This window comes from Medicago sativa, chromosome 4 (genome assembly GCF_051527215.1).
Source record: "Medicago sativa cultivar Bolivia chromosome 4, Bolivia_mono, whole genome shotgun sequence".
Classification (NCBI taxonomy): Eukaryota; Viridiplantae; Streptophyta; class Magnoliopsida; order Fabales; family Fabaceae; genus Medicago; species Medicago sativa.
In genome coordinates this window covers 55,599,390-55,721,285 of record NC_140752.1, presented here as the reverse complement: position 1 = coordinate 55,721,285, position 121,896 = coordinate 55,599,390, and the positions used below count along the sequence as shown (strand labels likewise).

At 35.8% G+C, this 121,896-nt stretch overlaps 9 protein-coding genes, 1 long non-coding RNA gene, 2 other non-coding genes and 1 pseudogene across 14 annotated transcripts; 7 read left to right on the top strand and 6 right to left on the bottom strand.

Moving 5' to 3' along the window:
- Positions 1 to 2,780: 2,780 nt before the first annotated feature.
- Positions 2,781 to 4,992, top strand: PSAO (photosystem I subunit O). 2 transcript variants are annotated; one of them, XM_085701667.1, is made up of 4 exons: positions 2,781 to 2,915; positions 2,993 to 3,071; positions 3,346 to 3,525; positions 4,884 to 4,992. In XM_085701667.1, exons 1-4 carry the CDS (start codon positions 2,855 to 2,857, stop codon positions 4,978 to 4,980), a joined length of 417 nt encoding a protein of 138 aa, XP_085557793.1. In that variant the 5' UTR covers positions 2,781 to 2,854; the 3' UTR covers positions 4,981 to 4,992. The 2 variants fall into 2 exon arrangements, with proteins under 2 accessions (XP_085557793.1, XP_085557792.1); XM_085701666.1 differs by having other exon boundaries at positions 3,343 to 3,525.
- Positions 4,706 to 4,777, bottom strand: TRNAQ-CUG (transfer RNA glutamine (anticodon CUG)). The gene has a single exon. It is a non-coding gene; the product is annotated as a tRNA-Gln (tRNA).
- A 6,818-nt stretch (positions 4,993 to 11,810) lies between the features above and the next one.
- LOC146929992 (uncharacterized protein At5g41620-like) lies at positions 11,811 to 15,270 on the top strand. The gene is made up of 3 exons (XM_085701660.1): positions 11,811 to 12,705; positions 12,805 to 12,909; positions 13,814 to 15,270. Exons 1-3 carry the CDS (start codon positions 12,214 to 12,216, stop codon positions 15,137 to 15,139), a joined length of 1,923 nt encoding a protein of 640 aa, XP_085557786.1. The 5' UTR covers positions 11,811 to 12,213; the 3' UTR covers positions 15,140 to 15,270.
- A 978-nt stretch (positions 15,271 to 16,248) lies between these two features.
- Positions 16,249 to 19,924, bottom strand: LOC146929991 (bifunctional nitrilase/nitrile hydratase NIT4A). The gene is made up of 5 exons (XM_085701662.1): positions 19,723 to 19,924; positions 19,295 to 19,474; positions 18,295 to 18,588; positions 17,602 to 17,883; positions 16,249 to 16,653 (listed from the first exon to the last, which is right to left on the bottom strand). The coding sequence occupies exons 1-5, from the start codon at positions 19,868 to 19,870 to the stop codon at positions 16,502 to 16,504; spliced, it is 1,056 nt and encodes a 351-aa protein (XP_085557788.1). The 5' UTR covers positions 19,871 to 19,924; the 3' UTR covers positions 16,249 to 16,501.
- A 3,007-nt stretch (positions 19,925 to 22,931) lies between these two features.
- On the bottom strand, positions 22,932 to 30,047 carry LOC146929990 (bifunctional nitrilase/nitrile hydratase NIT4B-like). 2 transcript variants are annotated; one of them, XM_085701663.1, is made up of 6 exons: positions 29,724 to 30,047; positions 29,124 to 29,303; positions 27,330 to 27,376; positions 26,264 to 26,510; positions 24,569 to 24,850; positions 22,932 to 23,413 (listed from the first exon to the last, which is right to left on the bottom strand). In XM_085701663.1, the coding sequence occupies exons 1-6, from the start codon at positions 29,866 to 29,868 to the stop codon at positions 23,262 to 23,264; spliced, it is 1,053 nt and encodes a 350-aa protein (XP_085557789.1). In that variant the 5' UTR covers positions 29,869 to 30,047; the 3' UTR covers positions 22,932 to 23,261. The 2 variants fall into 2 exon arrangements, with proteins under 2 accessions (XP_085557789.1, XP_085557790.1); XM_085701664.1 differs by having other exon boundaries at positions 29,490 to 29,892.
- A 4,951-nt stretch (positions 30,048 to 34,998) lies between these two features.
- LOC146929989 (small nucleolar RNA R71) lies at positions 34,999 to 35,105 on the bottom strand. The gene has a single exon (XR_015009163.1). It is a non-coding gene; the product is annotated as a small nucleolar RNA R71 (small nucleolar RNA).
- An 877-nt stretch (positions 35,106 to 35,982) lies between these two features.
- LOC146929988 (uncharacterized) lies at positions 35,983 to 36,714 on the top strand. The gene has a single exon (XM_085707453.1). The coding sequence runs from the start codon at positions 35,983 to 35,985 to the stop codon at positions 36,712 to 36,714; it is 732 nt and encodes a 243-aa protein (XP_085563579.1).
- A 5,976-nt stretch (positions 36,715 to 42,690) lies between these two features.
- On the bottom strand, positions 42,691 to 44,489 carry LOC146929987 (uncharacterized). Its single transcript, XR_015008305.1, has 2 exons — positions 44,439 to 44,489; positions 42,691 to 43,304 (listed from the first exon to the last, which is right to left on the bottom strand). It is a non-coding gene; the product is annotated as an uncharacterized LOC146929987 (long non-coding RNA).
- Positions 44,490 to 51,990: 7,501 nt separating this feature from the next.
- Positions 51,991 to 53,543, top strand: LOC146929986 (borneol dehydrogenase, mitochondrial-like). Its single transcript, XM_085701659.1, has 2 exons — positions 51,991 to 52,071; positions 52,609 to 53,543. The coding sequence occupies exons 1-2, from the start codon at positions 52,034 to 52,036 to the stop codon at positions 53,384 to 53,386; spliced, it is 816 nt and encodes a 271-aa protein (XP_085557785.1). The 5' UTR covers positions 51,991 to 52,033; the 3' UTR covers positions 53,387 to 53,543.
- Positions 53,544 to 59,760: 6,217 nt separating this feature from the next.
- On the top strand, positions 59,761 to 61,202 carry LOC146929985 (uncharacterized). Its single transcript, XM_085707452.1, has 2 exons — positions 59,761 to 61,109; positions 61,163 to 61,202. Exons 1-2 carry the CDS (start codon positions 59,761 to 59,763, stop codon positions 61,200 to 61,202), a joined length of 1,389 nt encoding a protein of 462 aa, XP_085563578.1.
- Positions 61,203 to 90,315: 29,113 nt separating this feature from the next.
- LOC146929984 (uncharacterized) lies at positions 90,316 to 90,714 on the top strand. Its single transcript, XM_085707451.1, has one exon. It carries the CDS (start codon positions 90,316 to 90,318, stop codon positions 90,712 to 90,714), a length of 399 nt encoding a protein of 132 aa, XP_085563577.1.
- Positions 90,715 to 93,208: 2,494 nt separating this feature from the next.
- LOC146929983 (secreted RxLR effector protein 161 pseudogene) lies at positions 93,209 to 93,862 on the top strand (annotated as a pseudogene).
- A 23,564-nt stretch (positions 93,863 to 117,426) lies between these two features.
- On the bottom strand, positions 117,427 to 118,637 carry LOC146929982 (uncharacterized). Its single transcript, XM_085707450.1, has 2 exons — positions 118,189 to 118,637; positions 117,427 to 118,105 (listed from the first exon to the last, which is right to left on the bottom strand). Exons 1-2 carry the CDS (start codon positions 118,635 to 118,637, stop codon positions 117,427 to 117,429), a joined length of 1,128 nt encoding a protein of 375 aa, XP_085563576.1.
- Positions 118,638 to 121,896: the final 3,259 nt, after the last annotated feature.

Below are 121,896 nucleotides of genomic sequence, written 5' to 3'. Positions count from 1 at the left end.
CAGAGAGAAGCAAACATAGCTTTAGCAGTGGATTTGTCACTCATCTTCATATACTCTGCTTTGGGTATGGCAGTGACAAGGGCTCCTCTGATAATATGATGCTTCTTGTAAAGTTTCCTCAGTTCTGGAGTATGTTTCTTTCTATCCACAGCAGCTCCTTCTTCATCAAGGACTAAATCACCAACACCATCTTCCAGAATATCCCATAATTCTTCATCCAGGCTCATGATGTAACTGTAAAAGTTGGTCTTCCACCAAGAGAACTCTTCAGCATCTCCATTGAACTTTGGAACTTTTCCAACACTGGTTTTCTTACTATCACTATAATCATGTGAGACATGTTTATAGCTAGTATCACTATGACCAGTAGGAGGAGGAGTAGACATGTTTTTCTCAGATCTTTGACTGTTGCACGGTTAAGTGATACACAACAGACCAAGGCTCTAGATACCAATTGAAGGTGAGAAAAACACAAGAAGGGGGGTTGAATTGTGTTTTAGAAAAATTCTTCGTTTCTCCTAAAAACTGAACACACTGATCAGAAGCTAAGCGAGACAGCTTCTGAGATGATAATCAGAATCTAAATGCAGCGGAATAAAACAGAGAGAGAGAAGAAGAACGACACAAAGCAATTATACTGGTTCCTTCCACAATCCGGAAGTAGTCCAGTCCCCCTTGCACTTCCAAGGAGATTTCACTAAGAGTAATATCTGATTACAATTGCTCAAGCACACAAGCAAGAGACTTCCTTTGCTCAAGCACACAAGCTAGAGACTTCCTTTGCTCAAGAACACAATCAAGAGACTTCCTGCTCAAGCACAACTGCAAGAGACTTCCTAACTAAACAAAATTACACAGAAAATTGTTTAAGGTTGAACACTTGATATACAATCAGAGGTGCTCACAATACAAATCAGATACAGACTCAATGGACTTAAGAATTTCTAAGATATGACTTTGAGACACAGAAATTCTAAGTGAATGCAGAACAATTTCAGCAGAGGTTTGGTACTTGTGAAAATCTTGTGAGTCTTTCGTTCAGCGTTCTTGCATTACCAAATCTCTAGGTCTTCACTCCTTTATATAGAGGTGTGAAAGAGACGTTGTGAAATTGCCAGCACACCAAAGAGTCGTTATTGAAGCTTGATCTTTCACCAATGATCTTTTGCCTGATTTGGTTGTTGTCCTATGAAGAACAAATTTGAAATCCATTCCTTATCCAAAGGAACATCTATGCAGGCGAGACCGTATTCTGGAGCTGTTTTCTTGTCCTGTAGCGTGGACACAAAGCAGAGTAGTGGAGAACGTGGTTGTACAATTCGTACAAAGTACAATGTCAACGCTTTCGTCCAAATTGCAAGCACACGCCTTCAAACACCTTTGAAATGACCGTTGCAAACTCCACTAATCCTTTGTTTGTGTTTTCGAATCCAATAGACAACATTTGCAATGTAGATTCTTCAATCTTTGAATGTTCTTGCAAATCCAGTTGATCTTCAGCTTCTGGTGAAATAGCTTCTGATGAGGCAGCTTCTGATGATGCAGCTTCTGATGATATGACTTCTGCAGCTTCTGATGACGCAGCTTCTGACGATGTGGCTTCTGGACCTCTTGACTTCAGAAGCACTATTCTTCAGGAGCAGCTTTACTTCAGAAGCGGTATTTCTTCAGGAGCAGCTTGACTTCAGGAGCGCTTTGCCTTCAGAATCATCTAAGCTTCATTTTCTTTTGCTCTATATTTGCTCATTCAGAACCAACCAATGATGTAACTTTTTAATTATGGTCCTGTACACTTGAACAAATATTAGCTAGTCCAATTTACAATTTTTAATACCTTGTTATCATCAAAACTCTTTAAGGTTCATTGTTAAACACATTTTGTTCCAACATATAATTGAAGGATTACAATGTCACTTTTAAAGTTAAAAGTACCGACTTACATAACTTTTAAATTAACTTACAAAAATGTCAAATTTGTTAAGTCGAACGTCGTAATTAGATTTCGAACTTTGTCTTGACTCCTTCAATCATGTGTGTGAGTGTAAGTTTCTAAAGACTTTGTCATGTTATATTTTTAAGTGACAACTTTAACCTTAACAATAAATTAAGAGATAAAAGGTAACTGATTAGTGAGACTTACGTTACCCTTTAATAAATTTGGGGTAATTTATCCCTAATGATAAATAAGATTTGATTCTAGAATGAATGCGATGGAGATCACATGTTGAATGAATGAGATGGAGGAGTTTGATTTTCTTGAGATGAAAATGACAACTGATAGTAAGAAAAAACCTATCGATGAGCCTACATTTTTCATTGACGAAAGAGACGTATATCACATGTTAAATAAATGAGATAAAGAAGTTTGATGTTTTTTAGATGAAAATGATAACTAATTGTAAGAATAAAGATGACGAAAATATGATGTTTCTTTTACAGGGAAAATTAACCCCAATTTATCAACGGGTAACGGGGAAAAAAAAACTAATTTAAATTTTATTTTAAAGATGAAGATCTTCTAAGATTATTTCCTCATTTTTTTAGATTTTAGTTTTAACATGAAAAGGATCGTGAATCCTATTTGGCAATCCTTGCTCGAAGGAGTGACCAATCAAGGGATTAATGTAGACCCTACTTTATCCCAAATTCTCCAATGTGGCACAATGTCATTGAGTAACTAGCACATCCACGAAAACGCAATCCAAACCCAATCTTATTTTATTTGGAAGGATTCAAAGTTATCGTAGAAAACAATAATAATAGTTGGAACCACAAAAACCACCACTACTTTGCACACATATCTGATTCATATCTCTTTGCATTGTCAACACTAAAATCATAGATTACAACTAAAATGGCAGCAACAACCTTTCCAACCGTCCTAGGAATGGCTGGTGCTTCACGTCTCACCTCAGGTATCATGATCATTAACATATAATAAACATGATTTTGTGATATGTTTGTATTTATTTTAATTGTAATTTGTTTGTAGGATTTGTGAAACCTCAAGTGATTGCTAGGAATCCTTTGAAGCAAGCTATGGCACTTGGAAATGGTGGGAGAGTTACATGGTAATTTTTACTATAAGATTGGTTTTTATATGGTTTTTATAGTATAGGAAAGTGAAGTATGCGTTCTACTATGCACAAGTTTGTTTTTATCATTTGATCAATAAATCATACCGTTTAATCACGTGAAATATGATCACTTATTATGCACGATACAACACTATCTTACTTATGCAGCAAGTATTTTACTTATGCACTATAGAATTGTGATGATAAATAAATTGTGACATTATTTTGTGAATTGTTATGGCATGTTATGGCATATGGTGTATAGTAGCTTCCAAAGGGATTGGCTGAGGAGGGATTTCAATGTGATTGGATTTGGGTTGATAGGTTGGTTGGCACCATCAAGCATACCAGCTATAGATGGTAAAAGTCTGACTGGACTTTTCTTTGATAGCATTGGCACTGAACTTGCTCACTTCCCTACTCCTCCTGCTCTTACTTCACCCTTCTGGTTAGTCATTTTCATCACACATCTTATTTTGATTCGTTCATTTTATTTATTTAAGTCGGTATTCTATTGACTAATTCGAGTGATCAATCCTACCGTCTAAATCGGAACAAAACCATGTAAGGAATGATCAAATATATAAATTATTGGCATCTAGAGGATTCGACCGCATGAGTTTTACTTCTTTCATTGTCTAATAGATAATTAAAATAAGGATATAATTTTCTTTTTGCACACATCAAAGAACCTTTCAATACCTTAATGTCCCTATTTATGTCACATGCTTGAACTACCAAGTTCAGCCAATTAAAACAATAATAATAATGAAAATAATTATAGTAATAAAGTGAGATCATAGATGAGAAATTAAGCTATGAGTTAACAAAAATAAAAGTAATGAAAGTATGAAGTGGAATGTGGTGGGTCTTTTTGAAGGAAGGTGTTTGGGTCTTGTGAGCTTGTCTTAGTAAAAAAGAAAACTTAGTTAGTAGTTGAGTGTTGCATATTTTATTTTTTATTTTTTTGTCAGGTAGCCTAATGGCTAGAATTCACCATATAAGATGAATAAGTGGGATGTCTGGGGTTCGAACCCTGGCCCCGGTAGCCTAATGGCTAAGGTGAATAAGTGGGATGTCCGGGGTTCGAACCCCGACCCCTGCATATAATAATGCATTGTCCTACCAACTGAGCTATGCTCACGGTACACATATTCTAATTTCAATTCATGAAAGATATATAAAACAGAAAATATCTACAGAGTTTAATTATTTTACGTTTTTTATAACTTTTTTTAAAAAATTTAATCAACTCTGATAAATTTTAAGATTGAATGATATATATCAACAATATAAATTTATTTTACACAAAGTATTCGATCAAATGAGGATATAATATCACTCTGTAAAATTAGTTTGTAAGATACCTTTACAAATATATACATAGTGATATGTGACTTGATGTATGAACAAATTTTTTTACACCATTTTGGCACAGCTATGAATACAAATTAAATCCATAAATTGTTAGGAAAAAAAAATTAAATCCATAAAGTATAGGTGCTTACAGTATTTTATTTGTCTATGAAACCAAAACATATATATATTTTTTTAATTTTGAATAATATGCTAATGACAAATTATAAAAATCAAAGAGTGGGAACACAAATAATCCTTAATTAAAAAAAAGGTTCCACCGAGACTTGAACTCGGGTTACTGGATTCAGAGTCCAATGTCCTAACCGCTAGACCATGGAACCGTTGTGTTGAATTTTACCGACTGAAACTATTTAAACTTAGTATTTTAATATATTTTTTGGATTAGACATAAAAATGTATCTAAGATAAACTTGATGAATTGAACAGGTTATGGCTGATCTGTTGGCACCTTGGACTATTCATCTCTCTCACTTTTGGCCAAATTGGTTTCAAAGGAAGGACTGAGGATTACTTTCAGAAATGAAATCATAACAACTTCAATTCATAAGTTATTATTACTATGAATTAAACTGAGGTGTACTTCTCATTTTTGATTCATAATAACTTATGGTCTGTTATTAATTTCTTTTCCCTTTATATTACTTTCAGCCTTGTAATCTACTACCATGAGTAAAAAAAAAAAACCTTGTAGAACACTTGGCACCTTTTCTATCGTACTAGGAAAAATTGGTGTAATATTGTCTTCATAATGAATGTTGTAAATTATTATTTGTATCAGTTGTTTATCAACTCCCCAACTTTTTGTTTTGCAATTTTTTCACAGGCTAATCTAAGTAACAACTTATCAAAAAGTAACATGTTAAAGAAGTAACAACCCGATAGGATCCAATATGAGAGGGTGTTTTGAGTAATTAGTAGGTAGTTAGTTAAGTTTAAGTAGATTATTAGTAAGTTTTCTGGATATGGCTCAATAGTGAAAGGAAAAGGGTTTGTGTGTTGGCTTAGGTTTCTGGCTGGTTTTGATTAATGGGTGACAAAACGGGAGGCGGTGATACTTAAGATCCGGTAGGTCGGACCAATTTGATAGGAACCTAGAGGATCCTACCAATGAACAAACAATAAGGCAAAAGAAGAAACAAATAGTGATTAAAGAAAATAGGGTGCTTTATTGATATGAACGGAAATAATAAAATAGTAGAAGAGAGATTCTCTAACTACTCCCAGAGCAAAGCTCCGACACAACTCAGAGATGAATCCTACTCTAGCATTGAACAGAAAACTCAATCTGTCATACTCCAAAACTCCTAAGAATTCCCCTTTATATGCAAATAAAGAGAACATTCTAGTATTTAACCTTAATGGGCCTCTTATTATTTAATCCTAATCCTAATGGGCAACTTACTAATAATCTACTTAAACTTAACTAACTACCTACTAATTACTCAAAACACCCTCTCTCATATTGGATCCTATCAATAGGGTTTTATTGATATGAGCGGAAATAATAAAATAGTAGAAGAGAGATTCTCTAACTACTCCGACACAACTCAAAGAGGAATCATACTCTGGCCCTGAACAGAAAACTCAATCTTTCATACTCCAAAACTCTTAAGAATTCCCCTTTATATACAAATAAAGAGAACATTCTAGTATTTAACCTTAATGGGTCTCTTATTATTTAATCATAATCCTCATGGACAACTTACTAATAATCTACTTAAACTTAACTAACTACCTACTAATTACTCAAAACACCCTCTCATATTGGATCCTATCACAACCTATCCTGAGATTTAATTTCAAAGGCAACAATAACCAGGGGAGTACAAAGCTCTAATATCAGGTTGCATATGTAATGTCAAGTGCACAATTTTATCGTCGTGATAAAATATAATTTCTACATGAACGTATGAATCTCATGGCAATCTTTCTCTTTGCTAAGTATGCAAATAAAGAAATCATTTTGGATTTTATATAGAATGTAAGATGATTGAAAAATGATCTGGTCTTTGTTTTGGAAATATTCAATGATGAAAAATGTCTCATAATTATGGAGTTCATCATTAAAACCAACACCCCAGGTTCCTATTTCCTTTCTTTTGTCTTAGAAATACATGTCTAAGGATGAGGTATTCTCTTTCGTATCATTTACTCTATCTCTAACAATAAAGAAGTGTCTCGTAAACAAGACTCTTTATTCTCATGGTTTACTTGTTAGTGAGACCCATTAAACCCGAATATCCATTTTTACATCCCAAAATATTGTAGGATATTCTCACGCTTCAAACTTTTTGTCTAGCTTTATTTTTCCAGCAACCTTCGTTCGCTTTCACTTATCGGAGGGTTGCCTAAGATTTTGATTAAGTACTATAAAACTAGATTAGGTAAATGCATTTCTTACGCAAAAGAAAGAAATAAAGATTATAGAATTTTTCATAAGAATACTTTCATGACCTCAAGACTAAAGTAGACTATTCAATCATCAAGTAAAAATAAAGAGAATGAGCTACCTAAACAAAATAAAGAGAATGTAAAAAGTAAAAATAAGAAAACTCTATTAAAACAACAATACAAGTACAAGAGGTTTTCGGTGGTAAGAGGTATCAAGCCAAAGAAGCCTAAGCCTATTTATATGCCAAGCATAACAATATACGTGCAATACACTCATTAGCCTTAAATTGAATGGAAATTACCCAAAGATGATTCAACTGCCAAAAGGAAAAGCACAAAACATGAGTTTATGGAATAAACCTTACTAAACAAAACATTATTAAACAAACCTCACTAGATAAAAATATAACCTTACAAAACAAAACAATAAAGTAGTTATCAAACTCCCTTATGCTTGAACCATTGCTAGTCCTCAAGTAATTTTAGATAGAAATAATTTTTAAGACAAGTATCACATTAAAGACAAAAGAAGAAAGATTCAATTGCATGCATGAGTATTGAGAAAATTCAACAAGGAAAATGATCTTAATCCTAAGTTCTAAATTAGAGTCTTAGGCTCCTTAAGATTACATTTCTTAAGAATTATGAGCATTTTCTCAAAGACCAAATCCTTCCGAAAATCTTGGTTATAAACTTATTAAAATATTATTGGTTTGGTGAGATGCGTGAGATGCAGCTCGGTCTCGACTCGACGAACAACGTAATTCCATGACCTTAACTCTTGGGACACCTTCACACGTGTGTTGGAACTCTGTTTTGGTCCTCCTTCCTTCACAAATCATCAAGCGACGTTAGGGTTAGGAATTTCTCAACGAAAGCACTAATTGTTATGACTTAAGCCTATGAGGAGAGCCCAAACCAAAAAGACTAGTTTATCAGGTTGGAGAGCCTTATGGCTTAAGTACAACGTCACACACTTTTATCTACTCGATATGGGACTCCTAAGGTTGCCACGTCCTTTAATAGCCGACATCTACGACAACATTCACTCTATCAACACTGGCCCGATGATAGCCCTCTTTTTTTTTTTGCGGCTTCACTCACCTATAAGTATTCGGTGGAACACCTTAATCCAAAATATAGGTAACCTTTCATGGTCCAACTCTCAACGAAAGCACCAATGTTAGGGTGGTGTTTCAAGTGAAAATTTGAGAACCTGCGGTATCAACAAATTAAGATAGGAAAGCAGAATATCAGATAAGGAATTAGATCAACTTTATTCATGTTTATTTCATTCTCAAAGATTGGATTATAAAGCCAATTCAGTCCCTATATTTGTGGAATACCATAGGCAGAAAAATTGAAATATAGTAACAACATTCTAGAAACTTAATAACTAAGGCTTTGTTTGGATGTCAAAATGAAAGAAAGTATAAGGAAAGAAAGTCTAAAGTGACTTAATTATAATCAGACCACCAAACAGGCTTTCTAGTCACACGTTTGGGCTTTTCACTCTTGTGAGTGCTTGGATCGAAAGCCTTTGTTGTAGTTTGACCCGTAACAGATTAGTTTCTTACTCCCTATCAGAATCTATTTTTCTTCTCGAGATTAAAACCTTTCAATATAGCTAACTCAAACTATGCATTAGTGATAACTTTAGAGATTAGTTGGCGTCTAAAGCAAATCTTGATTTTCTTTAAAAATTGAATCTGAACTGTCTGATCTCAATCAAACGATTACATAACGACTGACTATGTGAATGCGTGCAGTCACGGTCTATAGCAGCAAATCTCGGTTGGTTCCTATATTTCCTTCCTCCCCTTAATTTTTTTGTCATTTTCCCTCCAAATGAAACAAGAGGTCCCAACTTCTTATTTTCCTTTCCCTACAAAAAGGTTTCTTCAGTTCTGTCCTTGCGGGGTATATCTGAGGAGTATACAATGGATCTGAATCATAGGCAATATCAACATAGCAAGCAGTAATGTAAACATTAAAAGCTGCTTGGCCCATGAACAATTGTTGTTAATATAATAGCCGTGTATATTGCCGCATATACTTCCAGACATAACGGCCAAATGTCCTTATGTAACCACACCGTATGTTCCTATTTCAGTGAAAGAATATTAATAAGAACGGGCAAAATAAACCATGGTGGGGCCCCTCATGCAGTATGAACTATTGATGCATTAATGACCATTGGATTTGCTTAAACATATTGAGCCGTTTGTTAGGGCCCCACCAGGTGTTCTTTTTTTCTCTTCTCTCTCCAATCTGTTTGTGAAGGAAGTCGGTGACTTGTTGATGACAAGCTTGTACTATTTTGTATTGTGGTAGTTCAAATTTGGTTTGAAATTTGAAAATGATTCACCTATATAAGTTGTTTTTGTTGTGAAGGAAGGTGAGTTATAAATTCAATGTTATTCAAAAAAGTGGGGTTGAACATTTTATAAATGAGATGATCCATAAACTCAATACCTTATTTTGGGTAAATATGTGGTATCTAACTCAATTGCGCGGCTACTTTGAATTAAATGTTGATGATCCTCAAACTTACTTGTACGGTTGCACCGAGTCCAAAGGTTCGTCTGACTCCTTATGTCGAAAATCTTCATGATAAGGTGTTCAAGTGGAAGATGGTTTTGGTCCCATCGCGACTCAACAGTTTCGTATTAGGTCTAAGCCCAATCCATGAAAAACTTATTCCAAGTAAAAGGTCAAAATTTGATCAAAACTTCTCCATCAAACCAACAATAGCCAACAGAGACAATTATCCAGAGGCCATGACAAAGGAGGAGGTCAAGGAGACGTTTCTATCGTTACGATCTCAAAAACTAACGTCCCAACTCCTCAAAATCCCTCAATCCTTTTATAAGTACCTCTTGAAATGTTTACAATTTTTCACCGCACAATTACTTGATGCCATAATGCTTATTGGTACCACTGATCATCAACATACAATGAGATGTTCGATCTTCTTTGTAGCCAAATTCTCGATCTTGTTCGGATCATAAGCTTTCATAATTAAAAAGTTACGGTTCTCTTCATTGTAGTGTTTAAAATAGTGGCCTGATCATAGTTAATTTAACAAAAATAAGAAGATGCAAATGTATGTGTCTCAAAACCCAACCGTAAACTTAACATCGATTGCGTTTATATTTTGGACAATTCACAAGTATCGGTCCATATAGTGGACTACCAATAGAAGTGGTTATTGTAAACTTCAACCAAGCTCCCTTGCAGTAAAAAATTCTTTATATTCACGCATTTGTATCATCGACAGTTATTCAATCAAGATTGGATTATCCAAATTCAAACTAGGTATTTTAAACTAAAATTTGCATATGACTTCCGATCTCCCAAATCAAATTTGCGAATTTAAAACTAAAATTAACCGTATATTTTAGATCAAATTTGTCAAAGTCAGAATACAATCATTTGCTCTTAAATAAAAATAAAAAATGACAGTTTACATGACAGTGTGATTTTGAGATAGTTCCAACTACTGGATCCAGGTCCCTACTCTGCTAGAATAATAACAATTTGTTTGTTTGGATGAATGAAGGGATTATTTAGCACATGCCTTCTGAATATCCTTGTTTTGATATCGAGGAATGTCCCTACACTGTTTGCTTGTAATCCATACTTTAGCAATTGAATGAAGTTGTTTATCATATAAAAAATAAAACCCTAGTTTTTCTGCCCTTCAAATACGAAAACAATTAATCATCCATGTGTTAGAACCCATTAAGTTAAGATTACTAGTACTAATAATTTAGCATTCACTCTCTCAAAAACAAAAAAAAAAATACTAGTAGTATTCACAATGCATCTATATATGACACGTGACAATGATTAGCCTTTAAGTTACAAATTAATCATCTTGGAAATTGGAATTATTAAAAAAGTTTGATATGATTGATCTTATAAATTATACTCCCTCCGTCCCGGAATAACTGACCTATTTTCTAAAAAAAAGTGTCCCAAAATAACTGACCCATTTCAATTTTCAATACAACTTTCATCATTCCCAATACAATATAACACTAAATAATACTACTTTTATCATTCCCAATACAATATATTTCACTTTCCCCTTTATTTATACACTTTTCTTAATCTGTGTGAAAAATCAAAGTAGGTCAATTAAACCGGGACGGAGGGAGTAGTACTTATTAGAATAAATTTATGTCTTCGAGGACTAATGACAAGAAAACGCTGTGACAGATGAAATGATGACAGATTTGAGGAACATTCCAGGTGAGATGAGGGACAAGGAACTGATTAACTCAAATAGGGAAATGTTAACTTGTGCCTTTAGGGCACATGTTAAGAATTCCACTAATAGAAATAATGTATCGGAAATTGTGTTAATTTATTGGTCAAAATGTTTAATATAATCTTTTTTCAATAAATTTTTACCATTAATAGAATGACATTAATGCTTAACATGTGCCCTAAGGGCACAAGTTAACATGACCCATTCAAATATAATACACATTCCTTTTTTTTTTTAACAAATAATACAAATTATTTAAAAATCAGGATATATTTTATGTACAACTGTAGATACTAATTCTTTGATCTGAGTAGGATCACAAAAACGACAAAGTTCTCCTTCAAAGATTATAACATTACTGTACTTTTAAGACATGAATCAAACTTAATACATCTGATTAAAGTAAAAGAGACTCGAACAATATCATCAAAACGGAGTAAATATAATATAAATTTAGTATCATAGTGGAGTGAATCAAATGCAATACAAAGAATCAAGTCAATAATACTACCTAATATCAATATAATTATTTGCACACACACTCACACCACATGCTAGTATGGATCAACATTTCTATGAACCTAGAAAAAACACATGCATGTCCCTCATTTAATGCACCTGCTCTCACGTGTCTGCCAAATCCTCTCTTTCCGTCTTTTTAAGGGACTTTTCTAACGAATCAAAATAACCATTAAACTAAACCGTTTACACTCTTCCCCTTCACAAGATTTCTCTTACTTTTTCACCAAAAGTGACCAAAATTTCTCACTTTTTCTTTCCCTCTCACAAGACTCTCTCATTCTCAGCACATGTAGTTTCCTTTTCTTTCCATTTTTTGGCATGTTCCAAATTTCTTTACTCCTTCAAACATCATATAACACACCACAAGAGAGAAAAAGCTGTAAAGAAGAAGAAGAAGAAATCTTTCATGACCCACTTTTCTTTCATATGCATCTTACAAAAACAACATTGAAAAAAAACACAAAAAGTAAGTATATGATGGTAACAACTATCACCTATCACATGTCCAAATCTTCATGTAAATCTTAAACTTGGTTACTTCAAATTCCACACACAATTTTCATCAACATGTCCTCTTGTCATAATCAAACAAACAATAACCTTAAAGAAGGTCTTAGAGAGATTTCACACAACAAAATCAGGAAGAGAAACTGTTCATCCTCATCTTCATCTTCCTTGGCTAGAAGATACAGATTCAAGAGAGCTATTTTGGCTGGAAAGAAAGGAGGGTCCACCACACCAGTTCCACTGTGGAAGACTAGTACTACATCTTCACCTTCTATGGAGAACACTACACAACATCTTTTGTATTCTACAGCTTCAGGGTTACCCTGCAAAGATAAAGAGAAGGAGGTTTCTGTTTCAGCAAGAAAACTTGCTGCTTCTTTGTGGGAAATCAATGATTTGCATCCTTCAAGGGTCAAGAAGGACTTTGAAGTTGAGCAAATGAGAAGCTGCAAGGAAACAAGTAACAGAAGCAGAGAAAAAGCTAAGAGCTTTTCTAGATCAGGTTTGTTGAGGCCACCTATGTCAGATCCATGTAACAGTCCTATTTCAGAGGTAAATTTCTATGAAAAAAAGTTTACTTTTTCATTTTGTATTGTGTTATTTGGTCTTGTATGAAGTTGTCTGATTCTTGTTTTGCTTTTGATTATGCAGAGAATGAAAGGATTTGAAAGTGATGGTTACAGAAGAACAGTGTCAGGGTTATCTCATCCACTTCGTTCTGGTGTGGACGCTCATATCAGTGTTAGTTTAAATGAGGTAGAGTGTTTATAGTAAGTAAATTTGTCATACTAATTAGAAAGAGAAATTATTTTTGTATATCAAAGTTTTGATGTCAAATACACTGTTCTTTAATTTGTATGTGTACTATTGAAATGCATCATAGTTGTCGCAGATAAAAGTAAAAGAGAGAGAGATAAACACATACGATGTCATTTAATTTTCAAATAACATATCTAAATTAGAAATGTGGTGAGCATATCATACTGGTCCAATATTACGCTTGTATGAGTGGAACTGGACTGGGATCCCTTAAGCAAGGTTTCAAATTCAAGTCTTGTGGATAGAACTTCACTAAACGTGGCCAACCAAGTTTCCTGATAGAGATTAATCATTGGCAAAGTCGATGAATACTTCACGGCAATAACATGGTTAACAAAAAGAAAATAAAAATTGGCCCATCATTTTCATAATCATCAACCTAGTTATTCAACCTTTTTTTGTGTCAAAATTTGGGGGCTTTAATTTGTAGTAGTTGAAAAGGAAGATGGACTGCAATAATGGCATTTAACACACGTAGTTTCCATGAGAGTTGAGACCGTTAGATATTTATTTGAGAGAACCTATTTTCTTACAATAAAATTAATTTTTAGTAGCTTTTCAGGTGCATTGGTTTGAAATTGAAAGTACTAGTAATTAATAACCATGACCTCATGGCTCCTCAGAAATCACTGATCTCATCATTTTTTAAGATTAAACTGTCACTATTATTCACTCTGATCTAGTAGTATGATATTTCTTTTGCATTGTTTCATGTATCATTTCAATTGAAAAAGTAACAGCAGGCAAAATATATAGGTAGATCTGACTAATTAATTTAAAATTACATGTTTTGGTGGTTGGCAAGGATAGAACTGAACTACAATTAAAATTTGAAATGCAGAAGAATAGTGGCAAATGCGCGGTTGGAGTGAAGAGCCATCTGAAGGAAGCTAGAAGTAGTCTATCGACATCGAAGAAGATTCTTAAGGTTTTAAATCAAATGTGTCATAGAGAGAAGCAATCATCGACAATGGCCCTCACCTTGGCTCTCGGAAGTGAGCTTGATCGGGTTTGCGGCCTACTTGACAAACTTATACAAGATGAGCGCTCGAACTCTAACCAGAACGACATTGAGTATATGGTAAAGCGTTTTGCAGAAGAAAAGGCTGCATGGAAAAGCAGAGAAAAAGAAAAAATTCACGATGCCGTTAAAAATGTAGCTGAAGAGCTTACAGTGGAGAAGAAGTTAAGGAAACAAACTGAAAGGTTGAATAAGAAGATTGCCCTAGAAATGGCTAGTGTAAAAGCTTCACAGCTGAAAGTATGTGAAGAGCTTGAAAGGGAGAAACGTGCTAAAGAGATACTCGAGCAAATTTGTGATGAACTAGCTAGAGGTATTGGGGAAGACAGAGCGCTGGTGGAGGAAATGAAAAAGGAGTCGGTTAAAGTTCGTGAAGAAGTGGAAAAAGAGAGGGAAATGCTTCAGTTAGCAGATGTTTTGCGCGAGGAGAGAGTCCAAATGAAGCTTTCAGAGGCTAAGTATCAATTTGAGGAGAAAAATGATTTTGTAGAAAAGCTGAGAAATGAGCTTGAAGACTTTATGAGAACTAGAGATGAAGAAAATGGGGATGCTTCTCCGGAGTCTACAAAATTCAACGATCTCGAGTCTTATTTCAACAAAGTTTGTCAGAGATTCCAAAATGCAGAGTTTGAAGGACATAATGACTCGGATGAGGACGACAGTGATCTCCAATCCATTGAATTGAACATGAATAACGGCAATAGAGGATCAGAATGGAGTTATCCAAGCGAAAAGGATGGTCAAAAAGATTCAAAAAGAGTTTCAACTGACAAAGAAAGTACAGGGAGGAAATCTTATGAGAGAATTCAATGGGGAAGTATTTGCTTCAACAAGAGAAATTCCAGTTTCAAGAAGAGGGATTTGGATACCAATATTCAAGAAGGTCAAGATCATTCTCGTCCCGATAGTTCAATTGAATTTCTCTCTCGAGCTCGGATACAAGACGATGAGGACGGAACTCCAAGCAATAGGTCTATTTCAAGTGCTAATCATGTTCAGAGAAATGATAATCAGTTACCTTTGCAGTGTACTAGTGAAAGAGCAAGAGAAAATTCTCTTCTTGTCTTTGAGGGTGAAAATTTGAAGCAAGAAGCTGAAGGAAGAAAATCAAAATGTTACTTAAAGAGTTTAGATAGTGATAGTTAGTAGTAACTTATTATCATTGATAGTGCCTATTATTTTTATTTTTGTTCCAAATTGTAAATGTTGTCTTTCATGTATTGAATATGTTCAAAACTTATCATTGGTAATATGTGAATTGTGATATATTTGTTAAAGCAGCAAGAAACAAACATGTACATATTGAACAAGTTGTTTGATCCACCGGCATGAAAATTATTGAGTAGCCACTACACATGTGATTTCCTTAATAGTTCCAAAAGAAAAAATAATAATGTAGCATTTTGGGTTACATACAAATGAAATAAGAACAAAGGACTCTACTACCTAAAGAAAATTATAGGGACTCAATTATATTTGAGATGTATGGTTGTGATTTTAAATGAAGCAAGTATTGATTGTGGACAGCATGTGATAGATAACATTATTATAGGATAGTTCCAACTCTATACAACTATTCAAATTTGAATTCTGTAATCTTATGTAGCCTCCGTTTGGATCTTTGGATCAACCATGTGTAAGTGGGCCACTCAAATTGTGTTTTTACAGCAACAAGAATTTTTATAGGTGGACACCTACACCTATTAAACTCCCCTATTTCCATTTTTACCCCTCCCCTCGGAATTGTTCATAGTAAAGTGGTGTTTATGATGAAGAAATAACAGAAAGAAAAAAAAAAGTATTCGTAAAATGCAGGTTAAAGTGCAGCCACATGACAACAACTTTACCAGTTACGCCAAGGTTACCCCTCTTAGAGAACAAGCACATGAGTTGTGAAAATAAGAAAGGACATTTACACTTGTTAGGAGACCACTTCAATCTATTCAGTTACCTAATACACAGTATAAACAAAGGTTTTTCTATATCTTGATTGCATGTCTAGTTTTTTTATTAGGTAAATCAGCAGATCACACATAAACAAAAACAATCCTCAAATTTTATTTCAAGTGGTTTGAAACCTTTCCAACAGAACATTTTCACTCAATTGTGTGATTTGCAAACTTTCCGAACATAGAGTAAAGTATGTTAGAAATATCTAATTTTGAAATAAGTAATTATTGTTTCTTTTTTTAACAAGGAAACAAGTAATTATTGTTATAAGATGTTGTGACTTAAAATAGCAAGCTTAATAAATATAGAAACAAGGATCACTTGAATTGCTTTGCCTTCTGTGAAAGCTTACAATATGTTTGAATAACCATGCAGATGCATTTATCACTTTTTATAAATGAAATTTGTGATTCTTTTTTTTAAATGCTTCTGTAGTAGAATATTCCAATTATCCAAAGTCATTTTAACAAGTTCATCTGAATCACACCTATGTGCAAATGCTTAATTTACAGATCCATAACTGGAGGTTTGGAAGTTGCTGACCATGAAAGGAAGAAACTACTTGGTCTTCTCTTCGGTTTTTGTTGACGCCGAGGCAAAAGTAACCGGATTTGTTGGATGGTCCTTGACAATCAAGCTTAGCACTTCAGGTCTTGCATAGTGTCCAACCACATCAAAATCAAACTTCGCTCTTGCTATTTCGCCAAGATCTGTGCAAAATTTTCAAGGATCAGGGAGTAGCATTATAATGGCAAATTCTTACGACAGTGAAAGTATGGAAGACAGAAAAAGTAAGTCATCATAAAAGACCTTCAAGAAAGACCAAGAGACATTATTAGTCCTAAAGCGTTTGATAAACACAGATTGAATTTGAACCACCTTTGATAAATTCTTGAGCCGGACATCAAACAACCTCAATCTCAACCATTAGTTTAAGTGGAATTATTATCTTCTTTATAATATAACATTTAATCCGACTAAACTTTAAAACAGTGAAACAAAGAATGGAGGCCACAAATACTTCACACAAATTTCTAACATAGTCATGCTTATAGGCTGTTGAAATTGTAGCCAACAAGGTTAGATAAAAAAAGGATGAAAACAGGATAAAATAAAACAGAGTCTTGAAATTATTAGTGTGTCAAAATAACGAATTTGAATATATAACAGAAGTGTGTAATAGTAAACTATTAATCCATGTCAAATATAAGAGTTGTCATACTAATGTAAGTGCACCCGGTGTTGTCAATCGTGGATTGCAGGAAATAGTAGTTTGTATAAATTATGCTATGCTGCTATGCAATAGTGTTATAGCCGCTATTTGACAACATATTGTACTAAATAGTGTAACTCAGAACTGTAACAATTTGCTCAAATTCTGTATGCTATAAAGCTGTAGCGCCACTATAGCCACTTTTTAACATAGCTGTTCCAGCCATCCTAATAAGATAACAAACATAAAACAATTCAAATTCTATTCCTAAATTCCTAATACTCATACCAGGCACCAGCCCAGTAGTCTGGCATAGTGTACCAGAAATGTGTCAGGTACACATCTGTGCTTACTCGCAGCTATACACACATTTAAAGAAAACAATGCTCTTTGTAATACAGTTCAACCATTAGGTGTAAATATCAACCATGAATGACAGACATACCTAGGTCTGCTGATATTAGCGCCTCCCCCTCATAATTGGGTCCAGCCAAAACAGCCCCTGATGGTGATATAATGACACTACCTCCAGCACATACAACAGAATCAGGTGTAAGGTTCTCTTCTGAACCTTCAAAAACATAGTCTGGAGCAGGTGGATAATCCTTCCTCCTACAGAACTGGTTTGCCGACAAAACAAAACATCCACCTTCAAGTGCAATATGGGTCATTGATGCTTGCCACAATTCTCTGGAATCAGCAGTTGGTGCACAATATATTTCCACACCTGTTAAAACCAAAGATCCATTAATTTATCAATGTAAACAACCAAATCCAATACCGGCATATGCAATCTAATGCTACTAAGGGGAGTATATCCAAAAAGGCCCTGTTTAGATGAACATCTTAATTAAATTCTTACAGCATACATGTAACATGTTTATCTAATAAGTGCTTATGTATAAGCTATTTCTATAACAAACGGTAAAATAAACTTTTTTCATAAGCTATCCTTAAGAGTTTATAGAAACAAGTTGAAAATAGGTTGCGAACATGTCATAGTTGTTTCCATAAGTTCGCATAAATAGTTTCACAAGCTCAAGTAAGTAAAAACAAAAGACCCAAGTACTATACAATGTTGGTCATTCCAAATAGGGTGTAATCGAATGACAAAAACTCAAAGGTTAAGTTTTCTAACCTTTAGCATACATTGCTGTTCTTAATAGTGGCATCTTGTTTTCCCAACAAATGGCAGCACCTATTTTTCCAATTTGAGTTTCAAACACGGGAATGGTTGATCCATCACCAAATCCCCAGATAATGCGTTCCAGTGCTGTTGGCATGATTTTCCTGTGCTTTCCTAGGTAATGACCTTGAGAATCAAAGAAGAGAACGGTGCAGTAGAGTGTATAACCATCCCTCTCTATCACACCCATCACTAGATGTACTTTATACTTTCCTGCCATTGCTGCCAACCTATCCACCTCAGGACCTACAATACAACAATAATTACAAAATTTGTTACTTGAAAATGCATGTACCCCACAACTTTGATTTGATCAGTTAAAATTAACGTTTGAAACTTTATCATAAAATCAGTATAACAATGACCAAGCCTTATCGCACAAAGTGGGGTCGGCTACATGAATCAAACGACGCCATAATGTTTTGTCATATATCATAACTCTATCCAACTCACTAATCTTTAGATCTTTCTTAATAGTTTATCTTATAGTTGTTTTAGGTCTTCTTCTGCCTCAAGTGATTGAACTATCCTCCATCTGATCTACATTTATAAGTCTTCTAATCCGAGTTTCCACCATCTTTTATACGATAGGTGTTACCCCAAGTCTCTCCGTCTATGAAGCACAGACACTCCTTGGATTAGGCGTGTCCCAGTGTCGGACACGTGTCGTGTACGACAACGACACGACACTGACACATATAATTGCACTGAATTATGTGATTTTCTCAAATTTCTAGTGGTGTCGTCGTGTCGGTGTCCGTGCTCGTATATGTGCTTCATAGCTCTCTGTCTAAAGTTGTCATTTATAATCCTATTATGTCTAATCTTACCACACATCCAACGCAACGTATTCATCTCTACCACCGTAATTTTACATAAAATCGATATAGTGTACATAATGTCAAAGGTACATAACACCAATGGTTACCGATTCTTTAAATTAAGCTCTTACCAGGCACATCAATAGCAGCTGAATGATACTTCCTGAAATCTTCTCTACCCTTAGCAGTACGGTTACCAATAGAAACACCAAAACCAGAACCACGCGGATAACCACCAATAAATGCTTCTGGAAACACAACAAGCTGGGAACCATAGCTAGCAGCTTCAGCCAACAACCTCTCAGCCTTATCTAAAACCAAAATACTCACAAATCATAAACCAAATCAACACAAAAAATTCAGCTTTCTAGAAAGCTCAAACTAAAAAACAATCAATCAAGCAAAAAGACTTAAATTTAATTTGTACAGACAGTCAGTGTAAAGATTTTTACATTGTAAATCGATCATAATCGTCGTATTTTAAAAACACGTTCGACTTTAACGGTAACTAGTTCTAAAGTGATATTTATAATTGATTACAGAGGGAGAGGAAGAGGACCTAAAGTGGCGGGAGTGTCGTAGAAGATGGTGGAAGCTTGAACGACAGTTGCTCGGACAGTGAGAGCATTGAAATCGGAGCCCATGTCGACTTCGGCGATGAGTGGTTCGTCGTTGATGGGTGGAGTGGTTGTTGTTACGAGTGCCATGTTTTCTCTTGAGAAGTCAAGTGTGTTTTTACTTGCTTTCTAGTTCCTTCATTTACAGTGATGAAGGTATTGACTACTTGTACAATAAACAAAACAAATTCCCAGCCAATCGTGTTTTTTGGTGTATTTTTTATAAGATAAAAAGCAGATGACATATGATAAAATAATAATCACATGTCCCACCAAAAATAGTTTTTATCTGTTTGTTAAAAAAAGAGTTTTTATGTGAAAAAACATTTAATTAAGAGTTTTATTTTAAAAGAAATCCATCAAAACTCTTAACTACCAATGATTTCTAAATAAACAATTTTTTAAAGTTTATTATAAGAATAAAATATCAGATGACATATAACGAAAACTCGTAAATGTTTTTTCACATAAAAACTCTCTCTCTGTTTTTTTTTTACAAACACAAAAACTATTTTTTTTTTTTTGAAAGAAACCCATCAAAACTCATAACAACCGATGATTTCTAAATCAACAATTTTTTAAAGTTTATTATAAGAAAATAAAATTATGTAAAAAACACTTTTATAATTTTAAGAATTTGACTACATATCTTCTAAAAAAGTTTTACCATATTTGTTTCCTTAACTAATGTCCCAAAGACACTAGTTAACATTTTTCTTTATTAAAAAGACATTCATTCATTCAAATGGTTAAATTATTGCTTTTTATAAGGAAATACATCTAAGTATTGTCCTTCTAACGTCCATGTTTTTTCTTGACATGATCTCGACAAGAGTGAACATTCTCAGGCGTAGAGTTTGAAGGGATCAGGTTGGTGCTTTGTACGCTTTATGTGGGGAGGTTCCATAGTCTTTTTGTTACATGTAGGCTAATGTCTAGAGTCTGGTATGACGTTTTGAGATGATTAGGTTGCGAGTTTCTCCTTTTAAGGGATTTAGAGAGTCTTTTTTTTAGTATTACTTTGTTGTTTCTGGGAGAGCTAACTTTAGGAGTCGACTTTTGTTGATTTGGCAAAAGGTTGTGTGGTCTACTTGGTCTGCTCGCAACAATTTGGTGTTCTCTAGTAGTACGTTAGATATAGAGCATTTGGTCGATAAAATACAATTCACTTCTTGGAACTGATTTTTCAGAGGCACCCTGATAATCCTTGTTCAGATTATAAGTGGGTGGCAAAATCTATTCTTCGTTGGGATCGACAATGCATGTATTGAGTGTGTGCTTTGGGCGCCTTTGAGTGGAGTTTGGTGTTTGTTTTTCTAATTTTTGTGTCGATGATCTTGGGGCAGTAGGCTTGGGCCTTCTCCTCTTGGGGTTGGGTTATGTTGCGTTGTTGATGGGGTCTTGGGCCGCCTCTTGTGCGTTAGACCCTTTGTATCTTTTTTGAGTTTTCGCACTCGTACGCATGAGTGTGTTGCATTAAAAAATAAATGGTTAAAATATTGAAAATAACACAAATTCAACATAGTTATTACTCACTATGTCTCAAATTAGATGTTCATTTTTAGTTTTACACGTATATTAAGGTAATGATGGCTAGTGTTGATTTTAATGCAAAATTTATTTCATTTACTAAAAGATCCTTATTAATTATAGTTAGTAAAGTATTAGATGATTAAAATGCAACAAACAAGGGTATGTTCTTGAAAAAATATAATAAGGGAAATGTTAACTTATGCCCTCAAGGCACAAGTTAATGATTCAAATATAGAAATAATATATTGGAATGCGTGCATTGCATTTAATTTTTAACTTTTTAATCCATTAAATGCACAAAATTTTAAAGAATATTTCTTCTTTTGGCTTTCTTAACATGTGCCCTAAGGGCACAAGTTAACACTACCCATATAATAAATGTTCTATTGATATTATAAAATGAACTAATAATTTGAGACAGAAAAATAATAAAATGGACACTCGATTAAGAAAAAAAGCTTTTTGCGACAGTTAAAAAGCAGATTTGCGACAATCTAAACTATCGTAGTTAACTATTTGCGACAGTTCCCCAAACGGTCATGGATATCTATGTCACTAGACCATTTTGCGACAGTTCTAAAAACAATAGTTACTCATGACTTCAAATTTGTGATATTGACGCTCAAGTCATTGATTGGATTTATAATGTATCGAAGATGATTTGTTAAATTAAATCAAACAAAAATTGCAACAAGACTAAAAAAACTTAAAAACATCACTCCAAAATGATGAACAAAAGAATGCTGCATCCGAAATACGAAATCACATAAAAAAACACATTGAAAAATAAATTTTATGTGAAAATAAATTATTTAAATAAAACAAGAGAAAAATACAATGTGGAAGATATCGGAATTATTATTAGCTAGAAATGATAATTTTTTATTAAAAACAATTATTTATTATAAAACTATGTTTTTAATATAAAATGTACAAATTTTAAAATAAACTTACTATTTTTAATTTTTTTAATTTACACTTGATAGAAAAACTAATATCAATCTAACAAATTGATATGTAATGCCCAATCATTCTCATAAGGTCAATACCAGTTCCATCTCAACAAAACAACTTCTTAACATTATGCAATCACCAACTACTTTCACGTGAACATCAATTTCTGAAGTCTACTAATCAGATCCGAATTTATCTTACTTTATAAAAAATAACTTTAACTTACAGTAGCCGTGACCAACACTGACAAAGCCTAATAACCAAACTTGAGGAATATATAGGAAAAAATAGGTTTCAAAATAATTTATACTTCGATCGTAGGCAATACCACTAATATTTTAGTGATGCAATTGTAATTGTTGGATATGTGTTAGTAGCAGGCAATAGGTGCTTTGGAAGATGTTTTTGAGGTCATTCGCGATAGAGCTTTTGAGAATTTGACTCAAACTTGATTTCTGTTGTTGTGTGAGGGTTTGGCTTGGGTGGTATCTTTATTTGTGTTTATATCGTACGAGGTGTTTGGTTTTTTCTTTTAGGTGCTCCGTCTATATATGACACCTTTTGTAATGTTGATTCAGTCTGTTACTATATATTAAAATTTTGCCGTTTAAAAAAAAAATTGTTGGATATATGTTACATCTTCATGTACTTAGGGAAGTGGCAATTGAGATTAGAATGGAGCTGGTGAATTGTTTAATATATTTGAACGAAGATACAAATTGAGGAATGTCTGAAGCAGGTGCTATAAATTAAAGTAGGGTAGCTGTCCATGAAGGGATGGCAATCAGTATGGAAGATAGATCAAAGTTGTATGCCATTACAAATCTTATTTTTGGATTGGCTTGGGTAGATCACATTTGAAGTTACATTGATGATAAATCAAACCACTATGTAACTGGTTTATTGTATTAGATAATCATAAATAGATGAATCCAATGTTATGGACATGTGCATAACTTAAGAGTTGAAAGTTGTTGACAATGAAAGAAAGACACTATTTGGACTCCTCTTCAACTTTTGTTGATGTGGAGGCAAAAGTAACTGGATTTGTTGGTCGGTCATTGACAATCAAGCTTAGCACTTCAGGTCTTGCATAGTGTCCAACCACATCAAAATCAAACTTAGCTCTTGCTATGTCCCCAAGATCTGTGCAAATTTTTTCAAGAATTAGGGTGTAGCATAATTACTTTTTTTTTTGTTACAATATAGCATAATTACTTTTGAGTTCATATTAGAAGCCACGTTTTAGTTCAAAATTACTTTTCAGTATATAATTATAGAAAATTAAAAGTGTTTTAACATGCATTAAAAAGTTGCAAAAGATAACCAAGCAATTGAGCTCAAGTGGAAAATGAGCTTCACCAAAGATGAATTGTTTGGGAGAACCCAAGTTCGATTCGTAGGTCGAACTCCAGATTACTTTCCTCTGAGAACAGAAGAGTTAACGATTTTTTTTTTGTTGCAAAAGATACATTTGATTCAAATTCAACCGAAAAGATAACAACTACTAACACTATTTTAGCTTATCAATATAAATTTATGCAATAAAAAAAAATTGTGTTAGTTCTACCTGACTACCCTTATTATTAATGATATAATCAAAGAGAGAGAACAAAATTGTGATTTTCTATTATACATGCGAAAGTTTGAAGAAAATCTTACATTAAGATACTACAAATATTGAAAATGAGACTTAAGGTGCGTTTGTTTCAAATTATATTCGTAGATTCTTAGGAATAAAATGATAGAAATATACATGCCTATGTTTGTTACAAGTTTACTAAATTTTATTTCCGGGTATAAAACATTTCTGGGAATAGAAAAATTTTCTCAATGAAAAGGGTGAGAATAAAGTTCCCATGAAGATGGGAATAAATCTATGTGTAATTAGCTATTATAATCCATATTTTTATGATTCCTAGCAATATTATAATGTTAACCAAACATTTGTTTTCTAAATACCTTAGAATAAAATTCTCATATTTATGTTCCAAGAAATGTTATTCTTAGGAATAAATTTGGTAATCTTGAAACAAACACACCCTTATAATTTGAGACAGATTAAATATGTCTTCTAACAAATTCAAGCAACATACGTAAATATTAACCATTCATGTATGATAATGGTATACCTTGTTCTAAAAAAAGATATGTTAATGAGTGTTTATAGGGATATTCTTTAAAGACTTTAAATAATAAGTTTTTTTTATAAAAATTTGTGTATTTAATACATTGAAAATTGAAGTATGTAACTTTTTTTTTTAAATAATTTATGTCTCTGATTAGCAAAGAATGACATACCTAGGTCTGCTGATATCAATGCTTCCCCATCATAATTTGGTCCAGCCAAAACAGTCCCTGATGGAGATATAATGACACTACCTCCACGACATACAACAGTGTCTGGTGTTTGGTCCTCTTCAACACTAGCTAAAACATACTCTGGATGGGGCGGATAATCCTTTCTTTTACAAAACTGGTTTGCTGACAAGACAAAACATCCACCTTCAATAGCAATATGGATCATTGAAGCTTGCCACTCATTCGAAGAATCAGCTGTTGGTGCACAATATATTTCCACACCTGTTACAACCAAAGCCTCACAATAGGTTTTGCCAAATATAACATTTAATTTCATTGATCTTTGTTATCATTTAACTTTATTTGATCATATCATATACTTCCTTCGTTTAAAATAGGTGTCCTCTTTATTATTGTTCTTTGTCTCTTTTACAATACTAATACAATATTTATTATTTTTTTTCCTCTGACACACATGCATATATTTATCTATTGCATTTCAACCATCTAACTATTCCACTAACTATAATTAATAAAAGTGTTTTAGCAAATGAAACACATTTTTCCATTAAAATTAACACTATTAATCTTTTCTTAATAACCGTGTTAAATTTAAAAGGGACATCTATTTTAAGACGGTGGGCAGGGGCGATTCCTTCCATAACAAAGGGGTAGCTAAGGCTACCACAAAGGAAAAAAAATATATTCAATGAGTATGTATATTTTTTTTATTAAGCTACCCCTAATAATATATATATTTGGCTACCCCAAGTTTGACTTTAGGTGAAATAATTTTTTTGTCTGATTTTATTTACTTTTCAAACTCTGGATTATCTGATCCTGTCTTTTACGAATCGGAGGGTGAACAAAAAAATACATATATATTCATTGATTGACAATGAAAATATGACAACAACAATAATCTATCACTTCCTCCCAAGAATTTTTTTATCACCACTAACCCAAAGAAATTTCACGGCACTTTATTAGCCATTTATTATTGTAAAAATAGATTTTTTATTAACGCTTTATTTTTTAATTAAAAAATAAGTAATTAGTAAATTACAACCCTTTATTAACCATTTATAAGTCGTTCTTGTTGTTTTAAGTGTATTTTATTAAGTACATTTTATATACGTAATAATTATTACGATTTTTTTTCCACTTATTTGTTAAATTATCTATTAATTTTTAAAAAATATTTTATTTTTCTTTCTATATGGCCACCTCGTAAAAATATTGTTAGCTTCGCCGCTGACGGTGAGAGTACATTTTATATTTGCTAGATTTAGATCTTTAATTTTTTGGGCATTGCTAAGCACAACGACTGAATTATCCTGAGAGTATCCCAAATTTTAAACTAACCAATAAAAATTGCATCCGGCTAGAATTCACGGGAAAGTCAAAGAAAAGTTGATGGGTGGAATAAATGTTGTGATGGATTCGCGAGAATGCCATTCACATTATATAGCATTTTTCTAATTTTTTTTACCAAGGTTAGACTTAATCTTGCAAAACTTAACTTGAACTAACATATTGAGTGACAACCACAATTTACCTCTTTTGTGTAAACAAGTTCAAAAATAGGCATTAATTTAGAAAATTAGTTGGATTTTTTTTTTTATGATTAATATCTATCTAATTAAACATTGAATGTGTACTTGAACACTAAAAATTAAAGGTTAAAATTCCAACCTTTAGCATACATTGCTGTCCTTAATAGTGGCATCTTGTTCTCCCAACAAATTACAGCACCTAGTTTTCCAATTTGAGTTTCATAAACTTGAATGGTTGATCCATCACCAAATCCCCAGAAAAGCCTTTCAGCTTCTGTTGGCATGAGTTTCCTATGTTTTCCTAGGTAATGACCATGAGAATCAAAGAATAGAACGGTACAGTAAAGTGTGTAGCCATCCCTCTCTATCACACCCATCACTATATGGGACCCGGATTCAGTGACTTTAGCGCGGGCAAAGTCATGTGACTTTGGCTCAATGTTGTCCGTCAGATCAATCTCACGCTCCATAATTTGCCACGTGTCCAGCTCTTTATTTTTCTTATTTTTTTTTTGACCAACCTTTAATTCTAAAAAGGTTTGTCTCGCCAGTCCCTTTTCCAGAAATAATTCCCACTGCCGGCATATAGAGGCAGCGCACCACCGCCATCCTCATATGCCGGAATCGCAGACCTCCACCGCAGCTGTCAACCTCCACCTCTTCATCGACACTGTCTCCTCCATCTCCGTCGACTTCACACCAATCTTCATGTCTACCTCCGCCGCTTGCTCGCCGTGCTCCGCCCATCTCGCCGTCGCCGTTGTCCTGTGCGGTTGTGTACTGGGTAAAAATCACAGCTTACTGATATTTAAAAATAACTCCTTTTCATTATTTAAAAATAACTCCTTTTCATTCTAATGTCTCAATTTTTCTTCTGTAAAGATGATTCTGTCCAACACATTGAATGAATTATTGAGATACTGGAGAATATAATGTGGAAATTCATAACCATTTTAATACCCTTTTAATTTCCTTATTTATTCTTGTCAATGGCAATACCCTTTTTATTTCATAAGTCTTTGTATTTCTTTCGTGTACTGTGCAAGCACGTTGTTTTCAATTTGATTTTTGCTTTGTATTTTAATAAAAACAGGTTGGAACATGTGTTAAAATTGAAACCAAGAGATTAATCCAATGATAGATATTGAATAAAGTCACATAACTTTTCCCACCAAAAAGTTACTGAATCCGGGTCCCACTATATGTACTTTATACTTTCCTGCCATTACTGCCAATCTATCCACTTCTGGACCTATATAACGTAAGTGTAATATATTTTGTTAGTTAAAAGAGAGAGTTGCACTGAGTGACTTTATGGAAAAAAAATTACAATGATTATAGTGTATTTTCAAGTATTTTATGAGAGACAAAGATGAAAAAAATGATATATAAGATGAGAGAAAGTAATATAGGAAAGAGATAGAGAGAAAGTCACGATGACTTTTCCTCCATAAAGTCACTCAATCATAATATGTAAACGTGTCCACATAAACTCGACTATTTAGTTAAAATTAATAAGTGGAAATTTTAGTGATGAAACATTACTTGAAAAACCTCAACTATTTTCTCCTTATTTAGTGATATATTTTTGTTAGATTAGTTTAGATTTTCTTTTCTAACAACCCACTTTGTTCCTATAAAATAATATTTCAGAGAATACAATTATCTTTTAATTACAACAATTAAATGATGTTATTATTTTTATATTTTTGACAATTTATTTTATCATTACTTAACACTTCTTTTGGTGCTTATTATTAATTAAATATAGTATTTTTGCTTAAGTTTTAGTAATAATACCAGAAGATTAACTTTGATAAAAAGAAGAAGAATAAGATGGTGGCTGTAACTGAGATTTTAAATTCTTAGAACATGTAGTTAGGCATAACACAACTTAAAAAATTGGCTAGTTAGAGGATGATTGTCCTCACTTATTAACAATTATCCAGGTCATCTCTCAATCAATGTGAGACTCTTTAACACACTCTCACGTCCAAGTACACTACTAGGCTTGGTGCAAGGCTATAAATGGTGGGTCGTATGATATTAAATAACTTAATGGCAAGTGGCCCTACAGATCTTAAAGGAGGCTCTGATACCATCATAGAAATTATGGTTAGGCCTAACACAATCTCACAAAACACACTCTTTGGAACATTGGTGGTCTTGTTGGAAATGCACAAAGGAGACAAGTATATCAATGTAAAGATCGCTGAAAGAGGACGGTGGACGCCCTGCAGACGTCGTTAAAACAGAGTGCATGAGAATCACGTCCATGAAGGTTATCGGCACGTGTGAGCGGGTGCAACGACAGTTGGCAGATATATGGCTGAAAAATTGTTGAAACAAGTGCCGGAATGTGTCACAACAATAGAGGAGGGGCAAACCAAAGATGAAAAATGGTTTGCAAAAAAAAATTCCCACCAGAGGATAGTGTTTCCACTAGGTAAACACGGTGTAAGGCGTCTCAACAGGCTATAGATACTATCTTGGAATATGTAGTTAGACCTAACAATGCAATATAGGAGAGGAAAATCGAAGATGAAACAAGGTTTTCCAAAAAAATTCTCATCGGAGGATAGTGGGTCCACTTGGTAAACACGTGTAAGATTGTTTCTCAACCGGCTTTAAAATACCATCTTAGTGTATGTTGTTAGACCTAACACAACCCCATAAAATCAACTTGTGAGATGAAGATTGTATTCACTTATAAACATTTATTCAGACCATCTCTCAACCAATGAGAGACTCTTCAACAAAAATTAAGTTTGATGACATCTCAAATATTTATGCCTACAAAAATGTATTGACCTTGTATGGACTCTTCATATGATAGCTCTAAAGACATTCGTAAGTGTTTGGACGGAAGTTCGGATTTACAATTTTTTACTATGTGAGATTCTCGTCACTAGATTATTTGACAAGAAGAAAATGTGTCGATAGTATTTACACAATGTCAAATAGTTTGTACTAAGCATACAAGTGAATTAAGCTCCTACCAGGCACATCAATGGCTGCTGAATGATACTTTCTGAAATGTTCTCTGCCATTGGTTGTGTGGTATGCCATAGAAACACCATAAACGAAACCGCGCGGGTAGCCACCAACAAATGCTTCTGGAAATACGACAAGTTGAGATCCATTTCCAGCTGCTTCAGCCACCAATTTTTCAGCCTTGTCTGCAAATAATAAAACAAGCATTCAAGCCAAAATATTTTCATTTGTTCGCAGCACAAATGGCACTTCCGCCACAAAGACATAGATGAAAGTTAACACCGTCGTATAAATGCATATTTATAAATTTATTCATCATCAATTAATTTATCGACTATCACTGTTTGTACAAAAAATAGTCATAGCGTCACCTCAGAACATGTTTAGTGTTGACAATGCACTCTTGGAGACTCAGATTGTTATGCACTCTAGGAGAGTTTGATTGTTATTGTGTAAGACGTTTTTTGTGTCAACAAAAATTAGATGTTAAATTTACTACAAATGCAAAATAATATCTAGAAACAAAATTAAAATTAAGTAAAAAAAAAATCAAAAACAATGATAACCACTGTGATTAATGAATCAATGTGAGGAAGTAAAAGCACCTAAAGTGGCAGGTGTGTCATAGTAGATGGTGGAGGCCTGAACAACGGTGGCTCTTACGGTGGTTGCTTTAAAATCGGAACCAATGTCGTCCTTAGGGAAGACAGGCCAACCGTTGAAGGTTGGAATTTTTGTTGCAAGTGCCATTTCTTTTTTCAGAATTCAAGTTTCTCCCTTCCTTTCATTTCTTCATTATAAAGGTAGGCTACTTATGTAAGAAAAATGGAATATTATTTTTTATTTTGTTTTTACTCTTACTTTCTAGGAAGGGGCAATGACAAAGTGAACACAAAGAAATTATTATTTTTTATTATTAAAAAAAGGATGAAAAGTTAATGTGTAAAAAAATGTTACCATAAATAACTGAAATAAATTGTAGAAGTATTCACATAAAAAAATTGTAGAATTATTAATTTTTTATTATTCCAATATCTTCTTCTTTATTTGATAGATAGTCAAATAAATCAATGCTACAATTTTTTGTGGGGATATTTCTACAATTTATTTCTACAGTTACTTATGGGTAACATTTTTTTACACATTAACTTTTCATCCTTTTTTTAATAATAAAAAATAATAATTTCTTTGTACTTACATTGTCATTTTCAAATCAAAAGATTGTCCTTCTATAGTCATTTTATTGAATTATGCAGAAGAATAGAAACACTAAGATTCTCCTCCAAACAATCTTTTTATAAGAAAACATTTGGGGGCTTGCGGAGTTAAAGACTTCGTGGAGTTACAAAGGGAGTAGTCGGAGAAGGGAAAATTTGGTATATTATCCTTGAATATGAGGGAAAAAAAAGTCAATTTCGCTTGTATTTTGTCCTAATTAGGATAGTTGAATTTTGCTTATACTTTGATATGGAGGAAGAACACGGAGAAACGTTTTAGTAGCAAATTACAATGAAAAAGCTATAAATATCACAATCTTTTCTTTTTTAATATTTTTTATATATAACAGAAAATAAAATAAAATAAATCCTAACTAAAATAAATTGTCTTGTCGAAATTAATCAACAATCCCAGACAATGTTACCAAAAACTTGATAGACTTTTAGCAAGTGTATTAAAAATATATCGAAGTAATAAAATAAGTTCGTCTCCACAGGGATTGTTACAATCTCAACTCTAAAATTTAATTATAATAAGGATTTAACAATTGGGGGGTTTGCAGAGCATATATTTGAGTTCAATAGAAAATAAAAATAAATTGTTTTGGAAAATATCAGAGATTAAAGTGATCAGATCTTCGAATCAATTAATTCTCGTTGTTTGGTAAATTGCATCTAGTCTCTACAATTATTCTCCTAATTTCACAACAAATTAACAAAAGAGTGCTGATACGTGAACCACCTTAGGTGGACGTACCACTTCCTACACCCTTCCACTTGTCACAATAAAATATAAAAAAATGAATCATAATCCATGTCAAACCAAAAAGAAAAAGGAAAAAGGAAAACTGAAAAAAGAAAGTCCTCTCTCTCTCTCGCCTCATTCATCCTCGCCTCCTTCTCCCATCCCTGTTTTTTGCCCCTCGCCGATGGAAGTTCTCCTTCCCATTTTTGCGGATTTGGTCGTCAGTTACTGAAAGCTTGTCTAGCAGTTCCATCTCCTCCCGCATGTTTTCCGTCACCGTACTTTTCGTTCACTCTCTGTCACCGTTCTTAACTCAATCTCTCCATTTCATCTCAATCCGTGTTGCTCCACAATTGAAGGTGTGTCTTTTTTTGTTTTTGCTTCTTCAATTTCTGGTTTTAATTGTTTGCATTTAGGGATATTTGAGTTTTATATGGTTTTGGTAAAGAGATTGGATTAGGGTTAAGATGATTTTTTGAGTTTGGTACACATGCTTGTTGAGAAAGAAGGTTCTGCTTAACCTTGTGCTGATTAGCTTCTTTGTTTTTAGATGTTGGGTTTGTCTCTTATTAAATCCATATTTTTGCTAATTAGTTTGTTAGATTCATTTGTACTTAATGATTGTGGTGGTTATTGTTTTATTTTATCGAAGGCTTGTTTTAATTTGTTTATTTGAGATTCTCTACTACCCTTAGAATTTATGAAATTGTCTAGGAGAGATTATTGAAACAACCTATAGCATGTACATTCGGTTTTTTTAGCTTTTTTTCCATTAGCTCTCCAATGTAGAATTTATGATCTCTTTTATTATGAAGGTTGTTGTTTCTTTATTATTGCTTTCACATCTCTCTATTTGTCAATTCAAGCTGCTCAATCTTCACTATAGTGCAGCCAATTTTTTTTATCGTAAGCTTGTGTTCTGGTTCACTATGGTGCTGTATTGTGGGACTGTGATGCAGGTGTTAGTGTTGAAATGATGGCCTCTAATGTTGTCATATTGAGCTCGGGAGAGAGTTAATTGGCTAGAGTATATGGTTGGTGTTGTGATTCATCTATTTGGCCAGAGTACTATGGCCTTTTATGGCTGGATTTTTCACAGGCTAACATGCCAAAGGAAATTGCTGATAACTTGAACGAGATGGGTGCAAGAATACCAAATGTGAAGCTTAGGAATTCCAGGTAACCAAATAATTGAAGTATATAACCACAATTTTACAAAGGATATATGCTTCCTCATGATAACTCTTAAGATGGATGTTGACAAAGGGTGAATAAGATGGCGCAACTCACGAAATTGGTGGATGTCCAATTTATGTTAGGTATAATGATATTCAGCTGCAACTCTTTTCTTTATACACATTCATGAAATGGACATAGATTTAATGGAGGTTTTTTGTTTTTTTTTATCTCTATGATGGTTTTATAGTGATAATCCACGCAACCTCAACTTTGATCTTCTTAAGAAGCTGGCAGGCCTACACATGACTCTCTTTTTGTGATCCGACGAGAGATACGACTAGGTTTATGCATACAAATCAGGTGTTATAAGCTGGTGTTGGTTGGACATGAAGATATTGAACAGAAACTATCTAATGTTTCCAGGGCATCTAAAGATCCTTGAGTTTCTAAGCAAATAATGGTATATAATCTGTCATCTCTTTCCATTCTTTATGTTAGTCTGTCAGAAACTTGTTGCTATGTACATAACTAAATGTCCTTGAAAACAATTATGCTAAAGCAATAATTTGTTTTAGTTCTATAAATGGTATGATTTGTTCATGTTTCTTCAATTTTATGGATAACAACACATATTTTGGACTGGGCAGTTTCCATGTGAAGATAGCAATTTGAAACCCTTTGTATGAGATTGTAGTTCATAGTGTAAACCTTTTTATGTCTATGGATTTGAGTAATCAAATCACATTGTCGTAGTATCTACAATATTCTCTGATGAAGATCTACAATATTGTCGTAGCTTGGGAATTCTACAATATAATACCAAGCAAAGGTTTGGGTATCCACATGATGAAGATCATCAAATGTATCAGATGATGAAGATCACCAAGCATCAACCGTGTTCACTCGAGTAAAAGACAAGTCAAGAAATCGTGTTAAGAGCGGGGTTCTTAGAACACCGTGGGTTGATAAGTAGATTTATTACGTATTTTAATTAAGTTATTTAGTTTAATTCTATTTAGATTTAATTAGATTCTATGTGTTTTTATTTATATTTAAGAGCGTTTTACTTCAAAGAATCCAATATTATATTTCAGGATCAAATATATGATTTGCAAGGCTTGGAGCTAAAGAAAAGGGATTTGGAGCACAAAAATAGGAGATTTCCAAGATTTGGGACCGAAATATGCACTTGAAGAAATCAGAATTCGCTCCCCCAAGTCAGTGAAGGGCGCACGGCCCACGCCTGCAAGGCGCACGGCCGTGCGCGATTGCCAGCATCCCTTTTAGCTGCTTTTTGCTCCGAACAGCGGTTTTCTACGCAACCTGCTTTGACGATAAAGCCCATGGATCTTCAGAGAATATTCCTTCAGTTATTTCTTAGGGCTTAAGTCATTAGTAGGCTATAAATAGAGAGCTTGTTCTCCTTGTTTTATCATCTTGAATTCTGAATATTGTATTGTGACAGAATACTATTTCTCAATAAAAGTTCTCGTTTTTATTCAATTGTTCTTATTGTTTTCTTCTTATTCATTCATGGCAACACCAACCATGAGTGAGTAATTCCCTTAGACCTTGGGATTGTTGGGAGAGTCCTATGGCTTGATCCAATAATCCAAATCTGAAACCCTAGTTTATGTAACCCTACTTTTCTTATCTAAATTCACCGTTCTGCACAACGATATTAACAAGTACCAAACTTTGGATGCGAACGCGGAGGGTTAGTACTTGTTAATTCGTTACCCTAGCTATTAAGGTGATGAATCGAACGAAGAAGTCTTAATAACCGAACAAGTGAATTTAGACAAGGATTGCGAAGCATGAGAATAGCCTAGTGAACCTTGGGACTTATAGAATCTCGTACAATCAAGGATCTTAATATAGGAGTTAGCCATGAGAATAGGTCTAACACCTTGAGAGACACACTCCCCGGATATCGAACGAAGAAGGGGATAGGCTTTAGAGAGATTCGTCCTTAGAAACTAGGATTTACATAAACAAGGATTAGGATTAGGATGTTAGGTCAACCATAGGATGAACCAATAATCCCTAGGTTGCCTTTAGCTATTGTTTTCAACCGTCGTTTAGATTACCTTGAAACCCTAATTATCGATTTCTCCCTAACCTTTACTACTTTTGATTGGAATTTAAATAACTCCCTGTGGATCGATACTCTCTCTTTATTACTACTACGGTAAACCCGTGCACTTGCGGATTTACGGTAACAAGTTTTTGGCGCCGTTGCCGGGGAGTTGACCAAATTCCGATCAACTTTGGTGACAGTTAGGTTTTCTTTCTGTATTTACTTTCCTCTTGTCTTTATTTCCTCTAATCGATTTCTTCTTGTTCTTTTTGACTTTCTGATAGCTTGCAGCCATGGCAGACAATCGTACCCTCAAGGAGTACGCTACTCCTTCAACGGAAGAGCCGACGGCTATCATAGTTTATCCACCCGTCGAAGGGAACAACTTTGAGATCAAACCTGCACTTTTAAACCTTGTGCAGCAAAACCAATTCTCGGGATCCCCCGCTGAGGATCCCAATCTACACATCTCTACTTTCCTTAGGCTTAGTGGAACCATTAAAGCCAACCAAGAAGCCGTCAGGCTACACCTTTTCCCTTTCTCCCTTCGAGATAGAGCGAGTGCTTGGTTCCACTCCCTAGAAAGGGGTTCCATATCCTCATGGGACCAAATGCGACAAGCCTTCCTTGCTAGATTCTTTCCACCCTCCAAAACCGCTAGAATGAGGGACCAAATAACTAGGTTTAACCAAAGGGATGGAGAGTCTTTATATGAAGCTTGGGAACGCTATAAGGAGATGTTGAGAGTTTGTCCTCACCATGGTCTAGAACAGTGGCTCATAATCCACACCTTTTACAACGGTCTTTTGTATAATACCAAACTAACCGTTGATGCAGCTGCAGGTGGAGCAATCATGAATAAAAATTATGCCGACGCCTATGCGCTGATAGAGGATATGGCCCAAAATCATTACCAGTGGACAAACGAAAGGGTCAACACTGCTGGAGCATCATCAAAGAAGGAAACAGGTGTGTATGAAGTCTCTTCTTATGATGATTTGGCTGCTAAGGTAGAGTCACTAACCCTTCAACTTGATAAAATGAATGTTAATGTTGTTTCTCCTTCTCCTTCTTGTGAGTTATGTGGAATCGTTGGTCATAATGGCAATGAGTGCTAGCTGGGAGGTGTTGCTTTCACCCAAGAGCAAATGAACTACGCCCAATACCAAGGTATTAGGCAAGGGAAAAACTTTTACAACAGAAACTCTTTTGGGCAACAAGCAACACCGCCTAGCTACGGTACCAACCAAAGGGCACCCCAGAAATCTAAGTTGGAACTCATGATAGAAAATTTTGTCCTAGGACAAGAAAAACTAAACCAAGAGTTCAAGCAACAAACCGAACTTCTGAAGGAATCCCTCTCCACACTCTCCTATAGGGTAGATTCTATTGCCACACACAGCAAAATGTTGGAGACTCAGATCTCCCAATTGAACCAACAAGTCTCTTCATCCTCTCAAGTCTCTAGAGCCCTCCCAGGCTAACCTGAGACTAATCAAAAGAGCCACGTGAATGCTGTTAGCCTTGTGGAAGAAAAATCTTTAGGAGGACCCATCTTAGATATCCATGTCATTGAGAGTGAAGCGGTTAGAGATGCTAGGGTAGAAAGCAAAAACCCTATGACCCTAAAGTTTAGTAGCAAGATGAACCCTTCCCCACAAGGACTAGCCAAGCATAGTAAGAAAGCACAACTCCAAAGGTTCATTGAGATAATGAGAGAAATATGTGCCAAAATCCCATTCGTTGAGGCCTTGTCCCGAATTCCTCTTTATGCAAATTTTTTGAAAAATATTTTGTCTAAAGGACGCAAAGAGGATAAGGAGACGCTGGCATCACCTAAGGAGAGTGGCGACATTTTTCTAGAGAGATCAACCCCAGAATACCGTTATCCCGGTAGCTTTTCCATCCCTTGCACCATAGGGAAGGAAAGTATAAAAAACGCTAGGTGTGATCTAGGGGTTAGCGTAAATCTAATGCCCCTATCTCTCTTTAAGAAAATTGGGGTAGGAAAATTAGAACCGGCGGAGCATACCTTAGTATTGTTTGACCATTCCACCATTGACCCAGCTGGCTATGTTTCAAATCTTCCGGTAAAAATTGGAGGCACTATCATACCGGTTGATTTTATGGTAGTTAATGCGAAGGAAGACCCCCAATTTCCAATCCTTTTTGGTTTTCCTTTCCTTGTGGTCTCAAGTGCTTTTATTGATGCGTTGAATGGTAGGATCGTGTTCCATATGAATAATGAGAGGATGGAGTTTGAATTAGGAAACCACCTGAAGGAAATCTCTCCTTCCTCCATCAAGGCTGAGTATGAGATGAGAGAACGCTACCTAGCATCAACCACACAAAATGTTGTGTTCGATCCTATCTGAGGGTCCCCTCTTATCGTCAAGCTAATGACGTGAAAAGAGCGCTTCGTGGGAGGCAACCCACCTATTTTTACCGCTTTGTTTTCGTTTGTTTTGTGTTGTTTTTACTTGTTTTGTAGGTACATGTCCGATATGATATAGAAAACTTGAAAAAATTTTGACCCAGAGGACCAGAAACAGGCGCACTGCCCACGCCTCAATGCGCGTGGGCGTGTGCGATTTTTTTGAAAAAAATTGCCCAGCCAGAACAGCAAGGTCCGCACGGCCCACGCCTCCAAGGCGCACGGCCGTGCGCGACTTTCCCCCTCCCATAAACATCAATTTTTCATCTTCTTCCCATTCAAACCACACAAAAACCTCTCTCATCCAACTTCTCTCTCTAAACCTCCATTTTTCCTCAACCTTAAACCTCACATATCTCCATCAAAACTCCACCAATTCACACAAAACTTTCACCCAAACCAATCCAAAATCAATTCCAAAAACAAAAACCCAAACAAAATCAATTTCCATCCATCCAATCCATTAACCCCAATTTTCGTATACCCCATTAACCTAAACCAAAAACCACAAATTTTCCAACCAAATCCAACCAACCACTCAAAAACCTTACTTCCAACGTATACCCATCACAAAAACTTGGTCAAAAATGTCTTCAAGCAAGCAAGGGAAGGAAGCATCACCAAGGTTCCATGGCATCAAATTTAAGAACTCCGAGCAAAGAAAAAGGTATAACAAACTTCTCTCTCGACCTTTATTTCCGAATCGTTATCCTTGTTTCTTTGCTATGTTGGACCTAGGTATAAAAGAGCAAGTAGAATCGTTAATTGAAAACCTAGGATGGTCCGGCTTGATGAGAACTTACCCGGGGTATGAAAACCTTGTCTATGAGTTTTTAAGTTCATTTTGCTTCATAAAAGATAAGACAAAGTCGGATTACCCCCAACATAAGGTCTCGTTTCGGTTCTTAGGTACTGACTATGACATGACTTTTGATTACTTTTGCCAAACCATGGGTTTCGCCGATGCGGGGCTCATCCATGATTAAAATAGTCAATACTCAAAACCCGTGAACTATGACCCTGAAGCCTTTTGGACCACAATCACAGGCTTGAATAACTACGTTGCTAGGTCCAACAAAGCTAGTGCTATCCAAAACCCTGTCCTCCGTTACTTTCAAAGAATTATGGGATGCACTATCTTCGGTAGGACAGACTTACATAGAGTTAGAGCACCCGAGCTCTTCATTCTTTGGGCTGCACTTAATAATCACCCCGTGAACACATGCTACTACTTACTTGATCACTTATCCTCTATCACCAAGAGTGATAGTGTGATTGTTGCCGGTGGTATTATAACATGCATAGCAAATAAGTTTGGGGTAAGACATGCAGGACACAATAGGATAGAGGGAGACAACACTTTGAGCAAGCACGATCTTGTGCAAATGAACTTTATCCGAAATGAAACCGATATAGGGACCTTTGAGTTTCGAGGCAGCCGAGGAGAAACATTGATTATATTGCCTAACCCTGCCCGCACCGACATAAAGGTGGCAGGAAATTTGTTGTATGTTGTTAATCCTCAGGTACCCGAAGATGATGAAGATGCAAGTGAAGAAGGTGCTGACTTGCCTAATGAAGCCAAAACACAAATGGATGATGAGCAATGGAATTGGATGCAAAGTGAGCTCCAAAAGATCAACACCAATCAACAACAATTTGGTGAAGAGTTCTCCGGTATGCAAGAGGAGGTGCAAAGAACAAACCAAAGGCGTGAGGAGACCCATAATGCTCTTCTAGCAATGCAAGAATATCTCAACGCCCGATATCCTCCGCCGGGGAACCAATAAAAATGTGAGCTTTCCTCTTCCTTTCTCTTCTCTTCTCTTCCTCTCTTCCTTTTAATTTCTTGTTTTCTTTATGCATTGAGGACAATGCTTCTCCCAAGTATGGGGGGGAGCCAATAAAGTGTCTAGGTAGTAAGACCCTTGAATTTTTATCTTTTGTTTTGTTTTATTGCGAAAGGCATGTAAGCGACTAGATAGTTTTCTTGTTTTAATTGTTAAATATGACATAATCTTTTGTTAAGTTCTCTTCCAATTGTTAAGTTCTTGTTGTGTACATAAAAATAGCTTCTTGTTGCCTTAAGTTTTTCCAATAGACCCACATTGATTCTAGGTGAACAAAACTTCTCCAATGAGAAAATTCACAGTGCATCCTTTGAGTAAGTGTATGAATAGGTATTTTAAGGACCAAGTTCTAAGTTTAATGGTACATGGACCCTTTAAAGTCTCTAGGAGTAAAAGTAGTATAAGCTTGTGTGGGGAAATTTAATTAACTTTATTTAACGTTGAAATAATATGGGGGGAAGCATGATTTTCACTTTTTCACTAAGTTGAGAACACCGCCGGAGCATGGAGGGAAGGATAGTGTACTCGAACAACTCCTACGCGAAGGATGGTACCTCCTTAGTGATTGTATAGCTTCTACAAACTTCTGGAAAAACAAATAGAAAGAAAAGAAAAAGAAAAAAAATTTTATGAAAGAAGTTACAAACTACAGCACTACTTAGGGTGATTGCCGGAGTAGTGGAGGAAGGAGTGAGTCCCTCTCCGACTTCCTATGAAAAGGTGATATCCCCTAGGCATCTGTAGCCCCAAAAGAGACCAAAAGAAAAGAAAAATATGGTCCACAATTTAAAATTGAACCAACTTAAACTTAATTCCCACCTTGCTTATATGGAATGAAAATGAGGTTTTTCTCGGTTGATGTACTGTTGGGGTTAGAACCTGTTTCCTCATAATACCTGTTTATACAGGAGCAAAGGGGATGCACTACACACACACACTCACTTAGTTTCTCCTGTTGGGTTGAATAGGAATCATAAGGGGCTCTTGAGGTTGTGATTAGTGTATGCTTAGGACAAGGCCTTGGAGGGAACATGTGTTTTAATTTTGTCATATACTTAAATGTTTTCTATGCTGCTGTGTCTATGCCTTTTGCTTGAGGACAAGCAAAGATTCAAGTGTGGGGGAGTTTGATAAGTAGATTTATTACGTATTTTAATTAAGTTATTTAGTTTAATTCTATTTAGATTTAATTAGATTCTATGTGTTTTTATTTATATTTAAGAGCTTTTTACTTCAAAGAATCCAATATTATATTTCAGGATCAAATATATGATTTGCAAGGCTTGGAGCTAAAGAAAAGGGATTTGGAGCACAAAAATAGGAGATTTCCAAGATTTGGGACCGAAATATGCACTTGAAGAAATCAGAATTCGCTCCCCCAAGTCAGTGAAGGGCGCACGGCCCACGCCTGCAAGGCGCACGGCCGTGCGCGATTGCCAGCATCCCTTTTAGCTGCTTTTTGCTCCGAACAGCGGTTTTCTACGCAGCCTGCTTTGACGATAAATCCCATGGATCTTCAGAGAATATTCCTTCAGTTATTTCTTAGGGCTTAAGTCATTAGTAGGCTATAAATAGAGAGCTTGTTCTCCTTGTTTTATCATCTTGAATTCTGAATATTGTATTGTGACAGAATACTATTTCTCAATAAAAGTTCTCGTTTTTATTCAATTGTTCTTATTGTTTTCTTCTTATTCATTCATGGCAACACCAACCATGAGTGAGTAATTCCCTTAGACCTTGGGATTGTTGGGAGAGTCCTATGGCTTGATCCAATAATCCAAATCCGAAACCCTAGTTTATGTAACCCTACTTTTCTTATCTAAATTCACCGTTCTTCACAACGATATTAACAAGTACCAAACTTTGGATGCGAACGCGGAGGGTTAGTACTTGTTAATTCGTTACCCTAGTTATTAAGGTGATGAATCGAACGAAGAAGTCTTAATAACCGAACAAGTGAATTTAGACAAGGATTGCGAAGCATGAGAATAGCCTAGTGAACCTTGGGACTTATAGAATCTCGTACAATCAAGGATCTTAATATAGGAGTTAGCCATGAGAATAGGTCTAACACCTTGAGAGACACACTCCCCGGATATCGAACGAAGAAGGGGATAGGCTTTAGAGAGATTCGTCCTTAGAAACTAGGATTTACATAAACAAGGATTAGGATTAGGATGTTAGGTCAACCATAGGATGAACCAATAATCCCTAGGTTGCCTTTAGCTATTGTTTTCAACCGTCGTTTAGATTACCTTGAAACCCTAATTATCGATTTCTCCCTAACCTTTACTACTTTTGATTAGAATTTAAATAACTCCCTGTGGATCGATACTCTCTCTTTATTACTACTACGGTAAACCCGTGCACTTGCGGATTTACGGTAACATGGGTGAAGAGTGATACGAGGAAGAATAAAAATAGTGTAGTGGCGTAATCAAAATTTAATGTAAATTTTTTTATGCTCTTTTAAATTTACCAGGACCATGTTAAACCTATATTATTAATGAAACATAATATGTTGTTAGTTACTAACTTTCTTGAACAATACTATAGTATGGTACTCACTAAGCTTGTAATGTACTATTCCTTCTAATCACACTATGTATGGTTTTATGGTTCTTAAGATAGATATTGACAGAGTATGAATATGAATATGTTTTGTGTGACCACATATTTTAAGGTGCGTGACCACTATTTTTTCAGAAATTAGAACTTGTCCGTCTTTAGGTGTGATAAACTCGCAGATTGTAAAATAAGTTATTTATTGTTGGAATTGCTTTTAGTGCAGTGATCAAATTAGATTGTGCGTTTGATTTGCCTAAAACAAGATTATTTATACCTGGTAAAGATATACTAGCCAAATATATGGTATGTGTGACCACATTTTTTAATATGCGTGACCACTATTTTTTCAGAAATTAGAACTTGTCCGTCTTTAGGCGTGATAAACTCGTAAATTGTAAAATAAGTTATTGATTGTTGGAATTGCTTTTAGTGTAGTGATCAAATTAGATTATGTGTTTGATTCCTATAAAACGATTATTTATACATTGGAAATATAAACTAGCCAAATATATGTTTTGTGTGACCACATAATTTAAGGTGCGTGACCACTATTTTTTCAGAAATTAGAACTTGTCCGTCTTTAGGTGTGATAAACTTGCAGATTGTAAAAGAAGTTATTTATGGTTGGAAATGCTTTTAGTGCAGTGATCAAATGAGATCATGCGTTCGATTCGCCTAAAACGAGATTATTTACATCTGGGAAATATAAACTAGCCAAATATATGATCTGTATGACCACATTTTTACAAATACGTGACCACTATTTTTTCATAAATTAGAACTTGTCCGTCTTTAGGCGTGATAAACTCGCCGATTGTAAATCAGGTTATTTATGGTTGGAAAGGCTGTTAGTGCAGTGATCAAATGAGATCATGCGTTCGATTCGCCTAAAACGATATTATTTACACCTGGGAAAGAAAAACTAGCCAAATATATGGTCTGTATGACCACATTTTTACATATGCGTGACCACTATTTTTTCATAAATTAGAATGTCTCACTGATAATTGGCTTGAATTGATTTTTTTTTTTTTTTTGCACATGTAAGTTACAGATAACCAAATAAACGAACAATATAACCATAATTTGTCAAAGGCGTAACCATTTTTTCCCTGCATTCAAAATTGGTCGTCATTTTCATATCCGACCTAACAACATAAAATATGATGCCCTTAATAATTTTAAGTACATGGATGATGGTAACTTTGAATGTATCACTGACAATTGGCTCGAATTGATTTTTTTTTTCACATGTAAATTAAAAATAACCAAATAAATGAACAACATAACCACAATTTGTCAACATAACCAGGGTTTAACAAATGTGTAGCCAAGTTTTGACTAATGACAATAAAGTGAGAGTTGAATGTAACCAAATAATTGAAGCATATGTGAAGTGTTTACCCACTTTCTCTTATAAGCTTTGAGAATTTTAAAAAAATTGATATTAGTGGATAAAGTATCATCAAATGAGAAGCAAAATAAATTGAGAGAAACACTAACCTACAATGGATAAAGTATCATCAAAACTCATACTACAAAACTCATACTACAATATTGGGAAGCACAGGGACATAGACCATTTCCAATGAGTTGAGCAACCTTCCATTAAAAATTCTTTTACAAACTTAAAATGTCACTTTATTTTCACCATTTACATACAAATAGATGAAACTAAAAATGGGACATGATATTGTTTTCCCTCTGATACCTACCCATACCAAGCACAAATTCAATGACCATGAAGGTTTTGATATAAATCATAAATATGTTCCAAGACATCCCTTCTACACTTCACCATTTCAAGAATAACATTACTATAATTATGACTACTCACTCGCCTATACCATCTATTGATACATCCTCTTCGGACTCAAGATGCAAAAAGTTATACCTATACGATTGCACACCTTAACTGCTCTCGGAGCTGCAGTCTTACTGCCATTATAGTATAGTAGATACTGATTGGTTATTCACATCGAAACCATGATAGAGGTCGGTACCTTTAGCCTCCCTTTATATTAGCTCCTTCCACAACTCCAAAGAAATAATAAGCCCTCAAATTTAAGCACCCAAGACATTAACAATAACAACATCCATCATCCAAGAAACTCTAAAAAGAACAAAAAATAAACTAAGATAATAACAAGCTATTATTCTACAGAATTCAAATTCACGAAATCATCGATGTTATACTCGACACCATCAGCAAAACTTAAAACATTACATATCATTGTGATCATGGTCATCATTCCATATAATGATATAACAATTACAATCTAAACTTTAAACAAACAAAAATAATACTTTTTCAACTCCTATCAATATCCTTATTAGTCATTATCTAGAATTAAAAGTCGAGTTGACATAGCAAGAACTCAAGATTAACAATGTTGGTGAAAAGGGAAAATACTAGCCACAAGCGGAAATGCTACAAAGGAAGAGTAAAAAGCTTACCTTGACGATTTTAACAAATAAACTAAATTCACCAATTAACAAAAAAGTTAAAAAGACCAAAGGCACTTCATACACCCTTTGAAAGAAAGAAAACTTATTATGCATAAGAATAGAAGACAAATCTTGAAAAATCAATCAACGTTGAGTTAAATAACTACTAATAATGTTTGAAAGCTTTCTAGAGTTAAAAATGAAAGAATGGGTGTAAGTGATATATAATAACTAAGTTAACAACACGTGAAAAACCCCCATGGTCAATAATCGTGGTCACACATATGGTTATGTTTCGTAATTTTAGATTGACTCAACTTTAAATACTAGCATAAGTTGAACACTATGAAATAGTTCGATAACAATTTGCATCTGAGAACGAAGCCAAATAAATTTTTGTAAATAAAATCTCTATAAAATCCAAAATAATAATGCAATGTGTATACCAAAACTTAAATCAAACATAAATTTACCCAAAAATTCAAATTGAATTGCTCTCTAACAAAACAAATGACTCATATCTTAAATCAAAAACCAATTCCCTTTCAACCTAGTAACCCATGTCTTAATCCATAACTTAATCATGCCAAAATTTACCCAAAAACTTTACCCAAAACTTGAATTAAATTATGTCTCAGACATAGAAATTTACCTAGAAAGTTAAATTAAATTACTATCTCATATACCAATGTATGACTCATATGAAATATATAACAGATTTCAAAAAATATAAACATATAAACCCTAAATGCTTACCCTCAAACTAGAAATTGAAGAACAAATTTGAGATAAAACTCACATTCAACAGAAACAGCAACAAAGACAATTAGGACGGCGAATCTGATCCCAACGATTGTGATGAAACATATATATATATATATATATATATATATATATATATATATATATATATATAGAGAGAGAGAGAGAGAGAGAGAGAGAGTAGGATACGGCGTGAGTGAGAGTAGGATACGACGTGAGTGTGGTGTCCTTTGGAGTGAAGGCGGCTGCCTGGTTGGCTGGAAATTGGAACTGAGACACAGAGAGGAGAAGAAATTAAACTGAGAAATGAAAGTGAGAGAGAGAGGGTGTGTTTTTTTTGGTTACACAGATATATGAGAGAGAGGGTGTGTAAGGTTTGATTTGTATTTTGTTTTTTTAAATAAAAAAATAATTTAATTTCCACCAGGCAAAGGATGCCACATCAGCGGGTGTAGAAAAGGGTGTACCAAAAGAGTGGTTCACCAATCTTTTTCCTTAACAAAATAGTTTTGATCAATTCCTTGACTCACAACTCTCTTTTCAAGTTACAACACCCTAATCCCTTAGGTGAGTCTGCAAGTGTTGAAAGTTTTATATGAACGTTAATTTTTATGCCATAACCTAACAATCATCTATCCCTAGCTAGAATGACCCGTTAGATTAATTAGAATTATTAGATCAAATTCAATAGCTAGTGTCAATAGTCAATTGATATTTGAAATCATTTTATATAGGATTAATATACAAAAAACATTAAGAACAAATAATTATGAATAACACTAGGATTATAAATGCATTGAAAAGAGTTTATACAATTACATGGTTCAAACAGTGTAAATTAAAATCATTGAAGAAGAGAAAATTAGCTAAGCATGATAAAAGGAATAAACAACATAGTAGAGAAAATAAACTAATAAAATTCCGTCAATGCCGGAATTGCTCTTCAATTTCTTTTCGATCAGTGATGTCTTCTTCCAATCTCATGTGTTTCTCCCCTCCTCCTTTCAGTCTCGTGTTGCATGATGCCTCTTTCTTTTCAAAATGTGAATCCCTTCATGTACTGTGCAGCTGCCTTCTATTTTTGCTTTCGGGTCAACAACAACTTTCATTTTGGTCAAACCCAATTTTTCATTTAGGCTAGACAAAGTGGTACCGTACTAGTTGTTACTCATTTAACTTTAAAATGTCACACTAATTAATATCTCACTCTAATTGACCAATAATGGTAACAATACACTACCCGACTCAATAAATCAAAAAAGACAGTTTATTTAAAATGACTCTAAATTAAAAACTATACTAATAATAATAGACTAAAAAACTTAATTAAAAAGACTCTAAAAATGTGATATGACAGACTGTCATCAATAACATTGCTCTCTAAACCAGAATTTAACTGCATTCTTCAACTTTCAAAATCTCTTCACCTTTGGCGTAGATTTTATCAAGACCTCCTTTCATTTCATTAAAAATTTGGCGGTAAATTTGGCAAACTTATTCATCTAAAATTTAAATTTCTAATCACTTGGATTTCTATAAATTGAAGGTAAAAAATGCAAGAAATTTGGAGTTTCATGTTGTTAATTCAAGATGACTCTATATATTGATTTGGAACCCCTTTGAATGACTTGAACGCATCTAACCACCTCCTAAATGAGCCTCTCAATATTGATTTTAACATCCCTTTGAATGACTTGAACACATCTGACAACCTCTCAAATGTGCCTCTTAATATTGATGTGAACATTCATTTGAATGATTTGAGCACCTTTAACCACTTCTCAAATGTACCTTTAGAGATTGATTTGAACATCCCCTGCGGTGGTTTGAACACTTCTAATTTGAATCCTAATTATTCAAGCACTGATTTATTTGACTATCTATAAGATGAAAAAGTAGATGTTGGAATTGAGCCTGAAACTAGCCTCTATGAAGATGAAGAAGATCTAGCTGAACTTTTTCACAATAACATTGAAGAAGATACAAGTATATTGAGTGTTTTTTTCTTTTCATTTTGTGAATGTTTTTTTTGTATTTAAATGTGTTTTGCATTCGTCTTTATTATTTTTTGCACCGGATATACTCCACGTTTTATATGAAGTACATGTATATGGAGTACACGTTGCAACATGGTTACATGTAATTCATTTTATGTAAGAGAAATTCTTACATAAACCCTTACCTAAGAGATCATTCTTACACTCAACCAATTAAAATCAAACATCTCATTAAAATAATAAAAATAATTAATACTCCATCCGTTTCAAAATGAGTGCCGTTTTAGGTGTTTACACACATATTAAGAAATGCAATGATTAAAAGAAAGAGAATGATTATTTTACCAAATTATCCTTATTAACTATTGATTAGTTTTAAAAGTAATACTTTGGGAGTAGTGTGCTGAGTATTAATTGGAGGGTACAATTGAAAAGAAAAAGTTATTATTGCATTATAAATTAAAAGTGACATTCATTTTGAAACAATTTTTTTTGGCTAAAGCGACACTCATTTTGAAACGGAGGGAGTATCATAATTTTTTCTCATTATTTTTAATATTTCTCTCTCCTTTTTCCACTTTCTTTAACCAACAAAAACCACCCACCACCATTTATTGTTTCCATTTCCTTAATTAAAATCACATTTTTTTTAAAGTTAATAATATGTGTCATATTTTTATTGGTTAAGTGTAAGAATAATCTCTTAGGTAAGAGTTCATGCAAGAATATCTCTTTATGTAACTCCACGTTTTATACTTATTTCACATTGTTTTTTATTTTTTATGTAACATCAACGGACCATCGAATTTATGGCATCCTACCACTGTTGAAGTATCGATGACATACAATTTCATGTATTGAAACCAATTTTTAATTATTTATTTTTATCGTAACATCTACTCCTAATATTATGGACCAAAGTATTTCCTAGTATATTGTTTGTTTAGTTATTCATTTTTTTGTGTACTCTTAATCGCCACTATTAGTCTTTGTTTCAACGTGAGATTACAATTTTAATCGCAAATATTTATTTTATATTTAATGAAACAGGAAACAACATTCACAATGAGCCACAATCTAAAAGAAAATGTACTTGTTTGAACAACTATTAGCGGCAAACTATTTCAGAGGTTTTGATCACTTCAAGTTGCGGTCGAAAAATTAATAAGGGAGTTGTTAAACGGGTTTGTTTTTCCTATCAAGTACGAGTAGATGTTATTTATTTGATTTGGAGGCAAACAAATGAAACAGGATCGCCACTATTAGTCTTTGTTTCAACGTGAGATTACAATTTTAATCGCAAATATTTATTTTATATTTATGAAACAGGAAACAACATTCACAATGAGCCACAATCTAAAAGAAAATGTACTTGTTTGAACAACTATTAGCGGCAAACTATTTCAGAGGTTTTGATCACTTCAAGTTGCGGTCGAAAAATTAATAAGGGAGTTGTTAAACGGGTTTGTTTTTCTATCAAGTATGAGTAGATGTTATTTATTTGATTTGGAGGCAAACAAATGAAACAGGTGGTGTTCGTCACAAGAAAATAAAATTTTATTGTCGGAAAAGAAAAGTCATAGATATTGAAAAAATACGTGATATATCGCTACACAAACGTACAAGTTTTCAATCTCTAACAGGAGCATTAGAGTGAACCACTAGACAACTAGTGAGATTAATAAAAGGTGTTTTATGAATGCTCGTCTTAGACTTTATTTGTCCATGTTGGAGGAAAGTAGCATTCCATATGAGGCAAAGTTTAATTCAATGTACATTAATGTTGTCCACATAGAGGAAAAATGGTTCTATGTGACAAGAAAAAAAATCTCAGAATTACTACCTTCTTGCAGATGAGGATGATCCATACCGTCCGTAAAAAAAACAAAAAATTTCATCATGAAGGTCATGTTTTTAGTTGCAGTCGCTAGACCTAGCTTTAATTTTGAAGGTCATGAGACATGGTCATGATTATTATGAAGGTCAGCTTGATTAGGAATTTCCTTATGATCATCACCTTCGACATCACCTTTAGCTTGATTAGGAATTTAGCTTGAAGTTTCTTTCTCCACATCCGATATGATGGTGAGAATTCACTTCGCTCTCAACATTTTGAATGTGCCCAACCTCTCCATCTTTATCTAGTGAGTCTTCAACAATGCAATTTAGTAGATCCTCATAATCTGATAGAATTTCCAAATCAAAAGATTGTCCTTCTATAGTCATTTTTATTGAATTATGCATAAGAATAAAAACACTACTCTCCTGCAAACAAACTTTTTATAAGAAAACATTTGGGGGCTTGCAAAGTTAAAGGCTTCGTGGAGTTACAGAGGGAGTACTCAAGGAACCATTTCATATTATCAAGAAACTACCTAATGGAATAACATATGATATTTTTAGCTATGTTTTTAGTGCAATTCTTTGCATTTGAAGGAAAATTAGAAGTCAATTAGAGGAGTTGTCAATGGTTTGAGGAACTTTTTGTATTTTTTTCATTCGGTCGTTGTAATTCATTTTTATCCTAAATCTTGCAACTCCATAGGTGTTTTGAGTGTTTTGTAGTGAGAAATCATGTAAATCGACAAATCAAGACATCACATGAAGGATCGAGGATATGAAGATTGAAGATAATGATTCTTAGAAGGTATTTGAAGACAATACAAAGTGAAGAAAATTAATGTGAAGTTCCAATCCATCGCAAGACGGATGAACGTGTGAAAAAGGTTGAAAACTACAAAATTCGTGCAGGAGGGGCTGCCTCATGCACCCCTGCACATGTAGCCATGAGTCCTACACATGGGATAACTTTCCTTTCTATCTCATGCGCCCATGCGCACTAGACCATGCACGGCGTATGGACACGGACAAGAAGTACAGTGTTCTTGTTTTCTAAGCCGTTTTTGGTGGAAAACCCCTGGTTCCCCAAGTAACCTTACACTATAAATAAAGACCCTTACATTCTCTTTTATAGATTCAGAAAGCTAGCAATTCAAGGCAAGGGTCAAACATCAGTAGTTTCAAGGCAGAGGATCTATATCCTCATCTTGTTCTCTCTGGTGTATCTTTTTATATTGTTTTCTAATGATGTTGGTTGCCATGGGCAACCAAACTTCTTTGATTAGAGTTTCACGATAAACCTCTTCTTCTTTGTTGGATTCCATTAATAAAGTTTTTATTCAATTTATAATCTAAAGTCTGATTTAATTCGTATATGTCCGCTTTTATCAAAATCCTAGATGAAGCAATATAAGATTAATTACCCTCACCTCCATTCGAACAAGACAATAGTGAATTGATTAGTTTATAACATAATCGAATCTAAGTATGAATTTTGGACTATAGCTCATTTTTATGGACCCCATAATTTGCACGGGTGAATTGCGGGGATTAATATAAACGTCCACTGATTCATCACGAGGTTATGTTCTGCTTTCTTAAATCCAACATAAGACAAATTATAAAAGAATGATTTCTTAATTTAATTTTCAACAAAGACGAAGGGGGGATTCAAGGATTCCCTAATCAACGTTAAACATATGAATCAACCAAACCTAATCTCGCATTGGGCAGGACAATTAAAACCCTGCAACCACTTCAAATATTTTCCTTTATTTGCTTTTCTAAATAGATACCACGTTGAACGACAATCCCTGTGCAGAAGAATAACTTACTACTTTAATACTTGGTACGATTTGGTGCACTTGCCTAAATTTTACATCACCACCTCATTTACTGCGGGTGTGGAAAATTGTAGTGTGTGGAAAACACTTCATATGCAAATTGGAGTATAAAAAAAATAAACCAAGGGCATAATTGGTATACTATCCTTAAATATGAGGAATAAAAGTCAATTTTGCTTATGTTTTATCACAATTATACTATACCTCCAATTTTCTTGCATTTTCTTTCATTTCATCTAAAATTTAAATTTCTAGTCACTTTGATTTCTATAGATTGAAGGTAAAAAACGCAAGAAAATTGGAGCTTCACGTTGTTAATTCAAGATGATTTCTTGCATTTTCTTTCATTTCATCTAAAATTTAAATTTCTAGTCACTTTGATTTCTATAGATTGAAGGTAAAAAACGCAAGAAAATTGGAGCTTCACGTTGTTAATTCAAGATGACACATTGGAATATATAATCTAAAATGTGTCAACTTATACACTGTAATTTATCTTTGGGATGGTCTATTGTGGGGGTCTGACACATTTCAGATTATATAATCCGAAATATTATTAAAGCTTTCAAATTGTGTTTTCTGAACTGTATACTTACAAGTTTTGGATAAACCAGATCAAAGTTATGTTTTTCTTTTTCTTCTGGATATTTAGAGGTTTTAGATAATAATATCTAAAAATCTTTAAAAAAGAGGTCGAATTATATAATCAGAAGAGGATATTTTTAGAATATAGTACGATGCATGGGAGAGAGTATGATGTAAAAATAAATTTTCTTTAGGTAGGACCATCATTTAAGAGCCTATATCATCACCTCCACTATTCACTGGGAGTATTCATGCCCCCAAGTACACATTAATTCCTCGATTGTATTGCTACATTCAATGTTTTTCATCCCCCTTTCCGACATAGTATAGTAACCGAAGGTTAGATAGTTCAACCAATTTAAGTTAATAGTTAAAGAGATGGAGGTCTTAGGTTCAAACCTAAGCGAAAGAGAAAAAACACAATCAACAACTAATTAATAACTTCTATAGTTTAGAAAAAACAGCCACTTCATCCCACCATTAATGTCCACCATTATTACTCCCTTCTGAATCCCCAATATTAAATATCAACCCTTGAATTGTACCTATAAACTATAATTCTCGACAGATATATATTGCTGTGCATGTACTAGTTTGTTTGTCTATTTGCGCTCATGTGGAAGTGTGGGTGGGGAATGCCACGATGGATTGGGTCCAAGCGATATGTAATGATGTATGAATTTAGTTAATGAACTTTTGTTCACTTTAAAAAATATATTACACTTAAAAGTGTACTAAATTTCTTATGTTAAGTAAAAAAACATATTTATCATATAAATAGAACTGATGGGACTATGACTTATTTATTTTCTTTTTAACACAAATTGAAAAAGTTAGATCTGATAATAAAAATGGAAAAAGTTGGAAAAGAAATGTTTGGCACAAATCATTTTCATCAACACTTTCAGACTAACAACAGTAACAACACAATGTGTAACACACATTCTTTCCACACATTATTTTTATTTTTTTGGTCAAGTTTTCGACATATTATTTATTGGTTATGATTAAAATTCATATTAACTCACTAAATTAAAATGAGATTCACATGATTTTGACCTAAGTTAATTTGTTCTAATGAGCTTAGCAATGTATAATATATGCAAGGTTCAGAGTTCGAACCTCGGACAAAAAAAAAAGACATAAGTGAATTTTAAGCAATGAAAGAGACGTGGAAAAAATGTGTGTTAGAATTATTATTATTATTATTTTTTAGGAAAGTGTTAGAAAATGTTTAGTTAGCACTTCTTTTCAAAAATTAAAACGTGTGAAAAATTCAGCTTCAACCTTCATATAAATACTAACTCTTGGTGCTAACTAAATTGCTACTCAAGTCTTCACTACTCAGAAAAGTGAAAAGCTCACCCATGGCAAGCGTTCCTTTGGTTTCTGCTGCCCTAAGAAGGTAAACAAGTTGCAACTTTTTTCCTTTTATGTATGATGATGCAGCATGAAATTTAATTTAACTTTGATATAGTTTGGGTTGGTATCCTAGCTTAAAAATTAGAAAAAATTTTGAATTAAATTTGTGTACATGGTACGAATATCCAAACAAACTTCAGAGTAAATATTGAAGAATTATTCTAATTTTTTTTGGGAAATAGTTTTAAAGCTCATATGATTCTACTTACACAAGATTACCTCCACAATCATACATAAAAATATATGATTCCACATCTTAGACTCATTTTACTTAACAAATAGATTTGAATTTTCAATAATTTAAATATTACTTTTTAGAAATTAATTCCTAAGAAAAATAGAAGTTGTTTTATTTGTTTATTAAAATGAAAATTGTTTTTTTTTATTTTTAAATTCCTATTTCAAATATGATTAATTTCCAAAGATAAAAACTTTTGAACATAATAAGTACGGTCACCTTTGTAACTGAAATTAATTGTAGTTAATTTAATATGCATGTCATGCTCAATTGATTTGCAAGGCTTGAAGGGAAAGTAGCTCTGATCACAGGTGGTGCGAGCGGCATCGGCGAGGCCACTGCAAGACTCTTCTCCAACCACGGAGCTCAAGTCGTTATAGCTGATATTCAAGATGACATGGGTCACTCTATTTGCCAAGAGTTACACAAATCTTCTGCTACCTATGTCCATTGCGACGTAAGAAAGGAAAAAGACATTGAAAATGCCGTGAACACAACCGTTTCCAAGTACGGTAAACTAGACATCATGTTTAACAACGCAGGCATAACCGGCGTAAACAAAACCAACATACTTGAAAACAAGTTATCCGAATTTCAAGAAGTGATTGACATTAACTTGGCCGGTGTATTTCTCGGAACAAAACACGCTGCTAGGGTAATGATCCCCGTTCGACGAGGTAGCATAATTAACACAGCTAGTGTTTGTGGATGCATAGGTGGCGTGGCTTCACATGCCTACACAAGTTCAAAGCACGCCGTTGTTGGGCTAATGAAAAACACGGCCATCGAGCTTGGACCATACGGTATTCGAGTGAATTGTGTGTCACCTTATGTTGTTGGAACTCCGTTGGCTAAGAATTTCTTTAAGCTTGATGATGATGGAGTTCTAGATGTTTATTCTAATCTAAAGGGTGCTAATCTTATGCCAAAAGATGTGGCTGAAGCTGCTTTGTATTTGGGAAGTGATGAGTCGAAGTATGTTAGTGGTCATAATCTGGTCATAGATGGAGGGCTCACGGTCGAAAATAATGGATTTTGTGTGTTTAAACAATCTGCCTGAAATCTGAATGCTTGCACCGTACGTGTACTTATGTTCAATTATTGTTTATTTTTTTTAAAAGGACTTTCAATTATTGTTGTTTTTGAGTCTTGTAAGTTGCGACAAAGCTGGTACCCCTAGATTTATAATGACGTACTATGAATACAATTTGGTAAAATTACTCTATTGTTCGTTTAACTTAATTTTAGATAATAATTTTGTTTTTTTTTTCATGTTATTTTTGTTCTTTAGATCAATTTGCATATACATTTTTAAAATTTAAATCTATGACTTCATTTGCTACGAGCTTTTAATGTTTAAATGTATGATATTCTCTATATAAAGATAATAATAATTTTATCAAATTAGTTTTGTTGAGTTTTTTTTTTAAAAAAAAAAAACAGGTATCCGACTTAAGAATACATTAATTCGAGTAGTCAAATCTCATTGTGCTTATGTGTGAGCTTCATTTAAAGATGGAACGAAGCTATATATGAACTAGTCTACCAACATTCGTATCAGGGAAATTGAACCCGAGCACATTCGATGGTCCAAAACCAACTTTGGGGGGGTTAATTTTATCAAGTATTAAAAGTGTGTTTTGAAAAGAAAAAAAAGAGTTAAATGGCATTCTTTAAGTTAATTATAGTTTTGCTAATATGAGTTTTATTATATAGTACGAAGATATTATTATTATTTTATAACCATTGATTGGAAATTTTATGGCAAAATTACAACAATAGTCTTTTAAATTAATTTCAGATAATGATCTCATCCTTTATTTGATATGGAATTTTAAGCATCAAATCTAAAATTCAAATGAAATATGAATTTAGATAACAATAAATATCTTTTTTTTATTTTAAAAGAAGATAACAATAAACATCTAAATTCCATTAGATAACACATGTCCATCAAGGACACTTGTCCATGTGAAGGTATAGAGAATGCACAACATTAATATAGATAATGAATCTTAAATATCATCAATCTCTTATTCCATTTGATACTCAAAACCCTACTTATCCCTGTAAATTCTAGTCGTGCAATGACTCCTCTCTGCCCTCATTCTTTCTCTATAGTGTTTCAGAATTTACAATGGATGATTTCTAGAGGTTCTGAAATCTTAAATTCGCTAGGCGCAATCAAGCTCACCTAGAGAGTCGAGGTTTCTTCAAAGGAGGGGAAAAACCATCTGGCTTTATATATTTTCCTTAAATCACCTTAGCTCGTGTAGCGGATCACATCTCGCCTAGTGAATCACCTTTGGCTTTTCCGTATGAAACTCTATTTTGGCTCGCTTTCACCATACTAAGCTCACCTAGAAAATCGGCATTTCCCAAATTGTCTTGATGATGCTTGGGTTGGCTTGGCTTGTGGTGCATGTGTTCTCCTTCCTCTGCTCTGCATTGGTGTAGTCATTCTCAAAAACCTATAAAAATGTATAGAAAATAGAAGTAATAGCTATATGGCATAGTTTACTAATATAAACAAAATTTATATCAATTTTTGTAGGGAGTGGGGGATGTTATAATTAATTACTTGCAAAACAATTCGATAAGTAATATGGAAAATAACAGTAATTTGACACTTATCAGTAACCATGCTTAGTCATCAGCTGATAACTAATTAAGTTATCTGTTGAGTTGGAATTAGATGATTTCATCATCTACTGATTGTGATGCAGTTGATAGTCAAATCATTACACTTCAGCCTAATGGAAAGTAAACGATTCGACTACTTTTTTTTTTTGTAAACACTTTGTTAGCATTTTTTTTGATGATTCTCTAGAACCTATGACATAAATAGGCATTATTAGTCGTTCATCATCTCTTACACTCACAAATGTTTTCACATTCTTCCAACTCTCAAATTCAATTTTTATCCATTTCAAAATTTACAAAGTCAACAAATTATGATGAAGCTTTTTCTTCTTCAGATTGTATATTTTAGGGTCGAGAAATGAAGAAGATGATTGGTCACGTTAATGCTCACGATATTATTATTATTTTATTATCTAAATCCAAATTTAGCCTTAAATAGGCACGGGGAGGATCACTGTTGACTTAGTCAACCATCTACCGTTCTCGTGAGCTTAGCTCAGTTGGTATGAACAATATATAAAATATGCAAGGTCCGGGGTTCAAACCCCGGCCACCACAAAAAAAAAAAAAAAATCAACCATCTAGGTCTCATTGTACAATATTAATATATTATCTATCTATCTATCTATCTATCTATATATCTTTGTAAAGGAAACTTGAGTTGTTCTCATGCAATCTTTATGATGATGTGGCACTCTAGAAAAGCTTCTCATTCTCTAATACTAAATTGTCTTTAATATTATCTATATATATATATATATATATATATATATATATATATATATATATATATATATATATCTTTTTTTGGTTACATAAAGTTTAGGTGGATTCGGCTCCGGTCACCACCAGGGTCAGGGCAGGCCTCCGTGCCCAAAGGGCACTTACAGATTACCCACCAACACCGCCCTCACATCGACAGCGGGAATCGAACACACAACCTTCTGAGGGGAAGTGGCCCGTTCCTTACCAACTGAGCCAACATGTGTTGGTCTAAAATGAATGACTACTAACCACTTTGACATGTTTTAAAATATCTGCGGAGTTCTGATGGGATCCGGTGCATTAGTGCTGGTATGATCGCACCTATATATCTTTGTAAAGGAAACTTGAGTTGTTCTTATGCAATCTTTATGATGATGTGGCACTCTAGAAAAGCTTCTCATTCTCTAATACTCCCTCCGTTTCAAAATACATGTCCAAGTCAACCACATATGCCAATACATAATTTTGACCGTTAATATCTTTAATTATCTAAAGTAAAAAATTACAAAAATTTAATATTTTGAAAATATTTGTCGAGACAAATCAAACAACATCTTACATGCTAATATTTGTATTTATACATTAGTTAAAAAGTATGGTCAAAGTAAGTCAAGTGAATAGTGCACATTGCAAAAATTGGACATGTATTTTGAAACGGAGGGAGTACTAAATTGTCTTTCTCACTTCACTTATAACTTTTCACCCTTTGATATATCTCATTAATGCTCCACTAAATAATAATGTTGTGTGAATTAATACTATTCACTCTTTCTTATTTATTATTATTAGTGCCTTAGATAGTTGTCATGTACTCCCTCCGGTCACATTTATAAGCAAAACACAACCTTTTAGGTTCATTGAATAACTAATGTATTTGGTCTATGAATGTGACTAGATACATTAATTATTCTATGAACCTAAAAAGTTGATTTTTGCTTATAAATGTGACCGGAGGGAGTATTAACATTAATCTTGCACTATCTTCCAATTGAAAAGTCAGTGCCATGCTTAATTTTTTTTCTTTCTTTTCATGAGCTTCTATAAAGTTGAAGACCAAAAGATGCATTGCATACTCTAATGTACGTAAAAATTAGATGTCTTTTTTCTACTAAAAAACATTAGATACCTTAACATGTAAAAGTTGAAGGATAAAATTGATCAATAAATATTAGTCTAAAATTGAACAAATAAAAATATATAGTATAAAAACAAAAAAGTGTAATTGATCAAATTTATTAAAATATGAAATATAATCACGTACATTTTTTTTATAGAAGCATGTCCATACAAAAAATCAAATACGTATGCAACTTATAAAAATGAGAATAATATTTCTTCCACTTCTTTATTAAAAAAAATAAAAAATTCTTCCACTTCTTTTTTTGGCTTCAATTGTTACAAAATGTCATTGGTTGATCTTAATATTATGTTCCAACTTGATCACTCCTACAAAATAGATTAAATATGAAAAATATATTTTATCACCTCTATTTTTTAACTAATGTTTTTTCATATTCCTTAACTCATAAGTTTTAACTATGATAATTCATTTGTCAAAAAATTTAAATTATGACTATTCAATCACTCCTTTTATCAATGCAAAATTTAACTAATAAATTAATCAGTTACAACTTTTATTGAGTCTTATTGTTCTTCTCAAGATAATTGTGTGTATAAATAGGTGATTTTGTGCATTGAGATTAATAGGTTGTAGTATAAATTTTGGTATTGGGTCATCATCCCTTTCTCCAAGCAACTCTTAAGTGATATTTTTTAATTTTGCATTGTAGTTTTTGTCTCTCTCTTTCTTACTTTTCATGTATTTGTGAACTATTGATTGATTTTTGTGGGAGGATAAAGACCTATCTATCTTTCTTGAGTGTACTTTATTGTGGATATAACTTTCGTTGACTTACTTTTCTATCTTTCTCTATTACATATTTTCTTTTATTGTTTAATGTGGATATATATGACAATTTTTTTCATGTGAATGAGGAGAAGAGGATAGCCAAGGCTTCTATTTTGTGTTTCTTGCATTCTTGCTATTTGGAAAATGGCAACTCATGTAAGTATATGTCTTTAACTATAATAGTTGCATCATTAAATTTGAAATTTGTTGAATTTGTATTTTAATTGTTTTATATTTGTAGATGATATAGAAAAAAAATTAATAAGACTTTGTAGAGATAAAATTTAAATTAATTGTTTTAAATTTTGAATAAACTTTATATTAGTGAAATGCTAATTGCTATCATTTGATGTGGTTGTTGTGATTGTAACATAAAAAAACGATATTGTTGTAACTTGACTTAGAGAATGTCCATTCATCTTCATATTTGTTTCTGTCTATCTATCTTTGAATTCTAAACGAAAGAAGGATGTGATGATGTGGCATGTCTATTTTCTTGTGAATTTGGAGAAGAGAATAAAAAAAAATTGAAGGAGAAGAGGATAAATGAGACGTCTATTTATGAATTAAGTATAATATATTAAAAAATGAAAACTACAATATATTTAAGTGGTCTAAACTTAGAGTCTTTATGTAAATATCAATAATATAGAACATGAAGTAAAAGTTCAATTCTTCTTTATTCAAATATTTTCAATTGAATATGGAAGATTGTATCTTACATAAAAACAGTATTTTAGTTTATAAAGGTGAAGACTAAAAGTGTCTACCATTTTTTCGTATAAAAACAATAACAAAGATATTGTAATATAATGAAGACATGGGTAGAGAGAAGGCTAAAGGATATGATCCAAGTTACACATTTGTAGCATTAGCTTATGAAAAACAATAAATGAATTTATACAATAAAATTTTAAATTTATTGCACATAAAGTTAAATTCATTGACAAAAAAAAAGTTAAAACAATTCATTGAGAAAAAGGATTCAACAAAAATAAATTTAAACGATTAACTACAATTGAGTTGAAAAATTTATATATGAAGGTGGTTAAAGGAAAAATAGGGTCTCATTTGCACATATTATAGTCCCAGCTAATGAAGAGATTGTGCTAAAATCATACCATATGTTTTTTAAATTCAACTTTTTTATTTTAATAAAAAATTTGTTTTGTATTTAGCACCAAAATTCTAAATGTAATATGCATCCTTCGTATATGCTGAAATTAAATAATGAAACTATAATTATTCAAATTAAATCTTAATAAATAAATTATTTGTAAAAGAGAGGAGAAGATGAATAATTATTACTTTTTTTTTATCTAAAAACTATGTTGTCATGTAGTGTTTGAATGGTAAATATGAAAATGAGTCATTTAATTTATTAATTTATTAAAATTGAGTTATTTCCTTCTCTTTTCTTTAAATAAAATAATTTCATTGACTCAAGGTAGAATATAAATTTGATAATATCTTATTATAATTCATAATTTTTTCTTTCTAAAATCAACAAATATATTAAAATAAAGGTAAACAAAAATAAAAGATATAAACTAAACTAAGAAAATATATTAAAAGAAATTTTTATTAATTTCTATTGATTTCTAATAGAGGTGAATGACACACTATTTATGTCAAAAATAATTTTTATCTACTCTATACTCTTTTTTTTTTGATACAAATCTACTCTATACTCTATTCATACGAGAGAATAACAAGTTTAAAATATTATCTATTTTATTTTTAATTAAAAAATAATTAAATAGAGATCCATCAAATTTATTATTTTCAATTACTTTAAAAAATATACGGATTTTTAATGGATTTTTTTTTTTGGTGAATGAAAAGGCCTTGGCGGCTCCGCCAGGGTTTCTTCCCAGCACCGTTCTCCATTTCATGTTTGTATCACTTGATTGAAGCTAGTTATCAATCAGGTGGGTTGAATTCATTCACGTGTGCCAGTTGCTATTGAATCCACTTTTTTTTTCGGTGGGTTTGTGTCTAAATCTTTCCAATTGAGCATAATTCCATAGTATTGTTACGTGAAAGCAGTCAATTGAATCCCCTTGTGGAATTCCACATCGTGCTTGCTCCTTGTCTTTGTTGCAATCTCAGCTGCCATGTTCGACTGGCAGGCTGAGATGATGGTTCCAGCACCAATTCCCTCTGCCGCGAGGGTTGTCACACCTCAGGCGCCGGTGGTTTCCTCTGCGGTCTCGTTTGCACAAGCACTGACAGGCTCCACCAAGGCTGTAACAAACGACGATCTGCCCACACCTACGATTCGGGGAGAAACGCTTGGTATTAAGATTACTCAGGACTTCTATGAGCGAGGAATGAATTATTGCAAGATTAATTTGCGGGGAAGACTTGTTTTAAACAAGGGAGACAAACTGTATACTACAAGGGAAATTGAAACAAAACTACAGAAGCTTTGGAAAACAGGAGGGGCATGGAGCATGCTCTCTCTTGGAAGGGGATTCTATGAATTTTTCTTTTCCAATGAAACGGATATGCGCACTGTTTGGGCTGCGGGAACGATGAACTTGAGGCTGGGTGTTCTTAGACTATTTGAGTGGTCAATGGACTTTAACATGCATACTCAGCGAAACACACATGCACAAGTGTGGATCCGTTTACTCGAATTGCCTCAGGAGTATTGGATGGAGCGTACGCTTCGTGAGATTGCAAGTGCGGTGGGCACCCCTCTTTTGATTGACAAGGCGACGACCAAGCGCTTGTTCGGTCACTATGCACGCATTTTGGTGGACATGGATTTATCTCGCAAAATCTTTCACGAAATTGTTGTTGAAAGGGAAGGGTTTGCTTTTAGGTTGGCAGTGTCTTATGAATGGATGCCGTATTTCTGTACTCACTGTCAAAGTATAGGACATGATGTAACCGCTTGTCGACGGCTGTACCCTAGGAAGGAAACAAATACATCTAAGGAGCAAATAGCTCAAGGGAAGAAACAAGTCCCAGTTCAGAAGGCTACATGGGTTCCAACTAAAGACAACCCCTCTGGAATCGGGTCTTCAGCTGCCTTTGGTACTGCAGTACCAATTATTGTTGATGAGATAACAAATGTTCCTACCCATGTCCTTGACAACACAACATTGGAAAAGGAAACAACAACCGCAACTATTAATAACGCTACAGAATCAGCAACATTGGAGATGGAAATAGAAACGGAGCAGCATGAATCTATGAACACGGCAACTCCACTCCAAATTGCCCTTGAAGCCGCACAGGGGTCAGCACAAGGTGCAGCAACGTCTCTTGATCATGGTCACGGGCATACAGAGGATATATCGACATCAACTCCAACTCCAATGAATGAAACCGCATCTTTGGAGAAGGAAACAGATACCGTAACATTGGAAATGGAAACAGAAGCAGTGCAGCAAGAATCTATGAATAAAGATATTCCACTCCAGATTACCCTTGAGGTCGCAGAGGGAGCAGCAAGGCTCGGTGCAGCAACATCTTCAGTCCAGGGGGATGTTTCCGTTAATCATTCAGAGGATATTTCATCATCAATTCCGACACCGGTGGTAACTGATACTTCTCATATTCCGGTTATTATTAATAATACATTTAGCATGCAACTTGAGAATGTGTCCGATGAAATTGTTAGATATGATGTAGCAGAAAATCATGGACATATTCTATCTCCCATCCATGAGAAAGCCTTAAATGTCAATAGCATTGTGGCTCCGGAGGGTGCTCCAATACATCCGGTGCTACAAAAAGACTTAAATTTTATGCAAGATTGGTTAGCGAAGGCTGCTGTTAATAATGAGGTACCTTTTACTGCGGTAACTTCAAAGTCACAGAAAAAAAAGAATGTGCAAAAGGCTGCATACAAAACCCGCTCTCAGGGGCCCCACCCACCGTTTAAATGAATATTTATTGGAATTTCAGGGGGATTCCTCTAGTGCGGTCCAGACAACAATGGTTCACAATAGCCTAGCAGCCTTGGGGAATGATTTGCAAGACACTTTGTGGTTCACTCTTTGCCTCCCTCTTTGGGAGCGGATTTTGATAGGGACAGATATGGGATGCCGAACGACAGATTTCCTTAGCTATTTCTGTTTCTAGTTTTCTGTAAATATTTATTTTTCTTTAGAGGGTATTGGCTTAGTCCCCCCTCATTGTAAATTTTTTCCCTTTTTTTAATAAAATTTACGTATTTGAAAGGCGGTGGAGAATGGGGGTGTATGAAGCATCCCAACCTATTTGGGATGCTTCAGTCTCTCCCGGATGCCTAACCTTTCTCTTGGCCTTATCAAAAAAAAAAAATATACATTATAATCAAACTCGTGCAACGCACGGGTTGAATACCTAGTTATACATAAATGAATGCTAATAGATATTTTGTTAGTGAAGTTTTTCCATGTACGTAGCAATCACATTTACCTATTGATGGAAAATTAGCAAGTGTACTAACTAATATCGAAGTAATAAAATTTATAAGATTCGTATCCACAGGGACTGTTTCAACTTCTACTCGGGAATGTAATTATTATTAAGGATGTATGTAAAATGGGGGGTGCACTGAGGCAATTGGTTTGATTTGCAAGTTAAAATAAAATGGTTCAAGTAAAATTGGTTTGAGAAACGATATGGAGAGGTGACTAGGTCATTCCCTTGATCCTAAGCCCTCTTTTCTGATTATAATTCCCTAATCCCTTAGGTGAACCTATAATCATCAAAGGTTTTGAGTCCGTTAATTCAATTATCACAACCTAACAATGCTCCATCCCTAGATTATCCGTTAGATTGAACAGTATAAATATGTCAGAATTACATGCTAGTGTCAGCAGTCATATATACTCTAAAATCAGTTATATTGGGTCAGAATCATAAAAGCATTAAGAACAATTTATACTGAATAAACTAGAATGGCATTCATAAAGATTAAGAGTTACAGGTTACATAAACATGAGCTAGAACAGAATCATCCCTTAACCTAATCACAAAGGATCTAGCTACTTGTGGCTAAAGCATAAATAACTAATATGAAAGAAGGATTCATTACATGAAATTGGTAACCTGATATGAGTTTTGATGGTCTCCAACCTTCTCTCCAGATCTCCAGCTCCAAAAGTCAGTTTCTTTTCCCAAAATTTCGACCCCCTGGTTCAGAGTGCAGCTGGGCTTTTATAAGGAAAATTTTGATTCGCAAAAATCGTACTACGATGCTTAAAATCGTAGTACGATGCCTCATTAATTGCAGATCTCCCTCAGACGCTCCTTCATATCGTAGTACGATGCTGGAAGATCGTACTACGATTTTTCCAGTTACAAAAGTTCTTCAGGACGTTCCAAAATCGTATTATGATGCATAAAATCGTAGTACGATGCTTCCTTTGATTGTGCCCTTGAATACACTTTCTGTAGCTCATAACTCATGCATTATCACCTGAACTCGACTAAAATTACATAAAAACTATAACAAAAGTGATATATGACCTAGTGTCATCACAACCCCAAACTTGCATCGTTACTTGTCCTCAATGAACTTACTTTAAAAATGGACTTTAACAGTAAAATAGCACCTGCCTCATCAATGGTAAATCAAAAGTTCACCTTTTAGTTAGCATTAGTGGTCTAACTTTCTTGCCATAACATTCATTCCACAACTTCACGCAACATCATTGAAAAGGTTCACACAGTCGACATACTAATCACTATATTACCAAAACTTGAAAAGCTTCTAAACATCAATCAAAGTTACATTACAATACACACTTTTAAGGACTTTCAGGGTGTAACGGGGCTAAGGTCACAGGTGGGATTATTTGGGAAGTAGGCTTAAAATAACAAATTGGAGTTAAGCATTTCCTACTTACTTTGGCAATTTGGAACACCACAACCTGAAATAATTTGCTTAAATTTGAGAACTAGAGAACACAACAGTACTTCCGGATCACTCAATTTACAAGTCTCTGTCTCAATTTATTTCGTAACTATATACACACATTATTTTGAGTTGATTTTTTTTTTTTGTATCAACTTGATTGAATTTTTTTTTCTTTATATTTTTTTTTTCATTTTTGAATTGAGACAACGTGATCTATTTACTCATGTTCTCTATATCCCTCACCCCAAACTTAAAATGTTGCTATCCCATTAGCAACCCCAAACTTAGACTTTTGCAAACACATAATAATTGCCTAAATCCAAAAATTGGGTTAAAATCCTAAGGTCTCTAGGCATGTAATATGGTTTGTCACCGAAACAACGGGGTCTAACCTATTGGCTCAAAATTGGCTTAAAAATGGGAAAAATTCAATGCAACAGGTAGGCTTCAAAGGCTCAAGGTACAAGCACTTTGCCTTAGTCTGTAAGTAACGTAACCAATTGACATAAAGAAAATTCGCAAGTCCCAGAAATAGTATTAGCATGGAACACTCATATTTTGTGAAAATTGAAAAACAAAGATTTGGCTTTGGAACTTACTGGCTGAAGTTTATGGAAGTTGTCAAAATTCAAACTGTCGTACACTTCAACAAAGGAACCTCATGCAAGCTCTACCTCCTTGAACTTTTGATAAACCATTGAAGAACAAATGCTACTAGACTGGTAAAATTAAAAAAAAAAGCAAATTCATTAATAATAAACAAGTGCAGATGCAATTACAAAACACAGGGGAATACATAATTCATAACACTAGCAGCAGTCACACACATTTTTTTTATTTTTTATTTTTTAAAAGAAATACCAGCCAAATAAACGAAATTAGAAAATATGATGGGTTGCCTCCCATCAAGCGCTTTCTTTTACGTCATTAAGCTTGACGCCTGGTCTGTTAGGGTGGCAAATATGACAGAAAGAATATATCACCCTTATTCTTCCTCTTGTTTGGTAGGAATTCCATGAACTTCATATAAAGTAGCAGATGCTCCCATGATCCAACTGCTAGACTTTTGGCATTTGAGTTATCCCACCCTAAAGAAGAATAGATGTACCCTTGCAAAGGAATGGTTTCTTCTAATCTCGTTGGTTGAGACTTCAGGTAGAGACCAACACTCTTCATTTGTGCATTTTCTTCTACCACAACATTACACTCAGTCTCCATCTCAACCAGCTGCTTGTCACATTCATTCTCTTTCCCAACAAGATCACCACACTGAACTTCAAATTTCTCAAATGAAACTTGATTTAATATCAAGAAATCATCTAAAACATTTTGAAGCTGAGTATTGTAATCGATGTTGATAAGCTCTTTCAGCCCTTCACAATCTGTACCCTGATGATTCGCCTCATGAAGATCACATCTCGCATTTAATCTATGTAAAATGGGGGGTGCACTGAGGCAATTGGTTTGATTTGCAAGTTAAAATAAAATGGTTCAAGTAAAATTGGTTTGAGAAACGATATGGAGAGGTGACTAGGTCATTCGATTCATCTACTCATCGCTCATATTAGCAACCTGTTTCTTAAGTCTACGAAAGCTATAAAGTTAACGACAAATTAACAAAATAGCTTAGGTCAATCCCTTGATCCTAAGCCCTCTTTTCTGATTATAATTCCCTAATCCCTTAGGTGAACCTATAATCATCAAAGGTTTTGAGTCCGTTAATTCAATTATCACAACCTAACAATGCTCCATCCCTAGATTATCCGTTAGATTGAACAGTATAAATATGTCAGAATTACATGCTAGTGTCAGTAGTCATATATACTCTAAAATCAGTTATATTGGGTCAGAATCATAAAAGCATTAAGAACAATTTATACTGAATAAACTAGAATGGCATTCATAAAGATTAAGAGTTACAGGTTACATAAACATGAGCTAGAACAGAATCATCCCTTGACCTAATCACAAAGGATCTAGCTACTTGTGGCTAAAGCATAAATAACTAATATGAAAGAAGGATTCATTACATGAAATTGGTAACCTGATATGAGTTTTGATGGTCTCCAACCTTCTCTCCAGATCTCCAGCTCCAAAAGTCAGTTTCTTTTCCCAAAATTTCGACCCCCTGGTTCAGAGTGCAGCTGGGCTTTTATAAGGAAAATTTTGATTCGCAAAAATCGTACTACGATGCTTAAAATCGTAGTACGATGCCTCATTAATTGAAGATCTCCCTCAGACGCTCCTTCATATCGTAGTACGATGCTTGAAGATCGTACTACGATTTTTCCAGTAACAAAAGTTCTTCAGGACGTTCCAAAATTGTACTATGATGCATAAAATCGTAGTACGATGTTTCCTTTGATTGTGCACTTGAATACACTTTCTGTAGCTCATAACTCATGCATTATCACCTGAACTCGACTAAAATTACATAAAAACTATAACAAAAGTGATATATGACCTAGTGTCATCACAACCCCAAACTTGCATTGTTACTTGTCCTCAATGAACTTACTTTAAAAATGGACTTTAACAGTAAAATAGCACCTACCTCATCAATGGTAAATCAAAAGTTCATCTTTTAGTTAGCATTAGTGGGCTAACTTTCTTGCCATAACATTCATTCCTCAACTTCACGCAACATCATTGAAAAGGTTCACACAGTCGACATATTAATCACTATATTACCAAAACTTGAAAAGCTTCTAAACATCAATCAAAGTTACATTACAATACACACTTTTAAGGACTTTCAGGGTGTAACGGGGCTAAGGTCACAGGTGGGATTATTTGGGAAGTGGGCTTAAAATAACAAATTGGAGTTAAGCATTTCCTACTTACTTTGGCAATTTGGAACACCACAACCTGAAATAATTTGCTTAAATTTGAGAACTAGAGAACACAACAGTACTTCCGGATCACTCAATTTACAAGTCTCTGTCTCAATTTATTTCGTAACTATATACACACATTATTTTGAGTTGATTTTTTTTTTGTATCAACTTGATTGAACTTTTTTTTTTCTTTATATATTTTTTTTCATTTTTGAATTGAGACAACGTGATCTATTTACTCATGTTCTCTATATCCCTCACCCCAAACTTAAAAATGGGAAAAATTCAATGCAACAGGTAGGCTTCAATGGCTCAAGGTACAAGCACTTTGCCTTAGTGTGTAAGTAATGTAACCAATTGACATAAAGAAAATTCGCAAGTCCCAGAAATAGTATTAGCATGGAACACTCATATTTTGTGAAAATTGAAAAGCAAAGATTTGGCTTTGGAACTTACTGGCTGAGGTTTATGGAAGTTGTCAAAATTCACACTGTCGTACACTTCAACAAAGGAACCTCATGCAAGCTCTACCTCCTTGAACTTTTGATAAACCATTGAAGAACAAATGCTACTAGACTGGTAAAATTCAAGAAAAAAGCAAATTCATTAATAATAAACAAGTGCAGATGCAATTACAAAACACAGGGGAATACAGAATTCATAACACTAGCTGCAGTCACACACATTTTTTTTTACTTTTTTATTTTTTAAAAGAAATACCAGCCAAATAAACGAAATTAGAAAATATGATGGGTTGCCTCCCATCAAGCGCTTTCTTTTACGTCATTAAGCTTGACGCCTGGTCTGTTAGGGTGGCAAATATGACAGAAATAATATATCACCCTTCTTTTTCCTCTTGTTTCGTAGGAATTTCATGAACTTCATATAAAGTAGCAGATGCTCCCATGATCCAACTGCTAGACATTTGGCATTTGAGTTATCCCACCTTAAAGAAGAATAGATGTACCCTTGCAAAGGAATGGTTTCTTCCAATCTCGTTGGTTGAGACTTCAGGTAGATACCAACACTTTTCATTTGTGCATTTTCTTCTACCACAACATTACACCCAGTCTCCATCTCAACCAGCTGCTTCTCACATTCATTCGCTTTCCCAACAAGATCACCACACTGAACTTCAAATTTCTCAAATGAAACTTGATTTAATATCAAGAAATCATCTAAAACATTTTGAAGTTGAGTATTGTAATCGATGTTGATAAGCTCTTTCAGCCCTTCACAATCTGTACCCTGATGATTCGCCTCATGAAGATCACATCTCGCATTTAATCTATGTAAAATGGGGGGTGCACTGAGGCAATTGGTCTAATTTGCAAGTTAAAATAAAATGGTTCAAGTAAAATTGGTTTGAGAAATGATATGGAGAGGTGACTAGGTCATTCGATTCATCTGCTCATCGCTCATATTAGCAACCTGTTTCTTAAGTCTACGAACGCTATAAAGTTAACGACAAATTAACAAAATAGATTAGGTCAATCCCTTGATCCTAAGCCCTCTTTTCTGATTATAATTCCTTAATCCCTTAGGTGAACCTATAATCATCAAAGGTTTTGAGTCCGTTAATTCAATTATCACAACCTAACAACGCTCCATCCCTAGATTGTCCGTTAGAATGAACAGTATAAATATGTCAGAGTTACATGCTAGTGTCTGTAACACCCATACCAGAGGTATCTAGAAAGTCTAACACGTGCGTTAAGTTTAGTACTGGATACATTAAAAAATATACAACAATAAAATTTTGAATGAATATTATTTACAACAACATGCGTTCATACAAAGATATACTACTCATCTTTTCTAAAGTATAATAAAATACGTCCTTGAAATCCATCACATCCTGCTGCGGGTACGAACGATCACTTGTTGAAACATCCATTCAACTACTAGCTTGACATCCAACCTGTTTATCTGAAACAAATAAGGATTGGGATGAGGCATAATGTCTCAGTGAGTTCCCCTAAATTCTAGGCTATAGGTAACCTCAGGGGAAACCTACGGTCACCACGTGTCTACAATACAACCTGGCGGTTGATTATACGTGTGTGGTCATGCTTTCCTAGACGGTAGTGCATGCTAGACCCGTCATAGGTTCATCTCACTTGTTATAGGCTTCACTTCCTATACGTGTCATGGCGGTCGAGGGAAAAAAATCTAAGGCCGCATTGCCAAGAATACGCTCTACGTATCGAGGCCTAAACATATCATGATCATGGCACAATTCTAAACCGGATGATTAGGGGAAACCTAAGATCGTCATCGGTATCATGTTCATTACTTGCTCTATTCATGACTTGCACTTGTCTTATAGCATCTAATGCTCTTGTTCTTGAAGTTATTCATGCATGTAATCATTCTTGCATGTCATGACATAATCATATCATAAACTACATGATCGTACGTAAGTTCATTCATTATTATGTTAGCGTTGAACAAACAATTATTATCTTGGTTCATTTTGCGGAGAGCCCCGGGTGGAGTAACCCCGAGTACAATCCCATCATGACCGATGTACATACATCGGACTCCCTCGGTGTCGTGCAGGTCCCTTGTGGCTTGAACCGTTCCCCTTGAGTCGAGAACCTCTCGTATCCCCCTGACGTGGATAACAAGAGACACGAACACCGACATGCGGTTATAAACTTAGTCTTGCGTGCTAGGTGACATGCGGGTCCCTTATGGCTTGAATCGTTCTCATAATGAGAACCCCTTTTATCCCCCTGATGTGGATAGCAAGAGACATGCCACCTACATATTACTTGTCATGGTCTCGCCGTTTATTTAGGTTAAACCTAATCATGCATACATGTTTACCTCGGAACCTTGATCGATCTGATTAGCGGTAAATACATACTTGTTCATGCTTGTAAATTCTTAATCATGGTGGAGAGATTAACCAATCAAACCAAAACTTAACGTGCTTGCTATCTTATTCTTAATCATGTGCGAAGAGAATAACTTCGCGTCTTATCTTTCTAAGTATTCTTGCTAACTAGCTAGTTCCCGACAACTATGTCGAGGCTCTAGTTTTCCCTTGCTTAACGAATAACTTGCTACCCGATTCATGACATGATTCTCTCGTATGTTATGCTTTACTACCATGTTAAATACTTGCTTCACCTTACAAGAGTTTTACTTGGAAAACCTATGCCTTGGGGATTAGTTATGAAGGATTTACATTTTTAAAAGTTTACGTGAGTGAAAGCCGCACCGGAGCATGATAGAAAGGCAAGACGAGAAAACAGGGCAGCAGCCACTGTTCACTCGCCTTCCCGCCCTTCGTGCTCGCAGTGGCGAGCTCCATAGTCGTCGTGGCCAGTTGGTGCAGAACAGCACCTGCATAATTGATGTTTTAAGCCAAAAACCATCATCACTAAGCGTCCCAAAGCATATGGCATCTCTAGTTATAATAGGAAACCTGAAAAACAGTCTTGAAGCAAGCATTTACAAGTATAGAAACCATAACAATGGAAAGGGCAACATAACACTAAATAAAACCCTAGAATTCATTCTTACATTGCAAGTTAAATTACATGATCCCATAGGTGGGTATTCTATCTATGGAACTCACCTAGTAAGTTTCTTGAGACATCTCCAAGTTCCAAGCAACCAAACCCTAGCTTGATCCACTTTCATTCTCGACTCATAACTTACAATCTTGTCATTCTTTCTTGCAAATTAAGATACCTTAACCAAGAAGAAACCATCACTTGAATCATCTTGAACTTACCAACAAACAAACCCTAACTCTTGCCTTCAAGGTGACTCCAAAGCTTCCACTCATTCCATAATTGTTTCTTGCTTACTTTCCAATCCCATGAAATATGTTCAACATAAGCTCCAATCAACTACCAAGACCTTAGCTTCTTGTTCAAATCCAAACCCTAACCTTGAGTCCATTATTGAGAGGGGAAAATAGAAGAATCAAGCAAATCCTAAGCTTCCTTGAGTTTAAGAAATCAAAAGGGAATAAGGTGAATTCACTTGTCAAGGGAGGAAGAAGGTTTGGAAGATTTGGTGGAGAGGAAGAGAGAGTGGCGTGAGAGAAGAGAAGAGAGAAGGAAGAGAAATCTCTTGCCAACATAGAGAGAGAAAGGACAAGTGAAAATGAGATGTTTTGGCCAAACACCAAATAAATATCCTTTCCCGTGCAATTACCATTATGGCCCTGCCTCAAACGTGTTAAAAACAACTCTGATACTTTTCCCGTATAAGCTGATATCACATAATAAATATTAACAATTATCTTACTTTCCATGAATTATTTCCTCTAGCACGATTAACGGGTAATATACCGATACTGACAGGCGGGATATTACATCCTACCCCCTTAAAAAAATTTCGTCCTCGAAATTTAGAGTTCGACTACCAATCCTCATGACAAAATCTTAACATATATGGTCTAAGCCATACATATTCTAATCATACATATTCAAAGGGTTCGTCGTATTATGTCCTCATCTTGTTTCTTAACCCACATGTAACCGAACATAGCCTTCCTGATCTTACTATCACTCCAACTCAGCGTTATCTTAGTATATCATGATTTGGAACTTACCTTGCTGCACATAAACTTATTGTCTTGGTCTCGTATCTTACCGCTTAATATAAACCATTCATAAAGGTATCCTATCATGAACATGAACACTCAGGATTTGCCTTTCAACTGGAATCCTAATGGAAACCAGGTTTGCCCTGCAGTGCTTACTTGTAACTTTAAAACATCTCTCATACTTACATCTTATCATGACTACATAATTCATAAATCATTTTACTTATTGTACCTTGTGACACATGCCTCTTACTTGCATTACTCATATAAACGAATCCACGATTCACTTATTTCTTTTCAGAGCCTTAGGAAATCTTCCGATTTCATTGCAATCTCATTGCATCTTATCACACCCGAACTAATGGGTAACTCACGTAGCTTGACATGAAAAAGTGAAATCAACTGGCCACTTCATCTGACAATCTAATAACCAACATTGTGGTTCACATGCTCTTGAAACTTTCTAGCAATTCCATTTGCACTTACGTCGAATACTCTTACACAATTCCATGTATCCTGTATGATATTGGCTTCATACGAACATTGTCGTTTCCATAACATGTGCATACTTCCAAGTGCCGCCTCTTGTTAAATGATAACGATACGTGTTCTAGAATCTTTCTTGTAGAAATTTTCTTAAGCTCTGGTATTCGGGTTCTTGGAACGAATAGATACATGACTAAAAAGATTTTATCATTTCCAAAACTGAATTTGTAATGGTACCACAGAACCACCGGACGAGTTTCTATATTTGAAAAAGATTTTACAACTCGCCCCAAACTTGTCCACAACAAGTTGGTCTTGTAGTTTGTACGTCTTAAGTGGGTTTACTTACTTACTTACTTACTTACTTACTTACGACGTATCTCATGAGTTTCGAAAATGTATAATTCCATGAGTTTAAAAATAAGCATCGTTCCCAAGTTCCATAATACCAATCTTAACTTTAAAATTTATAAATCATACTTTAACATTTCTTAACAAGTATCGTTTTCACTCAACAGTATTGTATACAAAGGCATGAAGCTCATTGCATAAAACTCAAGAGTTGCATCTCCTTTCTTGTTATCATGCTCAACATTCGAAGATGGGTTCTTCCCTTTTTAAACCGATATACATACTCGCAAAACCGTTTACATATCCATAGGAAACCCTTGGATCTCTCGACATTAACTTGTTCTTCTTCTTCTTCTTCGGAACATTAATCTTGATTCTTCACATCATCTCATTCGATTATCGCTTGAGCGTTAATACCTTTTCTGAAAACCGATCATCATTCTTGATGCTTCAATTCTTTACTTGAGTCATGAAAGGTAACATTCTGAATCTTACATGTTTTCCATTATCATCGTTCATGCATCCTGACTAATTCATATATGGCAACTCCTGTCTTTCTCATTTTACTTAGGTGAAGACACATACTTAAAACTTTTACCTTAGCCATCACTAATTGAATAAGCATCCATCCTTACTTATCACTTCAAGAACTCCTCGCTTGTCTTATGATGCATTCTTGTTAAACTTGTGTTACCAATCGAATATTCTTTCATACTAACTTCCATGGCGCTACTCTGATTCCCACCGGTTGGCTTAAACCCTTACTCTAATCTGTTAGAGCGAATGAAACTTCACATTTCTGCTAACCACTTGAATACTTACTTCTTGAACTATTCTCAAGATCTTTCATGTTGCAACCAACGTCACAATCCTATACTTGTCTTGGGGCTAAACCTTGCGTTTTTGCTGGTTGGATTTACCTGCTGGGGTATGCATATGATACTTGAACTTGTTTCCGATCAAACTCGAATTCCTTGACAAACTCATCTAGCACTTGGACATACCTTTCTTGAACACCTAATCTTGCACCTTCGCATTCTCGCATACTATATTTTGCTTAATCATAACAATGCTTGCTCGTTAATTTTTCTTTTAAGGAAAACTTCGTAAACTAGCGCACGAGTCATTGACATTTGAAATCAACTGGCCACTTCATCTGACAATCTAATAACCAACATTGTGGTTCACATGCTCTTGAAACTTTCTAGCAATTCCATTTGCACTTACGTCGAATACTCTTACACAATTCTGTGTATCCTGTATGATATTGGCTTCATACGAACATTGTTGTTTCCATAACATGTGCATACTTCCAAGTGCCGCCTCTTGTTAAATGATAACGATACGTGTTCTAGAATTTTCTTGTAGAAATTTTCTTAAGCTCTGGTATTCGGGTTCTTGGAACGAATAGATACATGACTAAAAAGATTTTATCATTTCCAAAACTGAATTTGTAATGGTACCACAGAACCACCGGATGAGTTTCTATATTTGAAAAAGATTTTACAACTCGCCCCAAACTTGTCCACAACAAGTTGGTCCTGTAGTTTGTACGTCTTAAGTGGGTTTACTTACTTACTTACTTACTTACTTACGACGTATCTCATGAGTTTCGAAAATGTATAATTCCATGAGTTTAAAAATAAGCATCGTTCCCAAGTTCCATAATACCAATCTTAACTTTAAAATTTATAAATCATACTTTAACATTTCTTAACAAGTATCGTTTTCACTCAACAGTATTGTATACAAAGGCATGAAGCTCATTGCATAAAACTCAAGAGTTGCATCTCCTTTCTTGTTATCATGCTCAACATTCGAAGATGGGTTCTTCCCTTTTTAAACCGATATACATACTCGCAAAACCGTTTACATATCCATAGGAAACCCTTGGATCTCTCGACATTAACTTGTTCTTCTTCTTCTTCTTCGGAACATTAATCTTGATTCTTCACATCATCTCATTCGATTATCGCTTGAGCGTTAATACCTTTTCTGAAAACCGATCATCATTCTTGATGCTTCAATTCTTTACTTGAGTCATGAAAGGTAACATTCTGAATCTTACATGTTTTCCATTATCATCGTTCATGCATCCTGACTAATTCATATATGACAACTCCTGTCTTTCTCATTTTACTTAGGTGAAGACACATACTTAAAACTTTTACCTTAGCCATCACTAATTGAATAAGCATCCATCCTTACTTATCACTTCAAGAACTCCTCGCTTGTCTTATGATGCATTCTTGTTAAACTTGTGTTACCAATCGAATATTCTTTCATACTAACTTCCATGGCGCTACTCTGATTCCCACTGGTTGGCTTAAACCCTTACTCTAATCTGTTAGAGCGAATGAAACTTCACATTTCTGCTAACCACTTGAATACTTACTTCTTGAACTATTCTCAAGATCTTTCATGTTGCAACCAACGTCACAATCCTATACTTGTCTTGGGGCTAAACCTTGCGTTTTTGCTGGTTGGATTTACCTGCTGGGGTATGCATATGATACTTGAACTTGTTTCCGATCAAACTCGAATTCCTTGACAAACTCATCTAGCACTTGGACATACCTTTCTTGAACACCTAATCTTGCACCTTCGCATTCTCGCATACTATATTTTGCTTAATCATAACAATGCTTGCTCATTAATTTTTCTTTTAAGGAAAACTTCGTAAACTAGCGCACGAGTCATTGACATTTGAAATCAACTGGCCACTTCATCTGACAATCTAATAACCAACATTGTGGTTCACATGCTCTTGAAACTTTCTAGCAATTCCATTTGCACTTACGTCGAATACTCTTACACAATTCTGTGTATCCTGTATGATATTGGCTTCATACGAACATTGTTGTTTCCATAACATGTGCATACTTCCAAGTGCCGCCTCTTGTTAAATGATAACGATACGTGTTCTAGAATTTTCTTGTAGAAATTTTCTTAAGCTCTGGTATTCGGGTTCTTGGAACGAATAGATACATGACTAAAAAGATTTTATCATTTCCAAAACTGAATTTGTAATGGTACCACAGAACCACCGGATGAGTTTCTATATTTGAAAAAGATTTTACAACTCGCCCCAAACTTGTCCACAACAAGTTGGTCCTGTAGTTTGTACGTCTTAAGTGGGTTTACTTACTTACTTACTTACTTACTTACGACGTATCTCATGAGTTTCGAAAATGTATAATTCCATGAGTTTAAAAATAAGCATCGTTCCCAAGTTCCATAATACCAATCTTAACTTTAAAATTTATAAATCATACTTTAACATTTCTTAACAAGTATCGTTTTCACTCAACAGTATTGTATACAAAGGCATGAAGCTCATTGCATAAAACTCAAGAGTTGCATCTCCTTTCTTGTTATCATGCTCAACATTCGAAGATGGGTTCTTCCCTTTTTAAACCGATATACATACTCGCAAAACCGTTTACATATCCATAGGAAACCCTTGGATCTCTCGACATTAACTTGTTCTTCTTCTTCTTCTTCGGAACATTAATCTTGATTCTTCACATCATCTCATTCGATTATCGCTTGAGCGTTAATACCTTTTCTGAAAACCGATCATCATTCTTGATGCTTCAATTCTTTACTTGAGTCATGAAAGGTAACATTCTGAATCTTACATGTTTTCCATTATCATCGTTCATGCATCCTGACTAATTCATATATGACAACTCCTGTCTTTCTCATTTTACTTAGGTGAAGACACATACTTAAAACTTTTACCTTAGCCATCACTAATTGAATAAGCATCCATCCTTACTTATCACTTCAAGAACTCCTCGCTTGTCTTATGATGCATTCTTGTTAAACTTGTGTTACCAATCGAATATTCTTTCATACTAACTTCCATGGCGCTACTCTGATTCCCACTGGTTGGCTTAAACCCTTACTCTAATCTGTTAGAGCGAATGAAACTTCACATTTCTGCTAACCACTTGAATACTTACTTCTTGAACTATTCTCAAGATCTTTCATGTTGCAACCAACGTCACAATCCTATACTTGTCTTGGGGCTAAACCTTGCGTTTTTGCTGGTTGGATTTACCTGCTGGAGTATGCATATGATACTTGAACTTGTTTCCGATCAAACTCGAATTCCTTGACAAACTCATCTAGCACTTGGACATACCTTTCTTGAACACCTAATCTTGCACCTTCGCATTCTCGCATACTATATTTTGCTTAATCATAACAATGCTTGCTCATTAATTTTTCTTTTAAGGAAAACTTCGTAAACTAGCGCACGAGTCATTGACATTTGAAATCAACTGGCCACTTCATCTGACAATCTAATAACCAACATTGTGGTTCACATGCTCTTGAAACTTTCTAGCAATTCCATTTGCACTTACGTCGAATACTCTTACACAATTCTGTGTATCCTGTATGATATTGGCTTCATACGAACATTGTTGTTTCCATAACATGTGCATACTTCCAAGTGCCGCCTCTTGTTAAATGATAACGATACGTGTTCTAGAATTTTCTTGTAGAAATTTTCTTAAGCTCTGGTATTCGGGTTCTTGGAACGAATAGATACATGACTAAAAAGATTTTATCATTTCCAAAACTGAATTTGTAATGGTACCACAGAACCACCGGATGAGTTTCTATATTTGAAAAAGATTTTACAACTCGCCCCAAACTTGTCCACAACAAGTTGGTCCTGTAGTTTGTACGTCTTAAGTGGGTTTACTTACTTACTTACTTACTTACTTACGACGTATCTCATGAGTTTCGAAAATGTATAATTCCATGAGTTTAAAAATAAGCACCGTTCCCAAGTTCCATAATACCAATCTTAACTTTAAAATTTATAAATCTTACTTTAACATTTCTTAACAAGTATCGTTTTCACTCAACAGTATTGTATACAAAGGCATGAAGCTCATTGCATAAAACTCAAGAGTTGCATCTCCTTTCTTGTTATCATGCTCAACATTCGAAGATAGGTTCTTCCCTTTTTAAACCAATATACATACTCGCAAAACCGTTTACATATCCGTAGGAAACCCTTGGATCTCTCGACATTAACTTGTTCTTCTTCTTCTTCTTCTTCGGAACACTAATCTTGATTCTTCACATCATCTCATTCGGTTATCGCTTGAGCGTTAATACCTTTTCCGAAAACCGGTCATCATTCTTGATGCTTCAATTCTTTACTTGAGTCACGAAAGGTAACATTCTGAATCTTACATGTTTTCCATTATCATCGTTCATGCATCCTGACTAATTCATATATGGCAACTCTTGTCTTTCTCATTTTACTTAGGTGAAGACACATACTTAAAATTTTACCTTAGCCATCACTAATTGAATAAGCATCCATCCTTACTTATCACTTCAAGAACTCCTCGCTTGTCTTATGATGCATTCTTGTTAAACTTGTGTTACCAACCGAATATTCTTTCATACTAACTTCCATGACTCTACTCTGATTTCCACCGGTTGGCTTAAACCCTTACTCTAATCTGTTAGAGCGAATGAAACTTCACATTTCTGCTTGCCACTTGAATACTTACTTCTTGAACTATTCTCAAGATTTTCCATGTTGCAACCAACGTCACAATCCTATACTTGTCTTGGGGCTAAACCTTGCGTTTTTGCTGGTTTGATTTACCTGTTGGGGTATGCATATGATACTTGAACTTGTTTCCGATCAAACTCTAATTCCTTGACAAACTCATCTAGCACTTGGACATACCTTTCTTGAACACCTAATCTTGCACCTTCGCATTCTCGCATACTATATTTTGCTTAATCATAACAATGCTTGCTCGTTAATTTTTCTTTTATGGAAAACTTTGTAAACTAGCGCACGAGTCATTGACGTTGATGATTTCTACTTTATATATATTGAGTTTAGGCCTCGTTCGTTACTCTAAAATCATAGAACGAGTTGATAACACACACGTGCCACCAAACCTAGACTCTAATAAGTCTAGTCCGCTCTACGAGTGTCGTAGCAAACCGGTTCCTAGAAAATCTCTTGTGAATTTTTAAAATGTCAACTTCAATCACCCATACGCGTAAATCTTTTCTAAAATTCTTTTAAACTTTATAACTCAACATCATATCGAGCCTTAGCAAGTCAATTAAGCAAAACATAGGTTCAAGAGATACGTCATAATTCCACAAAATCCGAGAACCTTGTGATTTCTCATAACTTTGCACTGCTTTAACTTCTTACTTCATACCTCATGCATAAACATCTGTGACTTTCCTTCTAGATGCCGGAACTTCTATACTCTTGATCTTGATTCGTTCTTGACTCTTAACACATTAACTTCCAAAGCTACCTTAAACCGTATCGATTTCGTTGATGGTTGCCCATGCCTTTTTCCTTGGAAATCTTAGGGTATGATATGCATTCATTACTTGATGTCATAAAAGATTTTCGTCACATAAAAGATTATTGTGAAGACATCTCCCCAATAGTCATTGCAAACCATAGGAACGAACTGGTATGTTTCAAAAAAACGGAAGGTTTCGTCCCAGGCTTGCTATTGGTGAGCTTCTCCAACTCTATTTTTCAGAAAACATTCTTTGCATGAAATTCTTATTCTCAAGTATAAAATGCACATCATTCATTCCTATCATCGTAAAATATTCTATAACATATGCATGGCAGCATCAACCTTTTTCGATACAATTCTTGGCATGTCGGAATCAATGCCTTACTCCTGATAACATAAAACTTTCTCTTGAATCCTTAACTTCCTCAGCTAAGAATAGCTTACCTCTCACATTGCCACTTACAGAACTTTCCGAACATACATGTCCTTAACTTCATTCACATAATACTATTCCTGAGAGCCCGCTGACTCCGTCAACATATGTCGACTTCTCACTATCTTGTAGCCTTGTTCTGACATTCGAGAATATCATAAACCCGTTCCAACAACAACTCTTTCCGAAACTTTTGGTCATGCTTAGATATATATATCCAACTTCTTCACTTACGGGTACATGAAGTATTGCTAACATCTTACCCGACATTGTCGGAACGTTCCTTCTTAACATGTCTTACATTCCCAGAGGATTCACACTTCTACTTGCTTAGTTCACCGGCCACCTTTTGGCACGATCAAACTTCTGAACTCACACTTTTCGGTGCTTCTTCATCACATACTTCGTTCCTCCTGGGTCCTATTCAGCTCTCAGGCGTCCGTCCTAATCGTCGAATGTTAAATTGAGTTGATCATGCTCAACTAACAACAACAACTAGAACTTCCACCCGGAACCCAATGGTCCCACTACCTTTGTTGTAACTTAATGACCCAAGGAACGGTCTGAATCGACCTGCTCTGATACTAAATGTAACACCCATACCAGAGGTATCTAGAAAGTCTAGCACGTGCGTTAAGTTTAGTACTGGATACATTAAAAAATATACAACAAAAAAATTTCGAATGAATATTATTTACAACAACATGCGTTCGTACAAAGATATACTACTTATCTTTTCTAAAGTATAATAAAATACATCCTTGAAATCCATCACATCCTGTTGCGGGTACGAACGATCACTTGTTGAAACATCCATTCGGCTACTAGCTTGCCATCCAACCTGTTTATCTGAAACAAATAAGGATTGGGATGAGACATAAGGTCTCAGTGAGTTCCCCTAAATTCTAGGCTATAGGTAACCTCAGGGGAAACCTACGGTCACCACGTGTCTACAATACAACCTGGCGGTTGATTATACGTGTGTGGTTATGCTTTCCTAGACGGTAGTGCATGCTAGACCCGTCATAGGTTCATCTCACTTGTTATAGGCTTCACTTCCTATACGTGTCATGGCGGTCGAGGGGAAAAAATCTAAGGCCGCATTGCCAAGAATGCGCTCTACGTATCGAGGTCTAAACATATCATGATCATGACACGATTCTAAACTGGACGATTAGGGGAAACCTAAGATCGTCATCGGTATCATGTTCATTACTTGCTCTATTCATGACTTGCACTTGTCTTATAGCATCTAATGCTCTTGTTCTTGAACTTATTCATGCATGGAATCATTCTTGCATGTCATAACATAATCATATCATAAACTACATGATCGTACGTAAGTTCATTCATTATTATGTTAGCGTTGAACAAACAATTATTATCTTGGTTCATTTTACGGAGAGCCCCGGGTGGAGTAACCCCGAGTACAATCCCATCATGACCGATGTACCTACATCAGACTCCCTCGGTGTCGTACGGGTCCCTTGCGGCTCGAACCATTCCCCTTGAGTCGAGAACCTCTCGTATCCCCCTGACGTGGATAACAAGAGACACGAACACCGACATGCAGTTATAAACTTAGTCTTGCGTGCTAGGTGCATGCGGGTCCTTTATGGCTTGAATCGTTCTCATAATGAGAACCCCTTGTATCCCCCTGATGTGGATAGCAAGAGACATGCCACCTACATATTACTTGTCATGGTCTCGCCGTTTATTTAGGTTAAACCTAATCATGCATACATGTTTACCTCGGAACCTTGATCGATCCGATTAGCGGTAAATACATACTTGTTCATGCTTGTAAATTCTTAATCATGGTGGAGAGATTAACCAATCAAACCACAACTTAACGTGCTTGCTATCTTATTCTTAATCATGTGTGAAGAGAATAACTTCGCGTCTTATCTTTCTAAGGATTCTTGCTAACTAGCTAGTTCTCGACAACTATGTCGAGGCTCTAGTTTTCCCTTGCTTAACGAATAACTTGCTACCCGATTCATGACATGATTCTCTCGTATGTTATGCTTTACTACCATGTTAAATACTTGCTTCACCTTACAAGAGTTTTACTTGGAAAACCTATGCCTTGGGGATTAGTTATGAAGGATTGACATTTATAAAAGTTTACGTGAAAGTGAAAGCCGCACCGGAGCATGACAGAAAGGCAAGACGAGAAAACAGGGCAGCATCCACTGTTCACTCGCCTTGAACTCGCAGTGGCGAGCTGGTGGCGAGCTGCCACCCCTTCCTGCCCTTCTTGCTCGCAGTGGCGAGCTCCATACTCGCCGTGGCAAGTTGGTGCAGAACAGCACCTGCATAATTGATGTTTTAAGCCAAAAATCATCATCACTAAGCGTCCCAAAGCATATGGCATCTCTAGTTATCATAGGAAATCTGAAAAACAGTCTTGAATCAAGCATTTACAAGTATAGAAACCATAACAATGGAAAGGGCAACATAACACTAAATAAAACCCTAGAATTCATTCTTACATTGCAAGTTAAATCACATGATCCCATAGGTGGGTATTCTATCTTTGGAACTCACCTAGTAAGTTTCTTGAGACATCTCCAAGTTCCAAGCAACCAAACCCTAGCTTGATCCACTTTCATTCTTGACTCATAACTTACAATCTTGTCATTCTTTCTTGCAAATTAAGACACCTTAACCAAGAAGAAACCATCACTTGAATCATCTTGAACTTACCAACAAACAAACCCTAACTCTTGCCTTCAAGGTGACTCCAAAGCTTCCACTCATTCCATAATTGTTTCTTGCTTACTTTCCAATCCCATGAAATATGTTCAACATAAGCTCCAATCAACTACCAAGACCTTAGCTTCTTGTTCAAATCCAAACCCTAACCTTGAGTCCATTATTGAGAGGGGAAAGTAGAAGAATCAAGCAAATCCCAAGCTTCCTTGAGTTTAAGAGATCAAAAGGGAATAAGGTGAATTCACTTGTCAAGGGAGGAAGAAGGTTTGGAAGATTTGGTGGAGAGGAAGAGAGAGTGGCGTGAGAGAAGAGAAGAGAGAAGGAAGAGAAATCTCTTGCCAACATAGAGAGAGAAAGGACAAGTGAAAATGAGATATTTTGGCCAAACACCAAATAAATATCCTTTCCCGTGCAATTACCATTTTGCCCCTGCCTCAAACGTGTTAAAAACAACTCTGATACTTTTCCCGTATAAGCTGATATAACATAATAAATATTAACCATTATCTTACTTTCCATGAATTATTTCCTCTGGCACGATTAACGGGTAATATACCGATACTGACAGGCGGGATATTACATCCTACCCCCTTAAAAAAATTTCGTCCTCGAAATTTAGAGTTCGACTACCAATCATCATGACAAAATCTTAACATATATGGTTTAAGCCATACATATTCTAATCATACATATTCAAAGGGTTCGTCGTATTATGTCCTCATCTTGTTTCTTAACCCACATGTAACCGAACATAGCCTTCCTGATCTTACTATCACTCCAACTCAGCGTTATCTTAGTATATCATGATTTGGAACTTACCTTGCTGCACATAAACTTATTGTCTTGGTCTCGTATCTTACCGCTTAATAAAAACCATTCATAAAGGTATCCTATCATGAACATGAACACTCAGGATTTGCCTTTCAACTGGAATCCTACCGGAAACCAGGTTTTCCCTGCAGTGCTTACTTGTAACTTTAAAACATCTCTCATACTTACATCTTATCATGACTACATAATACATAAATCATTTTACTTATTGTACCTTGTGACACATGCCTCTTACTTGCATTACTCATATAAACGAATCCACGATTCACTTATCTCTTTTCAGAGCCTTAGGAAATCTTCTGATTTCATTGCAATCTCATTGCATCTTATCACACCCGAACTAATGGGTAACTCACGTAGCTTGACATGAAAAAGTGAAATCAACTGGCCACTTCATCTTAAAATCTAATAACCAACATTGTGGTTCACATGCTCTTGAAACTTTCTAGCAATTCCATTTGCACTTACGTCGAATACTCTTACACAATTCCGTGTATCCTGTATGATATTGGCTTCATACGAACATTGTCGTTTCCATAACATGTGCAAACTTCCAAGTGCCGCCTCTTGTTAAATGATAACGATACGTGTTCTAGAATCTTTCTTGTAGAAATTTTCTTAAGCTCTGGTATTTGGGTTCTTGGAACGAATAGATACATGACTAAAAAGATTTTATCATTTCCAAAACTGAATTTGTAATGGTGTACCACAGAACCACCGGACGAGTTTCTATATTTGAAAAAGATTTTACAACTCGCCCCAAACTTGTCCACAACAAGTTGGTCCTGTAGTTTGTACGTCTTAAGTGGGTTTACTTACTTACTTACTTACTTACTTACGACGTATCTCATGAGTTTCGAAAATGTATAATTCCATGAGTTTAAAAATAAGCATCGTTCCCGAGTTCCATAATACCAATCTTAACTTTAAAAGTCATAAATCATACTTTAACATTTCTTAACAAGTATCGTTTTCACTCAACAATATTGTATACAAAGGCATGAAGCTCATTGCATAAAACTCAAGAGTTGCATCTCCTTTCTTGTTATCATGCTCAACATTCGAAGATGGGTTCTTCCCTTTTTAAACCGATATACATACTCGCAAAACCGTTTACATATCCGTAGGAAACCCTTGGATCTCTCGACATTAACTTGTTCTTCTTCTTCTTCTTCGGAACACTAATCTTGATTCTTCACATCATCTCATTCGGTTATAGCTTGAGCGTTAATACTTTTTCCGAAAACCGATCATCATTCTTGATGCTTCAATTCTTTACTTGAGTCACGAAAGGTAACATTCTGAATCTTACATGTTTTCCATTATCATCGTTCATGCATCCTGACTAATTCATATATGGCAACTCTTGTCTTTCTCATTTTACTTAGGTGAAGACACATACTTAAAACTTTTACCTTAGCCATCACTAATTGAATAAGCATCCATCCTTACTTATCACTTCAAGAACTCCTCGCTTGTCTATTGATGCATTCTTGTTAAACTTGTGTTACCAACCGAATATTCTTTCATACTAACTTCCATGGCGCTACTCTGATTCCCACCGGTTGGCTTAAACCCTTACTCTAATCCGTTAGAGCGAATGAAACTTCACATTTCTGCTTACCACTTGAATACTTACTTCTTGAACTATTCTCAAGATCTTCCATGTTGCAACCAACGTCACAATCCTATACTTGTCTTGGGGCTAAACGTTGCGTTTTTGCTGGTTGGATTTACCTGCTGGGGTATGCATATGATACTTGAACTTGTTTCCGATCAAACTCGAATTCCTTGACAAACTCATCTAGCACTTGGACATACCTTTCTTGAACACCTAATCTTGCACCTTCGCATTCTCGTATACTATATTTTGCTTAATCATAACAATGCTTGCTCGTTAATTTTTCTTTTAAGGAAAACTTCGTAAACTAGCGCACGAGTCATTGACGTTGATGATTTCTACTTTATATATATTGAGTTTAGGCCCCGGTCGTTACTCTAAATCATAGAACGATTTGATAACACACACGTGCCACCAAACCTAGACTCTAATAAGTCTAGTCCGCTCTACGATTGCCGTAGCAAACCGGTTCCTAGAAAATCTCTTGTGAATTTTTAAAATGTCAACTTCAATCACCCATACGCGTAAATCTTTTCTAAAATTCTTTTAAACTTTATAACTCAACATCATATCGAGCCTTAGCAAGTCAATTAAGCAAAACATAGGTTCAAGAGATACGTCATAATTCCACAAAATCCGAGAACCTTGTGATTTCTCATAACTTTGCACTGCTTTAACTTCTTACTTCATACCTCATGCATAAACATCTGTGACTTTCCTTCTAGATGTCGGAACTTCTATACTCTTGATCTTGATTCGTTCTTGACTCTTAACACATTAACTTCCAAAGCTACCTTAAACCGTATCGATTTCGTTGATGGTTGCCCATGCCTTTTTCCTTGGAAATCTTAGGGTATGATATGCATTCATTACTTGATGTCACAAAAGATTTTCATCACATAAAAGATTATTGTGAAGACATCTCCCCAATAGTCATTGCAAACCATAGGAACGAACTGGTATGTTTCAAAAAAACGGAAAGTTTCGTCCCAGGCTTGATATTGGTGAGCTTCTCCAACTCTATTTTTCAGAAAACATTCTTTACATGAAATTCTTATTCTCAAGTATACAATGCTCATCATTCATTCCTATCATCGTAAAATATTCTATAACATATGCATGGCAGCATCAACCTTTTTCGATACAATTCTTGGCACGTCGGAATCAATGCCTTACTCCTGATAACATAAAACTTTCTCTTGAATCCGTAACTTCCTCAGCTAAGAATAGCTTACCTCTCACATTGCCACTTACACGACTTTCCGAACATACATGTCCTTAACTTCATTCACATAATACTATTCCTGAGAGCCCGCTGACTCCGTCAACATATGTCGACTTATCACTATCTTGTAGCCTTGTTCTGACATTCGAGAATATCATAAACCCGTTCCAACACCTCTTTCCGAAACTTTCGGTCATGCTTAGATATATATATCCAACTTCTTCAGTTACGGGCACATGAAGTATTGCTAACATCTTACCCGACATTGTCGGAACGTTCCTTCTTAACATGTCTTACATTCCCGGAAGATTCACACTTCTACTTGCTTAGTTCACCGGCCACCTTTTGGCACGATCAAACTTCTGAACTCACACTTTTCGGTGCTTCTTCATCACATACTTCATTCCTCCTGGGTCCTATTCAGCTCTTAGGCGTCCGTCCTAATCGTCGAATGTTAAATTGAGTTGATCAGGCTCAACTAACAACAACAACTAGAACTTCCACCCGGAACCCAATGGTCCCACTACCTTTGTTATAACTTAATGACCCAAGGCACGGTCTGAATCGACCTGCTCTGATACCAAATGAAACACCCATACCAGAGGTATCTAGAAAGTCTAGCACGTGCGTTAAGTTTAGTACTGGATACATTAAAAAATATACAACAAAAAAATTTCGAATGAATATTATTTACAACAACATGCATTCGTACAAAGATATACTACTTATCTTTTCTAAAGTATAATAAAATACGTCCTTGAAATCCATCACATCCTGCTGCGGGTACGAGCGATCACTTGTTGAAACATCCATTCGGCTACTAACTTGCCATCCAACCTATTTATCTGAAACAAATAAGGATTGGGATGAGACATAATGTCTCAGTGAGTTCCCCTAAATTCTAGGCTATAGGTAACCTCAGGCGAAACCTACGGTCACCACGTGTCTACAATACAACCATGCGGTTGATTATACGTGTGTGGTCATGCTTTCCTAGACGGTAGTGCATGCTAGACCCGTCATAGGTTCATCTCACTTGTTATAGGCTTCACTTCCTATACGTGTCACTACTTGCTCTATTCATGACTTGCACTTGTCTTATAGCATCTAATGCTCTTGTTCTTAAACTTATTCATGCATGGAATCATTCTTGTATGTCATAACATAATCATATCATAAACTACATGATCGTACGTAAGTTCATTCATTATTATGTTAGCGTTGAACAAACAATTATTATCTTGGTTCATTTTACGGAGAGCCCCGGGTGGAGTAACCCCGAGTACAATCCCATCATGACCGATGTATCTACATCAGACTCCCTCGGTGTCGTGCGGGGCCCTTGCGGCTTGAACCATTCCCCTTGAGTCGAGAACCTCCCGTATCCCCCTGACGTGGATAACAAGAGACACGAACACCGACATGCAGTTATAAACTTAGTCTTGCGTGCTAGGTGTATGCGGGTCCCTTATGGCTTGAATCGTTCTCATAATGAGAACCCCTTGTATCCCCCTGATGTGGATAGCAAGAGACATGCCACCTACATATTACTTGTCATGGTCTCGCCGTTTATTTAGGTTAAACCTAATCATGCATACATGTTTACCTCGGAACCTTGATCGATCCGATTAGCGGTAAATACATACTTGTTCATGCTTGTAAATTCTTAATCATGGTGGAGAGATTAACCAATCAAACCACAACTTAACGTGCTTGCTATCTTATTCTTAATCATGTGCGAAGAGAATAACTTCGCGTCTTATCTTTCTAAGGATTCTTGCTAACTAGCTAGTTCTCGACAACTATGTCGAGGCTCTAGTTTTCCCTTGCTTAACGAATAACTTGCTACCCGATTCATGACATGATTCTCTCGTATGTTATGCTTTACTACCATGTTAAATACTTGCTTCACCTTACAAGAGTTTTACTTGGAAAACCTATGCCTTGGGGATTAGTTATGAAGGATTTACATTTATAAAAGTTTACGTGAGTGAAAGCCGCATCGGAGCATGACAGAAAGGCAAGACGAGAAAACAGGGCAGCATCCACTGTTCACTCGCCTTGAACTCGCAGTGGCGACCTGATGGCGAGCTGCCACCCCTTCCTGCCCTTCTTGCTCGCAGTGGCGAGCTCCATACTCGCCGTGGCGAGTTGGTGCAGAACAGCACCTGCATAATTGATGTTTTAAGCCAAAAATCATCATCACTAAGCATCCCAAAGCATATGGCATCTCTAGTTATCATAGGAAACCTGAAAAACAGTCTTGAAGCAAGCATTTACAAGTATAGAAACCATAACAATGGAAAGAGCAACATAACACTAAATAAAACCCTAGAATTCATTCTTACATTGCAAGTTAAATCACATGATCCCATAGGTGGGTATTCTATCTATGGAACTCACCTAGTAAGTTTCTTGAGACATCTCCAAGTTCCAAGCAACCAAACCCTAGCTTGATCCACTTTCATTCTTGACTCATAACTTACAATCTTGTCATTCTTTCTTGCAAATTAAGACACCTTAACCAAGAAGAAACCATCACTTGAATCATCTTGAACTTACTAACAAACAAACCCTAACTCTTGCCTTCAAGGTGACTCCAAAGCTTCCACTCATTCCATAATTGTTTCTTGCTTACTTTCCAATCCCATGAAATATGTTCAACATAAGCTCCAATCAACTACCAAGACCTTAGCTTCTTGTTCAAATCCAAACTCTAACCTTGAGTCCATTATTGAGAGGGGAAAGTAGAAGAATCAGGCAAATCCCATAGCCTTCCTGATCTTACTATCACTCCAACTCAGCGTTATCTTAGTATATCATGATTTGGAACTTACCTTGCTGCACATAAACTTATTGTCTTAGTCTCGTATCTTACCGCTTAATATAAACCATTCATAAAGGTATCCTATCATGAACATGAACACTCAGGATTTGCCTTTCAACTGGAATCCTACCAGAAACCAGGTTTGCCCTGCAGTGCTTACTTGTAACTTTAAAACATCTCCCATACTTACATCTTATCATGACTACATAATTGATAAATCATTTTACTTATTGTACCTTGTGACACATGCCTCTTACTTGCATTACTCATATAAACGAATCCACGATTCACTTATCTCTTTTCAGAGCCTTAGGAAATCTTCCGATTTCATTGCAATCTCATTGCATCTTATCACACCCGAACTAATGGGTAACTCACGTAGCTTGACATGAAAAAGTGAAATCAACTGGCCACTTCATCTGACAATCTAATAACCAACATTGTGGTTCACATGCTCTTGAAACTTTCTAGCAATTCCATTTGCACTTACGTCGAATACTCTTACACAATTCCGTGTATCCTATATGATATTGGCTTCATACAAACATTGTCGTTTCCATAACATGTGCATACTTCCAAGTGCCGCCTCTTGTTAAATGATAACGATACGTGTTCTAGAATCTTTCTTGTAGAAATTTTCTTAAGCTCTGGTATTCGGGTTCTAGGAACGAATAGATACATGACTAAAAAGATTTTATCATTTCCAAAAATGAATTTGTAATGGTACCACAGAACCACCGGACGAGTTTCTATATTTGAAAAAGATTTTACAACTCGCCCCAAACTTGTCCACAACAAGTTGGTCCTGTAGTTTGTACGTCTTAAGTGGGTTTACTTACTTACTTACTTACTTACTTACTTACTTACTTACGACGTATCTCATGAGTTTCGAAAATGTATAATTCCATGAGTTTAAAAATAAGCATCGTTCCCAAGTTCCATAATACCAATCTTAACTTTAAAAGTTATAAATCATACTTTAACATTTCTTAAAAAGTATCGTTTTCACTCAACAGTATTGTATACAAAGGCATGAAGCTCATTGCATAAAACTCAAGAGTTGCATCTCCTTTCTTGTTATCATGCTCAACATTCGAAAGGGGTGCATAGTATGCTCAACAGTCCAGCCCTGCATAAAAGGTGTTCTTGACCCAAAAGCCTCAAAACCAAATATCTTTATGCATAGTATGTTTCTAGAGGTCATAGGAAACTTGTAAAACATTTGAATGTCAAGCATTGGCAAGTATAGCAAGCATAACATAAAAAGGGGTGCTTACACACTATATGCAAACCCTACAATTCATTCTTATCTTACAAGTCAATAACATAAACTCAAGGTGGGAAAATCTATCTAAGGAACTCACCTAAAAGATTTCACTTGATTCCCAAAAGCTTCCAAGCATCAACTTCCCTTCATGCCTCAAAACCCTTGCTTTATGGTCCTTATTGCTTTCTTGATCAAACCATCTCACTCTTGTTGTTTTCTTGCAATCCATAACATCATCATCCTTGCTAGCTCATCTGTTGGGTATTTGTATGTTGGCTTCACTTTTGCCTAAAACAAATATTCACTTCAGATGTGGAACACAATGTTCCAACATCAAGAGTTGTTCTGTACGTTCTGGGCCTGACCTATGTTTACGCACGCGCCTGCTTGATTAAAGGAATCCACACCAGCATGTGTTGGTATGAACCGTGTGCAATTATGAAGAGATCAGAACATATGTGATTTCTTAAGGAATTGATGAAATGACTTAGGAAAGTATTTTTATGTGACTTTTAATAAAGCCTATTTTATAGGAGTTTCTATATCCGTCCATTGCTTAATGAAGAAGTCACTGATCCGATCTGAAGCATGATTGAAGGAATGACACGCCTTGCTTCAGTATATAAAAGGCTGCAAGACCTGAAGATATTCATTCAAGACATTGGTTTACAAATAGAGTTTTGTTTAGGTTTTGAGTCATATATCTTGTGAGCCTTTCCTGTATCATCTTGATACATGTTTAGGACCGTGCTTTGAGTTGTAATACTGTGCACTACTCCGAAGCTTTTAAGCAAGGAGATAGGTAGATTGTGAACTGCATCTAAGATTTTAAGCAAGGTTGCAAGTTGTTGTTTTTCGAGGGTAACCTCATTTGATTTGAGTCTGTAATTTGGGAATCACAGGGGATTGTGATCTTTTGTAAGGGAGTGAGATGGGATCTCAAATCTAGGAGTTCCTAGGTTGAAGTCTAGTTGGGGTAGGTCCTAGGTCATAAGTGCAAACGTGGTTTGCTGAGAGCTTTTGAATACGGACTTTACTAGTGGATTTCCTTCCTGGCTTGGTAGCCCCCAGATGTAGGTGACGTTGCACCGAACTGGGTTAACAATTCTCTGTGTCTCTTTTCTTTCTTGTCCATTATTTGATTTATGATAATTATGTCTGTTAGCTTAATGTTCTAAACATCATATACAACATCTGTTTACTGTGTCCTGTGTTGGAACATCGTTTAGAACATCGTAAGTCTAACGTGCCAGAATAACAATTGGCATCAGAGCAGGCACCCTGCCTGTTATTGGGTGAGATCCAGAGGAGATCTATTCTGGCAATATGGAGAAAGAAGGAGGATTCGTTAACAGACCACCTCTGTTAGATGGAACCAACTATGACTACTGGAAGTCACGTATGTATGCATACCTAAAGTCCATAGACAGCAAAACCTGGAAAGCAGTGTTAAGAGGTTGGGAACATCCAGTTGCCCTTGATAAAGATGGCAACAAAACAACTGTCCTGAAACCGGAAGAGGAATGGACTGCTCCTGAAGATGAATTGTCACTAGCAAATTCAAAGGCGTTGAATGCTCTCTTCAATGCGGTAGACAAAAATATGTTCAGACTCATCAAAAAGTGTGATGTCGCCAAAGATGCTTGGGACATCCTCAAGACAGCACATGAAGGAACCTCTAAAGTAAAAAAGCTCAAGAATTCATCTCTTAACAACCAAATTTGAGAATCTAAAAATGCAGGAGGATGAAACCATCCAAGACTACTACATGAATGTATTAGACATTGCAAATTCATTTGATTCTCTTGGTGAAAAGCTGTCAGATGAGAAATTGGTGAGAAAGATTCTCAGATCCCTTCCAAAAAAATTCGATATGAAGGTGATAGCTATTGAAGAATCTCAGGATGTCTCTAGTATGCAAATGGAAGAACTCATAGGTTCTTTACAGAACTATGAGCTTGTTGTTGACAACAAAGGTGAGAAGAAAGGAAAAGGTATTGCTCTTACAGCAAATGCAGCTGATAATGATGAGTGGTATGAAGATGCAGAAGATGACAAAACCGCAGATGATATGGCTATGCTGGGTAGACAGTTCAACAGACTTTTAAAACAAGTCAATAGCAGAATCAGAGGCAGTGGGCAAAACATCCGATTCAACATTGACAAGCAACAAAGCAATCCAAGGTATGACAGAAATAATGACAAAAATGTTCAATACAAAGGAGTGCAATGCTTTGAATGTGGAGGTTATGGTCACATTAGAACTGAATGTGCAACCTTGCTCAAGAAACAAAAGAAAGGGATGTTGGTTTCTTGGTCTGATGATGAAGATGGAGATGGTGAAGGAGATGCTGCCAAAGTTGTCACTGCCTTGACTGGAAGAGTGATACCCCTGTGTAATTCTTTTGATAAAGACCTTGCTGGTAGGGAAATTGTGGTACCTGACCATGATGATACAGACATGTCTAAGCTTCTAGCAGAACATGATGAGATTATCAACCAGCTCCAGTATAAAAGATCTAATCATTCGAGCAAAATTGCTGATCTTAATCATAAGGTAATATCTGACAAATCTCATCTTAACAATGCCTAACAACAAGTTATGATGAGTGCTGAAACTGATGTTTTTACTAAGTTGTTAGATGGTCAAACTATAGAAGAACCTAATGACATAGAACATACTCATGAACCCTTGATAAATGAACATAAGATTAGTAACTATGTCCAGTCTCTAGATCATCATGAGATAAATAAAAGTGTGAACTCAGTTGAAAAGTTAAATTTTGTAACTTCTTCCAGCACAGTGGATAACCCTGGAAAAATGTTAGAACATCCTTCAGAACCTCACCTAACTAAGCCTGAAAAAGAGTCTTCCACCTGGAAATGTCCTCCTAGCAACTTACAAGGACATAAAAATCTGTTGTGTTTTAATCTGTGCAAAACACCTGAACTGTATCAATCCAGATCTGTAGAGAGTGAAACATATAAAGAAAGGAAATTTAAATGTGTGGGTCTGATGATTCATACATCTCCAACAACATCTGATGAGAAGGGTTGGTTCTTTGATAGTGGTTATTCTAGACATATGACTGGTGAATACAATTACTTTGAAGACTTGAGACAGGTTGATGTTGGCCCTGTTACCTTTGCTGATAACTTTAAAGCCGGAGTTATAGGAATAGGAAGCCTTAAGAAGAGAAAGTTACCTAAGTTGACAAATGTGCTTCTAGTCGAAGGACTCCACTCAAACCTGATTAGCATAAGCCAGTTGTGTGATCAGGATCTAGAAGTTACCTTCAGGAAGACTGGATGCAGAGTTGTGAACAAAGAAGGAGAAACCATAATGAAAGGGGTCAGATCTAGAGATGACTGTTACAAATGGGACTCAGAATATGAGGAACAAATTGAGATGTTGCGAGTAATGATTGAACATCATAAGGTATCTGCCACTACTCAAGTTGAAGATACTGAAGGTGGAGGAAGTATGGGCAGAGATTTGGTGTCTATGCCAGATACTAAAAATACTATTGAAACCAAATCTATTTCCAGTATCAGTTCTGATAATGTGACAGGGAACAAGTCCAAACTAGCAATACAAGGTCCTGCTCTGGAAGAAAAATTCAAAATTGTTGAAATCCTTGACTCTATAGTTGATTTTAAATTCTTTTGTCTTCTGGTATGTGAAACTTTTATTCTAAAAGATAATGATGGGTATCTTCAAAAAGATGTCTGTGTAAAAGAACACAGAGTTTATAATGACACATGTCTTCCTGTTCTAGTGTACAAGAAATCTTGTCTGTACCTTGAGCAAGCTTCCAGACCTTGGCTTAAGAGATTCTCAGAGTCTTGTAACATTCAAGAGTACAAGAAAAGTGATGCAGACAAGACCTGGTCTGTAAAGAAAGAACATGAAAGATTCCTGGCTATCCTTACCTACCTTGATAATATTGTGCTTGGAGGAATGTCAAATCAAAGGTTTCCACATTTGATTTATCAAATACAATCTGGGACTGAGAAGAGGCTGGCAGGAAAAGTGATCTATTTTCTGGGTTTGCAAATGACGAATTCCATCTGTATCCGTCAAAGCAAGTATTCCAGGAATTTTGTGACAAAGGTTGGACTGGACAAAACCAGTCATAAGAGAACTCCCGCTGAAACTCACTTCAAGCTGAGCAAAGATGAGAATGGTGTAGCAGTTGATCAAAGCCTGTACAGAAGCATGATTGGAAGTCTCCTATATCTTACAGCAAGCAGACCTGACATAACTTTTGTTGTAGGGGTTTGTGCTAGATATCAAGCAGATCCTAAAATGAGTCATCTTGTTCAAGTTAAAAGGATTCTGAAGTACATAAATGGCACCACAGACTATGGGATTCTCTACTCTCACGGTGGAAGTTGCAAGTTGATTGGCTATTGTGATGCAGATTGGGCAGGTAGTGCAGATGACAGAAAAAGTACTTCAGGAGGCTGTTTCTTCCTTGGAAACAATTTGGTGTCTTGGTTCAGCAAGAAACAAAATTCAGTGTCTCTATCAACCGCAGAGGCAGAATATATTGCTGCAGGAAGTAGCTGCTCTCAGTTAGTCTGGATGAAGCAAATGCTGGAAGAGTATGATGTTCAACAAAATGTTCTAACATTGTACTGTGACAATCTAAGTGCTATCAACATTTCCAAAAATCCTATACAACATAGCAGAACAAAGCACATTGACATCCGGCATCACTTCATTAGGGATCTTGTTGAAGACAAAATTGTAACTCTGGAGCATGTGACAACTGAAGAACAACTGGCTGACATCTTCACAAAAGCCTTAGATATCAAGCAATTTGAGAAACCACGAAGCAAGCTGGGTGTTTGCATCCATGAGGAATAGCAACCACTGTTCAAAATGTCAGGTACTTTCAGCTGTAATTTATGCTTTTGTCACATCTCAATTTGGCATATTTTATGGTTAAAAAGGGGGAGTAGGTATATCCTTGTTGTATGTTACCTGACTATGTGCTCGAGGATGTTAAGACATCCGATTCTGGCCTTCTGGTTATTTTAATTTTATTGTATTCGTGTTGGTTTAAAATAAATAATATATATATATATATATATATATATATATATATATATATATATATATATGAGTGCATGTATTCAGGGGGAGTAAAAGAATATCTGGTTGTACTCCTTGAGGGGGAGTAAGCTTCTGCGTCCCTGAATGTTCCTGTGGATGTTAGAACATCCTGATGGTTTGAGCTACTGAGTACTGTATTTCTATATTTCTCTAAGTAGCGTGTTGTGACAGTTGGCTGTCTGTTAGGATGTACAGGAATTTATTTGTCCTTATACGTCCTCTGCTGCAAGACTCTGATTTTCTCTCTGATACCTTTTAGTTTCTCTTGTCTGCAAAATTCCATATGTTAATTGTTGAGTGAAAATAGTGGAAGCAGAATCTGAGACATGTAATATAATTCTTCTAGTCCTGAAGATTATGTGTGAAGACTGAAGAACTATATTTTGGTATCTTTTGGAAGTCTGAGAATGTGAACCTTTCTTCAAGGAAGATTTTATTTGTGAAGATTGAAGGAAAGGTTGCGTGTGCTATCTCTCTGTTTTTAACAGGTGTAGGCTGAATTTGTTTTAGCCAAAAATTTGCCAAAGGGGGAGATTGTTGGATATTTGTATGTTGGCTTCACTTTTGCCTAAAACAAATATTCACTTCAGATGTGGAACACAATGTTCCAACATCAAGAGTTGTTCTGTACGTTCTAGGCCTGACCTATGTTTACGCACGCGCCTGCTTGATTGAAGGAATCCACACCAGCATGTGTTGGTATGAACCGTGTGCAATTATGAAGAGATCAAAACATATGTGATTTCTTAAGGAATTGATGAAATGACTTAGGAAAGTATTTTTATGTGACTTTTAATAAAGCCTATTTTATAGGAGTTTCTATATCCGTCCATTGCTTAATGAAGAAGTCACTGATCCGATCTGAAGCATGATTGAAGGAATGACACGCCTTGCTTCAGTATATAAAAGGCTGCAAGACCTGAAGATATTCATTCAAGACATTGGTTTACAAATAGAGTTTTGTTTAGGTTTTGAGTCATATATCTTGTGAGCCTTTCCTGTATCATCTTGATACATGTTTAGGACTGTGCTTTGAGTTGTAATACTGTGCACTACTCCGAAGCTTTTAAGCAAGGAGATATGTAGCTTGTGAACTGCATCTAAGCTTTTAAGCAAGGTTGCAAGTTGTTGTTTTTCGAGGGTAACCTCATTTGATTTGAGTCTGTAATTTGGGAATCACAGGGGATTGTGATCTTTTGTAAGGGAGTGAGATGGGATCTCAAATCTAGGAGTTCCTAGGTTGAAGTCTAGTTGGGGTAGGTCCTAGGTCATAAGCGCAAACATGGTTTGCTGAGAGCTTTTGAATACGGACTGCACTAGTGGATTTCCTTCCTGGCTTGGTAGCCCCCAGATGTAGGTGACGTTGCACCGAACTGGGTTAACAATTCTCTGTGTCTCTTTTCTTTCTTGTCCATTATTTGATTTATGATAATTATGTCTGTTAGCTTAATGTTCTAAACATCATATACAACATCTGTTTACTGTGTCCTGTGTTGGAACATCGTTTAGAACATCGTAAGTCTAACGTGCCAGAATAACATCATCTCATATCCAACCCAAAGCTTTATTCAACAAACCCTAGTTCTTGATTTATTCACATCCATGGCCTTAGCTCACCAATCAATCTTCAATCATCTTCCTCTTTGTTTCTTAACCAAGAATAAACCATAGCTTACACCAAAACATGCTTCAACTTCCAACTTGATCAAAACCCTAACTTTGAATCCATTCTAGAAAGATAGAAAAGAGGAATCAAACAAAACCCCAAGCTTAAGAGACGATGAGAAACATAATCTAGGAGCATGCCATAAGAGGAAGTAGTTTTGATGAAGTTGTGAGGTGAGGAGAAGGAGGGAGATCGATGGAGAAGAGAGAAGAGAGAGCTCAAAATCTTTCTATAACCAAGAGAGAGAAAGGAAAGAAGGAAAATGAGATATTTTTGGTCCTTCACCAAATAAATATCTTCCTCTCGTGCAATTACCAAATTGCCCTTGCCTTAAGCGTGCTAAAACCGTCTCTGATACTTAATCCGTAATGAGCTGATATTACGTAATTACCTAATAAATATTATCCATTAAACTTCCTTTTCAAAATAAGTTCTCTGGGACGATCGACTGATACAGTTCTGATACTGACAGGCGGGATATTACATTCTATCCCCTTAAAAAATTTCGTCCTCAAAATTTAGAGACCACCTACTAATTCTCATAACAGATTCTGACCAAGCCCACTCTAAAGATCTTGAAGTATACTTTCTTCGTTAGAACACGTAACTTAACTTCTTTCTTTATCCGCATTAAAACGAATAAAATCTCTCAATCTTATTATCTTTGTTAAATCACTGAGCTATCTCAAAACATCGCGTTTGAACCACATCTTTACTGCATGCAACTTGGTCATCTTGTATCCACAACTTAGTTACTTTACTTGGCATATACCATTAATTTGAATAACCTTCATTAACTAAAACACTTGGGATCTACCCTGCAGTGCTCCTTTGCATCAAAACATCTTATCATGTACACATCTTACCATGCATACATAACCTTTCTCACTGAATTTGCATTACTATCGCAAACATTCTTCACAAGGATTCTTATTACCAAGTCCATGACTACCGATTGAATTTCTGTTGTGCTACTCTGATTTCCACCGGTTGGCCTTAACCAATACTCTATTCCGTTGTGACGAGTGAAACACCACATTCCTGTTTACCTCTTGGATTCTATCTTCTTGAACTATTTCCAGGATCTTCCATGATGCAACCTTTCTCTAATTCTCACCACTGCTTTGTAAGATCAAAACTCACGGTGAACTTATCTTATACTCTTAACACTTTACTTGGAAATAGACCTTACGTTCTTACTGGTTGGTTTTACCTTCCAATATACTCGTCATTCCGAAACTTGTTTCCAAGCGATCTTGACTTAGAGAGCATATCTTGATTCTTAGTGTACCTCCTTGCTACTACATACTTGCTACCCTCATGAGTCGTCCTCACGACTTTCCATGGTAGACTCCTCTTGCTCTCGGCATATTTTCCTCGAACATCTAACCTTGTATCTTTGTATTCTATATTTTGTTTAATCATTCTTATGCTTGCTCGTTAGTCCTTCTTTTAAAGAAAACTTCATAAACTAGCACATGGGTCATGGACGTTGACGATTTTCCACTAAATAATATTTATACTGAATCTAGGTCCCAGTCGTCACTGTAAAATCATAGAACGAGTCGATAACACATATGTGCCATCAAACCTTAGTTCTAGTGAGTTTAGCCCACTTTACGTGAGTCGTAACAATCTGGTACCTACAAAATTTTCTTTTGAATTTCGAAAATGTCAACTTCTATCACCCATATGCATATATCTTTCTAAAATCATATAAACTTTACGATTTAACATCGTAACGAGCCTTAGCAAGTCAATTAAACAAAACATAGATTCGGGGGATACTCTTAGTTCCACAAAATGAGAACCTTGCGCGTTCATGTAATCCTTCGCCACTTAACTTCTTACTTCAAGTCTTCACATCCGTAACGTCCAATCATATTACCGGAACCTCTATACTCTTGGTCTAAGCTCATTCTTGACTCCTGACGCATTAACTTCCAAGGTTACCTCAAGCCGAATCAATTTCATTAATGGTCGCCCATGCTTTTTTTTCCTTGGAAACCTTAGAGTGTGATATGCGTTTATTACTTGACGTCATAAAAGATTTTCATAGCACAAAAGGATTATGAAAACAACCCTCCAATAGTCAAAGAAACCCTGGAGATGAAATAACGGTTTTCGGAAAATATGAAATCTCATTCCAGGTTTGCTATTGGCGAGTTTCTTCAGTTCAATTATCCGAAAGGTATACTTTAGATACAATTATAATTTCTCAAGTAATCCAATGCACATCAGTCACCCCTAACATCATAAAAAATATTCTATCATCTATGCATGGCAAGCATCAACCGACTTCGATACAGTTTTTGGCACATTGGAAATCAATGCCTTAGTCCTGATGACATAAAACTCTAGCTTAAATTCTTAACTTATTCCGCTACAAGTAGCTTCCCTCTCAGCATGTTGCTCAATACAATCTTCCAAGCACTAGAACCTTGTCCACTCTGAGCATACAAGTCCTTAATTTCCATCACATAACCACTTCTTGAGAGCTTACTAACTCCGTCAACATACGTCGACTTCTCCTTATCTTAAAGCCTTGCGCTTACATCTCAGAATACAATTCCTTTCAACCAACGCCATCAGAACGTTCCTTCTCTTCACTATCTTACATTCCCGGAGGATCCATACTTCTACTACTTAGTTCACCGACCACCTTTTGGCACGATCAACTCTTACTAATGATCATTCCGAGCTCTCACTTCTGAGTTCACACTTTTCAGTGCATCTTCATCACATACTTCGTCCCTCTAGGGTCCTATTCAGCTCTCAGGCATCCGTTCTAATCGTCGAATGCTAGATTGAGTTGATCAAGCTCAACTAACAACAACAACTAGAACATTTACCCGGAACCCAATGGTCCCACTACCTTTGTTGTAACTTAATGACCCAAGGCACGATCTGAATCGACCTGCTCTGATACCAAATGTAACACCCATACTAGACGTATCTAGAAAGTCTAGCACGTGCGTTATCTTTAGTACTGGATACATTAAAATTTACAACATTAAAACTTCAAATGAATGTTTATACAACAACATGCGTTCGTACAAGAGATTACATCTTAAACTTTCTTAATACATAATGTATACATCCTTGAAGATCCACATCATCCGACATCGGGTACGAACCAACACTTGTCGCAGCATCCATTCGGCTACTAGCTTGCAAACCATCCTGATATCTGAAACAAATAAGGATTGGGATGAGACATAATGTCTCAGTGAGTTCCACCTAACCCTAGGCTATAGGCAACCTCTGGGGAAAAACCTATAGTCGCCACGTGTCTACAATACAACCTGACGGTTGATTATACGTGTGTGGAGTCTTGCTTCCCTAGACGGTATTTCATGCTAGACCCGTCATAGGCTTATCTTACTTGTTATAGGCTTCTCATCTTACACGTGTCATGGCAGTTAAGGGGAAACTAAAACCGCAATGCCAAGATACGATTTACGCATCAATGCCTTCACTTGCTAAAGTCATGACACAACTCTAAACCGGACGATTAGGGGAAACCTATGATCGTCGTCGGTATAACTCTCTGAACTTGCTTATTTGAATATGTTGCATCTAACAACATATCATCTCTTGCCACAAAAGTGACTCTTTCTAGCTTGCTAGTTCTTGACTATTTACTGTTATATTCCTTCTAGTTCTTGACAGTCTATGCCAAGGCTCTATGACATAACACATAAATGTATGATGAATATGCATAGTCAGATCCATTGATTATGTTAGAGTGTAACAAACAATTATCTTGGTTTATATTATGGATTAGTCCCGAGTGGAGTAACCCCGGAAGATAATCCCTTACTACCGGTGAAATGCTTAGCAAGAGCGCACCAGACTCCCTTAGTGAACGTGCGGGTCCCTTACGGCTTACCCCGTTCCCCTTGGAGAACCTTTTGTACCCAACCTTGGATGGAATACAAAAGACACGACACCTTAGCTTAGTGAAATGCAGCTCCCTTGCGGCTCCCTTGCGGCTTAACCATTCCCCTTGGGGAACCCCTTGAATCCAATTTGGATAACAAGAGACATGACACTCTTTCTTTCTTATAAGTCTTAGTCTTATGCATGAAAAATAAACTTAAACATGCCTTCTCTTTTATCTCGGATCCTTAAACGGTCCCACTAGAGGTAAGCTTAATGCTTGCTTAACTTACTTGTGAATAGATATCAATCGATTCACGTCTTGCCATACTCGTATGGCACTTAACTCTTATGCAGGGATAATACTTATATCACACCACACTTATCAAGCATACTTCTAATGTCTAGCTTTCTATTCTATTTCTTGACAACTATGTCAAGGCTCTACTTTGACTCCCTTCCTTAACGGTTGACTTGCTACTCGCTCTTAGCTTAACATTCTTTCTTTGCCATGATTTGCTAACTATGCCAAATACTTGCTTCTTCTCAAGAAAACTTTACTTAAAATTAGCCAATAGAATCTTGGATTGAGGGTTTTATTTCATAAAAGACTACTCGGGTAACACCGGCTTAAAGGACGTCAACAAGACCTGAGGCGAGCAAACAATGTCGTAAGCACTGTCTTGCTCGCGAGGCGAGCAGCATTACTAGCTGTGGCGAGTTGCATTACTCACGAGGCGAGCTAGGGGCGAGCAGTACCCCTGGTTCGGTTGTCTTGCTCGCCATGGCGAGCTCACTTGCTCGCGAGGCGAGCTATGACAGTCCAGCCCTGCATAAAAGGTGTTCTTGACCCAAAAGCCTCAAAACCAAATATCTTTATGCATAGTATGATTCTAGAGGTCATAGGAAACTTGTAAAACATTTGAATGGCAAGCATTGGCAAGTATAGCAAGCATAACATAAAAAGGGGTGCTTACACACTATATGCAAACCCTACAATTCATTCTTATCTTACAAGTCAATAACATAAACTCAAGGTGGGAAAATCTATCTAAGGAACTCACCTAAAAGATTTCACTTGATTCCCAAAAGCTTCCAAGCATCAACTTCCCTTTATGCCTCAAAACCCTAGCTTTGTGGTCCTTATTGCTTGCTTGATCAAACCATCTCACTCTTGTTGTTTTCTTGCAATCCATAACATCATCATCCTTGCTAGCTCATCTCAAATCCAACCCAAAGCTTTATTCAACAAACCCTAGTTCTTGATTTATTCACATCCATGGCCTTAGCTCACCAATCAATCTTCAATCATCTTCCTCTTTGTTTCTTAACCAAGAATAAACCATAGCTTACACCAAAACATGCTTCAACTTCCAACTTGATCAAAACCCTAACTTTGAATCCATTCTAGAAAGATAGAAAAGAGGAATCAAACAAAACCCCAAGCTTAAGAGACGATGAGAAACATAATCTAGGAGCATGCCATAAGAGGAAGTAGTTTTGATGAAGTTGTGAGGTGAGGAGAAGGAGGGAGATCGATGGAGAAGAGAGAAGAGAGAGCTCAAAGTCTTTCTCTAACCAAGAGAGAGAAAGGAAAGAAGGAAAATGAGATATTTTTGGTCCTTCACCAAATAAATATCTTTCTCTCGTGCAATTACCAAATTGCCCTTGCCTTAAGCGTGCTAAAACCGTCTCTGATACTTAATCCGTAATGAGCTGATATTACGTAATTACGTAATAAATATTATCCATTAAACTTTCTTTTCAAAATTAGTTCTCTGGGACGATCGACTGATACAGTTCTGATACTGACAGGCGGGATATTACAGCTAGTGTTTGTGGATGCATAGGTCTTGAGGCTTCATATGCCTATACAAGCTCAAAGCATGTTGTTGTTGGGTTGATGAGAAACACGACCATCGAGCTTGGTTAAGAACTTTTTATGAGGAGTGATATTTGTACAACCATTGTTTGTTACAACTTGTATCATAATTTTCTTTTTCTCTATTCTTATTGGTCAAAAACAATAGAGAAAGAAAAATGAAAAGAGAGAATAAGATCATAATCTGAATATGAGAGAAAATCGTCAAAAACTTGTCAGTAAATGATTGTACATATAATCCCTGTGAGCTTAGCTCCGTTGGTAAGGATATTGCATATTATATGCTGGGGCCGGGGTTCGAACCCCGGACACTCCACTTCTCCACAATTAAATTGTGTGAGCTCTAGTCACTAGGCTACTTGACCAAAAAAAAAAATGATTGTATAAATATCATTTTTATTTTTAACTTGATTAGGATGGAGTTTTAGGGGTTTATTCTAATGGAAAATGCTAACATGTGCCATAAGCCCTTATGACATGTTAAGGTACTATTAATGAAAATTATAAATTGGAAATTATGTCAAAATTTCTCAAGCTTTTAATAATTACATTTTTACAATAAATACTTACTACCGGTGAAAATCCTATCATGTGCTATAAAGACACAGGTAATATGACTCTGTTCTAATTTAAAGAGTGCTAATCTTGTGCCAAAAGATGTGGCTGAAGCTGCTTTGCACTTGGGATGTGATGAGTCTAAGGACGTTAGTGGTCACAATAATTTTTTTTAAATAAGGTCTCAATCTTATATTTGATGGATGATTCCTTATTAGAAATAGTAAAATAATATTTGTATGAATTTTTATGACAACTCTATATCTCATAATTACATTATTTTTTTATTTTTTTCTCTCTATTACTTTGATTTTCGTGTCAATACTTATTTTTGTTATAAATTTATAGTTATTTTTATAAATTATCATACAAATAGTTGTTCAAATAACACACATTTATGTTTAGATAATTTGTCGGGATAGGTGCACCGTACGTTTACTAAGATATATATAATTATTGTTTTTTGGGTCTTGTAAGTTGCATCAAAGCTACTACTCCCTCCGTCCCGGTATATCTGAGCCAATTTGGTTTTTCACACAGATTAAGAAAAATGTATAAATAAAGGGGAAAGTGGAATATATTGAATTGGGAATGATGAAAGTAGTATTAATTAGAGTTATATTGTATTGGAAATGATGAAAGTTGTATTGAAAATTGAAATGACTCGGTTATTTTGGGACACTTTTTTTTAGTAAATGGGTCAGATATTCTGGGACGGAGGGAGTATTAAGCTAGTACCACCACCGAATGTGTAATGATGCACGGTGTATATAACGTGGTCACCTTGTGAGTCAAAAGCACGACTTTGTTGGAACAAAATGTGTTTAACAATGAACCTTAAAGGGTTTTGATGATAACAAGGTATTAAAAATTGTAAATTGGACTAGCTAATATTTGTTCAAGTGTACAGGACCATAATTATAAAGTTACATCATCATTGGTTCTGAATGAGCAAATAAAGAGCTATGGAAACAACAAAAATTTGAAGCTTGGACGCTCCTGAAGGCAACTTGCTACTAAAGAGAAAAAGCGCTCCTGAAGTCAAGCTGCTCCTGAAGAAATAGCGCTCCTGAAGTAAGCTGCTCCTGAAGAATAGTGCTTCTGAAGACAAGAGGTCCAGAAGCCACATCATCAGAAGCTGCGTCATCAGAAGCTGCAGAAGTCATATCATCAGAAGCTGCATCATCAGAAGCTGCCTCATCAGAAGCCATTTCACCAGAAGCTGAATATCAACTGGATTTGCAAAGAATCAAGAATTGAAGAATTATCAATGCAAAAGCTGTCTATTGGATTCGAAAACACAAACAAAGGATTAGTGGAGTTTGCAACGGTCATTTCAAAGGTGTTTGAAGGCGTGTGTTTGCAATTTGGACGAAAGCGTTGACATTGTACTTTGTACGAATTGTACAACCACGTTCTCCACTACTCTGTTTTGTGTCCGCGCTACAGGACAAGAAAACAGCTCCAGAATACGGTTTCGCCTGCATAGATGTTCCTTTGGATAAGGAATGGATTTCAAATTTGTTCTTCATAGGACAACAGCCAAATCAGGCAAAAGATTATTGGTGAAAGATCAAGCTTCAACAACGACTCTTTGGTGTGCTGGCAATTTCACAACGTCTCTTTCACACCACTATATAAAGGAGTGAAGACCTAGAGAATTGGTAATGCATGAACTCTGAACGAAAGACTCACAAAGATTTTCAAAAGTACCAAACCTCTGCTGAAATTGTTCTGCATTCACTTAGAATTTCTGTGTCTCAAAGTCATATCTTAGAAATTCTTAAGTCCATTGAGTCTGTATCTGATTTGTATTGTGAGCACCTCTGATTGTATATCAAGTGTTCAACCTTAAACAATTTTCTGTGTAATTTTGTTTAGTTAGGAAGTCTCTTGCAGTTGTGCTTGAGCAGGAAGTCTCTTGATTGTGTTCTTGAGCAAAGGAAGTCTCTTGCTTGTGTGCTTGAGCATTGGAAGTCTCTTGCTTGTGTGCTTGAGCATTGGAAGTCTCTTGCTTGTGTGCTTGAGCATTTGTAATCAGATATTACTCATAGTGAAATCTCCTTGGAAGTGCAAGGGGGACTGGACTACTTCCGGATTGTGGAAGGAACCAGTATAATTGCTTTGTGTCGTTCTTCTTCTCTCTCTCTCTCTGTTTTATTCCGCTGCATTTAGATTCTGATTATCACTTCAGAAGCTGTCTCGCTTAGCTTCTGATCAGTGTGTTCAGTCTTTAGGAGAAAAGAAGAATTTTTCTAAAACACAATTCAACCCCCCCTTCTTGTGTTTTTCTCACCTTCAATTGGTATCTAGAGCCTTGGTCTGTTGTGTATCACTTAACCGTGCAACAGTCAAAGATCTGAGAAAAACATGTCTACTCCTACTCCTACTGGTCCTGGTGATACTAGCTATAAACATGTCTCACATGATTATAGTGATAGTAAGAAAACCAGTATTGGAAAAGTTCCAAAGTTCAATGGAGATGCTGAAGAGTTCTCTTGGTGGAAGACCAACTTTTACAGTTACATCATGAGCCTAGATGAAGAATTATGGGATATTCTGGAAGATGGTGTTGGTGATTTAGTCCTTGATGAAGAAGGAGCTGCTGTGGATAGAAAGAAACATACTCCAGAACTGAGGAAACTTTACAAGAAGCATCATATTATCAGAGGAGCTCTTGTCACTGCCATACCCAAAGCAGAATACATGAAGATGAGTGACAAATCCACTGCTAAAGCTATGTTTGCTTCTCTCTGTTCAAATTATGAAGGGAGCAAGAAGGTCAAAGAAGCAAAGACTCTCCTGCTTGTACATCAGTATGAGTTATTCAAAATGAAGGATGATGAAACTATTGAGGAGATGTACTCAAGGTTTCAAACCTTAGTTTCTGGTCTACAGATTCTAAAGAAGAGCTATGTTGCTTCTGATCATGTAAGCAAGATACTCAGAAGCTTACCTGCCAGATGGAGACCAAAAGTGACTGCCATTGAGGAAGCTAAAGATTTAAACACTTTAAGTGTCGAAGATCTTGTTAGTTCTCTCAAAGTTCATGAGTTAAGTCTTAATGAACATGAGTCTACTAAGAAGAGTAAATCAATAGCTCTTCCATCCAAAGGCAAGTCATCAAAAGCTCTCAAAGTGGTTGAATCTGAAGAGGAAGAACAGTCAAGTTCAGACTCTGAACCAGATGCTGCAGAAATGGCCATGCTCTCAAACAGACTTCAATATCTGGCCAAGAAGAACAGAAAGTTTCTCTCCAGAAGGGGTAACTCCAGAAGCTCAAGGAAAGAAGATCAGAAGGGATGCTTCAACTGTAAGAAGCCAGGTCACTTCATTGCTGAATGCCCTGATCTTCAAAGAGAAAAGTCAAAGGACAAGTCAAAGAGGTCTACATTCAAACCAAGCAAATTCAAGAAGCAGATTAAGCAGAGTTTAATGGCAACCTGGGATGATTTGGGTAGTGAATCTGGATCTGATAAAGAGGAAGCTGATGAAGATGCAAAGGTAGCTGTTGGGTTGGTAGCAACAGCAACTTCAGAAGCTGGGTCAGATTCAGACTCAGAAGATGAAAACGAGGTATATTCCAAAATTCCCAGAGATGAACTTGTTGAGTCACTTAAAGAACTTCTTACACATTTTGAAGTAAGAACCAATGAGTTGAAGGATTTAAAAGAAAAATATGCTGATTTGGTACAACAGCAAAAATCAACTTTATTGGATCTGAAAGCTTCTGAACAAGGACTTAGGGGCTTTGACTTCATGTGTAAAACATATGAAGATCAGCTCAGGTTCTTATGTCAGAAGCTACAAGAAAAGTGTAATGAAAAACCTTTAAGTAACCATGAAATTGCTCTTGAAGATTTTATTATATCTGGCATTGACAGAAGCAGAGTGGCTTCTATGATTTATAGCATTTACAAGAACAATGGCAGAGGAATTGGTTTTCCAGAAGTGAAACTGGAGAAAACCAATCTAAAGTCTTGTTGTGAATGCATCAAGGAAGGTCTGAAAACATTCTTTGTACCAGAAGGGGCTGAGTTGGAAACTGTTGTTCAATCAGAACCTGAAGCTTCTAGTTCTAAGGCTAAGATTATTTCAAAGCCAAAGAACTCTAAGTCAAAGGCTATGATCAAATCTGATTCCAAGACTTCAAAGGTTAGGATCCTGAAAAGATCAGAACCTATTCCTCAGAGTCTGGTGAAACCAAAATCTGGGGTTCTGAAGTCTAAGTTTCAGAAGAAGACAGTTACTGCTTCTGAAGTACCAAAACCTAAGGTGATGGTTAATCAGAAGCAACCCAACTCACAGCACAAGGTACAAGAAGTGAAGAGTAAAGCCTTAAGTACTAACCTTCCAGGACCCATAGAACAATGGGTACCTAAAACTAAAAATGTCAATGATGCAGGTATGTCTAAGAGCAGTGCCAAAGCAAAGATCATGGTACCTAGACAGCGGTTGCTCAAGACACATGACAGGAGACAAGTCCATGTTCCTCAGTCTAACAATGAAAGAGGGAGGAAATGTGAAATTTGGAGGCAACCAGTCAGGCAGGATCATAGGTACAGGAACTATTGGTAATTCCTCTACCTCAATTAATAATGTATGGTTGGTAGATGGTCTTGAACATAACCTTTTGAGCATTAGTCAATTTTGTGATAATGGTTATGATGTGCTTTTTGAAAGACCCAACTGTACAGTAATCAACAAGGAAGACAAATCCATTGTGTTCAAAGGAAAGAGAGTTGACAATGTCTATAAAATCAATTTTTCTGAACTGGCTGATCAGAAGGTGATGTGCCTACTATCAGTGAATGATAAGAAATGGATGTGGCACAGAAGGTTGGGACATGCTAACTGGAGGTTAATCTCTAAGCTTAGTAAGTTACAACTTGTGAAAGGGCTACCAGACATTGACTATCATTCAGATGCACTCTGTGGTGCATGTCAGAGAGGGAAAATTGTGAAATCATCTTTTAAATCCAAAGACATTGTTTCAACCTCAAGACCGTTAGAATTACTCCATATTGATTTATTTGGACCAGTAAGTACTGCATCCTTATATGGAAGTAGATATGGATTAGTCATTGTTGATGATTACAGCAGATGGACTTGGGTGAAATTCATAAAGAGTAAAGATGTTGCGTGTGATGTATTCAGTAGCTTCTGCACTCAAATTCAATCTGAAAAAGAATCAAAAATTTTGAAAATCAGAAGTGATCATGGTGGAGAATTTGAAAATGAGCCATTTGAAGCTTTTTGTGAAAAACATGGAATTTTCCATGAATTCTCTTCTCCTAGAACACCACAACAAAATGGGGTTGTAGAGAGAAAGAATAGAACTTTACAAGAAATGTCCAGAACCATGATTCATGAAAACAATTTACCAAAACATTTTTGGGCAGAAGCAGTGAATACAGCATGCTATGTTCAAAACAGGATCTATATTAGACCTATTTTGGAGAAAACAGCATATGAACTCTTTAAAGGAAGAAAACCCAATATCTCTTACTTTCATCAATTTGGATGTACATGTTACATTCTGAACAACAAGCTCTACCTAAAGAAATTTGATGCAAAGGCCCAAAGAGGAATCTTTTTAGGTTACTCTGAAAGGTCAAAGGCATACAGAGTGTATAATTCAGAGACACTCTGTGTTGAAGAATCTAAGCACGTTAAATTTGATGACAAGGAGCTTGAAGATAAAACTTCAAAGCAAGGTGAAAGTTTTGCAGAGATACAGGTTCCTGAAGCTACTCCAGAACCTGATCAGATAGCTGAATCTGAAGATAGTCCAGAAGCTGAACCCACATCAGAAGCGCAAGATGAAACTGCTTCTGATGAAGCACAAGATGACTCACATCAAGAAGATCCTCCCAGAAACACATTCAAACACAAGTCTTCACATCCTGAGGAGCTAATCATTGGAAACAAAGATAGTCCAAGAAGAACAAGATCACATTTCAGACAAGAAGAGTCAATGATTGGACTAATCTCAATGATTGAACCTACAACAGTTGATGAAGCACTTTCAGATGATGGATGGATCCTAGCTATGCAAGAAGAGTTGAATCAATTTCAAAAAAATGATGTGTGGGATCTGGTACCCAAACCTCAGCACAAGAACATTATTGGAACAAAATGGGTATTCAGAAACAAGCTGAATGAGCAAGGTGAAGTAACAAGAAACAAAGCCAGGCTTGTTGCACAAGGGTATAGTCAACAAGAAGGCATTGATTACACTGAAACATTTGCTCCAGTTGCAAGATTGGAAGCAATCAGGTTACTTCTTTCCTATGCAGTTAATCATGGCATAATATTATATCAGATGGATGTCAAGAGTGCATTTCTCAATGGTGTCATAGAAGAAGAAGTGTATGTTAAGCAACCTCCTGGATTTGAGGATATTAAATATCCTGACCATGTTTTTAAATTGAAGAAATCACTATATGGCTTGAAACAAGCTCCCAGAGCTTGGTATGATAGACTAAGTAATTTCTTAATCAAAAATGATTTTAAGAGAGGACAGGTTGACACTACACTCTTCAGAAGGACCCTTGGGAAAGATACTCTTGTTGTGCAAATATATGTTGATGATATAATATTTGGTTCTACTAATGCATCTCTTTGCAAGGAATTTTCTGAGTTAATGCAGGATGAATTTGAAATGAGCATGATGGGAGAGCTGAAGTTCTTCCTGGGCATTCAAATCAATCAATGCAAAGATGGAGTCTATGTTCATCAATCAAAGTACACAAAGGAGCTTCTGAAGAAGTTCAAACTTGTAGATTGTAAAGTGATGAACACTCCAATGCACCCTACGTGCAACTTGAGCAAAGAAGATGAAGGAGCTAAAGTAGATCAGAAGCTGTATAGAGGTATGATTGGTTCTTTGTTATACCTCACTGCATCTAGGCCAGATATTTTATTCAGTGTATGCTTGTGTGCAAGATTCCAATCAGATCCTAGAGAATCTCATATGACTGCTGTCAAGAGAATCTTCAGGTATTTGAAAGGAACAACTAATCTTGGACTCCTTTATAGGAAATCCTTAGATTATAAGCTAATTGGATTCTGTGATGCTGATTATGCTGGTGATAGGATTGAAAGAAAGTCAACCAGTGGCAATTGTCAATTTCTGGGTGATAATCTTATATCCTGGGCTAGCAAAAGACAAACAACTATTGCTATGTCTACAGCAGAAGCAGAATACATTTCAGCTGCAAGTTGTTGTACACAACTACTTTGGATGAAACATCAGTTGGAAGATTATCAGATAACTGCTAACAGTATTCCCATTTATTGTGATAATACTGCTGCTATTTGTTTGTCTAAAAATCCAATTTTGCATTCAAGAGCGAAGCACATTGAAATCAAACACCATTTTATCAGAGATTATGTTCAAAAAGGAATTTTAGATATACAATTCATTGATACTGAAAATCAATGGGCTGATATATTTACTAAGCCTTTAACTGTTGAAAGATTTGATTTTATAAAGAAAAATTTGAACATGCACTTTGTATCTGATTAAATGCTTGCTTGCTCCTGAATAGGATTTTAGGTTCTGAAGTTAGTTCAGAAGCAGTAGTCCATCAGAAGCTCTTTATTGAGGTTCTGAGGAAAACTCGCTTCTGATGATGACGTCAGCATCTGAAGTCCAGAAGCTGGATTTATTGCTTCTGAATAGTTGAATTAGTGGAAACGTTGGAAGTTACCTTTTAAAAAGTAACTTCTGACCCACTAACTTGGTAGTTACTCTGTGAACTTCTTACGTGGCCTGTATGTGTTGGTGTATAACTAAAAGGGCAATGATGATTTAAAAGCTTTGAAAGTACTTTTCACGCGCCCCCAATTTTGTCATTAATGTTATGTTTGTTTGTCTCTTTTGAATTGCAATCGTTTTACTTTTAACACTTTGTCAATTCACACACTACTCACTCACAACAAACACATTTGCTCTCAAACCTCTTGCGAAGTAAGCGCATTCTCTCAACCTTAGAACCCTAAAATCTTCATCTTCTTCAAGTCTTCGTCAATCATCAAATGGCATCATCAAGCTCGCAACGAGAAGATTCAGTATCTACTTCACGAATGGTCCCTGAATATGACTACAGAGGAAGAAGCATGAAATTGGAAGAATGGGATTTGCAGGTTCAGATAGAGAATCCAGTGGACTTTGATTCTCTGAATTTTCATAGGTGTTCAATCAGAAGCTACTATGAAGAGCAAGGACTCATGGATTATTTCAAAATGTTGAATGGACCAACATATGAAGCTCTGGTTAGACACTTCTGGGTAAGAGCAAAATTCTACAACAAAGCGGCATCCTTAGCTGAGGAAAGTCAGATGGTGCTAATGTATCCTGAATTAGAAGGGAAAACAAGAGAAGAAATGGGTCTTGCGCCATTTGTTGAAGATGAAATCAGGTCCAGCATCTGTGGTATTCCAGTAAGACTTGCACAATGGCACATAGAGTATGTTCTCAAGGCTGCAGCCTCTGGATACTACTCTGGAATTGATCTTTCAGATGCTGCTGAAAAACGCATTTGGAAAAAGCAAGCCAACTTGGTGATATACAATTCTGAGAAGGAGAAGAAATATGCTGAATTGAGCATGGAAACTAAGATGCTTCTGAAGATTCAGAATGAGAACCTGTTTCCAAGTGGTGACTGTGTGAAACAAAATCTAGCTCAGAAGGTCCTTCTCCAGCACTTCATCAAGAAGGAAAAGGTGAATGTGCCCAAATACATGTTCAAGTACTTGGTAGAGTGTTTGAAACAGAGTCAGCTACTGGATAAACCCTTGGTTCCTTATGGAAGACTTCTCTCAGAGATATTCTATCAAGGAGGTATCTTGGACAGTCTCAGTCAATCTCAAGGCTTCACAGATCAGCTACTTGACACAAAAACTGGAAAATTCATTAATGCTCATACTCTCTTGAATATGAAGCTAATCAGTGAAGTCACCAAACTTCAAACTGATTTAAGTGAATCATTTGTTAAGTCTGATCTTATAAAGGACTTTCCACCCATCTGCAAGAAGGATCCCATTGAAGTGCAGATGTACTATATCAAGGAACATTTTGAGGCAACCAATGAGAGAATCAGATTGGAAGATATTCCAGAGGAAATGTATGGTGGTGCTCTGCCACGAGCCAGAGGCAGAAAGTCAAAAAGGAAGATAACTGCAGAGCAATATCTAGAGGTTGAACAACCTGCTAAAAAGGCAAAAGTTGCTACTGACAAGCTCAAAATTGGTAGTTCATCAGTACCTTCTATTGAAGAAGCCATTGAAGACATGGATTCCAGGTTGATCATGGATGTTGGCATTTCTCTTGATCAACCTGCTATACCAAAGAGGAAGAGGAAGCCAGCCTTGAGGAGGACCAAGGATTTTCCTCATATCACCTCTACAGCTCAAGATGCTTCTGATTTGGAGTTAAAGAAGTTACAAGAGAAGAAGGCAGCAGCTGAAAAAGTCTTGGAAATTGCTGCTGAGCTACAAGAGTCTGTAGTCTCAGAAGCCAAGAAAATGTTGCAGATGACCAGTGAGTTTGCTCAAGAGGATTCTGATCCTGAACCAGAGAAGGTAATTAATATATCATCAGATTCCGCATCCAAATCATTATCAGACTCTGATGATTCTGATGATGATATACCCTTAGCTCAACTGTTTCGAAAACCAGTAAAAAGCCAATCAACATCAACCAAAACCAACGATAAGCCCTCTCAGTCAACTACTTATGAACCAGTTGGTCACATAATTAATGAGAAGTTGGCTGAACTGGCTGAGCAGAGAGAAAGAGTCATTGATACTATTTTTCGCCTTCACCCTCAACCTCTTAACATTCAACCTCTCAACATGATTCCTCCAGAAAATGTTGAGTCTACCTCAGAAAAGGCCTCTGAAGCAACTCCAGAAGTAGCTGCTTCTGAAAATGTTGTTTCAGAAAACCCCCATCAACAAACACCTGAACCACAAAAACCCACAACACCCCCACAATCACCAATAGCTACTATTGACCCCCAACTCAACACTCAAACATCATCTTCACCACAACAACCATCAACTGAAACTGAATTTCAACCTTTACCTGAACACTCCCCTGAACCAACTCCCATGGATGTTGACATCTCTCTAGTCAATGTTCAAGCCTCAACCTCCACCACACACATTGATTCTGACCAGCCTTCATCTTCAAACAGACAAACACACTTTACCATTCCAGTTCCTAACCCTATTCAAGATTTGGAAATCAATGATTCTGATCTTGAAATCCTTGAACAACCACCCACAGACATCCTGGAATCTGGATATATTAATTCTGAGCTTCTGACAATTCTGAGTCAATTGCATAATCTGGTGGATCAAAGAGGGACAATTGATCTCACAGGTGCATATGAAGACTCCTGGGCATCTCTTCAGAACCGGGCAACTGAGCTAATTGAAAGCATAAGGGCTAAGTGCATCAGAAGCAAGGAAGCTACTGTCAGGAAGTTAATGGAGCATCTGAATCAGAGTCTCAGAGTAAGAAGTTCTACACTGCTCCTGGCAAACCAGCCTTTCTTCTTTGAAACGGATTACTTGACCAGAGAAGCAAGGTTGTGTAAGCTTCTGAAGAAACAGATGGCACAGCAGCAGCAAGAAGCTAGAGAAAGGGAACAAGCTCTTCTTCAGAGGCAACAACAACTTGAAGAACTGTTGAAGAAGAAGATTGAAGAAATGGAAGAGATGAAGAAACAACAACAAACCAACCCTTAGTTGCACACCCTTGTGTTTTTCTTTGTTTGTTGTCTGTTTTAAAATTTCTTAGTCCTTGCTTCTGAAACCATCTTGTCTTATTTCTCTTGCTTCTGAATGCTTACTGATTCTGACTGTTTAGCTGCTTCTGACAATTGATATACATGTTCATATATTTTGCTCTGACTTATTTAGTTCACTTTCTTTTATACTCTCTCCTGTTTGAGTTTTTCTCATATCTTTTTGTCTTTTATGCTTAAATTTATTTTAATTTTTTTGATAATGACAAAAGGGGGAGTATATGTGACAAGTATTTAAAGGCTCTGAGCCCCATTAATGGCATTTGAAATTTTTGAAAACCTTCTATCATTTTTTTTTACCTTATTGGTATAAGCTATGAACGAACGAAGGAGTATCAAAATTCAAGTAAAATTAATTGAACCATTCTTCTTATCTATAAGTTAATTCTTTCAATGATTCAATTTTGTTTTTAAGCTCTGATAATATTATTGCGCGAAAAATGAATTTAATTAACCTGGATAGAACTTAGGGGGAGCTTACAAACCTCACCTTAAAGACTATCAGACTCAGGGGGAGTTTGAGCTTACAAACCTCAGATTCTGAGCTTACAAACCTCAGAACCCCAAAGTCAACTTGTTAATTAGATTAACAACAATTGATCAATTTTAAATACTTTTGTTTGTCATCATCAAAAAGGGGGAGATTGTTGGAACAAAATGTGTTTAACAATGAACCTTAAAGGGTTTTGATGATAACAAGGTATTAAAAATTGTAAATTGGACTAGCTAATATTTGTTCAAGTGTACAGGACCATAATTATAAAGTTACATCATCATTGGTTCTGAATGAGCAAATAAAGAGCTATGGAAACAACAAAAATTTGAAGCTTGGACGCTCCTGAAGGCAACTTGCTACTAAAGAGAAAAAGCGCTCCTGAAGTCAAGCTGCTCCTGAAGAAATAGCGCTCCTGAAGTAAGCTGCTCCTGAAGAATAGTGCTTCTGAAGACAAGAGGTCCAGAAGCCACATCATCAGAAGCTGCGTCATCAGAAGCTGCAGAAGTCATATCATCAGAAGCTGCATCATCAGAAGCTGCCTCATCAGAAGCCATTTCACCAGAAGCTGAATATCAACTGGATTTGCAAAGAATCAAGAATTGAAGAATTATCAATGCAAAAGCTGTCTATTGGATTCGAAAACACAAACAAAGGATTAGTGGAGTTTGCAACGGTCATTTCAAAGGTGTTTGAAGGCGTGTGTTTGCAATTTGGACGAAAGCGTTGACATTGTACTTTGTACGAATTGTACAACCACGTTCTCCACTACTCTGTTTTGTGTCCGCGCTACAGGACAAGAAAACAGCTCCAGAATACGGTTTCGCCTGCATAGATGTTCCTTTGGATAAGGAATGGATTTCAAATTTGTTCTTCATAGGACAACAGCCAAATCAGGCAAAAGATTATTGGTGAAAGATCAAGCTTCAACAACGACTCTTTGGTGTGCTGGCAATTTCACAACGTCTCTTTCACACCACTATATAAAGGAGTGAAGACCTAGAGAATTGGTAATGCATGAACTCTGAACGAAAGACTCACAAAGATTTTCAAAAGTACCAAACCTCTGCTGAAATTGTTCTGCATTCACTTAGAATTTCTGTGTCTCAAAGTCATATCTTATAAATTTTTAAGTCCATTGAGTCTGTATCTGATTTGTATTGTGAGCACCTCTGATTGTATATCAAGTGTTCAACCTTAAACAATTTTCTGTGTAATTTTGTTTAGTTAGGAAGTCTCTTGCAGTTGTGCTTGAGCAGGAAGTCTCTTGATTGTGTTCTTGAGCAAAGGAAGTCTCTTGCTTGTGTGCTTGAGCATTGGAAGTCTCTTGCTTGTGTGCTTGAGCATTGGAAGTCTCTTGCTTGTGTGCTTGAGCATTTGTAATCAGATATTACTCATAGTGAAATCTCCTTGGAAGTGCAAGGGGGACTGGACTACTTCCGGATTGTGGAAGGAACCAGTATAATTGCTTTGTGTCGTTCTTCTTCTCTCTCTCTCTGTTTTATTCCGCTGCATTTAAATTCTGATTATCACTTCAGAAGCTGTCTCGCTTAGCTTCTGATCAGTGTGTTCAGTCTTTAGGAGAAAAGAAGAATTTTTCTAAAACACAATTCAACCCCCACTTCTTGTGTTTTTCTCACCTTCAGACTTAAGTTGAAGGAGAATAAAGACGATTTAAAAAAGGGGTTATAGAGTGATGGGTTGTGGTAATCAAAGGTAACCAAGTAATTTTTCTAAGGTAATTAAAGATTCTGAGATGATTGTTAGATAAGAATGTATAAGGTGTAAAAATGAATAAAGAATAAAGTGTGGACGATGAGAGGGTCGTTAAGACGAAATGTAAAGGAAGATAGAGGGTTGTGTAAATGATGAGAATGATGATGTCTAATTATATTGATGATGATAAAGATTATATCCATTTTATATTAATGATGATAATGATGACGATGATGATGATGATGATGAGAATGATGATGCCCTTTGATGACGATGAGAATGATGATATGTTTGTCTTGATGTTGTGCTTAATAGGGAGAGTCTTGCATTAATATGTGAATTGTTGATAATGTGAAAATGTGTATTATTTGATGAGTCTGTCTTCATGCACGCATATAGAGTTGAGTCTAGGAGAAAGAAGATGAAAAGAAGACAAGTGTAAGTCCAGTAACACATCTCTGACAACAATTTATGATGACGATATGTGTGGTACCACATTCATATAGGTCATCGGATGCAGTCTATATGCATATAAAATATGATGTTTTGTACTAGGTGTTTATTTGTGAAATGGTGTGAGACGATGAAATGTATGATCTGTTGAGAAGAAAAAATTTGTTGATATTCTTACGACGACGGAATATTATTGTCATTGTTTTTAATATGGTGCGTGATTTTCCTAATAACATGTTATGGCTGCCCCTTTTTTGTTGTTGTGTCGTTATGGTGACTGTACTCATGGGGTACAGACACTTGGGTTGAGGAAGATTAGTTGCGGGATGATTTAGAAGGTGGTGATGGAAGTGTCTTCCATCTTCTTTCCTTTTTTAGTAGTTGAATAAGCATGTAGTCGGTACGAGCTCTAATTTTGTAACACCAGGGTTGGGGCTAGTGTTGAAATTATTTTTATTTGTGTTTGAATGATGGAAACCATTGCTATTTCTTTTTTTTTTTGGTCAGGCAGCTTAGTGGTTAGAATTCACCTTATAAGGTGAATAAGTGGGGTGTCCGGGGTTCGAACCCCGGCCCCTGCATATAATAATGAATTGTCCTACCAACTGAGCTATGCTCATGGGACAAACCATTGCTATTTCTATTTATGATATTGATAACATGAATGATTTTTATTATTGAGACGGGTGAATTGTTTTCCGCTATTGAAGAATGATTTTAAAAAATTACATTATTAAGTGATATAATGTTGAGTTTGTAACATCCTAATTAATTAAATATATTCTCGTTATTCAATAATTTATCGTCGGGAAATAGGGTGTTACATAGTTGGTATCAGAGCAGGTTGGTCCATCTGACCTAGGTTATATAATTTTGTTAGAATCCTGCTCTCCCCTTGCACTTTTCGCTCGCACCCAGCCAAACTGACCGAAATACCCTTGCGTTAGTTAACTAACGCAAGTGTAAAACTATGCGTTAGTTAACTAACGCTGCGTTAGTTAAGATGCGCAAGTGCAAAACACTGTGTGAGTTAACTGACGCATAGTGTTAACACATGCGTGAGTTAACTCACACTATACTGATATATCAGAACAGCATTTAATGCTGTACTAATATGCATTCAATGCATAGTGTGTCACTTATGATTCGTAATCTTTACACGCTCATAATTGAACAAAATTACGCCAGTTTAACAAGATTATCGGATAATACGACATAATCGATCAAAATTACACAAAAACGTCGTTTTTCTCACGATCAAATAATCACACATAACGATCCAAACGGTCCAAATTTCACAAATTCGCCGGTAATGACCCGTAATCACTTAAACACACTTAATGACACGTAAATGATCCAAATTACACAAATTTGTCCATAAATTTCCAAAATTACATAATCTCAAATAAACGGTCAAAATGACCCAAATTCATCGTTAAATTACGTAATGCAAGCAATGATTGGTGTGACATAACCGGCCACCAAAAAAATATTTCATTTCATATATTTATATAATATATAATATTAGTTACATATTGGCCACAAATATCCAAATTACATAACCGGCCACCAAAAAATATGTCGGGGTGTAATACCACCAAAAAATAGGATGAACATCGACCGACCAAAAAGTGTCATAACCTATAACCTATCTAAGAAGTCTAGTGACATTGCTAAATTGTCTTTTTCTTCCATGTAGTCCATGACTTCAAATTCTTGTTCCTTTTTTTTCGGAGTGGGAGTATCACAAACAATTGGATTGTGCTCATTTGTTGGTTTCTTTGGCGGCTTCGGCTCCTTAGACATGAGCTCATTGAAGGCGAGTTGTCTATCCAAAAACGCAAAATGTCAATTCTCCGCCTCACCAATCTTGTTGTTCATCCACTCCTTACAACTTGGTGGTAACGGACAACCTTCCTTCAAAATAACATGAAGATAATGGTCGGGAATACAACAAAGACACGTGATATTGGAATGTGGATTAAGTGGTGGAGCACTTCGGATTGGGATATATGTCTCACATACACCACCCATTTCGGGCAAAGTCAATAAAACATCGGCTCTATTGTAGCAAGAAGAAATAATGTGACCCATATCTGGAGTGGTCAACCACTTATCTACCGGCGCAATACCACTTGTATATTTTGGAGGGTATAAACCATTCAAGATTTTGTTATAACGCTCCTCCGTGTCATATATCGGCATGTAGTCACTCTTATGATTTCTCAACTCTTGAATAAGTGCTTGACGAACCAATACATGATCTTCCTCATCCATCCCCAAGTGCCTAGCTACCACCCGGAATCCACAATGACCATCCCCTTTAACATTCACAATTTCTTCAACAAAAGGCCTTATAATATTTGGAATGTATGAAATGTATGGGATATTCCAAAACGGTTTTGAAGTAGATGATGAAGCTTGTGAGCGGGAGTAAGTGCCAAGGCGTGCATCTTTCCTCTTTGGAAGTGACCTCTTTGGTTGTGAAGGTTGACTATCCGGATTTTGAGAATCAACGGTCTCCCACCTAAAGGGGATTCGACCCGTTTATAACACTTTGAGTGTAGTCCTCTTCCTTCCTTGGTTACCGCATTTTTTGAAGGTGGACACAAATTTGTGGTTTCCAGAAATGCTATTTGACGCATCATTTCTTTGATGTAGAGTTTCATATTGTAAGGGCTTGTCTTGAGACGTTCTTGAATGCCATTCCACTCTTCCATCACGGAAAAATCATCATCAATATCTTCTCCTTGTACACTTAACCTTTTCCAATGAGGGTATATGTCATCCAAGACAATAGGCAATTTTTGCTTGCTCTTCATGGCAATAATACACGCACAAGGTAACCCGTACGATGTCTTTTGCACACAACCACAATCTTCATTATCAAAGGAGAATGTCTTTGAGCGTTTCAATTCATCATAGATAAATTTCAATGCCCGTCTAGATACATAACCCTCCAACTCTCTCATCATCTTGATGTTTTTGTATTTGTGTTCCAAGAACGTTTTGTTCCTCCCAAAACTTCCTTGTATCTCACCAAATTGCACGGCCAACATCTTGTGTATTTCATCCCAACATGATGCCAAATCACCCAAGCTACTCCTCAAATATTTTTTCAAAACTCCATGAGCGGATTCAACAATGTTGGTGGTTCTACACCCTAGATGCTAGACTTTATCCGTCCATGCCCTCACAATTTTTTCCTTAAGGTTCATAACCGTGGTTTTGACATATGCTATGAATTCCGGAAATGGCATGCATACCTCTTTGAATTTCAATAAATTACTTGCATATGATTCCTCCGTAGTAGATTCGACCAACTCTCTCCAAGCGATCACGACTTTCTCGTTCAATTCTTTCTTGTCAACTTTTGCACCCTTAGGAGGCTTTGGGTTAACTTTACAATCTGTGATGCACTTAGCCCTTACATTCTTCCCAATATGAAAAAAACAAAGCATTGTGTATGTTTCAGGGAAAACTGTGCCAACGGCCTTCATCAAAGCACCATCTCTGTCGGTGACAATCACCTTAGGCATGTTGTCTTTTGAGGACAAAAGACCTTTCACCATCGTAAGTGCCCAAGTAAAGTTCTCCTCTAGTTCAAAGTGAAGAAAGGCAAAACCAACGGAATATGTCATTCTAGTAGAGGTGCAACCAACTATCTCAAACAACGACATTTGGTTGTTGTTGGTCTTGTAAGTGGAGTCCATGACCAAAACGGTCGTAAAAGTGTTGAGCAATTTAAATGCCTCCGGATGAGCAAAAAATATGTCTTCAAAAGTAGTTTCCTCACTATTGCATCTTGTGCAATAGACATATTTATACTCCACCAACTTCGAAATCAAGTATTGCAACTCCGTCATGTTACCTCTTTCCCCCTTGCGCCATCTTGTTCGCACTATGTACACTTGCTTGATAGTTGTCCCACTTTCTTTGTTATTTTGCTTCAAATTGGTGAGAATATTCTGAGGCACCGTCAAGCTCTTTGTCATGTCGATAACTTTTTTCTTCTCCTCCGCACTAAGTCTACCCGCAATAAGGTGTCCGGATAACTTTTCATCCAAGTCATGGTTGTGCATTCCACAAAGCATTGCAAGTCACCAATCATTTGTATCCTTATCAAAGAAACCTTTCAACCTAAATGGACAATTACATTTCCTTGAGCCAATGCCTTCAAGGTTCGGTTTCTTCCTCGTCTTCGGTGGCTTGTATATCCCACTCCTTTCACATTGCATCGTCAAGTATGACCTTTTTATAACGGATTTATCTATACAAACACTAAATCCGGCCCTTACCCCTTGTTGACGAATGCAATCAAGTAACTCTTGCGCTCTCTCCATCTTGCATTTGTTATAAAAAATGAGGTGGTGTCGCGACCTTCGCAAACGACACCGATAGGTACCGGTTTAGGTTCTTCAATTTTACCAATGCGAGCTTGAAATGGAATATTGACTTTAAACGGCTTCACGTTAACGGTTGGTTTCACATCGCCGGAAGCTTCATTTTTGGCTGGTTTCGGTTCAACCTCATCACCCGCCGCATTGTCAACCATCTCACTATATATCTATTGAAAAAAAAAATAACAAAGGAAGAATAAATAAATTACTTGTGGAACAAGCTATCCTTGTACAAAAGTGGCGAAAAAAAATTCAAAAAACAGAATTGTACAGTGGCGTGACTTAAGTCAGGAAACACATTAACACCTGTGTGACTTAAGTCACGCAGCCTTTAACACTTGCGCAAGTTAACGTGCGCACCAAGCCTTACTGCCTACGAAAAAACAGACAAACCAATAATAAAAACCAGCAAAATGAGATGATATTTGATGATACAATACCTGATATTTGATGCTTGATGAGCGTAGAAACTTGCTTCCTGATGATTTTCAATGATTTGGTATGAGGATTTTGACCCAAAAATTCGCACTTTTTGGATTTTTGAAGGTGGAGGGAAAGAAAATGGTGCTTGGAGTATGGAATGATGGGTTTTGTACGAAAACAGTAACTCCGCGTTACTTAACTCACGCTGCGCGAGTTAAGTTGCGCAACGTTACTTAAGTATCGCATCGTTACTTAAGTAACGCAGGGGTATTTTGGGCATGGTTGCAGGGCGCAAGTGTTTTGTGCTGGGGGAAGAGCATAATTCATTTTGTTAAGCCCCCACATGCGACATGTGTACAGACACTATCGATGCCTGATTCCTTTAAATAGTTACGTAACTGCAGATGGTGCATGAAAGGGTGGTTATAAGAGGATAGTCGAGCAAGGAATTGCTCACTACAAGAGTGCTAGGGGTGAAGGAGCTGAACATGAGGCAGAGATGGTGGCTAGAGTGTTTTAAAGACTACAATTTTGAATTGGATTATCATTCGGGTAAAGCTAATGTTGTAGCACATGCATTGAGTAGGAAATCCTTGCATATGTCGGCGCTTATGGTTAGAGAAATGGATTTGATTAAACAATTCAGAGATCTTAGATAAGGGTGCGAGGTGGCGCCTGGTAGCATGAAGTTGGGTATGCTCAAGCTGACAAGCCACATACTAGTAGAAATCAAAGAATGGCAGAAAATGGATTTGGGATTGATTGATTGTTTGGTGCTAATCAATCATGGTAATAAAGTGGACTTTAGAGTAGATGAGAATGGGATTATGAAATTTTGAGACAATTTGTGTGCCAAATCTACCAGAACTCAAACGGAGAATCCTAGAAGATACTCCCTCCGGTCACTATTATAAGCAAATTTCTACTTTTTAGATTCATTCAATAAATAATGTATCTGATCTACAATATAGACCTTATACATCATTTATAGAATGAACCTAAAAAGTCAAAATTTGCTTATAATAGTGACCGGAGGGAGTAAGTCACATGAGTAGTTTGAGCATTGATCTCAGGGCTACTAAAATGTATCAAGACCTTAAGAAGATGTTTTGGTGGTCAGGTATGAAGAAAGATGTTGCTAAGTTTGTGTATTCGTGTTTGATTTGCCATAAGTAAAAGATTGAACATCAAAAGTCATCTGGATTGATGCAACCGTTGAGTATTCCAAAGTGGAAGTGGGATAACATTTCAATGGACTTTGAAGTAGGTTTTCCAAGGACCGTAAAAGGAAGTGATTCGATTTGGGTTGTTGTGGATAAATTGACTATGTCGGCTCATTTCATTCCTATAAAAACCATTAATCCGTTACAGAAGTTAGTCGAGATTTATATTGAGCAAATAGTCAAGTTGCATGGTGTTCCTTCGATTAACTTAGGGTTATCTTAGAGGAGTGTGTTGGGGTGATCTTAGGGTTATCCTATAAGAGTTATATTGA

Bases quoted from the DNA above. Each gene is read 5' to 3' on its own strand.
- PSAO (XM_085701666.1), top strand. From the start codon at position 2,855: ATGGCAGCAACAACCTTTCCAACCGTCCTAGGAATGGCTGGTGCTTCA. The intron at 2,916-2,992 runs GTATCATGATCA...ATTTGTTTGTAG, and splicing joins TGCTTCACGTCTCACCTCAG to GATTTGTGAAACCTCAAGTG. The intron at 3,072-3,342 runs GTAATTTTTACT...TATGGTGTATAG, and splicing joins AATGGTGGGAGAGTTACATG to TAGCTTCCAAAGGGATTGGC.
- LOC146929992 (XM_085701660.1), top strand. From the start codon at position 12,214: ATGTCCTCTTGTCATAATCAAACAAACAATAACCTTAAAGAAGGTCTT. The intron at 12,706-12,804 runs GTAAATTTCTAT...TTGATTATGCAG, and splicing joins GTAACAGTCCTATTTCAGAG to AGAATGAAAGGATTTGAAAG. The intron at 12,910-13,813 runs GTAGAGTGTTTA...TTTGAAATGCAG, and splicing joins TCAGTGTTAGTTTAAATGAG to AAGAATAGTGGCAAATGCGC.
- LOC146929991 (XM_085701662.1), bottom strand. From the start codon at position 19,870: ATGGCACTCGTAACAACAACCACTCCACCCATCAACGACGAACCACTC. The intron at 18,589-19,294 runs GTAAGAGCTTAA...GTTGTATTGTAG, and splicing joins AGCTGCTATTGATGTGCCTG to GTCCTGAGGTGGATAGGTTG. The intron at 16,654-17,601 runs GTATGTCTGTCA...AATTTTGCACAG, and splicing joins GCTAATATCAGCAGACCTAG to ATCTTGGCGAAATAGCAAGA.
- LOC146929990 (XM_085701663.1), bottom strand. From the start codon at position 29,868: ATGGCACTTGCAACAAAAATTCCAACCTTCAACGGTTGGCCTGTCTTC. The intron at 29,304-29,723 runs GTGCTTTTACTT...TATTATTTGCAG, and splicing joins TGACACACCTGCCACTTTAG to ACAAGGCTGAAAAATTGGTG. The intron at 27,377-29,123 runs GTAGGAGCTTAA...TACGTTATATAG, and splicing joins AGCAGCCATTGATGTGCCTG to GTCCAGAAGTGGATAGATTG.
- LOC146929988 (XM_085707453.1), top strand. From the start codon at position 35,983: ATGAACCCTTCCCCACAAGGACTAGCCAAGCATAGTAAGAAAGCACAA.
- LOC146929986 (XM_085701659.1), top strand. From the start codon at position 52,034: ATGGCAAGCGTTCCTTTGGTTTCTGCTGCCCTAAGAAG. The intron at 52,072-52,608 runs GTAAACAAGTTG...TTGATTTGCAAG, and splicing joins GTTTCTGCTGCCCTAAGAAG to GCTTGAAGGGAAAGTAGCTC.
- LOC146929985 (XM_085707452.1), top strand. From the start codon at position 59,761: ATGTTCGACTGGCAGGCTGAGATGATGGTTCCAGCACCAATTCCCTCT. The intron at 61,110-61,162 runs GCTCGGTGCAGC...TTAATCATTCAG, and splicing joins GTCGCAGAGGGAGCAGCAAG to AGGATATTTCATCATCAATT.
- LOC146929984 (XM_085707451.1), top strand. From the start codon at position 90,316: ATGGAGAAAGAAGGAGGATTCGTTAACAGACCACCTCTGTTAGATGGA.
- LOC146929982 (XM_085707450.1), bottom strand. From the start codon at position 118,637: ATGTTGGCCGTGCAATTTGGTGAGATACAAGGAAGTTTTGGGAGGAAC. The intron at 118,106-118,188 runs GTGTCCACCTTC...AATCCCCTTTAG, and splicing joins TTTCTGGAAACCACAAATTT to GTGGGAGACCGTTGATTCTC.